Here is a 144179-nt window from a genome sequence, read left to right on the forward strand (position 1 = left end):
TAATTAAAAATCACTCAAAAACAGCATTAACTCTGTCACAAGTAATTCAAACTTTTATTAGTTGCAAATTTTCCATTGATTATAACATTTTAAACATGGCATTGTAAAAAAACAAAATAACGGCCTAAGTTACAAGACAAACAATAATTTTAACAGAACAAAAAATATAAGATGATGTCCTCTGCTATGATATTAAATTTGGCACCGGCCTGTAAAATAAAAATATATATATATATAAATGTGAGCACCTTGTCTCAATTGTTTAGCCTAAAGCAGAACTGTAATTTCTAGATCCAAAAAAGGGAATTTGACAGATGGTACAACACATAGCAGTATTTCAACTTCAAGGTTGTGAAGAATACAAATTTTTTATATATATATATATGGTCAGATTAATTTATCACATTAATTCAATTTTCCACAGTCCTTATCATACATATATGGGGGTAGATTTATTAAATGCCGGGCAGACATGATTTGCTGTAGTGAATCATGTCCGCCTGACATCGCTACGCAAACGCTGTCTGCATTTAACATTGCACAAGCATTTCTATTGAAATGCTTGTGCAATGCTGCCCCCTGAACATTCGCGGTCAATCAGCTGCTAGCAGGGGGTGTCAATCATCCAGATCGGATCGGGATAATTGCAGTCCGCCACCTAAAAGGTGGCAAAGAAGTTATAGAGCAGCAGAAGTTAAGGAGCATTACAAGTGGCTAGCAATTACCGCTCAGTAAATTAAGCGGAGATCCGATATCTGGTTAATTTTCTAAAAGTCTAGGATTTTTATAAAATAAAAAAAAAACTGCACTAGGCAGTTTTGGGGCTTTAAAGTTGGTGGGAGCGTAGTATTAGAAAAAAAAGGCACTGAAAAGTGCCTTTACATTGCGGGCTATGGGAACTGTGTATTCTCATAGACAGCAATGTAAAAAAAAAAATATATATATATATACATATTCATATATTAATATAAATATGTGTATATAAGCATATACATATATATTTAAAAATGCTGCCTATCACTGCGCTACTTATCCCCTTCGTTGAGCGAGGTTCTGATATGAGAGCATCAAAACGAGGCTCCCATAGGAGCCTACTATGGAAGCGCGGTCTCGTGAGCACAATGCTTCCTAACAATGGGTACGTGTTCAATCAACTTGTAATAACAGCGCACGATAATATTGTGCGCTGGTATTACCAAGTGGAGCGCTAATTTAGTGATGCACTTGTAATCTAGCCTTAATTGTTTAACCATTAGTTGCATGTTACTGAAGAACTGAAAATACCAAATGGAGCAGTCATGGAGCTTAAAGGGACAGTAAACCTAAAAAATAATGTTATATAATTGTGCACATAGTGCAGAATTATATAACATTATTTTAGTGTTATCGTTATAAAACCTTTTATTCCATTTTAATTTTTTAAAATATGTCCGTTTTTCAGACCCGCTCTCTGTACTCTGCTGAGCAGGTCTGGTTTTTTTACACAGCGCATCAGGCCAGCTGTCAGACAGAGCAGGAGCGAGCAGCACTTAGTCTTATGGCGCGGTCGGGCCAGGCTGTAACTATACAGCTGGCCGATGCGCTATGTAAAAAAAACAGACCCACTCAGCAGAGTACAGAGAGTGGGTCTGAAAAACGTATTTTAAAAAAATTAAAAAGGGAATAAAAGGGTTTATAACGATAACACTAAAATAATGTTATATAATTCTGCACTATGTGCAGAATTATATAACATTATTTTTTAGGTTTACTGACACTTTAAATACGGGTGGTACCACTTATTGTTGTTATTACAGGGATGGTTCTTTTTTGACAGGATTTCTTATTCATTAAAATTTGAATTGACATTACTGGATAATGCCATAAAATCCAACCATCCACCTGGATCAATTATGTCACAAAGAAGCACCCCTGTTTAGATGGAACATTCTTGTCAAAAAGTCAGCTCTATCCAAGCACAGAGATACTGGAACTCCAACTTTTAAGTGTGTCTGAGTGTTTGTATGTGTGTGTGCCTGTGTTTTTGTGTGTGTCTGCTTTCTGGGGGGGTGACACCATAACTTACCGCACCGGGTGACACCAACCCTAGTGACGCCACTGACAGGATCTCACTGACTCTTGCTATATGTTGTTTTGCTATGTTGTATCTTGTAAGAGAAGAGCTGATCTGTGACCGATAAAACTCTTCTAGGCGGGCCGGGCTCCTGGAACTGAATATTGCATTAATATGCTTTTACATGTATTCATCTACTTAACTGCAAAGGGCTCCAATGCACAAATATATGTATATATATATATATATATATATATATATATATATATATATATATATATATATATATATATATATATATATATATATATATATATATATATATATATATATATATATATACACACACACACATATACATACACATATACATACATCTTTAGACATGTAAATGTATGTTTATCTATGTTAAAGGGACATGGCACCAACATATTTCTTTTTCTTATTTTTCATAATTCAAATGCAACAACTTTCCAATTTACTTATTTTATCCAATTTGCTTCATTCTCTTTGTATCCTTTTGTGAAGGAGCAACTATGCACTACTGGGAGCATTCTAAAGACATCTTCTGAACCACCAAAGAGGCATTTTTGTGCAGCCACCAATCAGCAACTAGCTCCCTGTAATGCATTGCTGCTCCTGAGCCTACCTATATATGATTTTCAACAAATGATACCAAGATATTGAAGCAATTTAGATAATAGAAGCAAATTTCAGAGAAGGGCCACAAAGCTAATAAGGGGATTGGAGAAATTAACCTATGAGGAGAGGCTAGCCAAACTGGGTCTGTTCTCTTTAGAAAAAAGGCGCTTGAGAGGTGACATGATTACTTTATATAAATATATTCAAGGCCCATATACAGAGATGGCAGAAGCTCTTTTTATTCCAAGAAAATTGGTTCTGACAAGAGGTCATAATTTAAGGTTGGAGGAAAGGAGATTTAATCTCCTGCAACGGAAACGTTTTTTCACTGTAAGAGCAATAAAATTGTGGAACTCATTACCAAAGGAGGTAGTGAATGCCAATACCATAGATACATTTAAAAATAGTCTGGATAAATTTCTGTATATAAACAAAATTCATGGATATGATTGCTAGTATTAAATGGGTCACATTTTAATGGGGTTATTTAAGCTTAACTGGAGCTTTTTGTAAGTATTTTAGATTTGTATAGGTTGAACTCGATGGACTTCAGTCTTTTTTCAACCTTATCTACTATGTTACTATGTTACTATGTTACTATGTTAAATTGGAAAGTTGTCTTAATCACAAAAACATAATTTATGTAAGAACTTACCTGATAAATTCATTTCTTTCATATTAGCAAGAGTCCATGAGCTAGTGACGTATGGGATATACATTCCTACCAGGAGGGGCAAAGTTTCCCAAACCTCAAAATGCCTATAAATACACCACTCCCCACACCCACAATTCAGTTTAACGAATAGCCAAGAAGTGGGGTGATAAAAAAGTGCGAAAGCATATAAAATAAGGAATTGGAATAATTGTGCTTTATACAAAATCATAACCACCACAAAAAAAGGGCGGGCCTCATGGACTCTTGCTAATATGAAAGAAATGAATTTATCAGGTAAGTTCTTACATAAATTATGTTTTCTTTCATGTAATTAGCAAGAGTCCATGAGCTAGTGACGTATGGGATAATGATTACCCAAGATGTGGATCTTTCCACACAAGAGTCACTAGAGAGGGAGGGATAAAATAAAGACAGCCAATTCGTGCTGAAAATAATCCACACCAAAAATAAAGTTTAACGAAAAACATAAGCAGAAGATTCAAACTGAAACCGCTGCCTGAAGTACTTTTCTACCAAAAACTGCTTCAGAAGAAGAAAATACATCAAAATGGTAGAATTTAGTAAAAGTATGCAAAGAGGACCAAGTTGCTGCTTTGCAAATCTGATCAACCGAAGCTTCATTCCTAAACGCCCAGGAAGTAGAAACTGACCTAGTAGAATGAGCTGTAATTCTCTGAGGCGGAGTTTTACCCGACTCAACATAGGCAAGATGAATTAAAGATTTCAACCAAGATGCCAAAGAAATGGCAGAAGCTTTCTGGCCTTTTCTAGAACCGGAAAAGATAACAAATAGACTAGAAGTCTTTCGGAAAGATTTAGTAGCTTCAACATAATATTTCAAAGCTCTAACAACATCCAAAGAATGCAACGATTTCTCCTTAGAATTCTTAGGATTAGGATATAATGAAGGAACCACAATTTCTCTACTAATGTTGTTAGAATTCACAACTTTAGGTAAAAATTCAAAAGAAGTTCGCAACACCGCCTTATCCTGATGAAAAATCAGAAAAGGAGACTCACAAGAAAGAGCAGATAATTCAGAAACTCTTCTGGCAGAAGAGATGGCCAAAAGGAACAAAACTTTCCAAGAAAGTAATTTAATGTCCAATGAATGCATAGGTTCAAACGGAGGAGCTTGAAGAGCCCCCAGAACCAAATTCAAACTCCAAGGAGGAGAAATTGACTTAATGACAGGTTTTATACGAACCAAAGCTTGTACAAAACAATGAATATCAGGAAGAATAGCAATCTTTCTGTGAAAAAGAACAGAAAGAGCAGAGATTTGTCCTTTCAAGGAACTTGCGGACAAACCTTTATCTAAACCATCCTGAAGAAACTGTAAAATTCTCGGAATTCTAAAAGAATGCCAAGAAAAATGATGAGAAATACACCAAGAAATATAAGTCTTCCAGACTCTATAATATATCTCTCTAGATACAGATTTACGAGCCTGTAACATAGTATTAATCACAGAGTCAGAGAAACCTCTTTGACGAAGAATCAAGGGTTCAATCTCCATACCTTTAAATTTAAGGATTTCAGATCCTGATGGAAAAAAGGACCTTGTGACAGAAGGTCTGGTCTTAACGGAAGAGTCCACGGTTGGCAAGAGGCCATCCGGACAAGATCCGCATACCAAAACCTGTGAGGCCATGCCGGAGCTACCAGCAGAACAAACGAGCATTCCTTCAGAATCTTGGAGATTACTCTTGGAAGAAGAACTAGAGGCGGAAAGATATAGGCAGGATGATACTTCCAAGGAAGTGATAATGCATCCACTGCCTCCGCCTGAGGATCCCGGGATCTGGACAGATACCTGGGAAGTTTCTTGTTTAGATGGGACGCCATCAAATCTATTTCTGGAAGTTCCCACATTTGAACGATCTGAAGAAATACCTCTGGGTGAAGAGACCATTCGCCCGGATGCAACGTTTGGCGACTGAGATAATCCGCTTCCCAATTGTCTACACCTGGGATATGAACCGCAGAGATTAGACAGGAGCTGGATTCCGCCCAAACCAAAATTCGAGATACTTCTTTCATAGCCAGAGAACTGTGAGTTCCTCCTTGATGATTGATGTATGCCACAGTTGTGACATTGTCTGTCTGAAAACAAATGAACGATTCTCTCTTCAGAAGAGGCCAAAACTGAAGAGCTCTGAAAATTGCACGGAGTTCCAAAATATTGATCGGTAATCTCACCTCCTGAGATTCCCAAACTCCTTGTGCCGTCAGAGATCCCCACACAGCTCCCCAACCTGTGAGACTTGCATCTGTTGAAATTACAGTCCAGGTCGGAAGCACAAAAGAAGCCCCCTGAATTAAACGATGGTGATCTGTCCACCACGTTAGAGAGTGTCGAACAATCGGCTTTAAAGATATTAATTGAGATATCTTTGTGTAATCCTTGCACCATTGATTCAGCATACAAAGCTGAAGAGGTCGCATGTGAAAACGAGCAAAGGGGATCGCGTCCGATGCAGCAGTCATAAGACCTAGAATTTCCATGCATAAGGCTACCGAAGGGAATGATTGTGACTGAAGGTTTCGACAAGCTACAATCAGTTTTAGACGTCTCTTGTCTGTTAAAGACAGAGTCATGGACACTGAATCTATCTGGAAACCCAGAAAGGTTACCCTTGTCTGAGGAATCAATGAACTTTTTGGTAAATTGATCCTCCAACCATGATCTTGAAGAAACAACACAAGTCGATTCGTATGAAATTCTGCTAAATGTAAAGACTGAGCAAGTACCAAGATATCGTCCAAATAAGGAAATACCACAATACCCTGTTCTCTGATTACAGACAGAAGGGCACCGAGAACCTTTGTAAAAATTCTTGGAGCTGTAGCTAGGCCAAACGGCAGAGCCACAAACTGGTAATGCTTGTCCAGAAAAGAGAATCTCAGGAACCGATAATGATCTGGATGAATCGGAATATGCAGATATGCATCCTGTAAATCTATTGTGGACATATAATTCCCTTGCTGAACAAAAGGCAAGATAGTCCTTACAGTTACCATCTTGAACGTTGGTATCCTTACATAACGATTCAATATTTTTAGATCCAGAACTGGTCTGAAGGAATTCTCCTTCTTTGGTACAATGAAGAGATTTGAATAAAACCCCATCCCCTGTTCCTGAACTGGAACTGGCATAATTACTCCAGTCAACTCTAGATCTGAAACACAATTCAGAAATGCTTGAGCTTTTACTGGATTTACTGGGACACGGGAAAGAAAAAATCTCTTTGCAGGAGGTCTCATCTTGAAACCAATTCTGTACCCTTCTGAAACAATGTTCTGAATCCAAAGATTGTGAACAGAATTGATCCAAATTTCTTTGAAAAAACGTAACCTGCCCCCTACCAGCTGAGCTGGAATGAGGGCCGCACCTTCATGTGGACTTAGAAGCAGGCTTTGCCTTTCTGGCTGGCTTGGATTTATTCCAGATTGGAGATGGTTTCCAAACTGAAACTGCTCCTGAGGATGAAGGATCAGACTTTTGTTCTTTGTTGAAACGAAAGGAACGAAAACGATTATTAGCCCTGTTTTTACCCTTAGATTTTTTATCCTGTGGTAAAAAAGTTCCTTTCCCACCAGTAACAGTTGAAATAATAGAATCCAACTGAGAACCAAATAATTTGTTACCCTGGAAAGAAATGGAAAGTAGAGTTGATTTAGAAGCCATATCAGCATTCCAAGTCTTAAGCCATAAAGCTCTTCTAGCTAAAATAGCTAGAGACATAAACCTGACATCAACTCTGATAATATCAAAGATGGCATCACAGATAAAATTATTAGCATGCTGAAGAAGAAGAATAATATCATGAGAATCATGATGTGTTACTTGTTGCGCTAAAGTTTCCAACCAAAAAGTTGAGGCTGCAGCAACATCAGCCAAAGATATAGCAGGTCTAAGAAGATTACCTGAACAAAGATAAGCTTTTCTTAGAAAGGATTCAATTTTCCTATCTAAAGGATCCTTAAACGAAGTACCATCTGACGTAGGAATAGTAGTACGTTTAGCAAGGGTAGAAATAGCCCCATCAACTTTAGGGATTTTGTCCCAAAATTCTAATCTGTCAGACGGCACAGGATATAATTGCTTAAAACGTTTAGAAGGAGTAAATGAATTACCCAATTTATCCCATTCTTTGGAAATTACTGCAGAAATAGCATTAGGAACAGGAAAAACTTCTGGAATAACCACAGGAGATTTAAATACCTTATCCAAACGTTTAGAATTAGTATCAAGAGGACCAGAATCCTCTATTTCTAAAGCAATTAGAACTTCTTTAAGTAAAGAACGAATAAATTCCATTTTAAATAAATATGAAGATTTATCAGCATCAACCTCTGAGACAGAATCCTCTGAACCAGAAGAGTCATCAGAATGATGATGTTCATTTAAAAATTCATCTGTAGGGAGAGAAGTTTTTAAAAGATTTTTTACGTTTACTAGAAGGAGAAATAACAGACATAGCCTTCTTTATGGATTCAGAAACAAAATCTCTTGTGTTATCAGGAACATTCTGCACCTTAGATGTTGAAGGAACTGCAACAGGCAATGGTACTTTACTAAAGGAAATATTATCTGCATTAACAAGTTTGTCATGACAATCAATACAAACAATAGCTGGAGGAATAGCTACCAAAAGTTTACAGCAGATACACTTAGCTTTGGTAGATCCAGCACTAGACAGCGATTTTCCTGTAGTATCTTCTGACTCAGATGCAACGTGAGACATCTTGCAATATGTAAGAGAAAAAACAACATATAAAGCAAAATTGATCAAATTCCTTAAATGACAGTTTCAGGAATGGGAAAAAATGCCAAAGAACAAGCTTCTAGCAACCAGAAGCAATGAAAAATGAGACTTAAATAATGTGGAGACAAAAAGCGACGCCCATATTTTTTAGCGCCAAATAAGACGCCCACATTATTTGGCGCCTAAATGCTTTTGGCGCCAAAAATGACGCCACATCCGGAACGCCGACATTTTTGGCGCAAAATACGTATGACACGTATGACGCCGGAAACAGAAAATAATTTTTGCGCCAAAAAAGTCCGCGCCAAGAATGACGCAATAAAATGAAGCATTTTCAGCCCCGCGAGCCTAACAGCCCACAGGGAAAAAGAGTCAAATTTTTTTGAAGGTAAGAAAAAATGATTAAATCAAATGCATTATCCCAAATATGAAACTGACTGTCTGAAAAATAAGGAAAGTTGAACATTCTGAGTCAAGGCAAATAAATGTTTGAATACATATATTTAGAACTTTATAAACAAAGTGCCCAACCATAGCTTAGAGTGTCACAGAAAATAAGATTTACTTACCCCAGGACACTCATCTACATGTTTGTAGAAAGCCAAACCAGTACTGAAACGAGAATCAGCAGAGGTAATGGTATATATAAGAGTATATCGTCGATCTGAAAAGGGAGGTAAGAGATGAATCTCTACGACCGATAACAGAGAACCTATGAAATAGACCCCGTAGAAGGAGATCACTGCATTCAAATAGGCAATACTCTCCTCACATCCCTCTGACATTCACTGCACGCTGAGAGGAAAACCGGGCTCCAACTTGCTGCGGAGCGCATATCAACGTAGAATCTAGCACAAACTTACTTCACCACCTCCATCGGAGGCAAAGTTTGTAAAACTGAATTGTGGGTGTGGTGAGGGGTGTATTTATAGGCATTTTGAGGTTTGGGAAACTTTGCCCCTCCTGGTAGGAATGTATATCCCATACGTCACTAGCTCATGGACTCTTGCTAATTACATGAAAGAAAGCCATTTTTTGGGTTTCATGCCCCTTTAAAACTCTTTGCAGCCTTTTTTTCTTCTAACACCTGAGATCTCTTTATAGCTTTTGTGTGCAATATTTTTTTGAATAATTTTCATTAGACAGTGTTATTTTAAATGTAAGTGTACTTTGTAATGCATTTTTGTATGTGTTTTGTGTAACTTTTATGTTTTGCGAAACAGTTAACCAGAGCTCTGAAGACGCGGTAATCATTCTAGTGTAAATTGTGACTGTGCTCTAGTGATCGCATTTACTTTAAACTCGTAATACCAGCAGTAAGCCCGATGACTGTAAACACCCGCGATAAACCCCTTATCGTTCGGGCACAAACATTTGTGCTCCATTCGTAATCTGACCCTTATTCAGGAACTTAAAGGGCCATTAAACCCCAATTTTTTTCATGATTCAGATAGAGAATACAATTTTTAAAAAGTTTCCAATTTACTTATATTATCAAATTTATTTAATTCTCACGTTATTCATTGTTGAAGAGATACCTAAGTAGGTTGCGTGCACATCTGCCTGAAGCACCACATGACAGGAAATAGTGCTGCCATCTAGTGCACTTGCTAATGTGTAACGTTGTTGCAAAACTGCTGCTATATAGTGCTGCAGACACGTGCACACTCTTGAGCTTACATTTTTGGTTTTCAACAATGGATAACAAGAAAATGAAGAAAATAGGATAATAGAAGTAAACTAGAAAGTTGTTTAAAATTTTATGTTCTATCTAAATCATGAAAGAAAAAAATTGGGTTTTATGAAAAATTAAAAACTACAAAAAAAAATAAGTAAGAATTCTTAGCATACTTCCTAAAAGTACAGAATAAATGTAAGGCTAGCCAGTACATGGTTAACTTAAAAACTGTGTGTGTAGTTTTACCATAAATTGCAGGCAAGAGTGTCAGCAACATTTTAGTTGGGACTACCATTAAATTAGTAATGGTGTTTTATGAAAAAAGATGGGTGGGTCATTACATAGGAAATCAACTTTTTTTTTTTTAATTTTGTCTAACTTTTGTAAAACTTAAATATTTTAAAATTGGTCCCACATTGACTTTTTTGGCCCTGAAAAATCAATCTTTCTTTCTTTCTTTCTCTAGCCAACCTTCACTGAATTTTGAAGCCCTAACCCTGTAGAAAATGGAGGTTTGTTTAGTCATATTTATCCAGGTTGTAATTTACATAGGGGCCGATTGACCCCTGATCCCCCTGTTTCTGTGCGAGCCTTCACGTTTGCCAGAAACAGAAGTTAAGAAGCAGCTGTCTTAAAGGGACATGAAACCCAAATTATTTCTTTCATGATTTAGAAAGAGCATGTAATTTTAAATAACTTTCTAATTTACATGTATTATCTAATTTGATTAATTATCTTGATATCCTTTGCTGAAAAGCATATCTAGATAGATTTTGATTGGTGGCTGCACATAGAAGCCTTAAGTGATTGGCTCACCCATGTGCATTGCTATTTCTTCAACAAAGGATATCTAAAGAATGAAGCAAACTAGATAATAGAAGTAAATTGGGATGGTGTTTCAAATTGTATTCTCTCTCTGAATCATGAAAGAAACATTTTGGGTTTAGTGTCCCTTTAAGACCGCTGCTCCTTAACTAGTGCGGCGTACAGTAATCAACCTGATCGGATATGATCGGGTTGATTGACATCCCCTGCTATAGTGGCCGATTGGCCATGAATCTGCAGAGGGCGGTAGCGTATGCTGTCGTCATTCAGCGATGTTGGGAGGACATGATTCGCTACAGCGGATCATGTCCGTCTGACTTGATTAATCGTCCCCAAAGGCTCAAACAAACTCTATAACTTAAAGGGACACTAAAACCAAAAATTTTCTTTCATGATTCAGATAGATAATACAAATGTAAACAACAATCCAATTTACTTCTTTTATTTATTTTGCTTCATTTATTAGATATCCTTAGTTGAAGAAAAAGCAATGCACATGAGTGAGCCAATCACATGAAGCTTCTATGTGCAGCAACCAATCAGCAGCTACTGAGCCTATCTAGATATGCTTTTCAGCAAAGAATATTAAGAGAATAAAACAAATTAGATAATAGAAGTAAATTAGAAAGTTGTTTAAAATTGCATGCTCTTTCTAAATCATGAAAGAAAAATGTGGGTTTCATGTCCCTTTAAAGGAATAGTCTAGTCAAAATTAAACGTACATAATTCAAATAGAGCAGCAATTTTAAGCAACTTTCTAATTACTCCTATTATCAATTTTTTCATTCTCTTGGTATCTTTATTTGAAAAAGCAGGAATGTAAGCATAGGAGCTGGTTCATTTTTGGTTCAATACCTGGGTAGCACTTTCTGATTGGTGTCTAAATGTAGCCACCAATCAGCAAGCTCTACCCAGGTTCTGAACCAAAAATGGTCCGGCTCCTAAACTTACATTGAAATAAAGATAATAAGAGAAGGAAGAAAAATTGATAATAGGAGTAAATTAGAAAGTTACTTAAAATTGCTGCTCTATCTGAATCATGGAAGTTTAATTTTGATTAGACTATTCCTTTAAGTATACAATAAAAAAAGATTCTCTAAACACATCATGTGGAGCTATAAAGCTCTTATATATAAAAACAAGTTATGGCCAATCTAAAAAAGCCCTGAAAGATTAATTGTACGCAAATCTTAAACCATGTAAATGCCTATACAGGTCTTGGAACCAACATCCAGAATTGTTTAGGTATTAGGCATTCAGGATATGCATAGTTGCCAACATTTCAAAAAAAATTCCAGGGACACTTTGCAGCAGAGCAAGCAAGCGGGTTACTGGAGTATTGACGACCTACTGTTCAACTGCTCCGCCCACTCAGTTCTGCAATCAAAACACACCCATTTAAAAATAATAGTATAATTTATAATTTAATTTATGTTAATAGTTAATAATGTTAAAATAAAATAGTTAAGTTAAAAGATAAATGACTTACGTTTCACTGCAAATTGCAATTGCCACAGCTTGAATAAAATGTGCGTCACCTCTCCAAATCTGCAAATAAGGACACATGAGAAATTTTGCACCGAATTACCATGCAAGGGTTACATTATTAACCCTTCAACATCTGCATAGCAGGAAATAGTTGCAAGAAACTACAATAATAAATCACAGCAAGAACATAAAAATATTATACCTTACTTTTTAATGCCAATTGCAATTGCCACAGCTTGCACAACAGTAAATAAAATGTGCGTCACCTCTCCAAATCTGAAAATAAGGAATGAGAAATTTTGGGTTGAAAAGTAAAAAAAAAAAAATGTCAAAAATCAAGAGTGATAATTAAATGTTAAAATGTTTGGGGGGGTTTCATGAAAAAACAAGTTACGGCAGGAAGTGCATATACACACCCATGGGCATAGGAACAACAATATTTTAAGAAACAAACAAAAATACATATTAAAATACCCTATTTTAACTGCAAACTCCAAAAATATCATTTATATGTTCCTTTAACTCATATTCTATGCAATACCCTCTAAAAAATAGCTTTTAGACCAGAGATAAATATGATCTGAGGTCAGATGTGAGTAAAAGGCTCAGAAATAGCTTACAGGCCCATTTAGATCTGATCTTAGGTTAGGTGGATATGGAACTTTTTAAATTTAAAAAAAAAAAAACAAAAAAAAACCCAGTAAAAATAAGACTTTTAGGTCATAGGTTTAATTTCCTTTATTTAGTAGATTTTGTTGGTTTAAAATCAAATTTTCTTGCTGAGTGTTTCAAATATAATTTAGCGACTTTGGCCCAGATTACAAGTGGAGCGCTAATTAACACTCTAGCGTTAATTTTGCTAGAAGCAAGCTTTTTGCGCTCTTTGGGTTGTGCTCATATTACTAGTTGAAAGTAAACTGTTTAATTCAAGCACTAACCCAACAAGCACAAAAAGCAGAAGTTAAAATATTGCGTGCGCATTCACTTATTCCCCCATAGAAAACAATGGAGAGAAAAAAAAAAAAACTTAACAACCATCTCTCGTGTATATATATATGTATATATGTGTGTGCGCGTGTATACATATGTATTTGTGTTTATAGGTGTATATATATGTCTGCAAATACATATATACACATATTAATACATATAGTATGTACACATACAAGTGTATATATATATATATATATATATACACACACACACACATATATCTTTAGACATGTATATGTATCTATCTCAATAAAGCCCTTTGCAGCCTTTTTTTTTAAAGACGACCTGTCTTTAAACCCTTATAACATTTATGTGCAATATTTTTTATTTTATTAGTGTTACTATGAGTGTAACTGTACTTTGTAATGTAGTTTTCATGTGTTTTATGCAACTTTTTAGTTTTGCAAAAGAGTTAACCAGCGTTCTGAAGTCACGGTAATCGCTTGCGTAAATTGCGATTGCGCTCAAGCTTACTTTCAACTCGTAATACGAGCGGTAAGCACAATGATAGCGCAAACGCCCCGCGATAAACCCTTATCACTTGTGCAAACGTTTGTGCTCCACTTGTAATCTGGCACTTTGATTTGTATCACAGTGGAATTTTTTAAAAAAAGTAAATGAAAACACTTGCAGCAAGAAAATGAGATTAAAATCACTCTGTAAGCAGCTCTCTGCACAGACACTATTTCAAGTGAGGTTTTTTTACTCACAATAAAATCTGTCATATAAAACAGTGATGATTTTCTATAAGCATTTTTTTGCTTATGTCTGCAAACACATATTTTTATATAATATACAAACAGAAATGTAAATATGCAGATTTTACTTTCTGCTGGTTGGTAGCTGCACATAGATGCCTTGTGTGATTGGCTCACCTATGTGCATTGCTATTTCTTAAACAAAAGATATCTAAAACATGAAGCAAATTAGATAATACAAGTAAATTGGAATGATGTTTAAAATTGTATTCTCTACTTGAATCATGAAATAATTTTTTTGTAGCTGTTGTAATGGATAACAATGTAAGTAGACATAACTGAAATATTCACAAGTAGGAAAGTATGAGGTAAAGAAATTCCCCAGTAAATCTGAGTTTTACTGCAGCATGAAAATGCACATGGTGAGACTGATGTTTTATCCCATGTGCTAAACAATGAATTAACATGTCACAAGCAGCACTATAACTTGCTTTGTCTTTTACCCTCTCTTGTTTTCTATATGAAATATAATGGCTGATATTACCTGATATCAAATGTCTACAAAAACTTAAACTGCAAGCACAAAATGTCTGCAATAACAATCACAGAAAGCTTTCTCTATGGTGAGCTGTGAGACTGGTAATAAGACAGTGCAATCAAATGCCACAGCGCCCTCTGTGGTGGTATAACCACATTGCACACAATGGGCTAGATTACAAGTGGAGCTCTAATTTATCACACACTGATAAATAATCAGCCATTACAAGTAGCTGGTGGCAGCAATTAGCGCTTATACAATTAACCAGATATCAGATTTCTGGTTAATTTTATAAACGTGCCCCAAATGCCCCCAAAATACAGTGGTGTGTGTTTTATTAAAAAATAAAAATTGTAGCATTTTTATTTTTTTATAAAATAACTGCAGCAGGCAGTTTTTTGGGGCTAAAGTTGGAAGGTGAGGGATGTTAGAAAAATAAACGGCACTGATAAATGCCTTTACATTGCAGTCTATGTCAACAGTGTGTTCCCAGTAAATATATATGTATATTCTTATATACATATATATTTATGTGTTAATATATGTATATACACATATTAACACATATTAACACACACACATATATATATATATATATATATATATATATATATATATATATATATATATATATATATATATAAAATCATATATATTTATAATTTGCGGCCATTGCTGTGCTATTTCTTATGCCGTGTCTCAAAGCATGAGAATGAGGGACCCATAGGAGCAATACACATGCATTAGCAAAGAGTCACTGCCCATGCAATGTATGCCTTCACCAGCTCTCTGAGCAGATACACTGTTTAAAATTAGTCGTTATGTTGTAAACTTAAAGGGACAGTAAAGTAAAATTAAAATTTGTATGATTCAGATAGTTGATGCTATTTTAAACAACTTTCAAATTTACTTTTGCTTCATTCTGTCAGTATCCTTTGTTGAAAAGCATACAGAGATAGGCTAATGAGAAGCAATGCACTACTGGGAGCTAGTTGTTGATTGGTGCCAGCACATATACCTCTTGTCTTTGGTTCACCCAATGTGTTCATCTAGCTCCTAGTGCACTACTGCTCCTGAGTGTAGGTTTGCCGTTCAACAAAGGATACCAAGAAAAAGAAGCACATTTTATATTTGAAGTAAATTGGAAAGTTGTTAAAAACTGTATGCTAAAACTGAATCATAAAAAAAAGGTTTCATATCTCTTTATGTATGTTTCACATGCCCACTATTTATGTTGTGTACTTAAAGGGACATGAAGCCCAATTTTTTTCTCTCATAATTTAGATAAGATGCCATTTTAAACAACAATCTAATTTACTTATATTATCTATTTTGCTTCATGCTCTTGGTATCTTTTGTTGAAGAGATAGCAATACACTTCTGGGAGAGCCAATGACAACTGGCATATATGTGCAGCCACCAATTTAATATTAAATTTAACACTGGTAATGGGGCCTACATAAATCTGCTTATAAAAGAGGACAGAGAAGTTTAAAGTGATGGTAAACTTCAATGATCTTCTCAATATTATTGGAAAAAAACAGTTAAAAATGAACTTCACTTCGTCTTGTCTCCCTATATTCAGCTTACCCTCAGCAATTGTGCACTTTTGTTTCATGACGTATCTTCCTTTGTCCAATTGATATTCCAGCCGATAGGTGCCCAGTTCCGAATTCAATACGCCCCCTTGATGCTTTACGCTTGTGCTTCCTTTTGTGCCTGTTCCGTGCACATTCATGGAAAATGCATGCACTGTCAGAGCACAGGCAATCATACATCATACACTTTATAGACTGATGCTCGTTAAGTCAAGGGGGATCATGATCGCATCCACTGAGTACTGCAACACAACTGTCTGCTCCAGCTGTAAATAATGAATCTTGTGATGGTTTACATCTGAGCAGAAAGTGGAGAATTGCGCATGCGCACCTTTGTTGACCTCGTGAGCGAGTCCGGATGCCTACAAAGAGAGTGGTTGGGACCGCTCTCTAGGTGACTGAGTTTACAAAAAAGGATATAGAAGGGGGGGGGATGGAGGAAGGAGTGGTAAGCAGAAATAACTAAAATAAAAATGTATACATATTTGGGAATAAATAAATATAAAAATAAAATAGCAACTTTAATATAAAACCTATATATATTCCCAAAGAGTTTGTGTGATTTCACTTCACGCCGGCGCGGTTTTGAATATGAGTCACGTAGTAAGAAACCTCTTCATGCTTTTCGGTCTTACAGTTGTAACTGTTAGAGCAGACAAGTTTTATTGCTTTAAAGCTTCTGGGAGATATGCAGGGTTAAGTGAGATGATAAAGGTATATATTGTACACCTGGTGGATGGTAGGGGTAAGATAGCAAGATTACAACTTTTTCTGTTTAGTATTGAAAGGATTGTTATTACAGACAATTCACCTTACTACCACATACAGTGCCAGATTAGAAGTGAGGTTATTACAAGTTGAATGTAAAAAAGCTTGTGAGTGAGCGAAGACTGATGTGCGCAAGTCAAAAAACAATATTACATCAATATTATGACTTCAATGTAAGTTTAATTAATGAAAAATGTACCTGAGTAATACAGCTAAAAATAATTGATCACTTTGATAATCAGTATCTTGAAATCAATAATCAGTCAATCAATAATTATGAAAAATCAAGGAAGTGAATTATTAGGTGCAAAATTTTAATTTAGAGCAGCTATTAACTACTCTTGATATATAGATATATATATAGGCCAGTTTACAAGTGCAGCAGTATTTAATGCTCCAGCGAGAGTTAAAGGGACACTGTAACCAAAAATTTTCTTTCGCGATTCAGATTGAGCATGACATTTTAAGCAACTTTCTAATTTACTCCTATTATCAAATTTTCTTCATTCTCTTGGTATCTTTATTTGAAATGCAAGAATGTAAGTTTAGATGCCGGCCCATTTTTGGTGAACAACCTGGGTTGTCCTTGCTGATTGGTGGATAAATTCATCCACCAATAAAAAAGTGCTGTCCAGAGTACTGAAACCAAAAAAAAGCTTAGATGCCTTCTTTTTCAAATAATGATAGCAAGAGAATGAAGAAAAATTGAAAATAAGAGTAAATTAGAAAGCTGCTTAAAATTTCATGCTCAATCTGAATCACGAAAGAAAAATTTTGGTTACAGTGTCCCTTTAACTCTGCTAGAAGTAAGTTTTTTTGCGCTCGTATTACAAATTGAAAGTAAACTGTTTTCACTTGCGTGCTAACCCGACAATCGTAAAAAGCCAAACTTACAATATCATGATAATCTATTCTCCCATAGAAGTCAATGGAGCAAAAAAGTGGGAAAAAAACACACTACTTGAACATAAACACGATCGCATATTCTCAAGTGCGCTAACCTGACATGAAAATATAAATATATTTCACACTCCAATGTTCTTGACATAGAAATATGTTATACTTATTCATATACATATTTCTGTATATATATATCACATGTGATTATATATAGGCATAGATATATGAGTATTGCATAAATATGTTTCACATATTTTAATCTACTTAACTGCAAAGGGCTCCAATGAACATATATATATATGTCCATTGGTGTGTACATATGTATTTATGTGTTAATGTGTATATATGTCTGTAAATACACATATACACATATAAATATATATGTATACACATATAAACATACCACATATATATATATCCATCTTTAGACCTGTATATACCTCAATGTTAAAGCCCTTTGCCTGTTTTGTTTAAAAAATAATTATTATTAGATGGTGTTATTATGAGTATAACTGTAAGATTCTAAAGACTTTCTACGCAGACTGTCATCAAATGTGCAGCAAACTTTTGAAGCTTGGCAAGTCTAGCAAGAGTTTTGCAATCCATTTTACATTTTTAAAGAAAAAAACATGCTATGCACACTTATAGCAATCTTGCAGCAAATTTATAAAGCAAGTATATTCTGGAAACTTTCAATGCAGACTTGCTACAAATGTGCAGCAAACTTTTGAGGCTTGGCAAGTCTAGCAAGAGTTTAGCAATTCATTTGAAATTTGTAAAGTAAAAAATAAACATGCTATACACACTTGTAGCATACTTGCAGCAAATTTATAAAGCAAGTCTTTTCTGGAAGCTTTCAATGCGGACTTGCTACAAATGTGCAGCAAACTTTTAAAGCTTGGCAAGTCTAGAAAGAGTTTAACAATTCATTAAAATACATGCTATGCACACTTGCAGCAAACTTGCAAAAAAATTGTAAAGCAAGTCTATTCTGGAGACTTTCATTGCAGACTTGCTTCAAATGTGCAGCAAACTTTTGAAGCTTGGCAAGTCTAGCAAGAGTTTAACAATTAATTTGAAATTTTTAAAGAAAAAAAATACATGCTATGCACACTTGCAGCAAACTTGCAGGAAATTTATAAAGCAAGTCTATTCTGGAGACTTTCAATGCAGATTTGCTTCAAATGTGCAGCAAACTTTTGAAGCTTGGCAAGTCTAGCAAGACATTAGCAACTCATTTTCAAACTTGCAGCAAATATACATGCTATCTGGGTAAGGGATCTGGAAGGGGTGGGGGGTTGGTCTTGGGGGGGAAAGCTACACTACAGAAAAGGGACATTTTTTTTTTAAAAAAAAGCATATTTTTCACTAAACTGGGTACTGGCAGACAGCTGCCAGTACCCAAGATGGCGCACATTAAGTCAGAGGGGGAGGGTTAGAGAGCTGTTTGGTGGGGGATCAGTGAGGTTGGGGGCTAAGGGGGATCCTACACAGAAGCATATGTAAATATGCTATAAAAAAAACACACAAAAAAACACAAATATACCTTTTATTTTAGTACTGGCAGAGTTTCTGCCAGTACTTAAGATGGCGGGGACATTTGTGTGGTAGGGGAGGGAAGAGAGATGTTTGGGAGGGATCAGGGGGTCTGATGTTTCAGGTGGGAGGCTGATTTCTACACTAAAGCTAAAATTAACCCTGCAAGCTCCCTACAAGCTACCTAATTAACCCCTTCACTGCTAGCCATAATACACGTGTGATGCGCAGCGCCATTTAGCAGCATTCTAATTACCAAAAAGCAACGCCAAAGTCATATATGTCTGCTATTTCTGAACAAAGGGGATCCCAGAGAAGCATTTACAACCATTTGTGCCATAATTGCATAAGCTGTTTGTAAATAATTTCAGTGAGAAACCTAAAGTTTGTTAAAAAGTTGGTGAAAAAGGGAACGTTTTTTTTTTTATTTGATCGCATTTGGCGGCGAAATGGTGGCATGAAATATACCAAAATGGGCCTAGATCAATACTTTGGGTTGTCTACTACACTACACTAAAGCTAAAATTAACCCTACAAGCTCCCTAAAAAGCTTCCTAATTAACCCCTGCATTGCTGGGCATAATACACGTGTGGTGCGCAGCGGCATTTAACGGCCTTCTAATTACCAAAAAGCAATGCCAAAGCCATATATGTCTGCTATTTCTGAACAAAGGGGATCCCAGTGAAGCATTTACAACCATTTGTGCCATAATTGCACAAGCTGTTTGTAAATGAATTCAGTGAGAAACCTAAAATTGTGAAAAATGTAACGTTTTTTTTTTAATTTGATCTCATTTGGTGGTGAAATGGAGGCATGAAATATACCAAAATGGGCCTAGATCAATACTTGGGGTTGTCTACTACACTACACTACACTAAAACTACCCCAAAAAGCTCCTTACATGCTCCCTAATTAACCCCTTCACTGCTGGGCATAATACACGTGTGGTGTGCAATGGCATTTAGCGGCCTTATAATTACCAAAAAGAAATGCCAAAGCCATATATTTCTGCTATTTCTGAACAAAGGGGATCCCAGAGAAGAATTTACAACCATTTATGCCATAATTGCACAAGCAGTTTGTAAATAATTTCAGTGAGAAACTGAAAGTTTGTGAAAAAAATTGTGAAAAAGTGAAAGTTTTTTTGTATTTGATCGCATTTGGCGGTGAAATGGTGGCATGAAATATACCAAAATGGGCCTAGATCAATACTTTGGGATGTCTTCTAAAAAAAATATATACATGTCAATGGATATTCAGGGATTCCTGAAAGATATTAGTGTTCAAATGTAACTAGCGTTAATTTTGAAAAAAAATGGTTTGAAAATAGCAAAGTGCTACTTGTATTTATGGCCCTATAAGTTACAAAAAAAACAAAGAATATGTAAATATTGGGTATTTCTAAACTCAGGACAAAATTTAGAAACTATTTAGCATGGGTGTTTTTTTGGTGGTTGTAGATATGTAACAGATTTTGGGGTTCAAAGTTAGAAAAAGTGTGTTTTTTTTCCATTTTTTCCTCATATTTTATCATTTTTTTATAGTAAATGATAAGATATGATGAAAATAATGGTATTTTTAGAAAGTCCATTTAATGGCGAGAATAACGGTATATAATATGTGTGGGTACAGTAAATGAGTAAGAGGAAAATTTCAGCTACACAAACACCGCAGAAATGTAAAAATAGCCTTGGTCCCAAACGGACAGAAAATGGAAAAGTGCTCTGGTCACTATGGGGTTAATTTGTAGTTATTTTAATTTTAGTATAATAGTAATGTTAGTTTAATATATCGTTTAAACTTAGGTTTTTTTAATTTCACAGGTAAGTTTTTATTTATTTTAAGATAGGGATATTGTAATTTTAATTTAAAGTTAGGGGTTGTTAGGTTTAGGGGTTAATAGGTTTATTTAGTGGCGGTGATATGGGAAGCCAGAGGTTTAGGGGTTAATAACTTTATTTAGTGGTGGCAATGTTGGGAAGCAGCAGAATAGGGGTTAATATCTTTATTATAGTGTGGGCGATGTTGGGGTGCGGGGGAATAGGAGTTAATAACTTTATTATAGTGACAGCGATGTGGGGGAGCGGCGGAATAACGGTTAATAATATTTTTTAGTGGCGGCGATGTCGGGAGCGGCAGTTTAGGAGTTAATAAATTGAATTTAGTTTTTTGCAATGCGGGAAGCAGCGGAATAGGGGTTAATAGGTAGTTTATGGGTGTTAGTGTACTTTCTAACACTTTAGTTCTGAGTTTTGTGTAACAGTTTTGTTGCGCAAAACTCATAACTACTGGTCTCAGTTTGCGGAACGGATCGTGTCGTTTTAGGCTGGAACGCAAGCATTTTATCCTCACCGCACAACTTATAATGGCTGTGCTATGGAAATCCCATGCAAAAACTACATTTTTTTGATTACAGGACTGACGTTGCGTTACAGGCTAAAATGCTTGAGGTATACTTATACCGACAAGACTCATAATGGCTGCGTTCCAGTTTTTATGCTGAAATGGCCATTTTTTCAGCGTTGAAACCGGAACGCAAAACTTGTAATCTATGTGACTGTATTTTAATACACAGGCCAGTTAAATCAGAATCTTACCCTATCATATAAAACATCATCTTTAGTCTATTGTGTTTTTAATTCAATTTATTTATACCTTTTTCTTTTATATGATTTAAATAAAGTTTAGTTTTAATGGCATCATGGTTAAAGGGACATTGTACACTAGATTTTTCTTTGCATAAATGTTTTGTAGATGATCCATTTATAGAGCCCATCTGGGAGTGTTTTTGTAACAATCGATAGTTTTTATTATTTTTTAATAACATTGATCTGATTTTCAGACTCCTAACCAAGCCCCACAGTGTCAGATGTGTACACGCATTTACAGACTACTGCTGACTCCTGTTTATGTTATATGTCTTTTCTAATGCAGGGAAAAGGGGAGGGAGAGTGTCTGCTCTTCTTGTTTTTCCAGCCCCTTTAACTGGGTGTCCCAGTCAACCTAATCAACAGTGCTAAACTGGGAGCGTCTAAGTAAGTTTTTATACTGGATTTCTTTATAGTTAGGTTTATTATATGCAGTTATATGAAAATTGGTGTGCACTGTCCCTTTAATCTGAAATATAAATAACACGTTGCCAATGCAATCAAGTGCTCTTCTCCACAACAGGTCCGGACAGTGAGATGGCACCTACTTTTCCTGCTTTTCCCTAATTACAATATTCTGAGAGCCGCCCTCTATTACCACCCACCTATCCTTACGTCCTATGGCCTGCCCTGGGGTCAAAAGACCCTCCTTTCTATGTTCTACATCCGGGGCTGCCTTTCTCTCTTTTCTGTTTTTACTGACATTCATTTTTCAAGAATATTATAAATACACTGGAACCCACCCCCACAGATAAAACCTAATCTTTGCATCTTTACTTTTCAGAGGACAACCAATAGCATATTGATTATATACATGTTCCCTTATTTTTATTTATATTCCCTTCCTATTCCAAAACTTCTTTCTTAACAGGAAAGTATATGATTATTGTAAACCATATCGCAGTGTTACATGTAATTTTTTTTTTATATTTTTTTTATTATTATTTATACAAGAACTACTGCACGTATTTTTGTTTTATTCGATAATAATTTGATAATAATTTAAAATCACTGCCATAACGGCATTTATAGATCAATAATTGTATTATATTATAGTATAGCCAAATTCCTTATCTATTATTTGTTCATGTTAATAAATAAATCAACTTTTTGGCATCCTTAGTACAGTCAAAAAAATAGATTTTTCAAAAAAGTTTTTCTTCACCAATTGAGAATTGACGCTTGCCTCCTTTGTTTATCTTTGTCTGTCCTCCACATGCTATTCTTGTCCTATAATTCTTTGTATTGGTTTTGGCCTTCATAAAACAAGGTTTGGATTTTTTTATGCACTTTTTTATCTTGGTTATTCTAAAGAAATGCCTTTGAGGACAGTTTTGAAAATATCTTGAATTATCCCAGTTAGGTTAAATTTTCTGAATTGTAACGAGTATTGTCTATAATGCAGGGTATCTGTTTAATGGCACATAATTGTTGTTGTTTGTGTTTGTTTTTAAATTATTCTGTGATTGTAATTGACTGTTAAAATTAAACAGTGCCCTCCACTAATATTGGCACCCTTGGTAAAATATAAGCAAAGAATGCTGTGAAAAATTTTCTTCATTGTTGAACATACAAAAATACTCTGCCCTCATGAATATCAAACAATTACAAACACAACACAGGTTTATCAGAAAAAAAAAATTGTTTAATATATGCGTGGCTCAATTAATGACACCCTTTTAGTCAATACATTGTGCTACCTTTGCCAAGATAACAGTCCTGAGTCTTCTCCTAAAATGCCTGATGAGGTTGGAGAATACATAGCAAGGGATCTGAGATCATTTCTCTATACAGAATCTCTCCAGATCCTTTACATTTCAAGGTTGACGCTGGTGGACTCTCCTCTTCAGTTCACCCTACAGGTTTTCTATGGGGTTCAAGTCAGGGGACTGGGATGGCCATGGCAGGACCTTGATTTTGTGGTCAGTAAACAATTTTTGTGTTGATTTTGTTATATGTTTTGGATCATTGTCCTGCTGGAAGATCAAATCATGGCCGATTTTAAGCTTTCTTTCAGTGGCAGCCAGGCGTTCATGTAAAATCTGTTGATATTTGATAGAGTCCATGATGCTATGTATCCTTGCAAAATATCCATGTCATCTGGCAGAAAACATTAAAGAACTACCACCATATTTAACTGTGGGCATGAGATACTTTCCATATGGCTACCTCTCTGTGTGCGCCAAAACCCCTCTGATGATTATTGCCAGAAAGTTCTATATTGGTTTCATCTGACCATAGAACCCAATCCCATTTGAAGTTCCGGGAGTGTCTGGCAAACTGAAGACACTTGAGATTGTTTTTGGATGAGAGTAGAGGTTTTTTTCTTGAAATCCTTCCAAACAACTTGTAGTGATGTAGGTGACCTCTGAGTTTAGTTTTTGAGTCTTTCTGACCCCAAAATGCAGCTATCTTCTACAATTCTCCAGCTGTGATCCTTAGAGATATTTTGGCCACTCAAACCATCTTCTTCACAGTGCTTTGAGACAATACAGACACACGTCCTCTTCCAGGTTGATTCATAACATTTCCAGTTGACTGGAACTTCTAAATTATTGCTCTGATGGTGGAAATGATCATTTCCAATGCTTTTGATATTTTCTTATAGCCACTTCCCATTTTGTGAAGCTCAACAACCTTTTAAAGAAAAAGGAACAGTCGCACTAATAAGGCACCAAGGAGAAGGGCTGATAAAAAACAAAAATTTATTAGAACAGTTTAAAATAAGGTATGTGGCAGGCAAACATCCTGACTAGTTTCGTGCTCACAGGAGCACTTAATCTTAGGATGTGTTTGCATGTGCAAGCCCCCTATTTAAAGGGACAGCATGATCAATTAATTAAACTAAATTAAAAACTTAAGTACATATGTACATAAAAACTGACAAATTCATATATATAAGTCATCTACATTAAAGTGGAGAAACAAAAAAACACTTAATAAACATTATTATGTTTACAATACTGCATTAGCACAATTCACCTGAAATAAATGCAATAAATGTCATCTTCATTCATATGTATGTATAATTATGTTCTAATTTTGTTGGTTTTCATATATCTCATTAATGAACAAAGTAACCTTATGAAATCAATATGATTAGGTTGCATCATCATAAGTTATGACCCCATAATAAAAAAACCTGAACAGCATTTTGCCTCACATCACAGCTATATTCCTTGATCTTACCCATTGTGATGAATGACTAAGGGAATTTTTTCCTGTGAAACAGGAAGTCATGGTTGAACAATTTCCTGTTCTAAGTCACCCAAGTGTACTAAAAAATGTAAAATATCAATGGGAATATATTTCAAATATATTTTTCTCATATGAATTCATAGGGGTGCCAATAATTGTGCCACACATATATTTAACAAAATTTTTTTTGGATAATCCTGTGTTGTGCTTGCAATTGTTTGAAACCATTAGATCAGAGTTTTTAAGTGTATTTTTTTTAACAAAAGATCAAATGGTAAAGCAATAAATACCATTTTTCACAGCTTTATTTGCTCATATTTACCTAGAGTGACAATATTAGTGGAGGGCACTGTATATTCCGCAGGTTGTAGGTGTTTTAAAGTTTCAAAGGTTTCTTGTTCTACGCATTAAGGGCCAGATTAGTGGAGGGCACTGTATATTCAGCAGGTTGTAGGTGTTTTAAAGTTTCAGAGGTTTCTTGTTCTACGCATTAAGGGCCAGATTATTATTATTACAGTTACTCACTAGCGAAAATTGGTTTACCGCTCGTATTACAAGTTAAAAGTAAACGCGATCGATTGAGCCCAATCACGATTTACACCAAAATGATTACCACGTTCTCAGAGCTCTGGTTAACTGTTTCGCAAAATAAAAAAGTGTCTCAAAACACATCAAAAATACATTTAAAAGTACACAAGTAATAAAAAGTACAAAAGTAATAAAAATTATTTTAAAACAATATTGCACAAAAGAGTTAAAAGGACAAAGATATAATGTCTCAGGTGTTAGAAAAAAAGGCAGACATAGGGGCCTAGTTATCAAGCCGTCAACCTCAAATACGCTGGAATTCCGCAGCGTATTTGTGGCGAGGCTGATTCGCCTTAGTTATCAAAGGCTAGAGACCGGCAAAAGTAGAATTTTGTGACGTAAACTTCGATCCGCCGGACTCAGTCCGACACAGATCGATTCTTACGTCACTACAGATGTTCCGCACACAAGTGCGGCACAATCTGACTACTTTTGCTAGTTATCAAAAAACTAGCAGGTACGCTCGGCACTTTTCCGGCCCAGCATACCTGGTTTTCAATCCGCCGCCCTGGAGGCGGCGGATCCCATAGGAATCAATGGGAGTCTGACCATAGCGAAAGTTCATGTTCGCTGCTGCCAGACATCCCATTGATTCCTATGGGAGATGTCTGCACCTAACACCCTAACATGTACCCCGAGTCTAAACACCACTAATCTGTCCCCCCTACACCGCCGCAACTAAATAAAGTTATTACCCCCTAAACCGCCGCTCCTGGAGCCCACCGCAAGCTACTCTATACATATTAACCCCTAAACCGCCGCTCCCGGAGCCCACCGCAACTATAATATATGTATTAACCCCTAAACCGCCGCTCCCGGAGCCCACCGCAAGCTACTCTATACATATTAACCCCTAAACCGCCGCTCCCTGACCCCGCCGCAACTATAATAAATGTATTAACCCCTAAACCGCCGCTCCCGGAGCCCACCGCCATCTACATTATACCTAGTAACCCCTATCCTGCCCCCCCCTATACCGCCGCCCTCTATAATAAAGTTATTAACCCCTATCCTGCCGATCCCGCACCTCAGTTTAACCCCTAAACCGCCGCTCCCGGACCCTGCCGCAACCTATATTAAATTTATTAACCCCTAATCTGTCCCCCCCTACAAGGTCGCCACCTATAATACATTTATTAACCCCTATCCTGCCCCCCACTACACCGCCACCACTGTAATAAAAAAGGCAAATTTCAATTTATTTTAACTAGGTACAATAGCTATTAAATAGTTATTAACTATTTAATAGCTACCTAGCTAAAATAAAGAGAAATTTACCTGTAAAATAAAAACTAACCTAAGTTACAATTAAACCTAACACTACACTATCATTACATTAATTAAATAAATTACCTACAAATAACTACAATTAAATACAATTACATAAACTAACTTAAGTACAAAAAATAAAAAAAGCCAAGTTACAAAAAATAAATAAAATAAGTTACAAACATTTTAAAAATATTACAACAATTTTAAGCTACTTACACCTAATCTAAGCCCCCTAATAAAATAACAAACCCCCCAAAATAAAAAAATGCCCTACCCTATTCTACATTAAAAAAGTTCAAAGCTCTTTTACCTTACCAGCCCTTAAAAGGGCCTTTTGTGGGGGCATGCCCCAAAGAATTCAGCTCTTTTGCCTGTAAAAGAAAAATACAACCCCCCCCAACATTAAAACCCACCACCCACATAGCCCTAATCTAAACCAAACCCCCCTTAAAATAACCTAACACTAATCCCCTGAAGATCATCCTACCTTGAGTTGTCTTCACTCAGCCGAGCAGCGCATTCTATTGGCTGATCGGAACAGCCAATAGAATGTGAGCTCAATCTGATTGGCTGATTGGATCAGCCAATCGGATTGAACTTGAATCTGATTGGCTGATTCAATCAGCCAATCAGATTTTTCCTACCTTAATTCCGATTGGCTGATAGAATCCTATCAGCTAATCGGAATTGAAGGGACGCCATCTTGGATGACGTCCCTTAAAGGAGCCTTCATTCGTCAGTAGTCCATCGGTAAAGAAGGATGTTCCGCGTCGGCGGGATGAAGATTGAAGACCCCGCTTGAATGATGACATCGCCCGGATAGAAGACTTCTTCAGCGCCTCTTGGAAGATGACTTCGCCCGGATGGAAGACTTCTTCAGCGCCGCTTGGAGGATAACTTCTGCCGCTCCGGGTCTCCTCTTCGGTTCCATCGCTGCTCGGCTGAGTGAAGACAACTCAAGGTAGGATGATCTTCAGGGGATTAGTGTTAGGTTATTTTAAGGGGGGTTTGGGTTAGATTAGGGGTATGTGGGTGGTGGGTTTTAATGTTGGGGGGGTTGTATTTTTCTTTTACAGGCAAAAGAGCTGAATTCTTTGGGGCATGCTCCCACAAAAGGCCCTTTTAAGGGCTGGTAAGGTAAAAGAGCTTTGAACTTTTTTAATGTAGAATAGGGTAGGGCATTTTTTTATTTTGGGGGGGTTTGTTATTTTATTAGGGGGCTTAGATTAGGTGTAAGTAGCTTAAATTTGTTGTAATATTTTAAAAATGTTTGTAACTTATTTTTTTTATTTTTTTGTAACTTAGCTTTTTTTATTTTTTGTACTTTAGTTAGTTTATGTAATTGTATTTAATTGTAGTTATTTGTAGGTAATTTATTTAATTAATGTAATGATAGTGTAGTGTTAGGTTTAATTGTAACTTAGGTTAGGATTTATTTTACAGGTAATTTTGTATTTCTTTTAGCTAGGTAGTTATTAAATAGTTAATAACTATTAAATAACTATTCTAACTAGCTAAAATAAATACAAAGTTACCTGTAAAATAAATATAAATCCTAAGATAGCTACAATGTAATTATTAATTATATTGTAGCTATCTTAAGGTTTATTTTACAGGTAAGTATTTAGTTTTAAATAGGAATAATTTATTTAAGTATAGTGTAGTGTTAGGTGTAATTGTAACTTAGGCTAGTTTTTATTTTACAGGTAAATTTCTCTTTATTTTAGCTAGGTAGCTATTAAATAGTTAATAACTATTTAATAGCTATTGTACCTAGTTAAAATAAATTGAAATTTGCCTGTAAAATAAAAATAAATCCTAAGATAGCTACAATATAATTATTATTTATATTGTAGCTATATTAGAGTTTGTTTTAAAGGTAAGTATTTAGTTTTAAATAGGATTAATTTAGTTCATAATAGAAATATTATTTAGATTTATTTAATTAATATTTAAGTTAGGGGGGTGTTAGGGTTAGTGTTAGACTTAGGTTTAGGGGTTAATAATTTTATTACAGTGGCGGCGGTGTAGTGGGGGGCAGGATAGGGGTTAATAAATGTATTATAGGTGGCGACGGGTAGGGGGGGGCAGATTAGGGGTTAATAAATTTAATATAGGTTGCGGCCGGGTCAGGGAGCGGCGGTTTAGGGGTTAAACTATTTATTTATTTGCGGCGAGGTGCGGGATCAGCAGGATAGGGGTTAATAACTTTATTATAGAGGGCGACGGTATAGGGGGGGCAGGATAGGGGTTACTAGGTGTAATGTAGGTGGCAGCGGTGTCCGGGAGTGGCAGTTTAGGGGTTAATACATTTATAAGAGTTGCGGCAGGGTCTAGGAGTGGCGGTTTAGGGGTTAGTAACTTTATTTAGTTGCGGGGGGCTCCGGGGGCGCCGGTATAGGGGGTAGAACAGTATAGTATAGTGTGGGTGCTTAGTGACAGGCTAGCAAGAAAGCTGTAAAAAAGCCGAAGAGCAGCGAGATCGGATGAGTGATAACTCTCACAGTCCGCTGCTCATCGCCCCGTACTTGGTGCTCGGCTTTTTGACAGCTTTTTTGATAACTTAGGCAAATTTTTGCAGGTCCGCGGCGGCGATGTGAGGCGAGCTTAGGCGGGTGTATTGGGCCGGCGAAGACAGGTAAAATAGACACGTTGATAACTACCCCCCATAGGGCTTTAACATTGAGATACATACATATACATGTCTATGTTTATATGTGTGTACGGATGTATTTATATGTGTATATATGTATTTACAGACAGATATATATATATATATATATATATATATATATACTTATAAACACATAAATACAAATGTATACATGTCCACATGTACACACATATATAGAAGTTCATTGGAGCCCTTTGCTGTCAAATAGATGAAAACATGTAAAAGCTTATTTATGCAATATTCATGTTTAATTAAGTGTTATACTGTATATTTACTCTAAATATTTCCCATTCATATGTTCTGCACATAGCAGAATATGTTCTAAGTATTTATAAATATATATTCCTATATATATCTGTATATAGCTATACGTATATATATATATATATATATATATATAAAAATTTATATACATTGTACCAAAAACATCATAAATGTGTAGAAATATGTATTTATGAATAAATATAACATATTCTGCTATGTGAAAAACAATGGAATGGGAAATATTCATATTTTTGTGTCGGGTTGGCTCACTTGAGAATTTGCCCTTTTGACTTCTATAGGGGAATACATTATCACGTGTGCGATATTCTAAGTTCAGCTTTTTACATGTGTCGGGTTACTGCACAAGGGAAAACAGTTTACTTTCAAATTTTAATACGATTTTTGAGCGCAAAAACTTGCTTCTAGCAGACTAGGCACTCAAGTGGGAGCGTTCCCCTTGTAAACTGGGCCTATATCATCATCTTAACACTCTCTTTAAAGAGATATTAAAGTCAAAATGAAACTTTTATGATTCAGATAGGGCATGCAATTTTAAACAACTTTCCAATTTACTTTTATCATTAAACTTGTTTTGTTCTGTTGGTATTCTTTATTAAAAGCTAAACTTAGGTAGGCTCATATGCTAATTTCTAAGCCCTCTTATCTCAGTGTATTTTGACAGTCTTTCACAGCTAGTTCCATAATAATAACATTGTGTTCACTCATGTGGAGTTACCTAGGAGTCAGCACTGATTGGTTATGAAATACAAGTCTGTCAAAATAACTGAAATAAGGGGGCAGTCTGCAGAGTCTTAGATACAAGGTAATCACAAAAAAGTGTATTTCTATAACAGTGTTGGTTATTCAAAACTGGGAAATGGTTAATAAAGGGATTATCTATCTTTTTAAACACTAAAAATTCTGAAGTGAACTGTCACTTTAATTATGTTTTCTCAAACCTTTTTATTTATTTTTTCTTTATTACCTTTATATTTTAAAACTTTGGCTCAGGCCTAGATTTGGAGTTCGGCGGTAAAAGGGCTGTTAACGCTCCGCGGGTTTTTTTCTGGCCGCACCATAAATTTAACTCTGGTATCGAGAGTTCAAACAAATGCTGCGTTAGGCTCCAAAAAAGGAGCGTAGAGCATATTTACCGCAAATGCAACTCTCGATACCAGAGTTGCTTACGGACGCGGCCGGCATCAAAAACGTGCTCGTGCACGATTCTCCCATAGGAAACAATGGGGCTGTTTGAGCTGAAAAAAAACCTAACACCTGCAAAAAAGCAGCGTTCAGCTCTTAACGCAGCCCCATTGTTTCCTATGGGGAAACACTTCCTACGTCTGCACCTAACACTCTAACATGTACCCCGAGTCTAAACACCCCTAACCTTACACTTATTAACCCCTAATCTGCCGCCCCCGCTATCGCTGACCCCTGCATTACACTTTTAACCCCTAATCTGGCGCTCCGTAAACCGCCGCCACCTACGTTATCCCTATGTACCCCTAATCTGCTGCCCTAACATCGCCGACCCCTATGTTATATTTATTAACCCCTAATCTGCCCCCCACAACGTCGCCGACACCTGCCTACACTTATTAACCCCTAATCTGCCGAGCGGACCTGAGCGCTACTATAATAAAGTTATTAACCCCTAATCCGCCTCACTAACCCTATCATAAATAGTATTAACCCCTAATCTGCCCTCCCTAACATCGCCGACACCTACCTTCAATTATTAACCCCTAATCTGCCGACCGGAGCTCACCGCTATTCTAATAAATGTATTAACCCCTAAAGCTAAGTCTAACCCTAACACTAACACCCCCCTAAGTTAAATATAATTTTTATCTAACGAAATAAATTAACTCTTATTAAATAAATAATTCCTATTTAAAGCTAAATACTTACCTGTAAAATACATCCTAATATAGCTACAATATAAATTATAATTATATTATAGCTATTTTAGGATTAATATTTATTTTACAGGCAACTTTGTAATTATTTTAACCAGGTACAATAGCTATTAAATAGTTAAGAACTATTTAATAGTTACCTAGTTAAAATAATAACAAATTTACCTGTAAAATAAATCCTAACCTAAGATATAATTAAACCTAACACTACCCTATCAATAAAATAATTAAATAAACTACCTACAATTACCTACAATTAACCTAACACTACACTATCAATAAATTAATTAAACACAATTGCTACAAATAAATACAATTAAATAAACTATCTAAAGTACAAAAAATAAAAAAGAACTAAGTTACAGAAAATAATAAAATATTTACAAACATAAGAAAAATATTACAACAATTTTAAACTAATTACACCTACTCTAAGCCCCCTAATAAAATAACAAAGCCCCCCAAAATAAAAAAATTCCCTACCCTATTCTAAAATACAAATATTACAAGCTCTTTTACCTTACCAGCCCTGAACAGGGCCCTTTGCGGGGCATGCCCCAAGAATTTCAGCTCTTTTGCCTGTAAAAAAAAACATACAATACCCCCCCCCAACATTACAACCCACCACCCACATACCCCTAATCTAACCCAAACCCCCCTTAAATAAACCTAACACTAATCCCCTGAAGATCTTCCTACCTTGTCTTCACCATACCAGGTTCACCGATCCGTCCTGGCTCCAAGATCTTCATCCAACCCAAGCGGGGGTTGGCGATCCATAATCCGGTGCTCCAAAGTCTTCCTCCTATCCGGCAAGAAGAGGACATCCGGACCGGCAAACATCTTCTCCAAGCGGCATCTTCTATCTTCTTCCATCCGATGACGACCGGCTCCATCTTGAAGACCTCCAGCGCGGATCCATCCTCTTCTTCCGACGACTAGACGACGAATGACGGTTCCTTTAAGGGACGTCATCCAAGATGGCGTCCCTCGAATTCCGATTGGCTGATAGGATTCTATCAGCCAATCGGAATTAAGGTAGGAATTTTCTGATTGGCTGATGGAATCAGCCAATCAGAATATAGTTCAATCCGATTGGCTGATCCAATCAGCCAATCAGATTGAGCTCGCATTCTATTGGCTGTTCCGATCAGCCAATAGAATGCGAGCTCAATCTGATTGGCTGATTGGATCAGCCAATCGGATTGAACTATATTCTGATTGGCTGATTCCATCAGCCAATCAGAAAATTCCTACCTTAATTCCGATTGGCTGATAGAATCCTATCAGCCAATCGGAATTCGAGGGACGCCATCTTGGATGACGTCCCTTAAAGGAACCGTCATTCGTCGTCTAGTCGTCGGAAGAAGAGGATGGATCCGCGCTGGAGGTCTTCAAGATGGAGCCGGTCGTCATCGGATGGAAGAAGATAGAAGATGCCGCTTGGAGAAGATGTTTGCCGGTCCGGATGTCCTCTTCTTGCCGGATAGGAGGAAGACTTTGGAGCACCGGATTATGGATCGCCAACCCCCGCTTGGGTTGGATGAAGATCTTGGAGCCAGGACGGATCGGTGAACCTGGTATGGTGAAGACAAGGTAGGAAGATCTTCAGGGGATTAGTGTTAGGTTTATTTAAGGGGGGTTTGGGTTAGATTAGGGGTATGTGGGTGGTGGGTTGTAATGTTGGGGGGGGGTATTGTATGTTTTTTTTTACAGGCAAAAGAGCTGAAATTCTTGGGGCATGCCCCGCAAAGGGCCCTGTTCAGGGCTGGTAAGGTAAAAGAGCTTGTAATATTTGTATTTTAGAATAGGGTAGGGAATTTTTTATTTTGGGGGGCTTTGTTATTTTATTAGGGGGCTTAGAGTAGGTGTAATTAGTTTAAAATTGTTGTAATATTTTTCTTATGTTTGTAAATATTTTATTATTTTCTGTAACTTAGTTCTTTTTTATTTTTTGTACTTTAGATAGTTTATTTAATTGTATTTATTTGTAGCTATTGTGTTTAATTAATTTATTGATAGTGTAGTGTTAGGTTAATTGTAGGTAATTGTAGGTAGTTTATTTAATTATTTTATTGATAGGGTAGTGTTAGGTTTAATTATATCTTAGGTTAGGATTTATTTTACAGGTAAATTTGTTATTATTTTAACTAGGTAACTATTAAATAGTTCTTAACTATTTAATAGCTATTGTACCTGGTTAAAATAATTACAAAGTTGCCTGTAAAATAAATATTAATCCTAAAATAGCTATAATATAATTATAATTTATATTGTAGCTATATTAGGATGTATTTTACAGGTAAGTATTTAGCTTTAAATAGGAATTATTTATTTAATAAGAGTTAATTTATTTCGTTAGATAAAAATTATATTTAACTTAGGGGGGTGTTAGTGTTAGAGTTAGACTTAGCTTTAGGGGTTAATACATTTATTAGAATAGCGGTGAGCTCCGGTCGGCAGATTAGGGGTTAATAATTGAAGGTAGGTGTCGGCGATGTTAGGGAGGGCAGATTAGGGGTTAATACTATTTATGATAGGGTTAGTGAGGCGGATTAGGGGTTAATAACTTTATTATAGTAGCGCTCAGGTCCGCTCGGCAGATTAGGGGTTAATAAGTGTAGGTAGGTGTCGGCGACGTTGAGGGGGGCAGATTAGGGGTTAATAAATATAACATAGGGGTCGGCGATGTTAGGGGTAGCAGATTAGGGGTACATAGGGATAACGTAGGTGGCGGCGATTTGCGGTCGGAAGATTAGGGGTTAATTATTTTAAGTAGCTTGCGGCGACGTTGTGGGGGGCAAGTTAGGGGTTAATAGATATAATACAGGGGTCGGCGGTGTTAGGGGCAGCAGATTAGGGGTACATAAGTATAACGTAGGTGGCGGTCGGCAGATTAGGGGTTAAAAATTTTAATCGAGTGGCGGCGATGTGGGGGGACCTCGGTTTAGGGGTACATAGGTAGTTTATGGGTGTTAGTGTACTTTAGGGTACAGTAGTTAAGAGCTTTATAAACCGGCGTTAGCCAGAAAGCTCTTAACTCCTGCTATTTTCAGGCGGCTGGAATCTTGTCGTTAGAGCTCTAACGCTCACTGCAGAAACGACTCTAAATACCGGCGTTAGGAAGATCCCATTGAAAAGATAGGCTACGCAAATGGCGTAGGGGGATCTGCGGTATGGAAAAGTTGCGGCTGAAAAGTGAGCGTTAGACCCTTTAATCACTGACTCCAAATACCAGCGGGCGGCCAAAACCAGCGTTAGGAGCCTCTAACGCTGGTTTTGACGGCTACCGCCGAACTCTAAATCTAGGCCTTAGTGTTTTAAGTTCTTTACCAAGTTATGCTAGATTCAGATATTTTATGATTAATCTCATTAAATTAAATGAAATTGTTCACGTGTGTAATTCTAATTAGTGAGTAGCTCCACATCTGTTTAAAACTAGAATTGTTTTTAAATCAGTCTTAAACTCTATGACACCAATTTATCTTCTAACCACTTTCTGAGTTTATAATATCAGACTTGTTGCTTACCTGGGGTTTGAATGTGAAAGTTTAAATTGTTATTATATTCTTCTGGTATGCAAGTTTTTTTTGTTTTTTTGTGTGGAATGATAAAAGTAATTTTCATAGACAAAATTACTCTAATCAAACAGGGTCTTTGTAAAGGTAAACCACAAAGTAGATATGTAGATTGTACAAGTACAAGTAATAAGCCAAGTACTAAATGCCGGTAGAGATATGAGACTAGCTCATCAAGAAGTTACTACCACTCATCAATTAAGCTCTCATACCTATATCCTAGGTGTAGTAAGTAATATCAACATATACTATAATGAATCTTTTTTTATAAGCATGCATATTTTGATACAAACATAGTAGTAATGGTTGTTGAACAATCTAAAAGGTACACTTTTAAAGTTGTGTTACCAAAACGATAGGTCAAACTTGTCAAAACATATCTTCTCCTTAGTATAGTATCACCAACAAGGAGAATAATATTGCACAGTTTACAAAGTAATACCTTAGTACATTTAGGATGAACCTGCAGGGTGCTGTCAAAGTGAAGTTTTCATTGTAAACACTGTACAGCATAAGCGTTTAACTAGACCTCACTTGGCCACAGGACATAGGCTATGGGGGGTACCTAATTTCAGCAGTGACATTTCTGATTATTTGCAATCAGCAGAAGTTGAGCCTCACCTTTGCTGCCTCGCTAACAGTATCCACTGGGTATCCTGTCCCTGCTTAGTCTCCTGTGCTTGCTGTACCAGTAGTTGCTTTTGTGAATCCTGCTGTACCCGCTGCAAGCTACTTGATATCCTGTGGCAGCCTCACCAACAGCCACCCCTCCCCCTGGGAGTCCTGTGCCTGCTGGGTCTCCTGTGCATACTGTACCAGTAGCAGCTTACTTGAATCCTGCTGTATCCATTGCACCTACCTGGTACCCCATGGCAGAATCAATCTGGTGTCATGTAAAAGCCTTCTCATCCATACCTGCTGGATATTACTCCTGGTTTCCTTGTTGATACCTAGTTGCTGGACTGATCTCACAGTACCTGCCTTTGGTCTATTACTGGACTCTGCTCTTGTTTTGCCCTTGATGTTGATCAAATATTGTTTTTGTTTATTTTGCTTTATTAAAACCTTTTGAAGCACTTTTGCATTTATTTGTATCTATTCCTGCATATTAGGTTACACTGTAAGCCATCACAGACTGTGACTGTGAATGAATCTTCCCCTCTGGATAGTTTGTGCCACTTTCCTTGCCTGTAAAAATATATTGGCAGTTTTTTTTTAGTTTACAGCAACATTGTGATGGCATTTTGGAAACCCTGCCTCTATATTGTAAGTCGCATTCATAAATTCTTCTTAAATTGTGAGCTCATTTTCACAGGGGATATGCTGATGGACAACAGGGCGTCGATCCGATAAAAATCGCCGCCCTCAAAAGCTGGCGACGCCAATATTTGCGTGGGTTTGGTATCCTATATACGGCGTAACCTAGAAGTTACGCGCGTATATTTCTGCCGTCGCCCGTAGTTTTTTGGGCCATAGGCAGGTATACCAAACCTGCGCAGTTTGGTATCCAATATACAGCATGTGAGAGATTCCCAGGCGCCTACCCTGAGGAGGCTAGGTTTGAGTGAACGGATATACCAGTGTAGCTCAAAAATATATATATAATTTAATATAATATAATACAGAGTAAAAACAAAGTAAAAGCAAATTACAGTACAACCTTCATAGATCCATGATAAAAAATAGTATGTCACAAATTTGTAAAAAATATATAAATAAAAACAATACGCAATTGATTGCAGCAGGATAAGAACAAACCAATAGTGGTGATACAAATCTATTAGCCTCAAATGGTAATCTTTGTTAATTAGACAGCGAAGTTATTCCTAAAAAGTGTGTAAAATCTTTCAAATGATATCCAATATACAGCGTAAGGACTTACGTGGCGAAAATTGAGAAATCTTACTCCATTTTCACCTCGCCACTAAAAGCAGCTGTAAGAAGCCTTACGCTGAGTATTGGAGCCCCGTAACTCCATAAACTAGCTGCTAAATAAACCTAACACCTAACGCATGCGCAATGTCTATCTACCTGTCAACCGCAATCTGCTAAATAAAACCTAACACCTAACGCATGCGCAATGTCTATCTAACTGTCAACCGCGATCTGCTAAATAAAACCTAACACCTAACGCATGCGCAATGTCTATCTACCTGTCAACCGCGATCCCCCGCCTCAATCCCTAATAAAGTATTTAACCCCTAAACCGCCGCCATCTACATAAACTAACCCCCTACTGTGAGCCCCTAAAACCGCCACCATCTAACTGATCTATCCCCTACTGTGAGCCCCTAAAACCGCCACCATCTAACTGATCTATCCCCTAATCTGACCCCTTACACCGCCGCCAGCTATATTAATATTATTAACCCCTAATCTAATATCCATAAAGTAATAAACTCTATTACCAGCCCTTAAAAAGGCCTTTTGCGGGGCTTTGCCCCAAAGTTAACAGCTCTTTTGCCCTATAACCTGCCCTCCCTACACCGCCGCACCTATATTAATAGTATTAACCCCTAATATAAGTCCCTTACACCGCCGCCATCTATATTAAAATTATTAACCCCTAATTTAATCTACCTACCCCGCCGCCAGCTATATTATCTATATTAACCCAAGTATATTATAGTTAATATAGTTATTGCATTATATATATTAACTATATTAACCCTAATTATATTAGGGTTAATATAGTTAATATAGTTACTATAGTATTTATATTAACTATATTAACTCTATCTAACCCTAACACCCCTAACTAAATTCTTATTAAATAAATCTAATTTATATTATAGACTAAAATATTCCTATTTAAATCTAAATACTAACCTATAAAATAAACCCTAAGATAGCTACAATATAATTAATAATTACACTGTAGCTATGTTAGGGTTTATAATTATTTTACAGATAAATTGTTAATTATTTTAACTAGGTATAATAGCTATTAAATAGTTATTACCTATTTAATAGCTACCTAGTTAAAATAATTACCCAATTACCTGTAAAATAAATCCTAACCTAAGTTACAAATACACCTACACTGACAATAAATTAAATAAACTACAAATATCTATCTAAAAATACAATTAAATAAGCTAAACTAAATTACAAAAAAAAACAAACACTAAATTACAAAAAATAAAAAAAAGATTACAAGATTTTTAAGCTAATTACACCTATTCTAAGCCCCCTAATAAAATAATAAACCCCCCCAAAAAAAAATAATTCCCTACCCTATTCTAAATTAAAAATAGTTCAAAGCTCTTTTACCTTACCAGCCCTTAAAAGGGCCTTTTGTGGGGGCATGCCCCAAAGAAAACTGCTCTTTTGCCTGAAAAAAAAACAGAATACCACCCCCCAACATTACAACACACCACCCACATACCCCTAATCTAACCCAAACCCCCCTTAAATAAACCTAACACTACCCCCCTGAAGATCTCCCTACCTTGTATTCACCCCGCCGGGCAGAACTCTTCATCCGATCCGGGCGATGTCCAATCAAGCGGCAAAGAAGAATTCTTCATCCCGGTGATGTCTTTCTCCAAGCGGCCGCAAAGTCTTCTTCCATCGGGCAGCATCTTCCATTAAGCGGCATCTTCAATCTTCATTCTTCGCTCCTCCAACGCGGAGCATCCATCCCGGCCGACGACTGAACGACGAATGAGGTACCTTTAAATGACGTCATCCAAGATGGCGTCCGTCGAATTCCGATTAGCTGATAGGATTCTATCAGCCAATCGGAATTAAGGTAGAAAAATCTGATTGACTGATTGAAGTTCAGATTCAAGTTCAATCAGATTCAAGTTCAATCCGATTGGCTGAACCAATCAGCCAATCAGATTGAACTTGAATCTGATTGGCTGATTCAATCAGCCAATCAGATTTTTCTACCTTAATTCCGATTGGCTGATAGAATCCTATCAGCTTGGAGAAAGACATCACCGGGATGAAGAATTCTTCTTTGCCGCTTGATTGGACATCGCCCGGATCGGATGAAGAGTTCTGCCCGGCGGGGTGAATACAAGGTAGGGAGATCTTCAGGAGGGTAGTGTTAGGTTTATTTAAGGGGGGTTTGGGTTAGATTAGGGGCATGTGGGTGGTGGGTTGTAATGTTGGGGCGTGGTATTGTGTTTTTTTTTCAGGCAAAAGAGCAGTTTTCTTTGGGGCATGCCCCCACAAAAGGCCCTTTTAAGGGCTGGTAAGGTAAAAGAGCTTTGAACTATTTTTAATTTAGAATAGGGTAGGGAATTTTTTTTATTTTTTGGAGTTTATTATTTTATTAGGGGGCTTAGAATAGGTGTAATTAGCTTAAAAATCTTCTAATCTTTTTTTTATTTTTTGTAATTTAGTGTTTGTTTGTTTTTGTAATTTAGTTTAGCTTATTTAATTGTATTTTTAGATAGATATTTGTAGTTTATTTAATTTATTGATAGTGTAGGTGTATTTGTAACTCAGGTTAGGATTTATTTTACAGGTAATTGGGTAATTATTTTAACTAGGTAGCTATTAAATAGGTAATAACTATTTAATAGCTATTATACCTAGTTAAAATAATTAACAATTTACCTGTAAAATAAATATAAACCCTAACATAGCTACAGTGTAATTATTAATTATATTGCAGCTATCTTAGGGTTTATTTTATAGGTAAGAATTAAGATTTAAATAGGAATATTTTAATTAATAATATTAATATTAGATTTATTTTAATAAGAGTTTAGTTAGGATGTTAGACTTTGATAGGGTTATTATACTTAATATATATATATATATATATATATATATATATATATATATAATATAATAACGATATTAACTATATTAACCCTAATATAATTAGGGTTAATGTAGTTAATATATATAATATAATAACTATATTAACTATATTAACCCTAATATAATTAGGGTTAATATAGTTAATATAGCTGGCGGCGGTGTATGGGGATTAGATTAGGGGTTAATACATTTATTATAGGTGGCCGCGGTGTAGGGGGATGTAGATTGTAGGCAAAAGAGCAGTTTACTTTGTGACAAAGCCCCGCCAAAAGCCCTTTTAAGGGCTGGCAAAAGAGCTGAATTCTTTGGGGCATGCCCCGCAAAAAGCCCTTTTAAGGGCTGGCAAAAGAGCTGTTACTTTGGGGCAATGCCATGCAAAAAGCTGTTTTCAGGGCTATTTGTAGGGTTAGACTTAGGTTTAGTGGTAGGGATAGTTTAGTATTTTAGGGGTTAAATAATTTAATATAGATGGCGGCGGGGTAGGGGGATTAGATTAGGGGTTAATAATTTTAAAATAGATAGCGGCGGGGTAGGGGCTCACTTTAGGGGGTAGGTAAGGTAGATGGCGGCGGTGTTAGGGGCTCACTTTAGGGGGTTATAGATTTAATATAGCTGGCGGCGGTTTAGGGGTTAATAACTTTATTAGGTAGCGGCGGGCTCCAGGAGCGGCGGTTTAGGGGTTAATACATATTTTATTGTTAGGATAGTGAGGGGGGATAGCGGATAGAGGGTTAGACGTGTCGGGCTATGTTAGGGAGGCGTGTTAGACAGTGCGGGTGATTTAGACTTTAGTCAGGTTTTGTAGGCGCCGGCAGTTTCTAATGTGCCGCAAGTCACTGGCGACGCCAGAAATTTGTACTTGCGCAGATTTCTGGACATCGCTGGTTTATCCGACTTACGGCACGTTAGCATCTGACAGCGCCGTATATGGGATAGCTCGAGTTGCGAGCTGAAACTGCAGGCGACGCGGGTTCCCTCGCTTGCGCCGCAAACTACGATCTATATCGGATCGCGCCCCAGAGGCGAAATTACAGGGGGTGCAGAGGTCGCAATTGCAACTGAGCCCCCAAGGTAAAAAAAAAAAAGTTGACCTGCCACTGCCTGCACTGATATTCTGTGAGTGTGACATGATGCCTCACTAGTGTCTCTGACTACAGGGGTTAGTCTTTCTGTTTACCCATTGGTGTTTACGTCTGTGTGTGTGTATGTGTGTAAGTATGTAACTGTGTGTGTATTTATGCATGTATGTGTGTGTATGTTTGTGGAACCAGCAAATTACAGACCTTGTTACTAAAGCATGGGGGAGGGGGTAAACAGTGTCACTATACAGTACCACTATATACAGTATGGGGGGCTGGATTATGTCACAGACTACTGTGATCACTTTATAAAGTACTGGGGCGGGTAGGGTTAGGCCAGTCATCTCACCGGCAGATTACAGACTGTGTCACTGACTCACTATATACAGTACTGGTGGGTTAAACAGTGTCACTATATACAGTAATATGGTGTCAGACCATCTCACAGACAGTGGGCACAGGGTACCTCCTTTTGCAGACATGTAATCTGATTCACATTTTTTTCTGTAATAAATATAAAAAAAAAAAAGATGTATTAAATTCACTTTTTTTGGGGTGAGGGGGCCCTTCTTAGATTCTTGCACCTGGGCCCTGTGATTTCTAGTTACGTCTCTGATGAACAAGACAGAATGATTCAGTTAAAGCCCAGGAGTCCTATAATGACATCACTACTGATTGCAAGGCCAGATGGATCCCCTAGAGTTGCAGGCCGTGTTTTAATTGAGACCTCTGAGACTCCTGCATATATACAAGTGGTGCAGGACAAAGATAGGGTTTGATACTGACGACTTCTGTATCAGTTACCTTCATCCACTGGTAGAGTAGTTGGATTAATGGTGGCCAATAGCCTCTAGAATTTAACTGATGAAATAAATACCATTAGCATATAAGCAGGAATAAGTTCCTAAATTCAAATCACTTTTAAAGTATAAATATTGTATGCAGCTGAAATAACGACAGCAAAGTGTTCATTTATGATTGTGGTCAAGCATTTGGATGTTATAATTGTTATAAATGTGCTTAAATTTATCTGAAATTGTGATTTGCATTTTATGAATTGCTATTAATAGTCAAGTGAAAAAAAATTAAACTCAATTCAAATGCAGTATGCAGTCATTATAATTTTTTATTCAATTGTCCACTATGTTTTTCCTTCATACTACACATCTTTTACTTTCATGAATGTCTGTGAAAGAGTCTGCAAAAAACAACATTAAAAAGTAAAATTTCTGCACCATGTAGTGTTTTTGTTCTTAAATTTGATTTACCTGTTATATTGTATACCTTATTATGCCACCTTAAAGGGACACTGAACCTGATTTTTTTCTTTCGTGATTAAGATAGTGCATGCAATTTTAAGCAACTTTCTAATTTACTCCTATTATCAAATTTTCTTAATTCTCTTGGCATCTTTATTTGAAAAGCAAGAATGTAAGTTTAGATGCCGGCCCATTTTTGGTGAACAACCTGGGTTGCTCTTGCAGATCGGTGGATAAATTCAACCACCAATAAACAAGTGTTGTCCAGAGTCCTGAACCAAAAAATAGCTTAGATGCCTTCTTTTTCAAATAAAGATAGCAAGGGAACAAAGAAAAATTGATAATAGCAGTAAATTAGAAAGTTGCTTAAAATTGCATGCTCTATCTGAATCATGAAAGAAAAATTTTGGGTTTAGTGTCCCTTTAACTAATTTAACTGACAGCTATTCAAATAGGTTGGAATGATTTAGAAGCCCTAAACTCCAAAGATATATACTATTGTTTTACAGACAACTAGAATGGTGATCTTTAAATGGATAATGCACTCATGCGAGCAGCAAGACTTTGCTACACTGAAACCAGCTGTAGGAACACCCTTTTAAACAAACTGCTATCGTTAACAACACAAAGAAACTAAACTCCCTAGAAACTAAACTCCCTAGAATTTCAACATAAACAGAACCCTAGTTACTCGAGGATCCAAATAGAATTAACTAAAGTCAGGAAGGAGTTAAATCATTTATTGACTAGGGAGGCCCAGAGGCGAGCTCTCCACCTAAGAAAGATGTACTTCCATGAGGGAAATCACACTGGTGCCTTCCTGGCAAGAGCTTTAAGAGCAAAAACAGCCAAAACACATGTATATAATATAAAAAAAAGAAACGGGTCTATGACACATGATAGCAAACAGATAGCTGATCAATTTAGTAAATATTATCATCAACTTTATAACCTCGGGGAAAACACCTCTTCTACCCATATAACACAAATGTGCAACTATATTGAAGGAGCACAATTAAATACACTCACGTCTGCTCAAAAAGATAAACTAGAGGAACCTATTACACTGTTGGAAATTCTTAACACTATCAAAGATCTTCCTCTGAGGAAAAGCCCCGGCCCAGATGGCCTTACAAATGCTTACTATAAACAATATAAAACTCTGCTAGCCCCACACCTACTAAAACTGTTTCACTCACTAGATGACAACAATCCACTATCACCTGTAATGCTAGAAGCACACATAGCAGTTATACTAAAACCAGACAGAAAACCTGAAGAAACCAGTAATTAGAGACCAATTTCGCTGCTGAATTCGGACCTAAAGATCCTGGGCAAAATCTTATCTTAAAGAATAAATTCCATTACACAAGAATTGATCCATACGGATCAAGTTGGTTTTGTCCCATCCCGTGAGGCACGTGATAACACCATAAGAGCGCTTCTTTTGGCCTCACATGCCAAACATAATAAAATCAAATCGGCCTTTATAACAGTCGATGCTGAGAAAGCTTTCGACCGTATCAATTGGAACTTTCTCAGGGTCACATTAAAGTCTTTCGGTTTCGGAGAGAAAATGATAACCAGAATTTTTAGCTTATACTCCTCCCTGTCTGCTAAAGTGAAAGTCAATGGCACCCTTTCTGAACCCTTTCAAATTGTCAATGACACTCGACAGGGTTGCCCATTGTCCCCATTACTCTTCATATTGTCTATGGATGTACTAGCATCCTATGTCAGAATGAACAATAATATCATGGGGATCCCAGTTGGCCCACATGACTTTAAAATTGCAATGTACGCGGACGACCTTTTGTTCTCCTTGACTTCACCAAGTGTTACAATCCCTGCCCTATTAGAAACCATCCAAAAATTTAGTAATTTTTCAAATTTTTCCATTAATCTTCAAAAATCAGAAATCCTAAACATTTCCATGGATCCCGTTGACTTTCAACAACTAGCTAAAATTTGCCCCCTCAAATTGCAGACTGTATCTGTTAAATATCTAGGGATTGCTCTCTCCCCCAATGATACTACGCTATTTGAGAAGAATTACAGGCCCTTATTACAAAATACACAAAAATATTTGACAACATGGTCTGCTAGACCTCTGTCTTGGTGGGGTAGGATCCAATCCATAAAAATACCACTTTGCCCAGGATTCTTTACACTTTTCAAGCCATTCCTATATCCCTTCCCAACAGCTACATATCACAACTATAGGCCACCATTAACTCCTTTGTGTGGGGTAGGCACAGACCTCGTATAAACAAAACACACTATATAGGACCACCTAAATGGGAGGTTTGGGTCTGCCAAACATACGGGAGTACTACTTGGCGGTTACCCTACAAAGAGTTTTGGATTGGCAGGGTTCAACGGACACTAAAGCTTGGGTGTCAATAGACTCCCATTTACTTCAGATTCCAAAAGTGGGTGCGGTGTGCTGGGTGCCCAGAAAACTCAGACCAATGCAGTGCACAATATTAGCTATACATAGACACCTCTTTCATACTTGGGACTCGGTGAGATCAACCAAAAATAACATTACTCACTTTTGTTCACCCCTTTTTCCGATCCCCCAGAATGCAGAATTGGTGGGAGGGCTTCACAACAAATACCGCAGAACTCAGGAACGGGATCATACCTGGCCTTTGGCCAAATTTGTAGAAAATGGGAAATTAATAAATATTGATAAATTTATTGGGTTCTGTGGGGGGCGTCCAGGGAGCTGGTTGAAATATGCACAGCTTTCACATTATATAGCATCTTGCCCTCATAAAGCAGACTTATTGAGGCCCCCCACACCTTTCGAAATGATGTGTCTGCAGAATAAAGCAATCCGTCACCCTCTCTTGCTATCTCACAGACATTTACAAACCTCAAGCTCTGAATCACTCCCATCATATACAGATAAATGGCAACATGACTTGCATCTAGACATAGACAAAACAGAATGGGAAAATATTTTCAACAAAACATGCAAATCTTCCACCTCGCCTCAGATTCTAGAATTAAATTTTAAAGTTCTTACGAGGTGGTATTTAACCCCCACTTGCCTACACTCTTGCAGAGGCCTCTAGGTTATGTTGGAGAGGATGTGGAAGCCAGGGTTCTCTAATTCACATATGGTGGCACTGCCCCAAGATAACCCCTCTTTGGCAGTTAATTGAATCATATTTTCAGAAAACCCTCATACAGGACCTCTCTTTGACTCCCAGAATAGCATTATTAAATGACCTTCCCAGAGTTAAATGTAGATTGAGATCACGTCTCATGCAGATCTGTCTCAACTCCGCGAAATCATTGATAGCCAGACACTGGAAGAGCCCCCTGACACCCTCTAAAATGATGTGGACTGACAAATTTGATGACCTTTTGGACTTAGAGGAATATGGCCATCTGAAAAACAACTCCCGCATATCATTCCCAGAGATTAAGTTCTTATGGGATGAATCCCTACATAGCTCATAACACATCATACTACATAATGGGTCCAATGGGGAATTAACTTCCACGCATATTTAGATTGGTCTCCTCCCTCCACGCGAATCTTTCTTCCTCCCCCACTTGCTCCTTTTTCCCCCCTCTTTCTCTTCCCTCCTTTCTCCTTTCCTCGATCCCTCTCCCTTTTTATTATGCCATGCATTCTGGTTGACTAAGAAATGTTTTGATTGAAATTCTTTTACATTCATCCACTGTGAAAGTGGTTTTTCATCGACAACAGCTTACATTGCAGAAGAGACCTAGTATACGGACAAAACAACATGGCATGGAACCTTATAACCTAGGAAAGGGAGAGGACTTATTCTGTTTGGACTTTTTGCCTCAATCTGTAGTTGGCAGTGTTAACAAAGTTTTTTGTATTTGTTTGTATAAGTTTGAGTTGAAGAAAGAAATACAACAAAAAAGACAGAAAAGTAACATGAGCATGTTTTCTTTGATGCCAAATGTTATCTGTACTTTATCAAACTAGATAATTTTCGGTATCTGTTATTACCTAATGTATGTATACTTTCTTCAACAAATAAAAAAACAAACAAAAAAAAACAAAACAATGTAATACAAAATGAATTTAATACATTATAGGGGAGAAAAAAATTCAGTTCAATAATCTGAATATTATTAAACACAAATTTAAAAATAAAACACAGATATATAAATATACACATTTTATAGAGAACATATGTGTATTAAGCATTTCTTAAGGAAACTAAACATTTTTTCATTAAGAACAATATTAAATTATGTTAATGTTAACGATCATGATGTCTCCCAGACACTAATTTAAGCATAGTAATACATTAATATTGTAAAAAGTTGTATATGAATGCAATAATAATTTGTTCATATTATCATATTTCAGTTTTGTATTTAAAAAACTATATACCAATATATCGGAAATCAGCAGGTCAAAAAATAAAAAAAGATTACACGTTGAGGGCCAGATTACGAGTGGCGCACTAACAGTAAAGCGCAAGCGAATAGGAGTTTATCGCAGCAGTTTGCATGCTATGAGTGTAGCGTTCATATTACAAGTTGAAAGTAAACGTGATCGCTTGCGCACAATTGAATTTAATGAGCGTCGGGATAGCGCTTCCTCAGAGCCCTGGTTAACTGTTTTGTAAAACAAAAAAGTGTCACAAAACACATCAAAAATATATTAAAAAATACAGTTACAATCATAATAATATTATCTAATTAAAAATATTTTTTAAAAATTGCACTAAAAAAGTTATAAGGACTCAAAGATATGAGGTCTCAGGTGTCAGAGATACATATAGATACTGTTTATATATATATATATATATATATATATATATATATATATATATATATATATATGTATATATATATATATATATATATATATATATATATATATATTATATATCTATGTTTAAATATTTATATATGTGTATAGAAATCTGGGTAATCCTAGAATTACCCAGGTAAAACAGTAATTACCCAAGCGGCTGTGGGTATAGACCGATGTACTGTAATTCCCCCATCTACACTATTTCTTTGTCTCCGCCTGGAAGTGGGCACCCCACCGATCCTCTGGCATCCATCCCAAGTGAACCTTGGGGAATGAGGTTTACAAGGGGGGCTTCAACCCCCTTGAACCCCCAGGCAGAGACAAAAAAGATAGTGAAGATGGGGGAATTACAGTGCATGCTATATATGTTTGATGCGGTGACTCCGCACTCTGAGGGGATTTATTATCATCAGGGTTTACCCACAGCCACTTGGGCAATGTCTGTTTTACCTAGATAATCCTAGGATTACCCAATATCTGACTTTACCCACAACATATATATGTTTATATAGTGGCTTGAGAAAGGGCACTGCATGTCGCCTATGCTTGTTTGCTTTGCTTGGAATAAATTCACTAAAGTAATCCTGGGGTGCTGCAGTCTTCCTCTCCTATATATATATATATTTATATATATATATATATATTTATATATATATATATATATATATATATATATATATATATATATATATATATATATATATATATATATATATATATATATACAAACCCAATTCCCAAAAAAGGTAAAAAAAAAACAAGCAAAAAGAGTGATTTGACATTCCATTCATCCTGTACTATATTGAAATCACATTATCAAGACATTATTTGATGTTTTGCTTAGTTGTTTTAATGTATTTTTGAAAATGTAAACTCATTTCAATTCTGATGACTGCAACATGTTCCAAAAAAGTTAGGACAGGGACAATTTAGGACTAATGGCGATGCGAATGTGATGTGAAACAGGTGAGGCAATCATGTAATCATAGTATATAAGGAGCCTCCAAAAAAGTCCTAGTCCTTCAAGAGCAAGGATGGGTCAAGGCTCACCAATCTGCCAACAGATGCATCAGCGAATAATCCAACACTTTGAGAACAACCTTACCCAAAGAGAAATCGGTAGGATTTTGGGCATTCCATCTTCTGCAGTGCACAATATAATTAAAAGTTTTAAGGAATCCAGTCAAATTTTGGTGCATAAAAGGCAAGGCCAAAAACCACTTCTGACTGTGCATGATCTCCGATCTCTCAGACATTACTGTCTCAAAAAATGTCAAGAGTCTGTAATGGATATCCTGACATGGGCTCTGGAATACTTTTGTAAATCTTTGTCAGTCAACACCATACACCGCTACACCCACAGATGCAAGTTAAGGCTTTACTATGCAAAGCAGAAGTCATACATCAACACTGTCCAGAAGTGCCACCGACTTCTCTGGGCTTCTTCACATCTGAGATGGACAGTAGCATAGTGGAATCATGTTTTGTGGTTCTGCTAGTCAACATTTCAATAGTTTTTGGAAAAAACAGCAGTCGTGTTCTCGGAGCCAAAGAGTAAAAGGACCATACAAGCTGTTATCAGCATCAGGGCGAAAAGCCAGCATCTGTCATGGTATGGGGGTGTGTCAGTGCCCATGGCATGGGTAACTTGCAAATCTGTGAGGGCACCATTAATTCAGAAAGATATGTATACATTTTAGAGCAACCTATGTTGCCATCCAGACGTCATCTTTTCCAGGGACGTCCCTGCATTTTCCAGTAGGACAACGCCAAACCACTGCCCGGATTACAAGTGCATGGTTGCGTAAGCAGAGAGTGCCGGTGGTAGCATGGCCTGCCTGCAGTCCTGTCTCCAATTGAGAATGTGCGGCGCATTATTATGAAGTGCAAACTAAGGCAACGAAGGCCCCATACAGTTGCGCAGCTGAAGACATGCATAATGGATGAATGGGGGGGGAAATTCTGCTTGCTAACTTAACCAACTGATGTCTTTAGTGCCCAAATGCTTAATAAGTATTATTAAAAGAAAAGTTGATGTTACACAGCGGTAAACAGTCGACTGTCCCAACATTTTTGGAGTGTGTTGTATTCATCAGATTTGAAATGAGTGTATATTTTAAAAAATACATTAAATTCACAAAGTAAAGCATCAAATAATGTGTAAATGTGTTTTCAATATAGTATAGGGTGATATGAATTTTCAAATTACTCATTTGTTTGGTTTTTTGCATTTTCCATACTGTCCCAACTTTTTCGCAATTTTGGTTGTGTATATAAACACAAATATATATGTACACATATATAGACATATATGTTAGTGCATTGAAGCAGTTAAAGGGGCAGTCTACACCAGAATTTTTATTGTTTAAAAGCATAGATATTCCCTTTATTAACCATTCCCCAGTTTTGCATAACCAACACAGGTATATTAATATACTTTTTACCTTTTTGATTACCTTGTATCTAAGCTTCTGCAGACTGTTTATTTCTGGGGGGGTTTTACAGACTTGCAGTTTAGCCAATCAGTGCTGACTCCTAGGTAACTCCACGGGCATGAGCACAATGTAACTCCACAGGCATGAGCACATAGCAGAATATGTTCTAAGTATTCTTAAATAGATATTCATATATATATATATATATATATATATATATATATATATATATATATATATATATATGTATATATATATAATGCAAGATAAATAAAATCTAACTTTTAATAGTACAAAAAGAGGTTAAAATTCAGGGATAAACATGACGTTTCGATGCCTAACTGGCATCTTTTTCAAATGTCCCAAAGACAAGCAAAATGGTTCCAAGGAGGTCACATCAGCTATGTGATGTTCCCAATGAGAGCATAAAGATACTGGCAGTATGTGCTTTACTTATACTGGTAATAAAGTTGACATTGAGGCTGCAAACAGCTGTAGACAATCTGTTTTGCGCCGTACCGAGAAGTATAATTCCCACCCACATGTGTATTGATAGGCTGAACTGCTGTGTGTCAACGGAGTTGTTTTACTTCAACCTCATGGCTAATTAGCATAATTGTAGGTGTTCCATTGCGATGACGTTGCTTGGCCATTCGTATGGCTGTTTGTTCAAGCGTCATGATATACGCCCACTCCTCACGTGTATTAGGAGCTCCACCAATCAGGAGGCAGACCTTACATGAGTGACGATTCTGAATGCTTCTGGCATAACAATGCCGTATCTTTCATATAGAATCTTCTCAGGTCACAGGTAGTTTCCATACGTGGTTAAACTGTTCATCGTCCTCTATAGGAACAGTGTTTTGCTTGAAGGTAAAATCCGAGGTGTAATACACATTAATCCTAGTCCATCCGACTCATAAATGCCCCACATATTGCAGGTACACCTCTAGCAATTGACAAAAGGCTTCCATTTAAAATTTACAATTGAGAGCGAAGTTCCGGTCAGACACACAGTATAACACCAACGTGTGGGGAATAATAACATCTCTCATAAGTATATGTATACAATGTCCAGTAATTTTTTTAAGCCAGATAGAAAAAGTGTGAATATAGCAAAAAATAAAGAAAAAGGAAAAAAAATAAGAACATAATTGAAGCTGTGTCAATGAGCAAGTCCCATATCATGTATTAACACAATAAACCAGCAGTGGAAACATCTTCACATTTTGTCTGGTATGTGGAATAAAGGACCCAAAGTCCAATTTTATGTTAAGTCCTTTAGGGAACACCGTGTCCAACATGTAAATGCATCTGGATTCCAGTCTCAATAACATTTTGTCCCGGTCTCCCCCACTCCTGGGTGCAGGTAGATGATCACTGATCATACAGTGTAAACTAGAGTTATTATGTTTGTGTGTGGCGATGTGTCTGGCAACTGGCAGATCTGATGTTCCTTTTTTCAGTGCCTCTCTAATGGAGCACCTATGATTCGCCATTCTATCTTTAAACGGGGTGGACGTTTTCCCCACGTAGAATAGAGAACAGGGGCAAATCAGGATATATATGACAAAAGAGCTGTTGCAGTTCAAGTCAGTGTTAAATCACCAAATGGTTGATCTGAATGAGGTAAGTGCAATTTTAACTTTTTTAATAGGGGACCCATATGTGAATGAATGTGTATGAATAATCTAAAAATATCATACTGTTAAAGGACCACTCAGTGCAGTAGAATTGCATAATTAACAAGTGCATAATAAAAAGACAAAGATTTAAGTCCTTAAGGAACGGGCATTTCAGACAAAAACTTCCACAAAAGACCAGAGCATTTTTAGCATTTTTGCCATCACTACATTTAAACAGAAATAGAGGCTTTTTATATTTACCTATCAAAACTATATATATATATATATATATATATATATATATATATATATATGTAACACCCTTTCCTGACCTTCCCTGAGGTGGGTGATAGTGTAATGCTGTCTACCTGTTTTGTGTATGAGAACTAAGCCTCCGCAGAGTGGGAGTAGGAGGGGGGTTGAAATCAGGTATATAAGGGATGCCTGTATGACGCAGTGCCTCCACCTATAGGGGACACCCTAGAATAATAGGGTGTGGGGTCCTATAAGATTTTAGTACAAAAAGAAAACAAGTAATAACCACACAAGAAATCTTCAAATAAAATGTTGCTTTGATTATTATAAAGTGTTTAACCAATAACATACAGTGCAACAAATACAAATAATAATATTAATCACAATATCTTCTTATGACATCAGTATACCTTTTTTTAACTCAGAAGTCCTTCATGAGCTCATGAAATAATAACATAACTGTTGTTGTAAAATACTTTGAGGTGGTGCTGTACAATGCAATTTCATATACTAAATAGAATTTAGTTGAGGTAATTATCCCTTGCTGCTTGTGAACGAAGCTAGAGAGCGCTGCTTGTGATCGATGCAGTGCTCAAGAAAACTTCTCCTCAGAAATACTGAATAACATAAGTCTCTACCTTATTACTGAATTTCAGCAATCCACTTGCCTTATACTGCAAAGTCAGTCACTCTTTTACTACAAACAGCTGCAGAAATCTCACAGTTATGCCCTTATGTAATGTAGCTTTATAAATCCAGTCAGTGTATTTGTGCAAACTGTTCAGGCAGAATAACTTATAGGATATTCTCTGGGTTATCTCTTTAATATACATCACACTCAGTTACTTCCTTATGTAATGCAGCTGTGCAATCCATTTAGTGTATTTATGCAACTGTTTAGGCAGAATAACTTCTAGAATATTCTCTGGGTTATCTCTTTAATATACAACAACTCTGCAGCACATCACACTCAGTTACTTCCTTATGTAATGCAGCTGTGCAATCCATTAAGTGTATTTATGCAACTGTTTAGGCAGAATAACTTCTAGAATATTCTCTGGGTTATCTCTTTAATATACAACTCTGCAGCACATCACATATGACTAGTATATCTTTTCTCTTGCATTTAGTTAACATGAAGTTATGGAGATCTTAAAACAGCAGATAATGGCTGACACTCACAGTACAAATAAAAGGTTCCAACTTCTGTCTTCAGCAGCCACATGTAGCAATGTCTGAACTGTCTCTGGAATCCATGCATTAGTCTGAATAACTTCTTTCAGCTTGGAAACAGCAGCTTTCTTCCCCCATCTCAAAGTCTGTGCAAGCTCCACACTTCTCTTAACACCTCAGAAAATCTCCTCAGCACTAACACTCCTCCCCCTTCCCAGATGGCATTTCTCTTCCTCAATACAACTATTACAGCAGCCATCTTGGGTAAGGGCAAGGTCCTTACATACTCCCCCCCCAAAAAAAAACTTGCTGTCCCCAGCAAGGGGTACAAGAGCAACACATCAATACATTTTCTTTAGCAAGTCTACTAACAAAATCACATATTCATCATGAGTCAAATTATGGTTAGGGTATACATCTTTCAAAACACATCGTACAGCAGATGTTAGAGCAGGCAACAAGGGTTCAACATTATAACCAGGGTTTCCTAGTGTATCATATGTCAATTTCTTTGGGGGATGTCTCTTTCTTGCTGGTCTTTTCTCTCTATAGGGACTTCTACTATCATAATGTATAGGGTTTGGAGATTCCCTATCTGGTATAGGACTATTAGGGAAGGATGGCATATCAGGTTCAGAGGTTGGGGCAACAGAGGAGGCATGCTCATCATTATAGGTCTCTCTTTGCAATGGAGATCTCATTTCAGGGTCCGATTGAATTGATGATTCTTCATGTGGGATACTATATTCATTATTAATTGACATGCTTGGGCCTTGGTCCTCATGATATGTAACATCATGCTGGAATTGAGGTATAGGCAACAAATGATTCCAATGCCATGTCTTCACAACACCATTTTCATCTGCTATCTGAAAAACTGGAAGACCTGGCAATTGTCTGACTATTCTATAGATACTATTCCTCCATCTAGGAGCTAACTTGTGCTTGCCTGGTATCCCTAAATTCTGTAAAAGGACACGGTCTCCTGGTTGCAAATCCTGATGTTTTATTCTCTTGTCATATCGTTGTTTATTAGCCTCATTTAATCGAGCAGTAGCTTCTTCAGCCAACTTATAAGCTGTTTGTAAACTCTCCTGCAATCGCCTGACATACTGATAGTGACTCTTAAGAGAAACTCCATCTGATGACACCCCTAACTGGAGATCTATAGGTAGTCTCGCTTCTCTCCCAAACATAAGGAAGTATGGTGAATAACCTGTGGAATCATGTCGGGTGCAGTTGTAGGCATGAACTAGTGCTTCTACTTGACGACTCCAAGTTCTCTTTTCAGACTCTGGCAGGGTCCCTAACATATTTAGCAAAGTTCTGTTAAACCTCTCAGGCAAAGCATCTCCTTCTGGATGATAGGGAGAAGTTCTTGTCTTCTTAATTCCCAAAACATTCATCATTTCTTTAATGAGGCGACTCTCAAAGTCTCTACCTTGATCAGAATGCAGTTTCTTAGGAAGACCATAATGAATGAAAAACCTTTCCCAAAGAACTCTAGCCACTGTACTAGCCTTCTGGTCCTTTGTTGGGAAGGCTTGAGCATAATGGGTATAGTGATCTGTTACAATAAGAACATTTCCAATGCCACGAGAATCTGGCTGAATGCACAAAAAATCCATGCAAACAAGATCCATGGGGCCTTCACTTTTCAGATGACCCATAGAGGCAGCTCGAGTTGGAAGAGTTTTCCTCTGTACACATCTAAAACATTTATGAATGTAGTCTTCTACATACTCTCTCATCTTTGGCCAATAACATCTATCCTGCAAGAGGCCAAACGTTTTTTCTATCCCAAGATGTCCGTGCTGATCATGCAAGGATGACAGAACAAGTTTTCTTAGTTTGGCAGGTAACACCAATTGTCTTTGATCTGGATGATTGTGGTATTTAACTACTCGAAACAGAAGTCCATCTTCAATTTGAAACTTATCCCACTCTCTATTTAGTGGACCAGACCATTCCCTAGGAATTCTCTTCAGTAAGTGTGGGCTATCAGTTTGAACAGCTTTTCGAAGTAGTCCAATTAAAGGATCTTGTTCCTGTGCATTTATTAATTCTTCAGGAGGTATTCGAGACCATCTGGCTAATTCCACTACAGATGGTTTACAATAATATACAGGCAGAGCTTGTGGATGACATCCCAATGAATCTACTGCTCTCAAATCTGAAAAAACAGAGGTTTCGTCTTTGAAGACACTGGTTTGGCAGAATGCTCTCACACCAAGTGAAGGAATTTCTTCCCATTGAGAATCACCTGTTTGTTCTGGTAGTCCTGGTCGTCGGGACATTGCATCAGCCCCTATATTCTTAGGCCCTGGCTTGTAACTTAAAAGTGTAATTTGATAGTGCAGCCAACCACCGATGACCGGTTACATCCAACTTTGCTGTAGTCAAGATGTAGGTAAGTGGATTATTATCTGTTCGAACTTCAAATTCTACTCCATAAAGGTAATCGTGGAGCTTACCCACTACTGCCCATTTCAGAGCCAAGAACTCAAGCTTGTGGACTGGATAATTCTGTTCACTCTTAGACAAACTCCTACTTAGATAAACAACAGGTCTCAACCCTCCAGGGTACTCTTGGTGTAAAACTGCCCCCAAACCCACATAGCTAGCATCTATATGTAGCACATAAGGTTTCTCGGGATCTGCATAGGCCAAGACAGGTGCCTCAGTTAAATTTTTCTTTAAATTCTCAAACGCTTTGGAGCACTCTGATGTCCACCGAGTTCCCAAAGGAGTTTTTGCATTTAGTGGCTTTTTAGGATCATCTTCACTATGTTTCAGCAAGTCATTTAGGGGTCGAGCTAACTGGGAGTATCCTTTCACAAATCTTCGATAGTATCCACAAAATCCAAGAAATGATCGAAGTTCACCAATGTTGTTAGGCTGTGGCCATGCGGTTACTGCTTCCACCTTAGCAGGGTCTGTAGACACCCCTTCTGCCGAGACCACATGACCTACATAGGTCACAGATGATTGCCCAAATCTACATTTCTCCGGACTTAACTTTAGGCCTTCTTCGTGAAGACGATCCAATACTTTCAGCAACCTTGTCTCATGTTCTTCCAAAGTACTACCGAATACAATAAGGTCATCTAGATAGACAAGACACTCACGTCCATTCATATCTCCCACAGTACGTTCCATTAGCCTTTGGAATGTGGCTGGAGCTCCACAGATCCCTTGTGGCATCTGTGTAAACTGATAGAATCCTAGTGGACAAATAAAAGCTGTCTTCTCTTGGTCTTCTTCAGTCATCCCTACCTGAAAATAGCCGGATCTCAGATCCAGAACACTGAACCAGCGGCTGCCATTAAGACAATGTAAAATCTCTTCAATTCGAGGTAGGTCATATTGGTCAGGTATAGTTCTTCGATTGAGAGTCCGATAGTCAATGCACAAACGTATAGACCCATTCTTCTTTCTAACCACTACAATGGGTGAAGCCCATGGACTGCGAGAAGGAACAATTATTCCAGCTTTTTCCATCTCAGCCAAAATGGCACGAACATCCTCAACATCACGAGGAGGCAATCTCCTAGGGCATTCCCTAAAAGGGGCAGAATCTGTTAGGCGAATGGTATGAAGCATATGTTTTGAACGTCCTACATCCATTTCTGCGGCAGAAAAAACTCCTGCACGGGCCTTCATAGCCTTCTGCAACCGCTCACATGCCTCCTTAGGCATTGTAGATCCTTCAAAGTTAAATTGTAGTTTTTCTGTTTCTGTTTTTGAGAGAGAGAAACATTTATGAATAGCCAATGATGAGTCTACTACTGGATAAAGATATCCCAAAGTCTGATTAAAATCAATACCAACAGGGTATGGGGCCAAATTTTGGACCTTAACACTTAACCACTGTGGTGGAGGCCCATCCTTTCTTCTGTGTAAGATTTCAGGTATCAAAATCCAACCCTGCTTGGTTGCTTTTTCATCTGGCGTTTCAAGAATAAAACAGTCCTCTTTGGGTCTGCCGTCAGGGTACACCACCAAACATTTTAACTCTTTCATCCCTCCTGGGGAAATGTAAGTCACTCCGGCAGAACGGTTGTAGCACTGACCAGCATATTGTCTCAAAGATATCTTTTCAACCTCCTGACGTAAAGTTGGGTGTAATGACTTGTCTATGTCTTGCCCCCCAAACTCCATCATGAATTTCCGTAGCAAAGATTGTACATATTTTGTGTTGGTCCCTAGAAATATAGGAGCTTCGGAATCTTTGCAGGTTTCTGGGCAGATTAAAGCCTTCACTTTCTTGGGGTATATCATACTAGTATGTAACTGGACTATACTAATGACTACAGTGACAACTCCATCAACAGCACACCTATTTCCACCCACACCTCTTAAATCAATTTGAGAGGGAGGTTTGATTTTAAGATGTTTAAGGTAAGTATCATAAAAACTACGATAGATTATGGTGCACTGAGATCCAGTGTCCAACAGCGCCTGTGTAGAAATGTTACAAACTTTTACTCCAATAAAAGCCCTTGGCCCAGCTACATCATCTTCAGATAATTCCCTTCTTCTGAGAGACTGTAAGGCTTCCCAAAAAATCACCAGCATATGAATGTATGTTGCTGGGGCAATCCTTTGAGAAATGGCCTATCTCTTCACAAGTGAAACAACTCCCTTTTGGTCGAGTAGTATTTTGGAGTTTTACAGGTAGTTTTGCTCTCTCCAACTCAGCCTTTACTTGGTCAGGCAGTCCATTCTCCATAAGCTCTTTCAACAAAGAATCTGCATTTCTGGAGTCTTCTAATTTTTTTTTAGTCTCACTTTTACCTATGCAAGCTTCGCCAGACTTACGCACAGTGTGGAAACTCATTTCCTCTTCTTGAGTCCTTATCATAGGCATAAGGGCCTCCAATTCTTTTGGTGCTTGAGAGTGCAATTGGGCTCTTAGAAAGATGGCTATTGGGTGGTCTGGTATAATGCCACGAAGGAACTGATCTTGCCTCCGTTTATTCATATCTTGTCGGGTCACTACCCCTTTTCGAACCAATAAGCTGCTCATGTAATCTTAATAGAAAGTCAGACATCTTCTCTGTCTCTCACTGAGTAAGTAACCGAAACTTATACAAGAGATCTTCTGGATCTTCAAATAGACTATACAAGGTCTTTAAGAAAGAGATTAACTCTACAGCAGTAGCTTCAGGGTGTTCCTCTCTATGGTGTTGCAACAATACTTGTGCTGGTGGCCTAACACTTTCTAAGAGGCGGACACACTTCACTGTCTCTGGGCAACTCCATTCTTGCAGCACCATGTTAGCATGATCACACCATGCCGCAATACCCTCCTCTCCTAAGGGTACAGGAAGGTTTCCTGAAAATATCTTTAGTTTCTGGTAACTGTATGTATGTGAGCTGTCTGATGCTTGTAGCCAACATCTTCAGAACTTCAGATAGACTAGACTCCATATTAGATTCATTTTGAGATCCTCTAACACCCTGAACTTCATTTTCCTTGACTATATGCAGTTCTGATTTTATGGCATAAATGAGGGGTAGTCTGACTGAAGGTAGCCCTAGTAGCTGTAGCTCAGAGGGGTTGGGTACTTCTAAGAAACATTGGTTGGTGTCTATTAATATGCTACCCCAAGTGTCATCTGGTACTCTTTTGAATGCTACTATCTTAGGGTACTCTCTTAGTTGAAGTGCTCTCTGGAGTGACTCACATAGTTTATCTCAACTGGTTCCTACTGGTATCCAAGTCACAGCCACTGCCTGCTCAATTGGTACCTTTTTCTGCATTGCCCACTCTCTCACCTCTTCTAATTTTAAAAGATGCATCTCTTCTGATTTTGCCCCGCCTCTCGATCTCAGCAGTGCCTCCATCTGTAATACCCTTTCCTGACCTTCCCTGAGGTGGGTGATAGTGTAATGCTGTCTACCTGTTTTGTGTATGAGAACTAAGCCTCCGCAGAGTGGGAGTAGGAGGGGGGTTGAAATCAGGTATATAAGGGATGCCTGTATGACGCAGTGCCTCCACCTATAGGGGACACCCTAGAATAATAGGGTGTGGGGTCCTATAAGATTTTAGTACAAAAAGAAAACAAGTAATAACCACACAAGAAATCTTCAAATAAAATGTTGCTTTGATTATTATAAAGTGTTTAACCAATAACATACAGTGCAACAAATACAAATAATAATATTAATCACAATATCTTCTTATGACATCAGTATACCTTTTTTTAACTCAGAAGTCCTTCATGAGCTCATGAAATAATAACATAACTGTTGTTGTAAAATACTTTGAGGTGGTGCTGTACAATGCAATTTCATATACTAAATAGAATTTAGTTGAGGTAATTATCCATTGCTGCTTGTGAACGAAGCTAGAGAGCGCTGCTTGTGATCGATGCAGTGCTCAAGAAAACTTCTCCTCAGAAATACTGAATAACATAAGTCTCTACCTTATTACTGAATTTCAGCAATCCACTTGCCTTATACTGCAAAGTCAGTCACTCTTTTACTACAAACAGCTGCAGAAATCTCACAGTTATGCCCTTATGTAATGTAGCTTTATAAATCCAGTCAGTGTATTTGTGCAAACTGTTCAGGCAGAATAACTTATAGGATATTCTCTGGGTTATCTCTTTAATATACATCACACTCAGTTACTTCCTTATGTAATGCAGCTGTGCAATCCATTTAGTGTATTTATGCAACTGTTTAGGCAGAATAACTTCTAGAATATTCTCTGGGTTATCTCTTTAATATACAACAACTCTGCAGCACATCACACTCAGTTACTTCCTTATGTAATGCAGCTGTGCAATCCATTAAGTGTATTTATGCAACTTTTTAGGCAGAATAACTTCTAGAATATTCTCTGGGTTATCTCTTTAATATACAACTCTGCAGCACATCACATATGACTAGTATATCTTTTCTCTTGCATTTAGTTAACATGAAGTTATAGAGATCTTAAAACAGCAGATAATGGCTGACACTCACAGTACAAATAAAAGGTTCCAACTTCTGTCTTCAGCAGTCACATGTAGCAATGTCTGAACTGTCTCTGGAATCCATGCATTAGTCTGAATAACTTCTTTCAGCTTGGAAACAGCAACTTTCTTCCCCCATCTCAAAGTCTGTGCAAGCTCCACACTTCTCTTAACACCTCAGAAAATCTCCTCAGCACTAACACTCCTCCCCCTTCCCAGATGGCATTTCTCTTCCTCAATACAACTATTACAGCAGCCATCTTGGGTAAGGGCAAGGTCCTTATATATATATATATATATATATATATATATATATATATATATATATATATATATATATATATATTTTAGTAGACAACCCAAAGTATTGATCTAGGCCCATTTTGGTATATTTCATGCCACCATTTCACCGCCAAATGCGATGAAATTAAAGAAAAACATTAACAATTTTAAGTTTCTCACTGAAATTATTTACAAACAGCTTGTGCAATCATGGCACAAATGGTTGTAAATGCTTCTCTGGGATCCTCTTTGTTCAGAAATAGCAGTCATATATGGCTTTAGCATTGCTTTTTGGTAATTAGAAAGCCGCTAAATGCCACTGCGCACCACATTTGTATAATACCCAGCAGTTAAGGGGTTAATAAGGTAGTTTGTAGGGTTAATTTTAGCTTTACTGTAGAGATCAGCCTCCCACCTGACACATCCCACCCCATGATCCCTCCCTGACTCCCCTCAAACAGCTCTCTTCCCTCCCCCACCTCACAATTGTCTCCGCCATCTTAAGTACTGGCAGAAAGTCTGCCAGTATGAAAATAAAATCCTTTTTTTTTTTTTGATAATTAAAAAAAAATATATATATATATATATATATATATATATATATATATATATATATATATATTTGCTGCAGTGTAGATTCCCCCCTAACCCCCCAACCTCCCTGACCCTCCCAAAAAAAGCACTCTAACCTTCCCCACTCTACCTATTTGATGCCATCTTAGGTACTGGCAGACAGCAAGTTTGCTGAAAATTCGCCTTTTTTCTTTTTAATATATTAAGAAGTGTAGCTGCCCCCCCTTAATACCCTACCACCCTCCCCTTCCCAGATCGCTTTTTGTTAACAGATCCAACATGGGATCCCCCTCATTGCCCCTACTCCCTCCTTCCCCCTCAATGACGCTTTTTAAAAAAAAAATTAGTCAATGTAGCATGGCCGAATGGTCTCACCCACTCCTGCCCTCTTCCCGCCTCCTCCAGTGATGGGCCGCCCACCCACCTCTCTCCTTAACGATCGGCATCACCGCTGTCCGATGCAGAGAGGACCACAGAGTGACACCCATCAGCCAATTACAAACTAGTATACGTATACCCTGTGAGCTTGAGTACATGCTCAGTAGGAGCTTGTTCCCTAAGTGTGTTTATAAAAAATTTGGTAATGAAAGTAAATTGGAAAGTGTCTTAAAACTGCATGTTCTATCTATCTGAACCATAAATGTTTATTTTGAATGGGTATCCCTTTAAATTCCAAAAAATATTTGTTTCTGAATGTTATGGTGTGATGTAGGCAATGAAGCTTTATTATATAATTAGGGATTCTGTATAGTTTGTAGGAGAAGTGATGCTGGCATTAGTTTTTTTAATTAATTGGAGTCCTACAGAAACACCCTCAAATGTAATTTTTTTCCAACAAATTTTAATGGAATTTTTAACTTAAACACCCACCTTAAATAGTATTCCACATAGGGATCTATACACACTTCTCATCTGAAAATCATTAAACAGGAACAGCAGGCACCAACTTCCTGTGATGACATCATCACAAAATTAACTAAAAAAACTACTAAACTAAAGTTTAGAAAAAAGTATTGAAAACAAATTTCCACATCCAAATAAACACCAGGAGGGCTAAATCGCATACTTGTGCTACATATTCTATGCATAGATCATAAAAAATAAAAAATGATCCGTCATCATGGCAACAGGAAAAAAAAAGTCAAATTACAAAAACGGAAGTTGCTGCCTTCTGTCCCTAGGTTATTTACATATATACACAACTTACTAAGTCTATCTCGCACTAATCCTAACTGATTTGAGTAAGATGACCAAGAGATATGATCTAAGATAAAACTTAAGCACATAGTTAATGCAAACAAAGAAAACAAAAACAAACAGCAACTAAATTATCTTTCATCCAAAAATCATGAGAGCCAGACTTGATTATTGAGACCCTAGGGTGCACTCATTTGCAGCTTATAAATCCACTTGATCTCTCTTCTGAGTAGTAATTTATTCACATTCCCACCTCTGGGGGGTCTGTTGACTTAATCTATAGGCATACAGAGAAGATCCGTGACCGTATGTTTCTCTTGCAAAAAATGCAATGCCACTGGCTGGTCCATCTTTCCTTTCTTCAGCACTTGTCTTATGCTTGACAGGTGATTGGCCATTCTGTCCTTCAGGGGGCACTCCATTTTGCCTACATAGGTAAGGCCACCATGAAGGTGGTTCAGTGCTTGCAGCTTGGTCATCTTACTCCTTATTCTAGCACTCTCAAAACTTTTTACTGAAAATCCTCTATCAAGGAATTTGTGAGTCATTTCCTCCTCCCTAACCTTTATCTGTCTCTCATCAGAGACAATTCTATTGATCCTTGAAAATTGGCTAATAGGTAAGTTATCCAATAGTGATTTGGGGTGAAAACTCAAAGCTAAAAGCAGTGAATTTATATCCTTCACATAAAGGTCAGTCTGTAGCATCCCTCCCTGCTTCACTACCATCACATCCAAGTATGGAATATGAGTGTAGCTCATAGTAAATCTGATTTTCGAGGGAATCCTATTCAACTTGTTAATAAACTCAGTCAGTTTGTCCATGGTGTCAGTCCATACAAAAAACATGTAATCTATATATTTACAATAACCTTTTATCTTGTCACCAAATTCATTATCTCCCAAGATGTGTTGCTGTTCATATTCAAACATAAACATGTTGGCCAACGATGGGGCCACATTCCAACCCATTGCTGTCCCAACCTTTTGTCTATAGTATGACTTCTCAAATTTAAAATAATTGTTAGACAAATCAAAATCCAACAGTTCCAATAGAAAACCGCTACAAGGACCATTATACTGATCACTTTTTCTGATAACCCCCAGCACACAATCAATGCCCTCCTGTATGTCTATGTTAGTATACAGACTAGAAACGTCTAAGGTTACTAAAATCATATCAGGCCTTATTTTACCAATATCTTTTAATCTTTGCAAAAAATGAGACGTGTCTTTTATCACAGTCACTAACTCCCATACAAAGGGCTGAAGGTAAAAATCTATAAACTGTGCAATGGGCTGCATCACAGATCCCCTAGCCGACACAATAGGGCGACCAGGTGGTGCCAACGGATCCTTATGGATTGTGGGTAAGCAGTATAGTATAGGTCTAATGGGAATTTTCTGAGTAAAAAATAAAGCAGTTTCCTTATTAATATGCCCCCCTGCAACAACCATACTGATCAATCTATCAGCTTCTCTTTTGATATCAATGGTGGGGTCACGGTCTAGCTTCTCATGCACTGAAATATATGTCAATTGTCTCAATTGTCATTTTGATAGGAGCTATATTTTTGTACCACAATGCCCCCACCCTTATCAGCCCCCCTGATCACAATACTGTTATTTTTCTTTAAAGTGTCAGGTGCGTCCAGTTCAGGTTTAGTTAAATTAAAGAAACATTTCTTAGGGTGCATCATGACATCTTGTCTAACCCTATGGCAAAAGGTAGAAATGCTGGCATTAGTACTAGAAAAGTCCCTAGCGATTTACTAGGAATGCGAGCTACACTCATATTCCATACTTGGATATGATGGTAGTGGCGCGGGGGGAGGGGGGATGTGCTACAGGCTTTTGGCTTCCAGTTTTCACCCCAAATCACTATTGGATAGCTTAACTATTAGCCAATTTTCAAGAATCAATAGAATTATCTCTGCTGAGGGACAGATAAAGGTTAGGGAGTAGGAAATGACAAATTCCTTGATAGAGGATTTTAAGTAAAAAGTGTTGAGAGTGGCAGAATAAGGAGTAAGTTGACCAAGAGAGATACAAGCTCTGAACCACCTTCATGTGTCTTTACCCCTAGGTTTAATTTAGTCATTCAGCAGATGAAACAATCAATATACACGTATTGGGACACTCTATCTACAGATGACTCTCTGAAGGGTGTTTTTAAAATCCGCCCTCTGATTGGATATAGGAGAGGAAAAAGTTTGAAGGACCTTCTGGTTCGAACTGACCCTATTCGAAGTTATGACATCAGGAGTTGGGACATTAACCCAGGCTGCCATAGATCAGATGGCTGAATAACCTGCAACAGCCTTATTGTGGGTAATTCGTTGTCACCCTAGGACGGGCAAAAGGACCTATTTGAAGCATAGATTAACCTGTTCTTCGCAGATGGTGGTCTACATTATTAAATGCCTGTGTGGCCTTACCTATGTAGGCAAAATGGAGTACCCCCTGAAGGACAGAATGGCCAATCACAGTCAAGCATAAGACAAGTCCTGAAGAAAGGAAAGAGTGACCAACCAGGGGCATTGCATTTTTTGAAAGAGAAACATACAGTCGCGGACCTTTGCTGTATGCCTATAGATCAAGTCAACAGACCCCTCAGAGGTGGGGATGTGAATAATTTACTACTAAGAAGAGAGATCGAGTGGATTTATAAATTGCAAACAGTGACACCCTGGGGTCTCAATAAGCAAGTCTGGCTCTCATGTTTTTTGGATGAAAGATAATTTAGTTGCTGTTTGTTTTTGTTTTCTTTGATTGCATTAACTATGTGCTTAAGTTTTATCTTAGATCACATCTCTTGGTCATCTTACTCAAATCAGTTAGGATTAGTGTGAGATAGAATCGGTAAGTAATGTGCTCAGTATTTTATGGAGTATGATTTACCCTACTGTGATTTTGATTGGTACTTAAAATTAGTACTTTTGTGTATATATGTAAATAACCTAGGGACAGGAGGCAGCAACTTCCGTTTTTGAAATTTGACTTTTTTTTCTGTTGCCATGACGATGGATCATTTTTTATTTTTTGTTGATCTATGCATAGAATATGTAGCACAAGTATGTGATTTAGCCCTCCTGATGTTTATTTTGATGTGGAAATTTGTTTTCAGTACTTTTTTCTACACTTTAGTTTATTAGTTTTGTTGGTAATTTTGTGATGATGTCATCACAGGAAGTTGGTGCCTGCTGTTCCTGTTTGGTGATTTTCAGATGAGAAGTGTGTATAGATCCCTATGTGGAATACTATTTAAGATGGGTGTTTAAGTTTGTGTTGTATCCTTGATAAAGGTCCCAGGTGGAGGACCGAAACGTTGGATGTTTTTGGGTGTGAAGTGTACCACAATATGTGTATAAAGTGGTAACATCCTTATTGATGGTGCAAGTTATTTCTTTGGAGTGTGTTTGGAGACTCTGCACCGGCCATTGTTACCTTACAGAGAGTGCTAAGGTTGTGTAAGATATATATATATCTGTGTGTGTTGAAAAAAGAGATTGGGAGGTACAGTATTTACTATAAGTAAAAACTGAACTGGAGGCGGTAGATGGTTCCATCAGAAGGTGTAGGTAAGAGCTGCTGGAGTAAACTAAAAAGGTGTGTAGAAATTACCCCCTAATGTCTGCACACAGAATATTGAAAATCGATAGGAAGAGAAAGTGAACTGCACAGCGCTGCACCCTGTTTGTTGTAAGAAATGTAGTTGGACAATTATTATTATGAGGTAAATGTTCCCCTACTAGGAAATGTTGCGCTCAATATATACAGACTTTTACTTATGTATACAGAGATTCACATCACACATGTTGTTAGTATATATTAGGATTTAGGAAAGACCAGAGAAAGATAAGATAATGTCCTTTGAATACTGCAATATATATTCTGTGTATAGATACCAAATATCCACCCAATGCTGTAACGTTCTTATACTGGTTCAATCTGTATATGAATCAGTGTTGATGACAGCGGCAGTGATCGTTAGAGGTTGGCATATGATTGTACAAAAATATATAATAAACTATTGGAAAAGTACATTATGATTAGCTTTAGTTGTATCTGATTACAATTGAGCCGTCAGACAAGATTCTGAAGGAAATATTTGAACACATATATTCCCTGTATAAGCACAATAGCATTTACAATTTATTTGTGTTTACCTATTGGAATGCAGTTGTGGCCTGCAATACATAGGCAGGTCTAAAAGGGTCTAAAAGGGTATACAAAACAAGGCTCTTGGAGCATATCATAAATATTGAAACTGGATTTAAAGGGCATAGCCTGTCTAATCATTTTCTTACACATCACAATAAAAATCCCAAACATCTAAAAGGCACGGTGCTAGAATACATTACACCTGATCCAAAAGGAGGGGACAAAGTAAAAAAACTAAGGCAAAGAGAGACCTACTGGATACATTATCTTAACACACTGTATCCATAGACATTGTTGCCTTCTTATGAACTAATAAACACAAGCATGCATGAATATAGTTCATATAATGTATTCATTATCAGTTGTCAACCCTTACTGGCAATATGTTCTTCCATTAGATCTATCAGATAAGACCCTCCGTTAAACGTTACCAATTCAATAGGTGCCCAGTACCATTAAAAATTATAAAAAATGATATACACATGTTCCAACTTGAGTCTTTTAGCAGGAGCCTATTAAACTCTGATCCTTTTTATTGAATTAGCATTAACCTGCACTTTAATGTTTTCAATATCTGGTATACCAAACACCTGACTCACTTTAAGTAGTAAGTAATAAACAATATAATATACACTAGAAATTTAGTGTCTTTAACAATAGGAAATGTAAAAAGTCAAAAATCCTACTGCATCTTTCCTATTCTGAATGCATTAGTGGATAGTTTACAAAATATGGACTTTAACTGTCAGCAGCCCTTACAACTCTTTAAGGGTGCATGCAATTAACCTCTTTTAAGATATTTAAATCAGCTATCCAATAACATACTCTCTAAAAGTGGGAATCGAAAATGCTATTTTTAGTAAATGTTCTCTTTATTTTATTGTTATATTCATGTAAAAAATACGTTTTTTAGGAATATAAACATAAAATGGATACTTGTATTGGAAAAAGTTTTTTTAACACAAGCCGTTTTTTAACTAATATGATTGGCTACAGATGTATACCAATATGCACCAATCAGGGAACAGCCGACCTCACACACCTACTCCACGCAAACAGCGGGAGAATATAAATACCCTCTGATAAGCCCAATTCAAGACCGCCTCTGATGAAGAAGTCATTTCAGACTTTGAAACGCGTCAGGCTACCTGGGTGTTGAATTCGGCTGTTCCTGTCACTTTTACAATGCACTGTGTTTACATTGTGCTCCTCCTGCACTCTCTTTTAATGATTTTTATTGCTGTTTTGATACCTCATACATAATTGAGGTTTTACTTGTAAGTACCTCTATACCTCAATAAATTTTTCGCTTGTTTTACGGTATCACACTATGTACGGTTCTTTCTTACATCCCTAATATTTATACACGGGAGAGAGGGAAGGAGAACCGACAGTGAGACCCAGACAAGCAGAGAAACGGAAGCCACCACTTATGACCAATAGGAGGGCTCTAACCTGACAGCGGAAGATGCATCCAGACCGGGTCTTTCTCATCACTCACACCTTACCTCATACGATTGGGGGTTCGGAAGTAAGTCGATTGAGAGACTTATTGTGGATAAGAAGTTTGGAGCGCCTACGCTGTATATTTTACTTTATACTGAAAACTCTTTTGCTCCTGTCTAACTTTATACGGACACTAATTTTATATTGTAGTTCATGTTCTGGTGTTGCTTTTGGGTGATAAATTGTAAACGCTATTGTGCTTATACATGGAATATATAAGTCTTCAAATATTTCCTTCAGAATCTTGTCTGACGGCTCAAATGTAATCAGATACAACTAAAGCTAATCACATTGTACTTTTCCAATAATTTATTATATATTTTTGTACAATCATATGCCAACCTCTAACGATCACTGCCACTGTCATCAACACTGATTCATATACAGATTGAACCAGTATAAGAATGTTACAGCATTGGGTGGATATTTGGTATCTATACACGGATTATATATTCTTGTAGTATTCAAAGGACATTATCTCATCTTTCTCTTGTCTTTCCTAAATCCTAATATATACTAACAACATGTGTGATGTGAATCTCTGTATATATAAGTAAAAGTCTGTATATATTGAGCGCAACATTTCCTAGTAGGGGAACATTTACCTCATAATAATAATTGTCCAACTACATTTCTTACAACAAACAGGGTGCAGCGCTGTGCAGTTCACTTTCCCTTCCTATCGATATATATATATATATATATATATATATATATATATATATATATATACATACACATACACATACACACATATATATATGCAGGGCTCAAAATTTCCACTAGCCATTGGCGAGTGGAAATTTAACAGTGGCGAGTGAAAGATAGTAAATGTTGAGTCTGAAGTCTGGTGGCATGCTTTAAGTATCAAAGTTGACACATTGTATTTGCAGAATGTACATTCCTATTGCAGCATTGACAAACATACATTTTGGGATAAGTGCTACAACTGTTATCTAAAGGGATATTATATATCCATGAAAGTGCAAGAAAATGTTATTGATCTAGTGCACTGGTTTTCAAACCTAACAGTCCAGTTTTCAGGATTACCTTGGGTGAGAGTAGGTAAAATAACTAGGTTTAATTATTAGCTGATTATTTCACCTGTGCTCCAGTTCAGATATCCTCAAAAGGAGGACTGTTAGGGAGGACTGAGGGCAGGTTTGAAAACCAGTGCTCTAGGGCCATAGGGACCCAATTAGTTCTTAGACTGATACTTCTGAGCGGGTAAACGGGGCAGAGAAAGAGAGATTTTCAGAGGAAAAGTGAAAGTGGAGGAGAAGGTAGAGTTAAGACAGAATCTAGAAAAAAAAAAGTGTAGAGACATGAGAGAGAATAAAGAAAGAAAGAGAGTAAAGAGAAGATATGGCCTGAGAAAGAAGGAAGAGGGTAAAAAGAGAGATTGAAGAGAGGAGGGAGTCGAGAAAGATAGTAAAGAGCGAGTAAGGAGAGATGATAATAATTTAAAAAAAAATCACCAGGTCTGCTATGACCTTCCATAACTGTCAGCACTCTCTGTATTCTCTCGGTTCAACAACTTCCTTTTTCTATCCAACTGTTTTCTTCCCCAAAACCTATAGTTGATGTTTCTTACTGCTATGAACTTATTTTTGTTAATTTATTACTGCATGTAACATAATTTAATTTGCTAAAGTATAAAATAAAAATATTACAAAATGTTTCACAATGGCTAAACATATGCAAAGAGGGGTGAAGTAGTGGATGTGGTGTGGGTGGGATTAGAAGTGGTGAAAAACATTATGTCCTGGCTAGTAGCTTAAGACTTGAAATTCTGAGCACTGTAAAATATATATATATATATATATATATATATATATATATATATATATATATATATATATATATATATATATAATAAACATAAATTCGTAAATAAATACGAACTTCTATATACAGTTTGGTTAAAAAGAATCTATAAATATAACACTACAGAAAATGGATGCAGCAATAGAACTCCCTTATAATTAACTTCCAAGAGGATAATTGTACAGTTTTCCACTACTTTTTCAGAAATTACATTAAACCCAAAGCAATCTGCAACATTCTAAATAACTCTTTTTCTTTGCAGACTTGTACCCAGTTATCTATATGCCACCCTATTGTAAGAGATCCCTGTGATTTGTTGAGCTACATGTAAAATGACCCACTATGAAAAAGTCAAGCCTGGCTTACTTACTGCAGGTAGACTTCAGCCCTTTTCTTTCTCTATACAAACATGGACTTACATTTCAATGAATAATAAAGCTTATTTATCTTCTTCCAACAACTACACTAGTCAAGATCATAATGGATTTTATACCACTTCCTAAACAACTAGTGCATGAATGTGTGCCTCTATTCATCCTTCATATAGTTTGTCTTCATGATATAACAATCTAATAAGTCATTACATTCAATTTGTGTCAACTTTTTGGAGAGTATTATATAAACAAGTAACTGTAACCTATTCCTCTAGTTATCATCCCTCAATCCAATGGTCAAACCGAGAAGGTCAATCAAGATCCTACCTCATAGCATTCATTAACTCAGCATGATAAATGGAACAATCTTCTAGCTTCAAGCATCACTTGAGTGGTTCTTATTTGTTGCTCTCACAGGTTCATTATCAACATTTTCCCTTCACTATCACCTCAGAAGGCCGTATTATATTTATTTGTCAGGTTTCCCATTGGTATATTATCAGAAAGCTTTTACTACAAAATTGGTACAAGCTCTCCAACAACATTTATCAATGTTTATAACCTACTTTTCTTCTGGGTTACTATGTTTGGCTTTTTAACTGCAACATTAAGTTCAAACATAATTCCAGGAAACTTAGTCTGTGGTATGGAGGTCCATTTTTTGTTTTGTGTTAGGTCAACCTGTTTGCATAGACATTGGCTCTATTGTCTGCTCTATGGATTCCATTCATCTTCTATACTTCACTCTTAAATAACAAGCTATTTTGCACAGAGAGCCAATCTCCAGCCCTTGTCCCTATGGGAGGCCACGCATAGTATATGATTAAAGGGACAGTCTAGTCAAAATTAAACTTTCATGATTCAGATAGGGCATGCAATTTTAAACAACTTTCCAATTTACTTTTATCATCAAATTTGCTTTGTTTCCTTGGTGGTATTTATGAAAAGCTAAACCTAGCTATGCTCAAACTGATTTCTAAAACCGTTAAAAACTGCCTCTCAGCTCAGAGCATTTTGAAAGTTTTTCACAGTTAGATAGTACAAGTTCATGTGTGTCATATAGATAAACATCGTGGTCACTCCTGTGGAGTTATTTAGGAGTCTGCACTGATTGGCTAAACTGCATGTCTGTCAAAAGCACTAAGGGAAGGGGGCAGTCTGCAGAGGCTTAGATACAAGGTAATCACAGAGGTAAAAAGTGTATTAATATAACTGTGTTGGTTATACAAAACTGGGGAATGGGTAATAAAGGGATTATCTATCTTTTTAAACAATAACAATTCTGGAGTAGACTGTCCCTTTAACCATGTTCTGGATGCAAAAAACAGAGGTTTACAATGTAATTACTTGGTGAACTGGAAATGTTATTTGATTTTTGATCATACTTGTGTTGCTGCACTAAATATCCATGTTCCTGACCTTATCTGGGCCTTACCTATTTATTTATCTATCTTATCTATTTTATTCTGAGCACATTGATAAACCTGCTTTGGCTCTCAAAGGGTATGGTATCCCAGTGCAAGTCTTTCCTTTCCTTTGGCTTATCATGGCTGTTTAAAACTTGACACATATTCATTTTTGTAATGGGATATGCCCATATGGAATTTTTTTTAATGCTCCTGTGTGGTATAGACTCTTTTTTTTATTTGTGTGTGCTCTATTGCTTAACTGTAACTACTCTTTTTTGCTTGTCAAAATATGGCATTATGGCTATTTCATATGACTAAACAGGATTTGTTTTAGCCCTGCTCCTGTTTGGATGCTTGTTTAACCATATTACTTATGTATGAGCTTTAGCCTGGTTGATCACCTCTGTTTTTTTAACCCATCCTATTTCTTCATCCAGATACTAACTTAAGTCTCTTTAACAAGGTAATAACCTTTCACAGAACTACACTAATTCCACAAATACTGCTAGTGGATCACATCCTGAGGCAAGCCTAGGGCTTCTGCTTGGTTTATCAAAATCAATCCTCAGGACCTAGGTTCACTGCTTGACTAACATTAATATCTCATAGCATTATCACAGCTGAAGCTTCAGTGGTTAAATAACATTATAGTCAACACATCAGTGCATTCCAGCTTTAATTAGAAACATTTTGTATTAGCATATATTAGTAAAAATGCTTCTAATAAAAACTATAAAATTTGTTGAGATAGCTCTTACTGTGCACTAATTCTTTGCAATCCTTCTACTTAAAAATATATATTTTTTTTACTTTCCTATAAGAGGTGCTTGCTTTTATATATATATATATATATATATATATATATATATATATATATATATATATATATATATATATACACATATACATGCACAACACACATCTACACTCTTTTTTAAAATAAACCTAGTACATATGATAAAGAATGCCAGACAGTTCTGGATTTATCCAATTTCGGAACCCAAATAAAATATACCCAACTGTGCAAGTTATGAGCTATATCAAAGATTTAATTTAATACAAGACTTCAGTCTGGGCACTAGCAATTCTGTTGCTCGTGAATGTTGAAGAAAGCTTATAATGCTTATTTAAGGGGTCAAAATAATTAACCAGAGCTTCCTACTGCTTATTTGCTAATTTTAATATATATATTTTTTATTTAATTAGACACTGGAGATCCTGCTGCTTTACAGCTGGAGTAAGCACTCCAGAATGAAATTACAGGACTGCTAGGAGGCAACTTTAATTTTAAAGCCAGTTAATCATACAAATCTCATAGGGATTTTTTCAAAGTGCATTAAATGTAGGGAATGTTATAAAAATTATAATATAAAATCAACTGATGCTTCTGCCCAATAGAAAAATATGAAATCATTTAAACCTCAAGACCTAAATATTATAAAGTTATTGGAAATGACCCTCCTGTTGAATTGCATGTAGAAAATATTACAGGATGTATCTTCACAATTACACATCAAAGTTTAATCTAATGGGAGCAATTGCAACTTTTGGCATCTAAAATTTCTACATAAAGCTAAATGAGCAATGAAGAGCTCAACTCAGACATTTTTCTATAACATTTTTTATTAGTGTTGGTGTAGATTATTGCATTTTCTATGATTTTGCTTTTACTGTTATGATTGCAAGACTGACGCAATGCTAGGTCTCTTTAGATAACTGATTACTTATGTACATATTTGACAAAGTAATAGGATTTGAATATCCTCCTTCTCATTGGCTGTGAAAGCGACATTATGTTTGAAATACATTGAGTATTGCCTCACATATTTTCCACAGATACATTAGTGAGTTTTGCTGCAATTAACATGGTGCCCAATACATGAAATCTTGCACATAAGAAAAGAAAAATGGCAAAACAGAAAAAGCGAGCACAGCTGCAACAACCTCAAAAACACAATTAAAACACAATCCCCCAGCATAATGGCTGCCTCCATGTGCCCCCCAAATTGTAACATTTCCCCTTTCTTTCCCACCACCAACCTGAATTATTCACACTCTGTCCCACCCAATGCATGCCCTGCCACATCAGTGACATGCTCTGACCCTGCTCATGACACATACGGCCCTGCGAACAAAGCAAATTAGATTGTTAAAGTGAATTGGAAAGTTGTTTTAAATTATATGCTCTGTCTGAATCACGAATGAAAAAATTCAGGTTTTCTTTCTGTCCATTTAAATAATAAAATAGGAAGGAAGTACTCTAGCAGATTTTATGTACAGGGAAGAAAGGAAGTGTTTCAATGGTGATGATCCATTCTGGCAGCATTTCAGATATTAAGGGAACGCTAGATTAATGTAATTGTGACACACACTCCGGCCCCAGTCATATACCTTATCAGTTTAACCCTTCCTCAAAATCACTTTATTAAGCTTTTGTATAATATTTATTAAGCCTTTAATTATTCCATTCATTAATTTCTAGGGAATTGTAATGTGTATTTGAATACACAATAGCAATGGTTAAGACTTAATATGAGGATTTCAAAATGTAAAGTGCGTAAGTGGTATAATAGAATTAGCTTGAGACAAAATTGAGTGAGCTAATTCCGTCTCCCATTGCAAGTATTTGGAGCTTTAAAATGTTTTGGTTAAGCATTATTGTTTGCTTGAGGTGTATTGTAATATAATGTGCTGTGAGCTACCAATTGAGCTAAATTTTTGGTCTATGTATTGCAGCTTATCGCTTCTTCACAGGACTTTACCAATGTGTGGATGTAATTTTTGCATTAAACAGTTTAATTTCCAAACCATTAGGACTACTAGGTATGAGCAAAAATTCATATTTGGCATTTGTTAAAGATATCAATACTGAATATGGCAGTAGACAATATCAATCAGTCATTTTGGCTCTGGTTTATTAGTAAAAATGCAAGACACAAATATCTGGATTTGCTCATGCTTAAGGGCTACATTAATGCAGCTTTTGAGCCTGGGTCACTCGTGTGAATCTGTAACAGCATGTGAAAAAGCATCAGTTTTAAGGTTTGTTTGGGATGATTGACAGGCCTTGCTCTTGTACAATCGGTTTCACAAGAGCAGGGAGAGGGGCAGCTCAGCTTGTGCAGTGTTAACCATTGGATGTTGCCTCTCTGCCCTGAATACAGGTGAATAAATTCCCTGGCAGGGAATCATGTCTTTCCTCTTTTTCATAAATGGGAGCAACTATATTAAACTATAGGTTGTGGTTTAAACATATGTTAGCCATTCAGCTTTCAGTAAACTGCCAGAGAAACGCCATAAGAAGCCATAAGGTTTGAAAAAGTTACAGATAATAAATAAATTTATGGCAAAAACTAAAGGCACATTTCTTGTCTGAGGTTTTCTTTTTAAATACTAGTGAATTATTCTCCTCCAGCCTATCTCCACAGCATTCTATTAAGCTATTACACTATAACCTCTGAATAAACCTTAGAGAGCCCACTCAATATATTACCTCAGAACACAATTACTTTCCACAACCGGAGGTGTCATATTAGCTCTTCACTTTAATATTTCATTTTAAATTACACTGCAAAGCTTATCTATTCACAGCCACCTTTCCATATCATACTTTATTGTCCTTTTATTGTGTTAAATCTTTATTATATGAATTAGGAAAACATATTCATTTGGACCCAGGTATACAGAATATCATTATATATTTACTAGTAGAAAAAAAAAATGTTTTATCTAAACAGTTATACAACATTAGCTTGCAGGACTTAGTCATTTATACTGATATGTGATGATATTATTTTGCTACAATATTTTATTATTGTAATCTAACTATTATATTTTATTAGTTCATCATAATCTTTCAAGACTCAAACCTTTGTGTTCAAATACAATCTGTTAAAAGCTTAGCCAATCCTAAAAAGATATCAGAACTAATGAAAAACATTTTAGGAAAAAAAAAGAATGATAAAATATAATAATTATAAAATATCAACAACTTACACAAAAACCTTTTTGTGGGATAACATATGATCTTAATGATTTCAGTTCTTTGTGGGCCATAAGCATAGACCTCAATGCCCTTAATTACTTCAGCTTTTTAAAAAAATGAGCAAAACCATAATTTGTTACCATGTCAAACAGCAAAAAAACAATTTAACCCTTAAAAGACAATACCCTTCAACTTAAATTACAAGTGGCACAATATTGTTAGCATGGGCACAATATTGAAATATTGCAACTGTGTTATTTTTTGCGCCGATTATAAGTCGAAAGTAAAAGCGTTCATTTGAGTGCAATCAAAACACTTCGGGTCAGTGCGACTGAAGATCTTGCATAAAGACACAAAAACAAGATAAATACATTAAAATAAGCTGGTACAATCATATATACACCATCTGATAAAATGTATTCATATAAATATATTAAAAATATCATATAAGGGTTACAAATTAAAGGTATATCACAAGGTGTTTGAATGGAAAGGGCTAAAAATATATATATATATATATATATATATATATATATATATATATATATATATGTATATATATATATACTGTATATATATATGAATGAGAAAAAACGCTGAACAATATCCCTGAAGTTAACTTGTATATATGTCGTATGCAAGCTTGAGGGACTAAATAGTATATTTGGTAACTTCCTTTAAATCGAGGTGCTGATTCTTTTCAGAGGCTAAACAGGTGTAGTAAATGTATACAAAAAAATATAAAGTTCCAATAGCGCCTGTTGCCCCTATTTCTTTACAGCCCCAAGAACTTCTATATTTGTATAGACTGGTCCCACTGTATGTACATGTGGCAACAAAATCTGTAATAAATATTGGAAGTCCAAATATAAGCACAGCAAAACAAGTCACTCACTCACCCTTCTTCTTAAATGCAGGGGCCGAGTTTTTCCTCTTTCAGCAGTCACTGTCGTCTTGAAATGCTGTGTATCATAGGCAAGCAAATATTGGAAAGATATTCCTCCGGTGGTATAACCACTGTGTGGTGCGTCCAGTGAGAGAGAGTGCGTGTGAGACTGCTGGAAGCGGTATGAAGCCAGGACAGACCACCAAGAAATGATAAGGTCAAAGTACTTCCACACAGGTGGAAAAGTTCCAGCAGGAAATGGATCGAGAGTAAAGGATTTAAAAGTTTCTTTATTGATATCCGTAAAATATATACTGTGAACAGTCACAGAATTGAAATACAATATCACAGTCTTCAAGCATGTCAGCCAAGTAGCTCTATATGTTTGATATAGAGCTATTTGGCTGACATACTTGAAGACTGTGATATTGTATTTCAATTCTGTGACTGTTCACAGTATATATTTTATGGATATCAATAAAGAAACTTTTAAATCATTTACTCTCGGTCCATTTCCTGCTGGAACTTTTCCACCTGTGTGGAAGAACTTTGACCTTATATATATATATATATATATATATATATATATATATATATATATATATATATATACACACACACACAATATATATATACACAATATATATATATATATATATATATATATATATATATATATATATATATATATATATACATATGTGTGTGTCTAAATAATTCAAAAATTATAATTCAAAATTGGCAAGATTACAAGTGGAGTGCTGTTTAACGCTCCTGCTCAAGCGTTTAACTGTGCTAGAAGTAAACTTTTTGCGCTCGTCAGGTTGCGCTCATATTACTGGTTGAAAGTAAACTGTTTTTGCTTGCGCATTAACCCTAAGGAGCCGAAAAAGACAAACTTACAATATTGCATGCACATTTATGTAATCCCCCATAGAAGTCAATAAAGCAAAAAAAAGTGGGGGGGGGGGAAACTAATACCCAACTCGCGCGCAAACCCGATTGCATATTCTCAAGAGCACTAACCTGTCATGAAAATATGAATAGTTCACATTCCAATGTTCTTCACAAAGAAGAATATGTTCTATTTATATAGGACAATCTATTTAAAAAGAATTAGAACATATTCTGCTATGTGCAGAACATTGGAATGCGAAATATTTACAGTACAAACACAGTATAACAATTTATTAAATATGAATATTGCATAAATATGCTTTTACATGTTTTCTACTTGACTGCAAAGGGCTCCAATGCACTTTTACTGTATGTATGTATGTGTGCATATGTTTTCTTTCATGTAATTAACAAGAGTCCATGAGCTAGTGACGTATGGGATATACATTCCTACCAGGAGGGGCAAAGTTTCCCAAACCTTAAAATGCCTATAAATACACCCCTCACCACACCCACAAATCAGTTTTACAAACTTTGCCTCCAAGGGAGGTGGTGAAGTAAGTTTGTGCTAGATTCTACGTTGATATGCGCTCCGCAGCAAGTTGGAGCCCGGTTTTCCTCTCAGCGTGCAGTGAATGTCAGAGGGATGTGAGGAGAGTATTGCCTATTGAATGCAGTGATCTCCTTCTACGGGGTCTATTTCATAAGGTTCTCTGTTATCGGTCGTAGAGATTCATCTCTTACCTCCCTTTTCAGATCGACGATATACTCTTATATTTACCATTTCCTCTACTGATTCTCGTTTCAGTACTGGTTTGGCTTTCTACAAACATGTAGATGAGTGTCCTGGGGTAAGTAAGTCTTATTTTCTGTGACACTCTAAGCTATGGTTGGGCACTTTATTTATAAAGTTCTAAATATATGTATTCAAACATTTATTTGCCTTGACTCAGAATGTTCAACTTTCCTTATTTCCAGACAGTCAGTTTCATATTTGGGATTATGCTTTAAATTATCATATTTTTTCTTACCTCAAAAATTTGACTTTTTTCCCTGTGGGCTGTTAGGCTCGCGGGGGCTGAAAATGCTTCATTTTATTGCGTCATTCTTGGCGCAGACTTTTTTGGCGCAAAAATTCTTTTCCGTTTCCGGCGTCATACGTGTCGCCGGAAGTTGCGTCATTTTTGACGTTATTTTGCGCCAAAAATGTCGGCGTTCCGGATGTGGCGTCATTTTTGGCGCCAAAAGCATTTAGGCGCCAAATAATGTGGGCGTCTTATTTGGCGCCAAAAAAAAAAAAAAAAAAAATAAAAAAATAAAAATATGGGCGTCGCTTTTGTCTCCACATTATTTCAGTCTCATTTTTCATTTGCTTCTGGTTGCTAGAAGCTTGATGTTTGGCATTTTTTTCCCATTCCTGAAACTGTCTTATAAGGAATTTGATCTATTTTGCTTTATATGTTGTTTTTTCTCTTACATATTGCAAGATGTCTCACGTTGCATCTGAGCCAGAAGATACTACAGGAAAACCACTGCCTGCTGGATCTACCAAAGCTAAGTGTATCTGCTGTAAACTTTTGGTAGCTATTCCTCCAGCTGTTGTTTGTAATAATTGTCATGACAAACTTGTTAAAGCAGATAATATTTCCTTTAGTGATGTACCATTGCCTGTTGCAGTTCCCTCAACATCTAAGGTGCAGAATGTTCCTGATAACATAAGAGATTTTGTTTCTGAATCCATAAAGAAGGCTTTGTCTGTTATTTCTCCTTCTAGTAAACGTAAAAAGTCTTTTAAATCTTCTCTCTCTACAGATGAATTTTTAAATGAACACCATCATTCTGATTCTTTGGACTCTTCTGGTTCAGAGGATTCTGTCTCAGAGATTGATGCTGATAAATCTTCATATTTATTTAAGATGGAATTTATTCGCTCTTTACTTAAAGAAGTACTAATTGCTTTAGAAATAGAGGATTCTAGTCCTCTTGATACTAATTCTATACATTTGGATAAGGTTTTTAAAGCTCCTGCGGTTATTCCAGAAGTCTTTCCTGTTCCTAATGCTATTTCTGCAGTAATTGCTAAGGAATGGGATAAATTGGGTAATTCATTTACTCCTTCTAAACGTTTTAAGCAATTATATCCTGTTCCGCCTGACAGGTTAGAATTTTGGGACAAAATCCCTAAAGTTGATGGGGCTATTTCTACCCTTGCTAAACGTACTACCATTCCTACGTCAGATGGTACCTCGTTTAAGGATCCTTTAGATAGAAAAATTGAATCTTTTCTAAGAAAAGCTTATCTATGTTCAGGTAATCTTCTTAGACCTGCTATATCATTGGCTGATGTTGCTGCAGCTTCAACTTTTTGGTTGGAAACTCTAGCGCAACAAGTAACAAATCGTGATTCTCATGATATTATTATTCTTCTCCAGCATGCTAATAATTTCATCTGTGATGCCATTTTTGATATTATTAGAGTTGATGTTAGATTTATGTCTCTGGCTATCTTAGCCAGAAGAGCTTTATGGCTTAAGACTTGGAATGCTGATATGGCTTCTAAATCAACTCTACTTTCCATTTCTTTCCAGGGAAACAAATTATTTGGTTCTCAGTTGGATTCTATTATTTCAACTGTTACTGGTGGGAAAGGAACTTTTTTACCACAGGATAAAAAGTCTAAAGGTAAAAACAGGGCTAACAATCGTTTTCGTTCCTTTCGTTTCAACAAAGAACAAAAGCCTGATCCTTCGTCCTCAGGAGCAGTTTCAGTTTGGAAACCATCTCCAGTCTGGAATAAATCCAAGCCTGCTAGAAAGGCAAAGCCTGCTTCTAAGTTCACATGAAGGTACGGCCCTCATTCCAGTTCAGCTGGTAGGGGGCAGGTTACGTTTTTTCAAAGAAATTTGGATCAATTCTGTTCACAATCTTTGGATTCAGAACATTGTTTCAGAAGGGTACAGAATTGGTTTCAAGATGAGACCTCCTGCAAAGAGATTTTTTCTTTCCCATGTCCCAGTGAATCCAGTGAAAGCTCAAGCATTTCTGAATTGTGTTTCAGATCTAGAGTTGGCTGGAGTAATTATGCCAGTTCCAGTTCCGGAACAGGGGATGGGGTTTTATTCAAATCTCTTCATTGTACCAAAGAAGGAGAATTCCTTCAGACCAGTTCTGGATCTAAAATTATTGAATCGTTATGTAAGGATACCAACGTTCAAGATGGTAACTGTAAGGACTATATTGCCTTTTGTTCAGCAAGGGAATTATATGTCCACAATAGATTTACAGGATGCATATCTGCATATTCCGATTCATCCAGATCATTATCAGTTCCTGAGATTCTCTTTTCTAGACAAGCATTACCAATTTGTGGCTCTACCGTTTGGCCTTGCTACAGCTCCAAGAATTTTCACAAAGATTCTCGGTGCCCTTCTGTCTGTAATCAGAGAACAGGGTATTGTGGTATTTCCTTATTTGGACGATATCTTGGTACTTGCTCCGTCTTTACATTTAGCAGAGTCTCATACGAATCGACTTGTGTTGTTTCTTCAAGATCATGGTTGGAGGATCAATTTACCAAAAAGTTCTTTGATTCCTCAAACAAGGGTAACCTTTCTGGGTTTCCAGATAGATTCAGTGTCCATGACTTTGTCTTTAACAGACAAGAGACGTCTAAAATTGATTTCAGCCTGTCGAAACCTTCAGTCTCAATCATTCCCTTCGGTAGCCTTATGCATGGAAATTCTAGGTCTTATGACTGCTGCATCGGACGCGATCCCCTTTGCTCGTTTTCACATGCGACCTCTTCAGCTCTGTATGCTGAACCAATGGTGCAGGGATTACACGAAGATATATCAATTAATATCTTTAAAACCGATTGTTCGGCACTCTCTAACGTGGTGGACAGATCACCATCGTTTAATTCAGGGGGCTTCTTTTGTTCTTCCGACCTGGACTGTAATTTCAACAGATGCAAGTCTCACAGGTTGGGGAGCTGTGTGGGGATCTCTGACGGCACAAGGAGTTTGGGAATCTCAGGAGGTGAGATTACCGATCAATACCTTGGAACTCCGTGCAGTTTTCAGAGCTCTTCAGTTTTGGCCTCTTCTGAAGAGAGAATCGTTCATTTGTTTTCAGACAGACAATGTCACAACTGTGGCATACATCAATCATCAAGGAGGGACTCACAGTCCTCTGGCTATGAAAGAAGTATCTCGAATTTTGGTTTGGGCGGAATCCAGCTCCTGTCTAATCTCTGCGGTTCATATCCCAGGTGTAGACAATTGGGAAGCGGATTATCTCAGTCGCCAAACGTTGCATCCGGGCGAATGGTCTCTTCACCCAGAGGTATTTCTTCAGATTGCTCAATTGTGGGGGCTCCCAGAGATAGATCTGATGGCCTCTCATCTAAACAAGAAACTTCCCAGGTATCTGTCCAGATCCCGGGATCCTCAGGCGGAGGCAGTGGATGCATTATCACTTCCTTGGAAGTATCATCCTGCCTATATCTTTCCGCCTCTAGTTCTTCTTCCAAGAGTAATCTCCAAGATTCTGAGGGAATGCTCGTTTGTTCTGCTAATAGCTCCGGCATGGCCTCACAGGTTTTGGTATGCGGATCTTGTCCGGATGGCATCTTGCCAGCCATGGACTCTTCCGTTAAGACCAGACCTTCTGTCACAAGGTCCTTTTTTCCATCCGGATCTGAAATCCTTAAATTTAAAGGTATGGAGATTGAACGCTTGATTCTTGGTCATAGAGGTTTCTCTGACTCCGTGATTAATACTATGTTACAGGCTCGTAAATCTGTATCTCGAGAGATATATTATAGAGTCTGGAAAACTTATATTTCTTGGTGTCTTTCTCATCATTTTTCTTGGCATTCTTTTAGAATACCGAGAATTTTACAGTTTCTTCAGGATGGTTTAGATAAGGGTTTGTCCGCAAGTTCTTTGAAAGGACAAATCTCCGCTCTTTCTGTTCTTTTTCATAGAAAGATTGCTATTCTTCCTGATATTCATTGTTTTGTACAAGCTTTGGTTCGTATAAAACCTGTCATTAAGTCAATTTCTCCTCCTTGGAGTTTGAATTTGGTTCTGGGAGCTCTTCAAGCTCCTCCGTTTGAACCTATGCATTCATTGGACATTAAATTACTTTCTTGGAAAGTTTTGTTCCTTTTGGCCATCTCTTCTGCTAGAAGAGTTTCTGAATTATCTGCTCTTTCGTGTGAGTCTCCTTTTCTGATTTTTCATCAGGATAAGGCGGTGTTGCGAACTTCTTTTGAATTTTTACCTAAAGTTGTGAATTCCAACAACATTAGTAGAGAAATTGTGGTTCCTTCATTATGTCCTAATCCTAAGAATTCTAAGGAGAAATCATTGCATTCTTTGGATGTTGTTAGAGCTTTGAAATATTATGTTGAAGCTACGAAATCTTTCCGTAAGACTTCTAGTCTATTTGTTATCTTTTCCGGTTCTAGGAAAGGCCAGAAAGCTTCTGCCATTTCTTTGGCATCTTGGTTGAAATCTTTAATTCATCTTGCCTATGTTGAGTCGGGTAAAATTCCGCCTCAAAGAATTACAGCTCATTCTACTAGGTCAGTATCTACTTCCTGGGCGTTTAGGAATGAAGCTTCGGTTGACCAGATCTGCAAAGCAGCAACTTGGTCCTCTTTGCATACTTTTACTAAATTCTACCATTTTGATGTATTTTCTTCTTCTGAAGCAGTTTTTGGTAGAAAAGTTCTTCAGGCAGCGGTTTCAGTTTGAATCTTCTGCTTATGTTTTTTGTTAAACTTTATTTTGGGTGTGGATTATTTTCAGCAGGAATTGGCTGTCTTTATTTTATCCCTCCCTCTCTAGTGACTCTTGTGTGGAAAGATCCACATCTTGGGTAGTCATTATCCCATACGTCACTAGCTCATGGACTCTTGTTAATTACATGAAAGAAAACATAATTTATGTAAGAACTTACCTGATAAATTCATTTCTTTCATATTAACAAGAGTCCATGAGGCCCACCCTTTTTTGTGGTGGTTATGATTTTTTTGTATAAAGCACAATTATTCCAATTCCTTATTTTATATGCTTCGCACTTTTTTTCTTATCACCCCACTTCTTGGCTATTCGTTAAACTGATTTGTGGGTGTGGTGAGGGGTGTATTTATAGGCATTTTAAGGTTTGGGAAACTTTGCCCCTCCTGGTAGGAATGTATATCCCATACGTCACTAGCTCATGGACTCTTGTTAATATGAAAGAAATGAATTTATCAGGTAAGTTCTTACATAAATTATGTTTTTATGTGTTTATATGTGTATATTTGTCTGTAAATACATATATACAAATATAAATACATAGATACAAATGTACACACATATTTACATTTATATATAGACATATACATATTTAGAACAACTAGCTAAACTAATTGTTAAAAAGTGCACAATTAAGTATAGAAGGATTAGCTACACGGTACAAAGTGTCTATTAACTCAGCAAGACTGATTTACAAATTATAAAAAAATTATTTTATTCCATTTCATTCACACAATGCTACCTTTATTGGAAAAGTCACAGCCAGGAATAATCAATCACACAATAGCTTAAGCTAAGTTTAAAAACACTTAAACCAGGTTAGTATTGAATATAAAGTTACCGGAAAGATACTCATGTATGATAGATATCAGCCAACAGTTTAAAATAAAATGAAATGAGCTAAGCCCTTACAATCCGAGGGCTTAATAAAGCTTATATTTATCATTTTAATTCTAATAAAACTGTTAGGCTGAGGTAAATAGTAGTAGTAAACCAGTTAGCTAATATTAAACCATGGTAAGCAGGTTAAAATGAACAACAAGGAGAGACGAAGCTACTCCTGTGGGACCCCTATAGATATCTATCATACATGAGTATCTTTCCGGTAACTTTATATTCAATTTAAACTTAGCTTAAGCTATTGTGTGATTGATTATTCCTGGCTGTGACTTAGATTTTCCAATAAAGGTAGAATTGTGTGAATGAAATGGAATATATTTTTTTTTATTATTTCTAAATCAGTCTTGCTGAGTTAATAGATACTTTGTACCGTGGAGCTAATCCTTCTATACTTAACTGTGCACTTCTTTACAATTAGTTTAGCTAGTTGTTCATGTACTACTGTAATATTTCAAGTGGTACTTAAAATTTATAATAAATAATTATATAAGGAAAGTTATACTTAGAAATTACCTGCTATTATATAACTCTACTACCCCCAATCCCTCCTTTGTGTCCTATAATATACATATTTAGACATGTATATATGTATGTATGTCTATGTTAAAACCCTTTGCCTGCCTTTTTTTCCTAACATCTGAGACCTCATATCTTTGAGCCCTTACAACTTTTTTTGTGTGCATTTTTTTAAAATATTTTTTTATTAGATGGTGTTATTATGAGTGTAACTGTATTTGTAATGTATTTTTGATGTGTTTTGTGCAACTTTTTTGTTTTGTGAAACAATTAACCAAAGTTCTGAGGACCTGGTAATATTTCTAGCGTAAATTGTGATTGCACTCAAGTGATTGTGTTTACTTTCAACATTAAAATATATATTAATATATGCAGGTGTATAAATTTAAAAATACAAAGAACATTTACTCCTATGTAAAGAACATTCTGAAATATTAATAACTCTTGTCGGGAATAGTGTTGTGAGTTTAAAATGGTGCCAGGTTAGTGTGTGAGCGATGTGTTATTTTTTTTTTTTTTAAAGTCTATGGGGAGAATAAATTAAAGTGGTTATGATATCCTTTAGTTCACGTTCACTGGGTTTGATTGCGTGTAAAAGTTTTACTTTCAGCTTCAACTAATAAGCGCGCTAACCTGTGCTTCTAAAAACTGTACTTCTGGTAGTGTTAATGCTCGAGCGTGCCCCTTATGTAATCTTGCCCATAATGTCTAGAAGTACTTAAAGGAACATTGTAAACTAGATTTTGCTTTGCATAAATGTTTTGTGGATGATCTATTTATATAGCCCATCTGGGAGTGTTTTTGTAAAAATGTAAAGTTTTGCTTATTTTTAAATAACATTGTGCTGATTTTCATACTCCTAAGCAAGCCCCAATGTTTTAGATGCATACTGATATATGCAGACTTCAGACATCTTCTGTTTGTATAATGGGTATTTTCATATGCAGGGGAGGGGGTGTTCTGCTATCAGCCCCTTTCAGTGGGAGTCCCAGGCTAATCTCATCAACAGTGCTAAATTGTGAGCTTCTAGGTAAATTTTAAAAAGGTTTTATACTGGATTTTTATATCATTATCTGTGCATATTATTCTTTATAGTTGTGTCTATTACATGCAGTTAAATTAAAATTGGTGTATACTGACCATTTAAAAGTAGGGGAGACACACTAATACATATAATAAACTTAATAATCAATGAAAATGGAAAAGTGGACCTAAGTTATTAGAGGTAGCAATAAACTAGTCTAGTATTGACTGTGTATTGCCAGTACGGACTGTTACATGTTTTAAGCTCTATTAAATAAGAGTCATTTCATTAGAGTCTCTTGGTATATATTTCCAAGTTTTAGAAACCACTGAGAAATTTGAAGCAGATCTGATAAAATAAGAGATGGTTGAAAAAGTAACATCCAGATATTTAGGAAGCATAGTTACTTTTCCCAATTATATACATTTTTCTTCATTTGAGGATGAAATTGTCTCAGCTTTTTTTTCTGTATAATTGAGGGATATTTTTTTCTTGTTATAATTTGGTTGTTTTTTTAATGTTTTAAAATCACTTTTTATGATACAGGTACCCTTCAATAACAGGTGCCAGGCTCCTACATAACTACCTCATTATTCCAGTTCCTCTTTATACTTAGGGATGTGCAGGGAAGAGATTTTCGCTACAAACAAAATTTTCATAACGAATATTTGTACCCTGCACAAAAATCAAATTTTTGGTAAAAATTTACATTCATTTTCGCAAAAAAAAAATTAATTGTTTGAATAATTTGTTTGAATTTACAGGTAAAAGTTCACCTGTAGCTACATACTTACTTTTAAAGTGGAAAAATTGGAAAGGGCACTAAGCCGATCCTCTTCTTGCCAGAGCCCTGAGGTTCCCAGAACCTGCACTGAACTCAGGTTAGCGCTCTCCAAAGTATTTTACCCTTAAAAAGTTATTTAAAAGAAACTAATAAATACTGATGAATTTTGTGAGTATTTTTTCATTTTCTTTAAATTTCGTTTGTGCATTAATTCGGATATTGTTTTTTGTTTACAAAAACTAATATCCGATTTTCGGTACGATTGTACATTTGTCCAAAAACTCATGCCTATCCCTACTTTATACTGCTACACTGCTCCCTAGATATCTCGTGTTTTGCATCTTCCTCCCATTGCTCTTAGCACACTCATCTTACCAGCTACAGATTCATGTTTTGTAACTCATAGTTCATACTAACGACGTATCTGAATTTGTTTCCTCGCTCACCTTCTGTGCAATACCCTTTCCTTTCGAGAGAGAGCTTGAGAGCCTCTCTACCTGTAGCACTTTGTATTAAAGCTCCTATCACTAATTGTGATCAAGGGCAGGGCACTCCTTTTTGTTTTGTTTAACCATTTTGCTTTTGAGCCATTTTGACAAAAAGAGCTCATCATGCACATCAAAGTGGTTATGTTTTTCAATATTATCTCTGTTATTGTAATGCTTCCTTACAAATGTAATCCAATCCTAATGAATAATTATTAATAATTAATAGTACTATTTAGCATATGTATTGTAATTTACCCCATTAATATACTGAATTCTCTATAGCACTAAAGAACCTGTTGGTTCTATATAAGCAACCGTTAATTATTATTATAAGAATAATTAGTCCATTAGTTTATTAGTTTTACAAACATGTTTTAATTAATCTAGGCTAATGAATTTGTAATACCTTTTAATAACTATTTCACAACTGTCCGTTTACCAGGGTTTTTTGCCAATATTTTTGATGTTTCTCCCACAAATGCTGCGAAACAACTCACAATTAAATACTATTAGTTTGCAAATTTTCATGACCGCTATAAATAATTATATTTTGAAAATATAAAACGACATGCAACTTATAAATTATTCAAATGGTAAAGATGATTTATCACACTTCTGTATTTATTGGAAAGAACAATAAGGTTTCGTTTTCCAAACTGACTTATTTTCCTGTTTCATGTGTAAATTTGAATACAATGGCATAAATAATATAAAATGACACAGGTTATGCCTTTTACTTCAGTCACAGTAAACCTACTCTAACAGAAAACATATTTATGAAGAATATTCTCAGTATAGAATTATGTGCAAATGAGGCCTAGGGGTCACATGATAAATGTACACAGATGGGTTAAAAGCAATTATATACATACTGGATAATACAATCAAATAAAATATAACATATAACATATTTTCCAAGAAATACTAGCTGTTATAACTTGTATATTAACATTCAATTTACATTTACATCATTTTTATATTGATCCCAAAATATTAGATTGAGCTAGAGTAACATTAATTATTTAAGCTATTTAAACTGTTATTCATGTTAATAAATCATTTACACTTATTTTTGAGCTTATGTTGATGCATATTGGCTTATGGTATATAGCAAATAATCTATATTTGCGGCAGTATACTACTTTTTGCAAATCTTTCTCAAATAATAAAATTGTACATAGGGATGGGCGAATGCTCTAAAAGTGGAATTCGTTTGGTAGAGCAATCATTCGTTTTTGACAATCAAATGTTGAGAAGAAGGAAAATCCATTAAAATTCGGTAAATCTAATGTTATTTCAGGTTTTCGAATGATACTTTAGTTTTCAAATGTTCATATTTTGAATGTAACTTTCGATTTAACAAGTACTATTCAGAAATTCAATAGTTCATTAGGTAGGCAATTTAGTAAATTTATATATAAAAGATACAAGTATATTGATTCAATTTTTTTTAATTGAAAAATTGCATAATTCAAATCAAATTTTTAGAAAATTTGAATTGAAGATTATATTTAAAGTGAAGGTAAACTTTGATGAATAAAAGCCCGTTTTTTTAAAATCATCAAAGTTTAGAAGGCAACCGTTTTGATTAAAAACTTACCTTTGTTTTTTTCACAGCCAGAATGTACAAACATTCTAAATTTGAAATGTTGCAAACCATTCACCCATCTCTAGTTATAGATAATAACTGAGAACTATAGGTTGACTTCCTTTATATCTACTTTGAAGTGACAGTAGACACATTGGAATTACAATACATTTATATAAAGAGGACTCAATTTTCCACATCAAAGATTTATCTGGTGAAGTCCAATTATTTTAAGTGCACAGTGTTTATTTATATAACATTTTTTATTGTCAACATATCTGTTGTTATAGAATAACATGAGCAAAGTCTTAACGTTTTTAAAACAAATTCAAATTTGTTTTACTACAATTATTTTTCAATATCCAAACTCCACCAGTCATATTACTTATTTGGAGGAGTCAATCTGGGCTTTAGTCTCCAGACAACAAGGCTAGCCCCAGTCATAGTTAGCAAAAAGGGAATTGTTTGCTGTTGTTATCTGCTAAAGCTAATTAGAGAATGATCTGTAGCAGGGTAAACCTTAAAAAGTTAGCAGGGTGCTTTTCAGGTTCTGAGACTTAGAAATTTCTCAATTTTCAGATTTAAATTACATTAAATGGGGGAAGAATAAATAATGAAATATATTACAAAGTTGAATTGTTATGCATAAACAGTTAATATAAAAATCTCAAGGTTTGCTGTCCGTTTAATGTAATTACTTGTAAGTCTGTCCTTTAAATGAATTCCCTTCCTGTAACTATCAATTTGTTTTATCCTTTGTTTACAGAATTCCTGATATTCTTTGACGACTCTTAATAACTGTATGTTCTAATAAATTGTATAAATTCTTACAATACTATTTGTTCAGCTGTCCTCCATTTATAATATAACACCCTTTTGTCATTTATCAACTCCATTATATTTTACCTTTTATAGTTTACAAATACTATGCCAAAAATTGCTAACATTGCCAAATGTATTTTTTGTAAACACGTTTGTTGACAAAACTAACTTCTGAAAATCATGCTGCTTAACCCCTTCCTAATCGTTCATGAGATTGCATGATTTCAGTGATGGGATCGGGTCTGGGGGGAGTGATGCTAGGCATGCCCTCCAGCCCACAATCCCAGTTAGGAAGCTGTTATGGCTTCAGTACAGCCAAACGGCCAGGGCGCTCCATGCCGTCCTAACAGCGCTAAAGCCCAGTGCAGTTAGGGCGGCATGGAATGTTCTAACGACGGGAAGGGGTTAACCAAATATCCCAATACAAACTATTAATATCAAGGACATTTTCTGTCCTTTATTTTGTTCAAACAATCTCTACAAATTCAGAAAACTAAGAAGTCTTTAATATTTTCATCATATTTTCTCTTTGTTTTCATATTTTATTTTTGTCATCATTAAAATTCATATTTTATTTTTTTTCCATCATTCTTTTGCTGAATATTTACCAATTCAGCAGGGCAGCATAACATCAGATGTGCTAAGCATAGAGGTATGTAATATAAAAACAATAGTGCAGTATTCACATACCATAGATGTTCCTACAGTTGACTACACTCACATATACATAGAGGCTGTTCTGTTCATCAATCTCCCTTTCTCTTAGTAGCCATGTCTTGGAATATCAAATCCTGAATATGAGAAATAAGAAACCAACATGTGGGATACATCCCATGTGTCTCCAGTTGTTTGAATGCTCATCAGCTTTTCTTTGACTTACTCAGTAAATGTTTCAGCAGCATAAATTACCTTCAATCATTAAAGACAAAAAATGTCTTTAAGGATTCAGATAGCGAATACAATTTTAAACAACTTTCTAATTTACTTCTATTATATAATTTGTTTTATTCTCTTGGTATCATTTGTTGAAGGAGCAGCAACGCACTACTGGTTTCTAACTGAACACACGGGTGAGCCAATGACAATCAGTATATATATGCAGCGACCAATCAGCAGCTATAACCTAGGTTCTTTGCGGCTCCTAAGCTTGCATAGATAAACCTTTTAGCAAAGAATAACAAGAGAAGGAAGCAAATTAAATAATAGAAGTACATTGGAAAGTTGTTTAAAATTGTATTCTCTACCTGAACCATGAAAGAAAAATTTTGGGTTTCATGTCCCTTTAAGGGGACATAATACCAAAATGTTGAAGCACTTGAAAGTGATGCAGCATAGCTATAAAAAGCTGACTAGAAAATATCACCTGAATATCTCTATGTAAAAAAGGAAGTTATTTACCTCAAAATGTCCTAAGTATTCACACCCCACTGTAAAAAGACTTTAAGCTCCCAGTCAGGATACTTGTCCAAGGACAAGCTAGTGAGTGTGCATCTGGCACGTGCAGGCACAGTCACGTTATTTTCCTATCCAGTTTAAGGAAGTGTAGTGTGAAATCTCATGAGATTTCAGTGAAATCTCATGATATCACTGCAAAACACTGCAAAGCAAGACCTCAGCTGATTGGCTATTGTGTTTTTTTTTTTCAACCTACAGTTTTACATCAGCTCTAACTGTCCACAGAACTTACTCTGGTGAGCTGAAGAAATTTTGAGGTAAAATATATTCCCTTTTTACATAGAGATTCTCAGGTGATATTTTCATGTCAGTTTTTTACAGTTATGCTGCATCACTTTCAAGTGATTTAGCATATGAGTATTATGTCCCTTTAAAGGCTGTCTCTTATCTGCATCTTGACAGTGTTTCACAACTAGACAGCCCTAGTTCATGTGTACCATATAGATAACACTGTAATCACTCCTGTGCAGTTATTTTTGAGTCAGTATTGATTGGCTAAAATACAAGTCTGTCAAAAGAACTGAAATAAGGGGGCAGTTTTAAGAGGCTTAGATACAAGGTAATCACATAGGTAAAAAGTATTTTAATACAACTGTGTTGGTTATGCAAAACTGGGAAATTAATAATAAAGGGGTTGTCTATCTTTTAAAACAATTAACATTCGGGAGTAGACTATCACTTTAATGTCCCTTTAAATCAGAAAATAACAGTTATTAATATGAGAACTAAGCATGCACAATTACTTATATAAACTTCGATAACTTAAAAAAGTTAAGCAAACACCCATAGTATGCTGTTAGGTCAATGATTAAGGCAGTCTAGTCAAAGCACATAAGACCGCTCTAGCCTCAGGACTATGATATTTTTTTGTATTGCCTGTTGACCCTTGAATATGGAAAATTAAAGTTACGTTTTACATTTTTACAATACCCAACTGTTTTGCTCTGGATTATGTTCTCCATAGGTCAAGGTTGTTGCAACAGAAAAGCCTGTAAAAATCTTCTTGCTGTTTTATTATTTACTAGTCCTAAAGCCCGTGTACACGGGCAATTTTTGCAGTACAGCGGTCCCAGCCCTTGCTCTCTCTCTATCCCCACTCTCTTTTGCTCTCTCTTTTTCCCCTCTCTTTTGCTCTCTCTTTCTCCCCTCTCTTTTGCTCTCTCTCTCTTTTACTCTCTCTCTCCCCCCTCTCTTTTGCTCTCTCTCTCCCCCTCTCTTTTGCTCTCTCTCTCCCCCCTCTCTTTTGCTCTCTCTCTCCACCCTCTCTTTTGCTCTTTCTTTCCCTCCTCTCTTTTGTTCTCTCTCCCCCTCTCTTTTGATCTCTCTCTTCCCCCTCTCTTTTGCTCTCTCTCCCCCCACTCTTGTGCTCTCTCTCTCTCTCTCCTCTCTTTTGCTCTCTCTCTCCCCCCTCTCTTTTGCTCTCTCTCCCCCTCTTTGGCTGTCTCTCGCCCTCTCTTTTGCTCTCTCTCCCTCCCCCTCTTTTGCTGCCTTATTTTTTGCGGGCTTTAGGACTAGTAAATAAATAAAACAGCAAGAAGATTTTTACAGGCTTTTCTGTTGCAACAACCTTGACCTATGGAGAACATAATCCAGAGCAAAAAAGTTGGGGATTGTAAAAATGCATAGGCTGTCGGCATTTAACATTGTACAAGCATTTCTGGTGAAATGCTTGTGCAATGCCACCCCTTGCACATTCACGGCCAATTGGCCGCTAGCAGGGGGTGTCAATCATCCCAATTGTATCTGATTGGGATTATTGCAGTCCGCCTCCTCAGCTGAGGTGGATGAGTTAAGGAGCCGCTTTGGCTGCTTGATAAATCTTCCCCTGTGTGTGTATTTAAGTGTGTGCAAATTAAAACTAATTAATTGTGAGGGGGTGGAAGTCTTGGTTTGTGTGTCTATTACTACTAAGCTGATCACAAGTGGTGGCACCCACTAAAACAAAATCTTTTATACCTTAAGGTTAGAGTTGCTAAACAACATACTCTAACACCTTAAAGTGATCTGAAACCCACATTTTTTATTTTATTATTCAGATAGAGCATACAGTTTTAAACAATTGCCATTTTGCTTCTATTATTTAATTTGTTTTGTCCTCTTGGTATTTATTGTTCAAAAGCATACCTAGGTAGTCCCAGGAGTTGGGAGCTAGCTGCTGATTGGTGGCTGCATAAAAATGCATCATGTCATTGGCTTACCGATGTGATCAGCTAGCTCCAAGTAGTGCATTGCTGCCCCTTCAATAAAGAATATTATGGGAATGGAGCAAAATTGATAATAGAAGTAGATTGGATAGATGTTTAAAACTGTTTGCTCTTTGTTAATCATGAAAGAAAAATTTGGGGTTTTATGTCTCTTTAAGTAATTTTCTTCTAAAATGTCCATGTTAAAGCTTCATGTTAAATAAAAATAGGGGTTGGGTTATGGTTGACACTTGGCAAAATGTCTATGTACAGAATGAGGATATTTAAAGAAAAATTGTACAAATACTAATGTGAAAACTAACTAACGTTGCTTTTGAATACTGATGTTGAGCGGCCTTGAAGCAAAGTGTTCAATGGTTTTAAGTCGTGCAAAGCCATTTCAAAAGCATCAGAGAAGTTTTGACGGATTGGAACAGCTTACAAATTTAAAAAAACTCATTAAGGCGACAGTCAAGTCCCAAAAAAACTTTTACTATTTAAATAGGGCATGTAATTTTAAACAACTTCCCAATTTACTTTTATTATCAATTTTCCTTTGTTCTCTTGGTATTCTTAGTTGAAAGCTAAACCTAGGAGGTTCATATGCTAATTTCTTAGACCTTGAAGACCGCCTTTAATCTGAATGCATTTTGACCACTAGAGGGCATAAGTTCATGTGTTTCATATAGATAACATTAATTTGTGCTCATGTACATGAAGTGACCTAGGAGTCAACACTGATTGGCTTAAATGCTAGTCTGTTAAAAGAACTGGAATAAGGGGGCAGCCTGCAGAGGCTTAGATACAAGGTAATTACAGAGGTAAAACATGTATTATTATAACTGTGTTGGTTATGCAAAACTGGGGAATGGGTAAAAAATGCATTATCTCTCTTTTTAAACAACCAAAATTCTGGTGTTGACTGTCCCTTTAAAGATTGCATAATAGATAAATAGGATGAATAGTTTGTGTAATATATTCAAATAGATCCAACAGCTATGAAAACTTCATTTCCTAAGGCCCATCTCCCTGCCAAATTTCAAGAGGACTTTTTTTGTTTTTTTTTGCTGTTGTTTTTTGGCTGCAGTTTGTCTTAAAATTCTTATATTTTTCTTTTTCTGTGCACATGAATGTAAGCATAGGAGAGTTTGTGTGCTTTTATAACATGGAATATAAAAACCTATTTAAAATATTGACTTGGACAAAGTATTTAATTTAAAGTTTTGTTGCATAACAGAAGAAATACCAAAAATACCCAGCCATGCCACCACCCATTTATGTAGACATAGTTTATTGACCCTGGATAAAAACACAAATCTAAATGCAGAGAAGAATTTTTTTTCTTTAAATGGACATGAAACTGAAAATTTTTCTTCATGATTCTTTTTTTTTTTCCAATTTTGCTTCCTTCTTTTGGTATCTTTTATTGAAGGAGCAGCAATGCACTATTAAGAGATAGCTGAACACATCAATAAGCCAATGAAAACAGGCATATGTATGTGCAGCCACCCATCAGCAGCTAGCTCCCAGCACTTGAGCCTACCTAAATATGCTTTTTTACAAATACATTATACAGATAATGTATTACAGATACATTAGATAACTAATGAAGTGAATTAGATAATAGAAGTAAATTAGAAAGCTGTTAAAATGGTGTGCTCACTCTGAGTCATGTCCCTTTAAATAAATCAAGTTATATCTCTCCATAAATCCATTAGGATAAATTGTAAAGAACATACTTTTTTAAAAAAAGTTCTTATTATCAGCCATTTAAAATGTACATTTTGAGAAAATACAGGTTTCAATGTTTTAAATCTAGAAAAAAATAATTTGAGATTAAAAATTCTAATTATCACTAAATGATTGACAAGTAAATTATTTTTGTCGTTCACGCTAAGATAAGGGGAAATATATTAATTTATATTAAGAACTTATGAAGCACATTATCATATTTATTTGATTTCATCCTCATGGGTTTACACATAGGTGAGATCCATCTATCTATATATATTAATAGGAGTTCAACAATTTTCTGTGGTGTAGAGTTCATATACGTTTTTCTCTCTCTCTCCTTCACCAAGGATATTGTTCTGAAACTTCACAGGCTGCAGGGGAGACAAATTATGTTTTCTATGCACTCACAATCTATCTATAAAAATAAGTTCCATGCATTAATCATGTGACCTATATTAAAACTTCAATTAATTTCACAGGGCATACTCATAACATAACGCAGCCTAAGTTTCCTTAGACCAAACAGCTTCTTATATTAAGCGTTTTACAACAGTCACCCTGATGTCACCAATCATGACTAATAACTAAAGTTATATATAAAATAATATTGAATAGAATAAAACCGACTGAATTTGAAGGTCAGTTATTCTGGCATATTGGAGAGTACATATGTGTTCAAATTTCTTTTATTAAAAAAATAGAATAATGAAGAAATTATTAAAAAATAGAGATAGTTACAGTAAATGAACATTAAACAGAACAAAATTATATTCATGTAGGAACAGTAATTCAATATGTTAATATTAATTGCATAGAAAAAAAAGGTTAGAACATCACTAAAAACAGTAGAATTGCATAGTCAACAAATGCATAATTAAAAGACAATGCACTTTGAATTTAAAATCAGTAGTCAATGATTTTTTCTGACAAATTTCAAAGTTAGTTTCATTTTCCTTTACTCTGCATCATGTGGCAGCCATTAGCCAATCACAAAATGCATAAACGTATATTCTGTGAATTCTTGAACAATCTCAGTAGGAGCAGGTGCCTCGGTAAGTGTGCACATAAAAAACGATTGTGAACATTTAAATAATAGAACTAAATGGAATATTGTTTAAAATTGCATGCTCTATCTGAATCATGAAAAATAGCTAAGATTCAATAAAGTAACTTTATAAATTAATCTGTATCTAGGTGTACAATTCTATTTGGCTTTAGCCTTTTATAGGCTTTTATAGGCATTTGATTTTAATGGATAATAAGGGATTCATTTTTCCAGGGTGTTTCTGCATATGGCTCCTTCAAAGGTATAATGACTCATATTACACCTGGTTAGGATGCTTGCCAGCAAATATGTTTGCGTCTTGTATACTACTTTACCTTAATAAAGAAGTATATTGCAAGACGATTGGAGCACCATCTTTCTTTTAGCTTTATTTATATCCCGCAAAAGTACTGCATACAAATAAATTTGGAAAGTGCAGGTGGATTGTATGAGTGTGTGTGTGTATGAGTGTATGAGTGTGTGTGTGTGTGTGTGTGTATTAGTGTGTGACTATGTGTGAGTGAGTGTGTGTGTGTGTATGAGTGTGTGTGTGTGTGTGCATGAGTGTGTGTGAGTATGAGTGTGTGAGTATGTGTGTGTGACTATGTGTGAGTGAGTGAGTGTGTGCATGAGTGTGTGTGAGTATGTGTGTGTATTTGTATGAGTGTGTGTGTGTGTGTGTGTGTGTGTGTATGAGTGAGTATGTGTGTGTTTGTAACTATGCCCTTTTAAATATATGTTGATGTATTATTTATATACAGGGACAGATTGAAAATATAAGAAAAAATGGTTAACCCCAAACCTAGTCCCACCCTAATAATTCTCCACCCAACCATGTCTTCTTTAAATACTGGTATGGGCATTAAAAGATTCCCACCACCAGTAAACATTGGCAATGCACATGCACGCAATAGCATTGCATCAACATTGACACTTGACAGCAACGTTTGAATGGTTACTGTCTGATCAATGTGAAAAAGAGACATGCATTTCTATTTCAGATAAACCTATATATGCAAAGCAGCATCACCATAAAAAAAAATGGGGTTTCAGATAATAAAAATAAATTCTATTGTATTTTTTGTAAAGAGTATCTTAGGAAAAAGTTTGAATATTTGAGTTTTACATGTATGCTTAGGAAAAAATGGTTGAAAAGGCACTACATTAATTTATATGAGACTATTGCCAATGCATATTGTTCTTTTACCTTGATGTAACAGAATTGTTAAAACATATTAAAACTACTCTTAAATGCAAAAGCCAGAAGCAAAATAGAACAGAAGTTCGAAAATTACAGAGGGATAAGTATTCTGAGTTGCAAATGAGGGAAAAAAAGAAATGTGACAAGCCAGAAAAAAAAATTGGAATGTACCTACATCTGCTAATGAAGGTCAATTGCATAATTTCTCTATACACGTGTTATGGAAATTAATTCAGAATTTTTTAAAAGTACTTTCAATGATGTCTTAGCAACTTTTATTCAACAAGGTAAAGAATTCACATAGCAGGATAAAGGAAAGCTTCATATGATGGCAAAGATGAAACAAAATTTCTAATCAAAAGAAAATATATTAGATCTTCAGATTAAGGTTAGAGTTCCATTTTCTGTGGAAAAAAAAGATATATAGCTATTGCAGTAGAATGAAAAGGTAACTAGGGCTTTTACATTATTGCTACTTAGGCAAATAAAACATTTTTTTTTTACATATTAAAGCCAGGGCATGGTTTTACCTCAACATTTTTTATGTTGGCAACAGCTTTTGCTTGCTTATAGTAACATGGAGTTTCTATCTCAATAGCAAAGGGATCCGACTGTTGTCAATCATGGGGGTTGTCACAGTTTGTTAACCGTGACACAATATCCCTCCAGCAACTCTCTCTCCCTTATAAAAGCCCCAGTTCTTGTAAGAGAATCTAGGGACTTCTTAGCCATTCATGTCAGGAATTTACCTGAAACTTTCAACGAGCTCCAACATCGGTGTCCAACTGTTTGTCCTCTACAGCAGCAGGTACTCTTCCTAGGCATGTATGGCGGTGCTGATTTAAAGGGGCCACACACAATTACAGGAACTTCCACTGGCTACAGGTGTGGGAGTTCCTATATAAATCCACTCAGCCCATCATTCTAGGTTATTGAGAGGTGAACTTACCTGTATCCTGTAGTGTAACAAGCTGTTACTTACCTTGTTCCTGTGCCTGCTGAGTCTCCTGTATCTTGCCGTACCATTGGCAGCTTACCTGAATCCTGCTGCACACACTTTACTCACCTGCTATCCCATAACAGCTTCACCAACAGTACTTACTAGGTATCCTGTGCCTGCGGAGACTCCTGTTTCCTACTTTACCAGTTGAAGCTTACCTTAATCCCCCTGTACTTGCTACACTCACCTGATATCCCATGACAACCTCACCAACAGTACCCGCTATTTATCCTGTGCCTGCTGTATCTCCCATATCCTGCTGTATCAGTCACAGCTTACCTGAACCCTGCTGCACCTGTTGCACCTACCTGGCATCCCGTAACAGCCTCACCAACAGTACCCAATATATATTTAGGTCTATATGTATACGTGATTAGGTCCTGACTAGGGGGCCTTTGGTATTGTATTGCCGCTATATTTGATATGTTCTATTTGCTTTATTGATTTAACCCTATACTGGTGCTTTTGTTAGTACCAGATTAGGACAGGAATACCCAGTGTTTTTAAATAATTGTGTAGGAGCAACACGTGAGACTAGCAGTTCGCCCATCCCTTTTTTGTGGTTCACCTTAGGAAGATATTATAGTCACCGGTAGACTCTATATTAGGGCTCCTTTTATTTCGTTTTGCACTATATAATGGGATAATTACCTCCTTTGAACCTTTCTGGTATTAGGCCTTTTATTTGATTGTATAGGTGTTTGCTGTGTGATTTATACAATACTTTGATTTGGACCTTTCATGTCCCTGTATGTTATTTCTTGTTTTAAGTGTTTTTAAAGTGATTTTATATTTCTCTTTTTTATTTTCTTGATATAATAAATGTTAAGTTGTATTTTTTATTTTTCCCTCATATTGTGGTGAGGATTGAGAACCCCTCTGTTTCATTTAGTTTACTCTCTTTTGGACCAATCTAATTTAGTGTTTTCCAGAGTGCTTAAAAGATGGTACTTTTTCTTTTCTTTCTGTACTATACCTGTATATATCTATACCTATGTCCAATAATATATATATATATATATATATATATATATATATATATAGGTATAGATATATATTGTACTAAAATACCATCAGACATATGTAGAAATAAGTATTTGTAAATAAATTATTCTAGTGAAGAACATTGGAGTGTGAAATATTCATATTTTTATGTCAGGTTAGTGTACTTAAGAATATGTGATCAGGTTTGCACGCAAGAAGGGTGTTAGATTTGTTCCCATTTTTTATCCCACTTTTTTTCTCCATTGACTTCTATGGGGGAATACGTTAACGCGGTTGCAATATTCTAACTTTTGCGCATGACAGGCCAGCGCGCAATCGAAAACATTTTACTTTCAACTTGTAATACTAGCACTACCTGACGTGCGCAAAAAGCTTACTCCTAGTGGATTTAGCGTGCAAGCTGGATCGATAAATGCAGCTCCATTTATTATCTGACCCTAAAATGTATTAGACAGCAAATTAAACTTTAAAAAATACATCTACATGTTATTCTCAGACTAATCTTTTCATTGAATGCATCATTCTACCTAGCATTTATTTAGTGTTTTCCAATCCTTCTAAAACTCTTGTTTGATATAGAAATAAACTGCATCAGCCATTTTTTTTTTAAATCAAAATGATCACAATCAAACAAAAGTAATAATAAAACTTGAACTTTAAAGTAAAATACATTTGGGCACCAACTTATTTTACAAAACATTAGTGTCACAACTTTATTAGTACAGATTTATACACAGTCATGTATTTTCATTTACATTCCTTCATGACTTTTTCCTTCTCTCTCTGCTTCACTAACCCCTACCCTATCTAATCTCTTTAACCAATCTCTCACCGCTGGCACATTTCCGCATACATTCAAGCATACATCAATCATACCAATCCTAAAAAAGCCCTCCCTTGACCCCTCCACGCCTTCTAACTATCGACCGGTCTCCTTACCTCCCTTTGCTTCAAAATTATTGGAACTACTGGTCTATAATCGGCTAACTCAATTTCTCACAACTAATTCCTTACTTGATCCACTACAATCTGGTTTCCGCCCTAAACACTCAACAGAAACTGCTCTTGCTAAAGTAACAAATGACCTGTTATCAGCTAAAGGAAAAGGCCTCTACTCCTTACTAATTCTTCTTGACCTATCCTCTGCTTTTGACACAGTCGACCATCCTCTCCGGCTAAAAATACTACATTCATTTGGCATCCGAAACACAGCCCTCTCCTGGTTTGCCTCATATCTCTCAAACCGCTCTTTTTCAGTTTCCTTTAACAACATATCTTGCGATCCTATGCCTCTCTCAGTTGGAGTACTGCAAGGCTCTGTCTTGGGCCCCTTGCTTTTCTCTCTCTATACATCCTCCCTTGGAAAACTTATAGCCTCCTTTGGATTCTAGTACCACTTATATGCTGATGATACCTAAATCTATCTTTCCTCTCCTTATATCTCTCCCTCTTTATTCAACAAGATTTCCAACTGTCTCTCAGCAATTTACTCTTGGATGTCTTCACACTACCTTCAACTCAATCTGTCCAAAACTGAGCTGCTTCTTATTCCCCCCTATTCGAGGCATCCAACACCTGACATTTCTCTGACGGTTGGAGATTCTATTCTCAACACCTCACACCAGGTCCGCTGTCTTGGGGTCACACTAGTCTCAGAGCTCACATTCAACCCACATATACAAGCACTTACTAAATCCTGCCATTCACACCTATGCAAGATTTCCAGAATTCATCCTTTCCTTACTCAAAGAACTATAAAAATACTTAGTCATTCCCTCATTTTGTCACGCATTGATTATTGCAATCTAGTCCTAAATGGCCTTCCAAAACACTGCCACTCCTCCCTCCAATCTATTATGAATGCTTCTGCTAGACTCATCCACCTAAGTCGCCGATCTACATCAGCTGCTCCGCTCTGCCAGTCTCTACACTGGCTGCCCATACACTCCAGAATACAATTTAAAGCATTAACCCTAACTTACAAAGCACTAAACAGTCTAGCTACCAACTATATTTCCTCTCTCATCATGAAATATTCCCCATCCCGTCCTCTTGGATCAACCTCTGACCTACGTCTCTCCACGTCTGTTATCTCTACGTCCCACTCTCTTCCAAGACTTCGCACGTGCTGCTCCTGTCCTCTGGAACTCTCTATCCAGCTCCATAAGACTGTCTCCAACCTTGTATAGCTGCAGACACTCCTTGAAAACCCACTTATTCAGAGAGGCATACCATCTCTCCTTCATCCCTCATCCTAACCAAACTAATGCATGAACTGCCTGACACACTGCTGCAACTACAACTGATGTAACAAGCTACCCCAACCTTATGTCTCTGCACCCTAAACCTGTAGACTGTGAGCTCTTCGGAGCAGGGCCCTCTTCCTCCTGTACTTCCTCCTGTACTAGATTTGTTTAGTTTTGTTATGTTTTGTATTTTATCAAAAATCTTTGTCATTGTATACCCCTATCATTGTACCCAACGCTACGGAATTTTGCGGCGCTATACAAATAAATGATAATAATAATAATTTACAGAGTGCACAATTAGAAATCATAAAGCAGTTACATTTTTTTTAATCCTATTTTTAAATGCACCAATATAGAAGTAATACAAAACAAAAATTTCAACCTAAATCGAATAATGCTGACATTGTGGACGTATATTGTTCTTTATTTGTCTCTTCTTAGAGAGAAATGCAGATACATAGCTGACAGTGTAAAACTTCCCTGTTTGCATTCTGCAGTGGAACTCACTGATCTTGCAGTATCAGATCATAAGGAAAACTAGTTTTGAAATGCATCTCTTCCGAGCCAATAAACAGCAAAAAAACACAAGCGATAAGAATCAACCTACACATGTGCGGGATCCTGAGCCTACCTCAGTATGTTCTCATGGAAGGGAACTAAAGTTTAACAAAGATATCAAAAAAATCTTGATAACAAATAGGTTTTTTTTTGTTTTTCTTTTAATTCTAAGTCATGAAAGTTTAAGTTTCACTTCAGTGTCAGTTCTTTTTATAAAAATACGCACTGTAACTAGATAATATTTAATGGTTTCTCTACTATCAATTTAAGGTAAATTTAAAATTGGCAGTTAAATTAATTTATTTTAAATGCTAAATAGTAAAAATAATGCAGTCTAGTTAAAAAAAAGTATTTTCCTATCCTCTTTTAATGCAGCTGAAAACTGATAATAATTCACGTAGTATAGATTTCAGCCCTTCAGCTCATTCTTCCGTAAACTTTAAGGTAAGTGCTCTTTAGTTCACACGGCGGAGAGTTAAAAAAGATAAAGCAGAACAGGTAGTAAATCTTTATTTCATTTCTGCATGTAATATGCCATTTAAAAATAGTACAGTAATTAACAAGGCTCACATTTTTCATTTTGATTGTACTTTACAATTCGTCTGTAACAGTGAGATAACACAATAAAATCATAAGAACATCTCAGAAGTATGCAATTACCAGAAAATATTCTCTGAATTAAAAAAAAAAAACGTATTATCAAAATTTTCATTTTAACTTATGTGGCTTTTCTCTAATGCACTGAAACCTGTTTCTATGTTATTATTTTAGGCTTTATAACAAAGGGACAATGCAAGCTAGAAAAAGCTTCCTTGCATTGTAAGAAAGAAACGATTCCTGAGCTAAAAGATATACATATGTATGAAATATTAATATTTTCCTGGATTTTTATTATCTGTTTCAGTGTTGAGTGTGACCACTCTGTATTCTCTATTCTCCTTGTAACTGTGAAGCAGGTGTGCAGGTAGCCAGTTACTAAGGCAACATATTGGCAAGGGATTAGAGCGGAATCTTTTGCCGGCATTGCTGAAGGGGGGGAGTGAGGGCTCTATAAAACTCTATTGCTTCTGTGTAAAAGATATAAGTTATACAGGTCTATATAAACACACAACAAACATCTGAAGCTAGGAACTAGCTTTCATGACAAAATAGGGACATTTCTTTACCATAAATGTACTATAATATCATGCTGATACAGCTTCAGCTGAAAAAAGGTGGATTTTTTTAAGCTCCCCTCAACAGAAATGCATTTTGCTCATGTTTTTAAAGGAGTCAAAAAGCCTGCTCCAAAGAGATTTACCATTACTGAGCAGTTTTTTTATGGTATCCCTTACCACTTTTCTGTTCAAAATAATGAAATTACAAGTTTCCTACTGAATAAGAAATAAACTATATCACACAATTTGATATTCAGCACAAGTCTTATATAACCCCCCTAGCTCTGAACACTGTACTACTCAAAATACTATAAGCTTATCTTTTCAAATGGATCTGTAATGTAATATTTGTTGAGACATTATTCTTCATTCTACTCTATAGATGATCTATGGATGATACAATCATACAATGGGTCTTGTGGAATCTTATGGTTGCAGCTATTATTATCTTTCCTTGCTGTGTGTCCGTATATTACAATGTTATTTGAAGATGTTCAATAAATATATAATGCGGAGAGAAAAATGTGACAGAACGATCTCCAGAGCCTGAGATAACATTTTGAGTGCGCTTTGGAGCATATTTATGAGTAAGATCCATGAAAACCTGCATAGGTCCTGAGACTCCAAATTGCAGGTCTTGCTAAGCTGGTAACTTATGCTTGCCATGTCCCATAGAATTGTATTGGCATCATATTAATAAATTCACACATTTAGAACCTGCCCAAGCAAGTTAAAAAGTAGACGTCTCTGGGGAGGCAAATGTAAATCATCCTGGACTGGCTGACCAGGGATAATTGACAATCCCTGCCTGTGTGAGGGAATGGGTGAATGCTTCAGGTGGTAGATGCTACCGCACTATCCCAGAATGCATGTGGATAGGTTCTCTGGGTGGAGATAAATCAGACTCAATGCATTAAAAAATGCATTCGCTCTTGCCAATCATATTAGTTTTTCCCCCTCAGGTTGAAGAGTGAGGAAGCTTTTAAAATTCTGCTCAGAACAGAAAAATTATAAACCAAGAAAGTGAATGCCCTTATCAACCCTTTCACCAGACTTAATTTAAAGAGCACACAATTAGAAATCATAATGCAGTTTAATGAAAAGATCACATTTTTAATGCACTGATATAATTAAAAATACAAAACATGTGGCTTAAAATAAATAATACATTTCATTGTGTATTATGTATATTGTACTGCCTCTCAAAAAGAAATGCAGATACATAGCTGTCAATGTAAAATTTCCTTTTTGAAATTCTGCAATGGAATTTTCTGACACAAAGGATTTTGCAGTATCAGATCACAAGGCAACTAATCCAATATATCTATGGCCCTATTGTTTTAGTTTATTTGTGCCACTCACATAAAATTGAAAGAAAATAATAACATTGTCTGTAAAAACTCTAGTTAATGTTTTGTATTGTTTATGTGATTTTTAATATTTACTTATCTCAAATATTTGTGTAGGGTTTTGCAAACAATTTGAATGCAGTTTTCTTCAGTACCAAGTATATTGGGGGGAGGGGATATCTATTGGTGACTTGCTCTGAAATGGCTTTTTGCTTCCCGTCGTAACTGGTTGTCGAGTTTCTCTCGTAATCACAAAGCAAAATTAATTTGTTTGTCAAAAGCCAGCAGCCACAAATGCCTTTCAACATAAAAGTTCTCAAAATATTTTTTTGTGTGTTAAGTACCTGTTCTCAAAATAGAAACTGGGAGGTCATCCAAAACGGACTGAAACAATAGCCTATTCACACCTCTTGAAGGGACATGGAACACAAAATTGTCTTTCTTGATTCAGATAGAGAATTTAATTTTAAACAACTTTCCAATTTACTTCTACTATCAAATTGTCTTAATTCTCTCAGTATGTTTTGTTGAAAAGCAGAGAGGCATGTTTAGGAGTGTTCATGTATCTGTAGCACTATGTGGCCGCAATTTTGTAAGAATGTTATACATTTGCAAGAACAATAGATGGCAGCATTTTTTCCTGCTATTTTTCCCCCAGATATGCACAATACCTACCTTGGTATCTCCTCAACAAAGAGTACCATAAGAATGAAGCAAAATTTATAATAGAAGTTGGAAACTTTAAAATATTGTATGCAATGTCTGAATCACAAAAGAGATTGGGTTTCCCTTTAAGGTTATGGTAAAGCTCTATTCAAGTAACTGTGCAAGGGAAATACTCATTTACAAGTATGACATTAACTTATTGTAATCCAAAAACATCTTATTACTGATTAATAAGATGAATGCCATATGTTTTTTCGCATGATGGGCATACTTCAATAGCCACATCAGGACCCTGACATCTACAAAGTGATTCTTAATCACTTGCACTGTTGTGTTTGTCACTAAAATTAAGCCATCTGAATGGAAATTATATATTGGCATGATGAGCATACTATGCCAGGCAAATTTTTCTATGGCTATATGGTTATTTTTAAACCTTGACAAGTATTGTTTTTAATAATATTTATTTGTGTTGTTTGGTAAAGAACCATTTCCATTTTGGTGTTTTCTTACAAGATAGCGACTATGGGTTTCTATTGATAATATCTTCTTATATTGTATTTTAAAAGCACTGGAACTGTAAAGAATGAATGCACTACATTCCAAAATTGTAGCTGCCTAGGAAACTTTCAAATAAGATTGCGCCTTCATTACTGGGTTTTATAGGGAACACACCTTCATGCACAATATGTACAAACACAAAAGTGCATATAAAAGTGCTTGCACCTGCATTATTGCACTCACAACAACAAAGACAAGTTCTAGTTTAAAAGTTCAATTATGCAGGTGCAAGAACCTTGAAACGCACAGTCGGGACTGTGTTTGGGTAAAGAGGAAGGAGAAGGGATATAAGAGAAAGAGAGAAAGAAAATGAAAGAAAAGAGAAGACAATTTATTCAAACAAATCAAAATCCAAAAAGTGCTTCTCGTGAGAAAGAGAGAGAGAAACAACCTATGTTTGTGCAAGGAAAAAAATAAAATACAATACAATGTCATCTTAAGCATTTAGAATTGTTTAAAAAAATCCAATATATAGGTTTCAAATGTTCTATCTTCAAACAGCTGTTTAATAACAGACGGCTAGATTTAGAGTTTTGTCGGTAACGACCCGCGTAGCTAACGCTGGCTTTTTTCTGGCCGCACCTTTAAAATAACTCTGGTATTGAGAGTCCACAGAATGGCTGCGTTAGGCTCCAAAAAAGGAGCGTAGAGCATATTTAACGCAACTTCAACTCTCGATACCAGAGTTGCTTACGGACGGGGCCAGCCTCAAAAACCTGCTCGTGCACGATTCCCCCATAGGAAACAATGGGGCTGTTTGAGCTGAAAAAAAACCTAACACCTGCAAAAAAGCCGCGTTCAGCTCCTAACGCAGCCCCATTGTTTCCTATGGGGAAACACTTCCTACGTCTGCACCTAACACTCTAACATGTACCCCGAGTCTAAACACCCCTAATCTTACACTTATTAACCCCTATTCTGCCGCCCCCGCTATCGCTGACCCCTGTATTACCACCGCTATTATTATAAAGTTATTAACCCCTAATCCGCCTCACTAACCCTATAATAAATAGTATTAACCCCTAATCTGCCCTCCCTAACATCGCCGACACCTAACTTCAATTATTAACCCCTAATCTGCCGACTGGAGCTCACCGCTATTCTAATAAATGTATTAACCCCTAATGCTAAGTCTAACCCTAACACTAACACCCCCCTAAATTAAATATAATTTTAATCTAACGAAATTAATTAACTCTTCTTAAATAAATTATTCCTATTTAAAGCTAAATACTTACCTGTAAAATAAATCCTAATATAGCTACAATATAAATTATATTTATATTATAGCTATTTTAGGATTAATATTTATTTTACAGGTAACTTTGTATTTATTTTAACCAGGTACAATAGCTATTAAATAGTTAAGAACTATTTAATAGCTAAAATAGTTAAAATAATTACAAATTTAAATTATCTTCCTGCACTCTTTTTCTGTAGCAAGACTGGGTGATTTAGGCATGATCATTTAAAACTCACTTAGTTTATATTACATCACATTACTTTTTTTTCTTCTCCCCATAGAATCACTTGCATTTCACTCAGGGATCTTCTTCCCTTAACTACACCTTTTTAGTTTCTAGCTCATATCTTTTCGGCTAGTCCTCTTTTTTTTCCCCTCACCACACGAGGAATATATGGAAAGATTCCTCACCCCGCACACCACATTTCCACAGATCATGCCGCCTAAAATCAAAGACAGGAAGCTACGTACATCAGATGCAATGATGGACAATACTAGTGAGGGTATAAATGTAAAAGCAGATCTACAACCATTAATCAATCAGCTGAATGACATTTTTAAGCCCCAATTTGAATTTCTTAAAAATCAAATATCCAGTCTGTCATCAGAACTTAAAGTATTTGCCAATAGACTCACAGAAGTAGAAGACAAAGTATCTACAGTAGAAGATATATGTAACAATCACTCGCAAAAAATATCAGATTTGGAAAAGAAAAATATGATTTTGACTGCTAGGATAGATGACTTAGAAGACCGCTCTCGGCGGAATAATCTAAAAATAATAGGCTTACCTGAGACAGAACAATACAAGAATCTCTTACAATTTGCAGCAATAACTCTCCCACAGGCCCTAGGTATAGAACATGTGCAGGTACCGATAATGGTAGAAAGAGCCCATAGATTAGGACCACCTAGAAGTAGAGGTAATGGGAAAAATGCCCAGAGACCAATTCTGATAAAGTTTTTGAATTTCCAAGACAAAACAAACATCCTCAGAGCATATAGAAAAGCTCGAGATTTTTGTATTGAAGAAAATAAAATCCTACTATTTCAGGACTACTCGGCAGATACAGCTTTTAGGAGGAAAGAAATGGCACCCTTTTGTTCTAGGCTGATTCAAGAGTGCTTTTTAGCCAAATTACTGTATCCTGCTAAAATTGTTATAGAAGAGGAGGGCATTGCTAGACTAGACAATTTAGAAGAAGCTAAAGCTTATTTTCAAAAACATAAGTTGTCACTCACTTGAAAATTTTAGGAGTTCACAGGAGTTAATCTACTTCTAGAAGGATCATGTTAATATATTTACTAGAAAGGGGAAACCTGTTTAAAGCATCTAGGATTTGTTGGCTGTCTATTAATCTAAGATATATGCTAAAAGATCTATTAGACCCTGTTTCGCTCCAGCTGGAATTTTTTTGTTATTTGGTTGTTATGTTTAAATGTTTGTATGGATTGTGTTTTTTTTTTTTTTTTTTTCTTCTCTTTTTCTCTCTCTCTCTCTCTCTCTCTCTCTCTCTCTCTCTCCCTCCCCCTCTCTCTCATTCTGTGTTTTCCTCCTCTTTCCCCTAATAGGTTTAAAATGCCCCATCAATGAAGGGGAATATTAAGTGTCTTTCGTGGAACGTGGGGGGCATCACCTCTCCAATTAAAAGGAAAATGATAATCAACCAATTGGGTAAATATAATCCAGATATAGTTCTATTACAAGAAACACATCTAAAAGGGGAGGAAATTGTTAAACTTAAAAGTAAGTTGGTTGGGGAGGTGATTGCCACCACATGTTCTAGAAGGAAAAAAGGAGTTGCCATCTTAATAAACAAAAATTATCTTATAGTATCCTGAACACAATTTTGGATCCCCAGGCTAGATGGGCAGTTTTGGAGATACAGGTGAATAGCCTCAGACTGGTGATCTGCAATGTCTATGGCCCTAACAATACAGACCCTAGTTTTTGGAATAACCTAGTTTTCTCCAACATAGGTGTGTCCGGTCCACGGCGTCATCCTTACTTGTGGGATATTCTCTTCCCCAACAGGAAATGGCAAAGAGCCCAGCAAAGCTGGTCACATGATCCCTCCTAGGCTCCGCCTACCCCAGTCATTCTCTTTGCCGTTGTACAGGCAACATCTCCACGGAGATGGCTTAGAGTTTTTTAGTGTTTAACTTTTGCTTCTTCTGAGGCTATTTTTGGGAGAAAGGTTTTGCAAGCCGTGGTGCCTTCCATTTAGGTGACCTGATTTGCTCCCTCCCTTCATCCGTGTCCTAAAGCTTTGGTATTGGTTCCCACAAGTAAGGATGACGCCGTGGACCGGACACACCTATGTTGGAGAAAACAGAATTTATGTTTACCTGATAAATTACTTTCTCCAACGGTGTGTCCGGTCCACGGCCCGCCCTGGTTTTTTTAATCAGGTCTGATAATTTTTTTCTTTAACTACAGTCACCACGGTACCATATGGTTTCTCCTATGCAAATATTCCTCCTTAACGTCGGTCGAATGACTGGGGTAGGCGGAGCCTAGGAGGGATCATGTGACCAGCTTTGCTGGGCTCTTTGCCATTTCCTGTTGGGGAAGAGAATATCCCACAAGTAAGGATGACGCCGTGGACCGGACACACCGTTGGAGAAAGTAATTTATCAGGTAAACATAAATTCTGTTTTTATGCTAACTAGATTTCTTGGACAAAATATAATTTTAGCAGGCGATTTTAATTTAATTCCTACAGAAGCGCTAGATAAATTTTCGCCGAAAATTTCATCCTTTTCCAAACAGAAAGCAAAAATTTTTAAACAAGTTTGTAAAAATTTAAAGCTCCACGATATATGGCGTTTGCAGTACCCAGATACGAGGTCCTTCACCTGTGACTCTAAAAGCCACGGTTCCTTTTCACGGATACATTTTTTTTTTATCTCGACTTCACTTCTTAAGTTAGAAACCAAGGCAGAGATATTTGATATTCTGATATCAGACCACGCAATAGTCTCTATAGATCTCCACCCACAACCAATGCAGAGCAGTGAAAGGAACAATTTTTTCTTCCCAAAATTCTTAGTAGAAAATCTAGAATTTGGTAATTGGCTAAAATATAAGTGGAGGGAATATGAAACTTTAAATATAGAATACCGTGGGAAAATAGAAATATTTTGGGAAGCCGCGAAGGCATATCTCAGAGGACATATTAAAGCTTATATGTCTTCAAAAAAAAAGAAGCTACAAGAAAGAGAAATCCAGGTATCCAAACAAGTTCAGAATGCATATGATAGATATATTATTAACCCCTCCAAACAATTCAGAGATAAATATAGACTGGCTAAAACAGAAAGGGATATTTTTATTAAAAAAAAGGTATCATGGGAAGAACTTAAATTAAGCGCTAAATATAAAGGCCATAGGATTCTATCAGCCAATCGGAATTAAGGTAGGAATATTCTGATTGGCTGATCGGAACAGCCAATAGAATGCAAGCTCAATCTGATTGGCTGATTGGATCAGCCAATCGGATTGAACTTGATTCTGATTGGCCGATTCCATCAGCCAATCAGAATATTCCTACCTTAATTCCGATTGGCTGATAGAATCCAATCAGCCAATCGGAATTCGAGGGACGCCATCTTGGATGATGTCATTTAAAGGAACCGTCATTCGTCGTTCAGTCGTCGGCCAGGATGGATGTTCCGCGTCGGAGGTCTTCAGGATGCTGCTGCTCCGCTCCGGATGGATGACGATAGAAGATTCCGCTTGGATGAAGACTTCAATCGGATGGAAGACCTCTTCTGCCCCGCTTGGATAAAGACTTCTACCGGATGGAGGACCTCTTCTTGCTCCGCTTGGATGAAGAATTTGGCTCTGCTGGGTGAAGAAGACTCAAGGTAGGGAGATCTTCAGGGGCTTAGTGTTAGGTTTATTTAAGGGGGGTTTGGGTTAGATTAGGGGTATGTGGGTGGTGGGTTGTAATGTTGGGGGGGGGGTATTGTATGTTTTTTTTTACAGGCAAAAGAGCTGAACTTCTTGGGGCATGCCCCGCAAAGGGCCCTGTTCAGGGCTGGTAAGGTAAAAGAGCTTTGAACTTTAGTAATTTAGAAAAGGGTAGGGCATTTTTTTATTTTGGGGGGCTTTGTTATTTTATTAGGGGGCTTAGAGTAGGTGTAATTAGTTTAAAATTGTTGTAATATATTTCTAATGTTTGTAAATATTTTTTTATTTTTTGTAACTTAGTTCTTTTTTATTTTTTGTACTTTAGTTAGTTTATTTCATTGTATTTATTTGTAGGAATTGTATTTAATTTATTTATTGATAGTGTAGTGTTAGGTTTAATTGTAGATAATTATAGGTATTTTATTTAATTTATTTATTGATAGTGTAGTGTTAGGTTTAATTGTAACTTAGGTTAGGATTTATTTTACAGGTAAATTTGTAATTATTTTAACTATTTTAGCTATTAAATAGTTCTTAACTATTTAATAGCTATTGTACCTGGTTAAAATAAATACAAAGTTACCTGTAAAATAAATATTAATCCTAAAATAGCTATAATATAAATATAATTTATATTGTAGCTATATTAGGATTTATTTTACAGGTAAGTATTTAGCTTTAAATAGGAATAATTTATTTAAGAAGAGTTAATTAATTTCGTTAAATTAAAATTATATTTAATTTAGGGGGGTGTTAGTGTTAGGGTTAGACTTAGCTTTAGGGGTTAATACATTTATTAGAATAGCGGTGAGCTCCAGTCAGCAGATTAGGGGTTAATAATTGAAGTTAGGTGTCGGCGATGTTAGGGAGGGCAGATTAGGGGTTAATACTATTTATTATAGGGTTAGTGAGGCAGATTAGGGGTTAATAACTTTATTATAGTAGCGGTGCGGTCCGCTCAGCAGATTAGGGGTTAATAAGTGTAGGCAGGTGGAGGCGACGTTGAGGGGGGCAGATTAGGGGTTAATAAATATAATATAGGGGTCGGCGGTGTTAGGGGCAGCAGATTAGGGGTACATAGCTATAATGTAGGTGGCGGCTCTTTGCGGTCAGCAGATTAGGGGTTAATTATTGTAGGTAGCTGGCTGCGACGTTGTGGGGGGCAGGTTAGGGGTTAATAAATATAATATAGGGGTCGGCGGTGTTAGGGGCAGCAGATTAGGGGTACATAAGTATAACGTAGGTGGCGGTCAGCAGATTAGGGGTTAAAAAAATTTAATCGAGTCTCGGCGATGTGGGGGGGCCTCGGTTTAGGGGTACATAGGTAGTTTATGGGTGTTAGTGTACTTTAGAGCACAGTAGTTAAGAGCTTTATAAACCGGCGTTAACTACTCTTAACTACTGTCTTTTTTCTGCGGCTGGAGTTTTGTCGTTAGATTTCTAACGCTCACTTCAGACACGACTCTAAATACTGGAGTTAGAAAGATCCCATTGAAAAGATAGGATACGCAATTGACGTAAGGGGATCTGCGGTATGGAAAAGTCGTGGCTGAAAAGTGAGCGTTAGACCCTTTTTGGAATGACTCCAAATACCGACGGTAGCCTAAAACCAGCGTTAGGAGCCTCTAACGCTGGTTTTCACGGCTTCCGCCAAACTCCAAATCTAGGCCATAGAAAATTGTATGTCCCATCAATATTTATTTTTGAAAACATGCTAGTGTTTTCAAGATGCCCTTGAGTCTGAGAATCTGTAGATTATTTAAACTGTTTAGCAGTGTTATTTAGCTATTAAACACTAATGGCTAGATTTAGAGTTCTGTGGCCAAAGGGGTGCGTTAGCTACGCGTGCTTTTTTTTCCCCGCACCTTGTAATACCGCTGGTATTTAGAGTTCACAGAAGGGCTGCGTTAGGCTCCAAAAAAGGGAGCGTAGAGCATATTTACCGCCACTTCAACTCTCGATACCAGCGGAGCTTACGGATGTGGCCAGCTTCAAAAACGTGCTCATGCACGATTCCCCCATAGGAAACAATGGGACAGTTTGGGCTGCAAAAAAGCAGCGTTCAGCTCCTAACGCAGCCCCATTGTTTCCTATGGGGAAACACTTCCTAAGTCTGCACCTAACACCCTAACATGTACCCCGAGTCTAAACACCCCTAACCTTACACTTATTAACCCCTAATCTTCCGCCCCCGCTATCGCTGACCCCTGCATATTATTATTAACCCCTAATCTGCCGCTCCGTACACCACCACAACCTACATTATCCCTATGTACCCCTAATCTGCTGCCCCTAACACCGCCGACCCCTATATTATATTTATTAACCCCTAATCTTCCGCCCTGCTATCGCTGACCCCTGCATATTATTATTAACCCCTAATCTGCCGCTCCGTACACCGTCACAACCTACATTATACCTATGTACCCCTAATCTGCTGCCCCTAACACAGCCGACCCCTATATTATATTTATTAATCCCTATTCTGCCGCCCCCAACGTCGCCTCCACCTACCTAAAATTATTAACCCCTACTCTGCCGACCGGACCACACCGCTACTATAATAAATGTATTAACCCCTAAAGCTAAGTCTAACCCTAACCCTAACACCCCCCTAACTTAAATATAATTTAAATCTAACGAAATAAATTAACTATTATTAAATAAATTATTCCTATTTAAAGCTAAATACTTACCTTTAAAATAAATCCTAATATAGCTACAATATAAATTATAATTATATTGTAGCTATTTTAGGATTAATATTTATTTTACAGGCAACTTTGTAATTATTTTAACCAGGTACAATAGCTATTACATAGTTAATAACTATTTAATGGCTACCTAGTTAAAATAATTACAAAATTACCTGTAAAATAAATCCTAACCTAAGTTACAATTAAACCTAACACTACACTATCAATAAATAAATTAAATAAAATACCTACAATTACCTACAATTAAACCTAACACTACACTATCAATAAATTAATTAAATACAATACTTAAAATAAATACAATGAAATAAACTAACTAAAGTACAAAAAATAAAAAAGAACTAAGTTACAAAAAATAAAAAAATATTTACAAACATTAGAAAAATATTACAACAATTTTAAACTAATTACACCTACTCTAAGCCCCCTAATAAAATAAGAAAGACCCCCAAAATAAAAAAATGCCCTACCCTATTCTAAAATTAAAATAGAAAAGCGGGGCATGCCCCAAAGAATTCAGCTCTTTTGCCTGTTAAAAAAAAACATTTAATACCCCCCCAACATTACAACCCACCACCCACATACCCCTAATCTAACCCAAACCCCCTTAAATAAACCTAACACTAAGCCCCTGAAGATCTCCCTACCTTGTCTTCACCACACCGGGTTCACCGATCGATCCAGAAGAGCCTCCAATGTCTTGATCCAAGCCCAAGCGGGGGGCTGAAGATGTCCATGATCCGGCTGAAGTCTTGATCCAAGCGGGAGCTGAAGAGGTCCATGATCAGACTGAAGTCTTCATCCAAGCGGGAGCTGAAGAGGTCCATGATCGGGCTGAAGTCTTCTATCAAGCGGCATCTTCAATCTTCTTTCTTCCGGATCCATGGTCATCCCGCCGACGCGGAACATCCATCTTCACCGACGACTTCCCGACGAATGACGGTTCCTTTAAGGAACGTCATCCAAGATGGCGTCTCTCGAATTCCGATTGGCTGATAGGATTCTATCAGCCAATCGGAATTAAGGTAGGAAAATTCTGATTGGCTGATGGAATCAGCCAATCAGAATCAAGTTCAATCAGATTGGCTGATCCAATCAGCCAATCAGATTGAGCTTGCATTCTATTGGCTGTTCTGATCAGCCAATAGAATTCCAGCTCAATCTGATTGGCTGATCGGATCAGCCAATCGGATTGAACTTGATTCTGATTGGCTGATTCCATCAGCAAATCAGAATTTTCTTACCTTAATTCCGATTGGCTGATAGAATCCTATCAGCCAATCAGAATTCGAGGGACGCCATCTTGGATGACGTCCCTTAAAGGAACCGTCATTCGTCGGGAAGTCTTCGGTGAAGATGGATGTTCCGCGTCGGCGGGATGACCATGGATCCGGAAGAAAGAAGATTAAAGGGACTGTAAATCTTAACCCCTCTATTAATATATATAATAATTAACATTAATATTGTAACGATTGAACTCAGTTTGCAGAGTATAAGTGCTATGGAAGCGTTTTAAAACCAGTTCAAATAATTACCTCTTTCAATATCCACTATCCGCCCATGCAGCCACAGATATGTTTGTTTTTCATTGACAGCGCTGCCGTTACGTCAATCATTACCTTCAATACGCCCATTTTTGGATCCGGAGCGTGCATTTACACTTCTATTACGCATGCGCAGTTCAACCATGATTAGCATTATCATTAAACTATCATTAGCATTATGTAATATGAAATAAAAATTTTAATTTTCAAAAATAAGTCTTTAATAAAACATTACTTTCTATTTATTTAGTTGCTCATTCGTCAATAGGAGTGACTCACCGCTCATTCAGATACACAGTATCTCAATGCACGATGAAGCATTGAGATTCAGTGTATACGGCTGCAGACTGAGTGTAATGCGCATGCGCACGTGGAGAGGGAACGCGCGCTGTCAAAATTGCAGAAGACGGACGTTCGCTCTGCTGTTGGCTGCAGGGGCTATGACAGTAAATATTGAAAAAAATAATCAAACTCGTAGGCGGACAGAAGATGCGTTTTTGGGTAAGTATAAAATACTTATTTAAACGCTTCCACTGCGCTTTTGCCCTGCATAGTAAAATGAATCAATATAATAACTTGTATATTTTAATTTATTGGGAACTAAAGTTAAAGGTTTACTGTCCCTTTAAAGATGCCGCTTGATAGAAGACTTCAGCCCGATCATGGACCTCTTCAGCTCCCACTTAGATGAAGACTTCAGCCCGATCATGGACCTCTTCAGCTCCCGCTTGGATGAAGACTTCAGTCGGATCATTGACATCTTCAGCCCCCCGCTTGGGCTTGGATCAAGATATCGGAGGAGCTCTTCTGGATCGATCGGTGAACCCGGCGTGGTGAAGACAAGGTAGGGAGATCTTCAGGGGCTTAGTGTTAGGTTTATTTAAGGGGGGTTTGGGTTAGATTAGGGGTATGTGGGTGGTGGGTTGTAATGTTGGGGGGGGTATTGTATGTTTTTTTTTTTTACAGGCAAAAGAGCTGAATTCTTTTGGGCATGCCCCGCAAAGGGCCCTTTTCATGGCTGGTAAGGTAAAAGAGCTTTTCTATTTTAATTTTAGAATAGGGTAGGGCATTTTTTTATTTTGGGGGTCTTTGTTATTTTATTAGGGGGCTTAGAGTAGGTGTAATTAGTTTAAAATTGTTGTAATATTTTTCTAATGTTTGTAAATATTTTTTTATTTTTTGTAACTTAGTTCTTTTTTATTTTTGTACTTTAGTTAGTTTATTTAATTGTATTTATTTGTAGGTATTGTATTTAATTAATTTATTGATAGTGTAGTGTTAGGTTTAATTGTAGATAATTGTAGGTATTTTATTTAATTCATTTATTGATAGTGTAGTGTTAGGTTTAATTGTAACTTAGGTTAGGATTTATTTTATAGGTAATTTTGTAATTATTTTAACTAGGTAACTATTAAATAGTTATTAACTATTTAATAGCTATTGTACCTGGTTAAAATAAATACAAAGTTGCCTGTAAAATAAATATTAATCCTAAAATAGCTACAATATAATTATTATTTGTATTGTAGCTATATTAGGGTTTATTTTACAGGTAAGTATTTAGCTTTAAATAGGAATAATTTATTTAATAAGATTTAATTTATTTAGTTAGATAAAAATTATATTTAATTTAGGGGGTGTTAGGGTTAGAATTAGCTTTAGGGGTTAAAAAATTTATTAGAGTAGCGGTGAGCTCCAGTCAGCAGATTAGGGGTTAATGCTTGAAGTTAGGTGTCGGCGATGTTAGGGAGGGCAGATTAGGGGTTAATACTATTTATTATAGGGTTATTGAGGCGGGAGTGAGGCGGATTAGGGGTTAATACATTTATTATAGTAGCGGTGCGGTCCGGTTGGCAGATTAGGGGTTAATAAGTGTAGGTAGGTGGCGGCGACATTGGGGGCGGCAGATTAGGGGTTAATAAATATTATGTAGGTGTCGGCGGTATTAGGGGCAGCAGATTAGGGGTACATAGGGATAACGTAGGTGGTGGCGGTGTACGGAGCGGCAGATTAGGGGTTAAACATTTTTAATAGAGTGGCGGCGATGTGGGGGGACCTCAGTTTAGGGGTGCATAGGTAGTTTATGGGTGTTAGTGTACTTTAGAGCACAGTAGTTAGGAGCTTTATAAACTGGCGTTAGCCAGAAAGCTCTTAACTACTGACTTTTTTCTGCGGCTGGAGTTTTGTCGTTAGATTTCTAACGCTCACTTCAGCCACGACTCTAAATACCGGCGTTCGAAAGATCCCATGGAAAAGATAGGATACGCAATTGACATAAGGGGATCTGCGGTATGGAAAAGTCGCGGCTGGAAAGTGAGTGTTAGACACTTTCCTGACTGACTCTAAATACCAGCGGTAGCCCAAAACCAGCGTTAGGAGCCTCTAACGCTGGTTTTCACGGCTACCGCCAAACTCTAAATCTAGCTGTAAATCACCTAGTAAAACCCATCTGCACTGATTACTGTTTAACAGTGTTAAAAAAACGCCATAAGATATTAGAAAAAATAAGTAAACTCAATGGATGCTGTACTAATTAGGTTTATATTAAACTGACATCTCATGCAACAAAGAAAAAGTAAAGTAAAATCTGTGTGCATTTATATTCTTTACACATATTTAATATTTGGAGAAGACAGTGGTAGGACCTCTTAATACTTCCCAAAACATACACTTGTATAGCTATTGGGAAGAAGCTGAGAACTTTGAGGGATACTAATCTGCCTCTAGATGGTTACAGTGTTAATTAAATAAGCACCATAACTTTATTTGTTTTAGCATTTAATGTAATGTATGTCTCATATCTATTCTGAGGTTCTAGGTGAGCCATGCCTCTTCAAACAGTAAATTTCAGGCTTTAGTAACTTATACAGTGAGGTAAGGCCCTGTTTAGGTATTAATTCCACATTAAATTTATTTTAAGAAAGCAGGCATGAAAGATAAAGGGGCATTAAACAAAAAATTGAATACGCCCTAAAGGGCTAGATTAAAAGTAGAGTGACATAATGAATTAGTGCGAGGAGCATAAACGTGATCGCGAGATTGAGTTGTTCTTTATGCTCAAATCCCTATTACAAGTGGCGCACTGTTAAAATTACTGCAATTTCATTTGCGTGAAATCTCTGTAATTTACAATCCCCGTATTTTCTATTGGTAGTGTTGAGCAATATCGCATTTACCGTTCAAACTTTTTATGCGACCTAAAAGGTTGCCTAAAGAGTTTATCCAGAGGAAACTTTTGCACTAAGCTTCACTTTAAACCCCTAAACCGCCACACCACCCACCACAAAGTAAGCTTCTACACTGTTAAACCCTAAACTGCCAAACATCCCATCGCAAAGTAAGTTTCTAGACTGTTGGCATTGTTCTGCTTGAATATGCAGTGACATCCCTGGGAAAGACGACATCTGGATGGCAGCATATGTTGCTCCAAAATGTATACATATCTTTCTCCATCACAGATGCGCAAGTTACCCATGCGATGGGCACTGACATCCCCCATACCAGGACAGACATTGGCTTTTGGATCTGATACTGATAACAGCTTGAATGGTCTTTTTCCTCTGTGGCCCAGAGAACACAACAGCTGTTTTTTCCAAAAAATATTTGAAATGTTGACAAGTTGGACCATAAAACATGTCAGATGAGACCGAGCCCAGAGAAGTCGTCGGCGCCTCTCTGACAGTGTTTGTATATGGCTTCTGCTTTGCATAGTAAAGACTTAACTTGCATCTGTAGATGCAGTGGTGAATAATGTTGACTGCAAGTTTAACAAGACTTTTGACGGTTTTTGAGACAGTGACATCTGAGGGATCAGAGATCACAGGCATTCAGAAGTGGTTTTAGGCCATGCCCTTTACGCACTATGGCCTAGATTTGGAGTTTGGCGTTAGCTGTGAAAACCAGCGTTAGAGGCTCCTAACGCTGGTTTTAGGCTAACTCCGGTATTTGGAGTCACTCAAAAAAGGGTCTAACGCTCACTTTTCAGCCGCGACTTTTCCATACCGCAGATCCCCTTACGTCAATTGCGTATCCTATCCTGTCTGAAGTGAGCGTTAGAAATCTAACAACAAAACTCCAGCCGCAGAAAAAAGTCAGGAGTTAAGAGCTTTCTGGGCTAACGCCGGTTTATAAAGCTCCTAACTACTGTACTCTAAAGTACACTAACACCCATAAACTACCTATGTACCCCTAAACCGAGGCCCCCCCACATCGCCGCCACTCAATTAAATTTTTTTTAACCCCTAATCTGCCTATATACGTTATACTTATGTACCCCTAATCTGCTGCCCCTAACACCGCCGACCCCTGTATTATATTTATTAACCCCTAATCTGCCCCCCACAACGTCGCCGCCAGCTACCTACAATAATTAACCCCTAATCTGCCGACCGCAAAGCGCCGCCACCTACATTATAGCTATGTACCCCTAATCTGCTGCCCCTAACACCGCCGACCCCTATATTATATTTATTAACCCCTAATCTGCCCCCCTCAACGTCGCCTCCACCTGCCTACACTTATTAACCCCTAATCTGCCGAGCGGACCGCACCGCTACTATAATAAAGTTATTAACCCCTAATCCGCCTCACTAACCCTATAATAAATAGTATTAACCCCTAATCTGCCCTCCCTAACATCGCCGACACCTAACTTAAATTATTAACCCCTAATCTGCCGACCGGAGCTCACCGCTATTCTAATAAATGTATTAACCCCTAAAGCTAAGTCTAACCCTAACACTAACACCCCCCTAAATTAAATATAATTTTAATCTAACGAAATTAATTAACTCTTATTAAATAAATTATTCCTATTTAAAGCTAAATACTTACCTGTAAAATAAACCCTAATATAGCTACAATATAAATTATAATTACATTGTAGCTATTTTAGGATTAATATTTATTTTACAGGCAACTTTGTAATTATTTTAACCAGGTACAATAGCTATTAAATTAGTTAAGAACTATTTAATAGTTACCTAGTTAAAATAATTACAAAATTACCTGTAAAATAAATCCTAACCTAAGTTACAATTAAACCTAACACTATACTATCATTAAATTAATTAAATAAAATACCTATAATTACCTACAATTAAACCTAACACTACACTATCAATACATTAATTAAATACAATATCTACAAATAACTACAATGAAATAAACTAACTAAAGTACAAAAAATAAAAAAGAACTAAGTTACAAAAAAATAAAAAAATATTTACAAACATAAGAAAAATATTACAACAATTTTAAACTAATTACACCTACTCTAAGCCCCCTAATAAAATAACAAAGCCCCCCAAAATAAAAAATGCCCTACCCTATTCTAAATTACAAAAGTTACCTTACCAGCCCTGAACAGGGCCCTTTGCGGGGCATGCCCCAAGAAGTTCAGCTCTTTTGCCTGTAAAAAAAACATACAATACCCCCCCCCCAACATTACAACACATGTTTATTTTGCAGGTAATTTTGTAATTATTTTAACTAGGTAACTATTAAATAGTTCTTAACTATTTAATAGCTATTGTACCTGGTTAAAATAATTACAAAGTTGCCTGTAAAATAAATATTAATCCTAAAATAGCTACAATGTAATTATAATTTATATTGTAGCTATATTAGGGTTTATTTTACAGGTAAGTATTTAGCTTTAAATAGGAATAATTTATTTAATAAGAGTTAATTTATTTCGTTAGATTAAAATTATATTTAATTTAGGGGGGTGTTAGTGTTAGGGTTAGACTTAGCTTTAGGGGTTAATACATTTATTAGAATAGCGGTGAGCTCCGGTCGGCAGATTAGGGGTTAATGTTTGAAGTTAGGTGTCAGCGATGTTAGGGAGGGCAGATTAGGGGTTAATACTATTTATTATAGGGTTAGTGAGGCGGATTAGGGGTTAATAACTTTATTATAGTAGTGGCGCGGTCCGGTCGGCAGATTAGGGGTTAATAAGTGTAGGCAGGTGGAGGCGACGTTGTGGGGGGCAGATTAGGGGTTAATAAATATAATATAGGGGTCGGCGGTGTTAGGGGCAGCAAATTAGGGGTACATAGGGATAATGTAAGTAGCGGCGGTTTACGGAGCGGCAGATTAGTGGTTAAAAATAATATGCAGGGGTCAGCGATAGCGGGGGCGGCAGATTAGGGGTTAATAAGTGTAAGGTTAGGGGTGTTTAGACTCGGGGTACATGTTAGGGTGTTAGGTGCAGACTTAGGAAGTGTTTACGCATAGCAAACAATGGGGCTGCGTTAGGAGCTGAACGCGGCTTTTTTGCAGGTGTTAGGTTTTTTTTCAGCTCAAACAGCCCCATTGTTTCCTATGGGGGAATCGTGCACGAGCACGTTTTTGAGGCTGGCCGCATCCGTAAGCAACTCTGGTATCGAGAGTTGAAGCTGCGTTAAATATGCTATACGCTCCTTTTTTGGAGCCTAACGCAGCCTTTATGTGGACTCTCAATACCAGAGTTATTTTTATGGTGCGGCCAGAAAAAAGCCTGCGTTAGCTACGCGGGTCCTTACCGACAAAACTCTAAATCTAGCCGTAAGATTTGACCAGATTCCTTGATTTTTTTAAATTATATTTTGCACTGTAGAAGGTGAAATGCCCTAAATCGTACTAATTTGTCTTTGGGGAATGTTGTTCTCAAAGTTTTGGATTATTCGCTGACGCATCTGTTCGCAGATTAGCAAACCTCGAACAATCTTTGCTCTTGAAGGACTAGGCCTTTATACCTTTTATATACTATGATTACACGATTGCCTCACCTGTTTCACATCACCTTCTTATTTCCTTCTTAGTCCTAAATTGCCCATTTTCCAAATTTTTGGGAACGTATTGCAGTCATCAGATTTGAAATGAGTGTATATTTTCAGAAATACATTAAATTCACAAAGTAAAACATCAAATAATGTGATAATAATGTCTTTTGAATACAGTACAGGGTGAACTGAATTTTTAAATGACTCTTTTTGTTTGCTTTTTTGCATTTTCCATACTTTCCCAACTTTTTGGGAATTGGGGTTGTACACTGTTAACCCCTAAACCACCACACACCCCACCGCAAAGTCCCCACTACACTATTAAGCCTTAAACTGCCAGCTCCAAATGTAAAGTAAACCACTACACTATTAACCCCTAAACCACCAGCCCCCCAACGTCTGAGTCTGACAGCTAAGAAAAGTACTGGAGTCAGGAGAAAGTATTGATAGATGAGAACAAATGTAAGCCATAAAAAGATTGAAGGGGGCAGTTTGAGTAGTGTCTGGAAAAAGTGTGGTGATATAATTAGATTTGAGATTGCTTATATTTTTTTAGGCATGGTAAATTTAATTATTTGGCATATTGCAAGTGTATGGACTGACAGAAAACTATAGCTAATACTGATTAAGTTAGATGGAAGCGTCTGATAGAGGTATGTGTTATAGACTAATAATGGGGATAATGAGTGTTGAGGCCATCAAGAAGTAGATTGCCAGAGTCAATGCAATGCAAAATATGTCCTAGCACGCAAGTGAAAGCCAGAAGATGTTTGCCCGTCTGAGTCTTTCAAATCGTAATACGAGCACAAGACAAGGAGCGCTATTGATTTAACTTGAACAGAGTTAACACTTAATATTGCTAATTGTTTTGTTCTCCACTAGCCCTAAATGGGAGAAAGTGTGTAACAAAATTGTAGTCGAACTGTCCTGATAATTTAATAGAAAGAGGGCTGTATAATAGTAGGATTTGAATGGAGGGAAGAATGGGGACTCCCGAGGGGACAACAGGCTGCAGTCTGATGGCTATATTTAAAATAGGACTGAGGGCTGTTATCTAAAAGATTGTGGGCTAGATTACAAGTGGGGCGTGACACGATAAGCAATATCACTTTCGCACTAAATGGTGCATATTGCAAGTTACAAAAACAATTTGTACTTATCCTGTTAGCACGAGCAAAAACCTAGCATAAAATGAAAGGGTTAAAAAGTTGCACCAAACACAACATAAATACATTAAAATAAACTGTTACACTCATTTACACACTTTCTGATAAAACATATTACATATAAATAGTAATAAAACAGTTTTATAAGGGTTAAAAGGTATATGGTATATGACATTGTATTTGACTGGAAAGGGCAATAAAGTATATACAGTATATACTGGATGCCTCAATATGTGTATGTGAAATTAGCATTATGGTAACGTTTGTGGTAACATAGTATTTGAATGTGAATACAAATTATACACCTGGCAATCAAAGAAAGGAAAAAGGAGGAGTCTTCAGGCAGACTTAAGGCAACACAGGTCTGCAAGTGATTACAAACTCAGCCGGAAGAAGTCCAATGCTTTGTGGGTGAAACGCACGTAGCTGTTTTGGAATGCCGGTGGAGTAACAGCTGATCTCTACCGAGCACACGTTGAAGCCCTAATCACATTGTGGAGTCGTAAGGAGCCAAAAAGTATAGCGTCCGGCAAACATGTAAGGCGTGGGATTTACCACTAAGTGCCTTGCACACTCTGAATACGCTTGAGATATCTGGAATACAAAGAACAGGTAAAATTATTCCTTTAATATAAGAAGCGGATACACATTGACACTGGTATACTGGGTCTTAAGTCGATCTTAAGTTAACCACCTAGACCGCTATACTAGCTGCTGTGTAAGTAGCGATAATACAGTACAACTGTTTAATTTACCTGTCTTCTCTTGGTACACCTGGTCCTAAGTCGATCTTAGGCTAACCGTGAACACTGTTATATCTGCTGTTGTGGAAATTGAGATTAAAACAACTGAACTTTTCACTTTACCTGTCTTTCAAAATAGACTTTCATAAATTGCAGGACGCATTACACTCTTGGAGACCTATTAATGGGACTTGGTTGTCTCGAAAAGTAAACCAGGAATAAGCTTTTTAATTTACACCCTGGAATAGAGGCCTCTATATAGGGTTTATCAATACGACTCACTTTATAACATGGGACTTTCAGACTAATTTTGTTGCCACATAAATTCATAATATGTACACTGTTTTTTTTCTATAATTTTGATTTCAGATAAATTGTTTAACAACATGACCTGTTATCTGTCTGTGTTTTCTTGGGGATAGTACTAATCCTGGTAATTTTATTTTTATCTATCCCAATGTGCTGGATTAAGAGTTACTATTTTCTCTATTAGATTTATATATATATATATAGTACGCAGAGGGGGCCGCGGAAGGTCAGGCCCATCAAGAACCAACAAAAGAGACACTAACATCACAGTCTCTGCGATACCCACAGAGAAAGAAGACAAATCATTACCAGAAATATGCCTAAATACTACTAATGTTATCAATCTTTCTTCCACAGCTTTGACAACTACACAAGTAGAAGTTTTGTCTTTAGGACTGGGGTTCTCTCCCACTGCACACTTTAAGTTATTTGATACAATTGTTGACCTGAATAGATTTGTGAGGACAGTTGTCCTAAAAAAACATTTTTTAGGTTCAACTAGTCAAAGTGTGCAGTGGGATGAGACTCCAAGTCAAAGGCAATATGGGTTTGATTTTTCAGATCAATGTTCAGTTTTGGATCTTTTAAAACTAGACTCTGATAATCTAGATTTTAGTTCCCAGATGACAGGAAAAGAACCAGATATCTCTAGATTAAAAAATAAGTCAAAGTTTTACCCAGTGCAAGCTAGATCTAGTGCTATTGAAGTCTTTCAGAAAACTGTTGAACAGGAATTACAAAAATTGTCCATTAAAGAACCCCCTTCTCATAAAAACAATTTATCCAAGGTGCAGTATTTAGCCATAAAGCAGTTGAGGGAGAATCAGGATTTGGTTATACGCAATTCGGATAAAGGGGGGAAGGTGGTTGTGTTGGACCGTGAAGCATATCTTACAGAGGCTTTCAGACAGTTGTTTGATGTTACAGTGTATGAGAAACTCAAATATAACCCCATTTTTCATTACAAAGCAGAATTGCGTAAGCTTCTTGAGGAAGCACTAGGAGAGGGGTTAATTAAGCAATCTAATTTTGATTTTCTCTACACTGAACATCCGGTCCTGAGCATATTTCACTATCTGCCTAAGGTCCACAAACAGGCCATCAACCCCCCTGGCAGACCCATTGTGGCTGGAATTGGCTCATTAAATGAGCCACTTTCTGAACTTGTCGATGGTTATCTACAACCATTTGTTTTGAATCTTACAAGTTACATTAAGGACACATCCGATGTGATTAAACAGATGGAGAGCCTTGATTGGCGTGAGGATTATACTTTTGTTACCATCGACGTGGTCTCACTGTATACTTGTATCCCTCATGACAAGGGCATACAGGCAATTGAGTTTTTTCTTGATAATCATTCTAACTATGATGAAGCTTTGAAATTGTTCATTAAGAATTCTGTTGAGTACCTTCTCACACATAATTTTTTTCTGTTTGAGGGGGATTTCTATCTCCAGAGGCGTGGGACAGCTATGGGGGCTAAATTTGCCCCCTCGTATGCCAACCTGTATATGGGTTGGTGGGAGCTGTCCCACGTCTATGGAGATGGGAACCCCTTCAGACAATATATACATTATTATGGTCGCTATATTGACGACGTCTTGTTAATTTGGAAGGGTCCATTATTTCTTCTTGAACAATTTCTGGAATATTTACAAAACAATTCATTGAACTTAAAATTCACCATGGAATTTAACAAACTTTCAATTTCTTTTTTAGACATTGAATTACACTCAAATTTGGTAACTAACAGTATTGAAATTGAATTGTTTCGTAAACCAAGTGCAGGTAACACTATTCTAAATGCCAAGTCGTGTCACCCAAGACACACTATTCAATCTATTCCTAAGAGCCAGTATATAAGGGTAAAACGTAATTGCAGTGACCCAAATAGATACTTGAAACATTCTGAGGATCTAACAGCGAAGTTAATTGAGAGAGGGTATTCTGAGACAACCCTTGCCGAGGTTAAACGAGAGGTGGATCAGGTAGAAAGACAAGATCTCTTTTACTCTGATAGTACTCAAAGACAGAGTAGATTTAATAAACTTAAATTTATTACTGCATATAGTGTTGAGTTTGGTAAAATATGTGATATTATTCGTAAGGCACTTCCAATTTTGGGTACTGATGATAGCCTTAAGTCCATACTTGAGGAAGGTACTTGTTTTGTATCAAGAAAAGCCCAAACTTTAGGTAATCTATTGTCACCGTCTATGTTGCCAAGACCCCAACAGAGAAAAAATTGGCTTTCTATTAAACCAGGTTTTTTTAAATGTGGTAGTAAGAGGTGCAGGTCTTGCTCCTATGCTTCTTTTGGAGCAAGTTTTGTGTCTACTACCAACAATAAAGTTTTTGAAATTCGGGAGCATATGACTTGCAGTTCTTGCTATGTCATTTATCTTCTTACATGCAAGGGCTGTTTGAGGCAGTATGTAGGTCAAACGACCCGCGCCTTGAAAGATCGTTTTCTGGAACACTTACGTTCTATAGAGGACCCAGAGTCTACTACTCCAGTATCCATGCATTTTAAAAAATGTCACAATTCTGATAGTTCCCTTTTGACGTTTCAGGCCATCCAACTCATACCCAGACACCCTAGGGGTGGTAACAGAGGAGTAATTTTGAGTAAAAAGGAGGTCTTTTGGATTTTTCATTTAGATACACGTCTTCCTAAGGGATTGAATTCAGAGTGGGATGTGAAATTGTATGTAGATCAATAGTGCAATAGCATCCATCATTTATTTTACTATGGGTTTATGCATTTCTGTCACTAATAACTTACATTGCAAATTCTATTTATTTATTTATTTATTTTTCACATATAGTAACTAAATTACAAAGATTTACTTTGTTCATGTAACAATTGTGAACTGTTATAGCATGCTTCATATGACAGTTATTTTTCTTTGTATTATATTAACTGTTGCTTTTTAAGTTGTTGTTAGTTTTGCAAAACAAGTTCCCGTTCACACACACCCACTATTTTGGTCATGAAAGGGTCAGTTTTTGGACCATCAATTAAGTGGGAGGATTTCCTGTACACATAAAATGACCAAAGTGGTGGGAGTGGTGCAGGGTCACTGAGGAGTTTGTGCTTTATGCAATAGGAAATGCGTCGCAATAGGAAACGCGTCTGACCTGTTTATTCCTTGACTGGTGCTGCCAGCCATTACACGTTGATAAGCTTTGTAATGTGGATTTAACAAACATTGCAATAAATCACATTTCTATATGTTCCTGCTGCCTGAGTCTCCCTTTTGTGCTGGGTGCGCTGACTTTCTGTGTTGCTATATATATATATACCAGTATCAATTTTAGTGCACTCACTGTTACTTCAGCATCTGCCGGGGTGCTGCGTGAAAAACATATAGTGATAACAATCAACCCCATAGGTAGGAAGAAGGAACGCTTCACTCTCCGGTCTGTTAAAAAAAAGGCTTTATTTCATCTTCATATATCAGTAATACATCCCAAACATTTCGATACTGGTTGGTATCTTGTTCACTGGGTGTTACAAAATGTTTGTGTCCTAAAACGGCTCCTAATCTAACCCACACACCTCTCACCTGTTTATACCCCTAAGTGCTGATGTCACTTCCGGTGAATCGGGAACAGGCTCCACACGCACATAACACGGCAAGTCTTCAAACGCATGGCTAATTTGCATAGTTCAGCCTGCTTAGTGACGCATACCTTCATGTCAATCACGTACATTCTCTAGACATGCGCATGTCATGTGGCAGCCTTTCCAGATCACGCCAGAAGCTCGTATTTAAAAAGAAACTAAAGTTAAAAAATCGGATTATTTAATAATCCAAATATGTAAACAGTTTTATTCTAAAAGTGTTAAACAACACGCAATAAGTTCCCTGATAAAACTTATCCTAATTTACCCAAATTATATGCTTACATTACTATCCCATCAGCAGGCATAATCATATATCAACCATTGAGTTTTATAGGTATTCATTTTTCAACCAATTTGATAGCCAAAGTAAAAAAATTATAATAAATATTATTGGCAACTGAAATAAAATTACAACCAAAAAGGGAAAAGAAACATATACGAAAGAAAAGAAAATTAGAAAACAATAAATATGTATGAAAAAAGAAAAAAGAAAACTAATAAGTGAAAATAAACATAAAAGATAAATAAAAATAAACAAAATCTTGGACATAATTAAATAGGGTATAATAACCAAACATACAGGACAAAAAAATAAAAATAAAAATAATAATATATAAAAATAATAAATATAAAGAATAATGAATTCAAAATATAATGATAGTTAATGCAATGGTTTTCAGTTATATACTGGCCAATATGCCAATAATATGTTCGTACCTATTGGAGTATGTCAGAGAAACCATAGGTTAACACACAACAGTATACTGTGATGCGGTATACTTCCAATGTCAGTAAAGAACAAGTCTATACTCTATAAAATAGAGACAACCTAGATCGAGCAATCATAGAAATCTCTTTAAAGAAAGACATTATAGTCCAACTGCACATTTAACCCTTTGGGGGCAACCATATCCAGCCGATAGATCCAAGCCATTTCCACTTGGAGGAGTTTAGTATTCCTGTCTCCCCCTCTCCGCAGGGGGGGCACATGATCAATTAACATTGTCCTCAGACTTGCAGGTGTGTGTCCTGCCTGAAGGAAGTGCCGAGCGACGGGTTGGTCCGAGACCTTTTTATCAATCGCTTGCCTAATGGCATGGCGGTGATTCGCCATCCTCTCGCGGAAGGTGGTGGAGGTTTTACCCACATAAACCAAGGAACATGGGTACATCAATATATAGATCACGTGAGTGCTCATACAGGACAATCTGTGTAAGATCTTATATTTTCTTCCTGTATGTGGATGATGAAAGTACATCCCAGTCAGCATACTGTTGCACGTAGTGCAGTCCCCACATCTGTAGCATCCTAATTTTCTTTTAGCATCCAACCATGTACCCTTTTCATAGCATTTTACAGGATCATTATGGACTAAGGATGTCCTTTAAATTAGGTGCCCTTTTATAGACCATCCGTGGAGCTGCCATACATGAGAAGGGGAGAGACTTATCCGTACTCACAATTTCCCAATTCCTTTTGACTGATTCTGTTAGAGTTTTGGATATGGGGTTGAAAGTTGTTACAAAGTTAATATGCTTTTTGTTTTCCACACCCTTTGTCACTTCCGTGGTTGTAACAATGACATTTGGTCACACTGAGTCAACTTGGTATGCGCCCGTTCAATCAGGTTCTTTTTGTATCCACGTTGTTCCAACTTGGTTTTCATCTCTTCATCTTGGATTCTTTTAGTCTCCACCAGTGTATTGTTGCATGCCACTCGCATGAGCTGAGAGGAGACTACACCTCTTTTCTGATGTTCAGGATGGTAACTCGTAGATAGCAGTAAGGAGTTCTTATCAGTGGGTTTTGTGTATAGCGATGTAGAAAATTTACAACCCTCATCATCTGAATAGATAGTGATATTTAGATCTAAGAAGGGAATACTCACCCTGTCATATACAAATTTGAAACAAATGGTAGACTCAATATTATTGAGGGTATTCACCCAATGTTTCAATATTTCCTCTGACCCTCGCCATATCAGAAACACATTGTCTATGTATCTCACGTATAATTTGATGTGATCAACTGTTAAGATGTGCATGATTTTGGTCTCATACCAAAAGCTGGCCAGCTCACTAAAAGTTAACTCGATGCAGACTATAGCCTTTTATAAAGCTAAAGTGGTTATTTAGCAACACCCCTACCAGCGGGTAGCCCTGTATGCCCACAGGAATCTGCTACCATGGATAACAATGGGGATCCATGCAAAATAACTCACCATACAGTAATAGATAAATGGCAACACCTCTCTCAGAGGATAACCCAATAAAAAATTGGAAACCTGTTATCTTGAGAATCACCTGAGGATCTATGCCAACAACTATAATGTACTGTACTGTAAGGCAATATAACAGGTAACTACATGCTTAACAATTTACAATCTAGATACAATAAACAACTCCCCAACCAGAGGGTAGCACCAATATTTCAAAAAGGTACCTGCTACCATGGTAATATTTGTGGATCTATGTTTATGTGATACTAGATGCGTAATCACAGCCGTATTAAGAACCATATATTTGTAGCAAACAAGATAAATCTTATGCAATATATAGTTAAAAGGAAAATCTGTTCCACTCCGGCATGTATTCAAGTTGCAGTGTGTAATGTTCATTACATTTCATTATCCCCAGAAAGTACATTCCATTTTAAGGTATTTAGACTTGTAAGTCCGTAAATACATTACAATAACTTATGGCATCAGGAATCCTCCTCCTTTAGGTTCTTTTTAGGATGGTTTAATCCGGAGACGGTGCCTGCTTCCTTCTGTGGCTACGAGGCTGTGTTTGCAGCGTTCATAGAGTAAAACTCAGGACCCAGTTCTCAGCTGTGAGAATTGACGTCACACGCCAACTGCTGTTTCACCCCCCACGTGACCAAACGTCATTGGGGCTTCCTGATACGTCCTGAGGAAGACCCAATGACGTTTGGTCACGTGGGGGGTGAAACGGCCGTTGGCGTGTGACGTCAATTCTCACAGCTGAGAACCGGGTCCTGAGTTTTACTCGATGCACGCTGCAAACACAGCCTCGTAGCCACAGAAGGAAGCAGGCACCGTCTCCAGATTAAACCATCCTAAAAAGAACCTAAAGGAGGAGGATTCCTGATACCATAAGTTATTGTAACGTATTTACGGACTTACGAGTCTAAATATCTTAAAATGGAATGTACTTTCTGGGGATAATGAAACGTAATGAACATTACACACTGCAGCTTGAATACATGCCGGAGTGGAACAGATGTGCCTTTTAACTATATATTGCATAAGATTTATCTTGTTTGCTACAAATATATGGTTCTTAATACGGCTGTGATTACGCATCTAGTATCACATAAACATAGATCCCCAAATATTACCATGGTAGAAGGTACCTTTTTGAAATATTGGTGCTACCCTCTGGTTGGGGAGTTGTTTATTGTATCTAGAGTGTAAATTGTTAAGCATGTAATTACCTGTTATATTGCCTTACAGTACAGTATATTATAGTTTTTGGCATAGATCCTCAGGTGATTCTCAAGATAACAGGTTTCCAATTTTTTATTGGGTTATCCTCTGAGAGAGGTGTTGCCATTTATCTATTACTGTATGGTGAGTTATTTTGCATGGATCCCCATTGTTATCCATGGTAGCAGATTCCTGTGGGCATACAGGGCTACCCGCTGGTAGGGGTGTTGCTAAATAACCACTTTAGCTTTATAAAAGGCTATAGTCTGCATCGAGTTAACTTTTAGGGAGCTGCCCAGCATTTTCTATGTACCCAGTTTACACATTGCAAATTTATAAGAATGTAACTATTTATTTGCACATAAAATACATTTTATTGATACTCATTGTGTGTGTGGTCTTCGCTTAGGGGACCCAGCTGTTGTCTGATTCGCACTGAAACTGAGAACACCTGTCCTTAATAAATTAAATAATTCATAAACTTTTTCTAACGTGTCATTGACTAAATTATTTTATAAATTTTCTTGGAGTGCTGAATACCCTGACTTTTTGGAGGGGGCACTATTGTGTCCTCTTCGTGTTTCTCTCTGTTTCCTAGTAGTAAAGTCATGTGTGTAACAGGGCCTGCACCCAAATAATAAATTGTAATGTGCAATATTGGTACCTTCTCCCTAATAAAACAGTGCATTATATATATATATATATATATATATATATATATATATACACACAGTATATATATATATTTGTATTTATGTGTTTATGGGTGTATATATGTATATACATACATGCATATGCATATAAACACATATATACACATGTATATACTAATACATATATATATATGTAGATATACTGTACATAGAGAGAAGCGCACTCAGGAAAGAACAACCAGCTCAATAACTTGTTAGCTTGTTCTATTGTGATTTACCACTTGACTGCAGCTTCTTTCTAGCTCAGAAATGCTTTTCACAGAGAAGAACTTTCCTGTAGTATATCAATTTGATCCCGCCTATTACGGTCAGTCCAGTGGTGAAATACCAGGCAATTACTCTCTGAACAAGCAAAACACACTTTGGAGCCCTCTCCACTCAAATACATTTAGACATGAAAAATCATTTTAATCAATTAATATTTTTTTATTGTGTTTTTAATGTAAATATTTAACATTCCAATGTTCTTAACTTAGAAGAAAATGTTTTTTGCATTTCTAAAAATATATTTCTATATATATATCTATATATTTATCTATACCTGTATATATTCATATTCATAGATATATAGGTATAGACATATATTTTCAAAACATTATAGATAGATAATAGATAGATAGGTATATATATATAGATGATAGATAGATAGATAGATAGATAGATAGATAGATAGATATATGCATGTGTATTTATTTGTTTATATGTATAAATATGTATATATGTGTGTGCATACATATTTACACATATAAACACATAAATAGACATTTATACACATATATAGACATGTATTCATACACACAAACACATATCTTTTTCATGACACAACAGACTCCATGTTGTTGTTTTTTAAAGCCTACTCGTGGCTCGTCTATTATGACATTACATTTTGTTTTTCTCAGTCTTGCTGACAGAAGTTTTTCTATCAATATATTTTTCATTATTCAAGGAAGTTCTGCTCAGTTTACTTGCTTAGGCTCCAGCTTGTCGCTTATTTCTGTAAATAAGTGCAATTTATAACCTTGATTATAGTCTAGGAATGTTGGGGTAAACATAAATAAAATAAATATTTTTCTTGAATTTTTATGCGAGAGCCATCTACTGTCAGAACAATAATATTTTATCTAATTAATTTTATGTTAATTACCGTAATTGTTAAATATTATAATCAATGACTCTTCCTAGAATAGAGAATGGTGATATATAGTGTCTATCCCAATGGGAGGGGGTGGATTTTCCTGTATTTTGGAACTGGTCACATCATATATGGAGTTGGTAATTTGTTAATCAACTACAGAGGTCCGAGATTATTGGATTATAACTGCTGAGGCTAGTTTAGCCTACTTGGACAGACCTATAACCTGACAGCTTGATTCCTGTTTGAAAAGGGGAAATTTATTTACTTTGGTGATGTATGAAATTAAGTCACCTTAAATGTAAATATCATTAAGATTTACACCTTACATTTATTTAAAATATCTTTGTCTATTTAATCAGGTAAATTAATTAATTGTTTTATAGCTTTGTGTTTTTCTTTTGATAATTCCTGCCACCTGGTCTTATTAGTGGACAATAACACCGGGTGAATCAGGAATTGTGATAAATTATTATCTGACGATTTGTCATGATTATTAATTTACCTGAGTCTCTGCAATTACCTTAAAGGGTTTATAATCAAATATTAAGTTCTTATTATTAAGTCAATTTTTGTGTTATTTTGAAAATATGATTTAATTATCTTTATAGTTTAGTTTCTGCGTTAATTCTGTTTTCCTTATGTAACCGCTTTAGTTGATTATTACAGAATTATAGGTTATTTCACTATATATATTTTGATTACTTCTGATTATTTTCCAATCAAAATCGTTTAATAAAGTTAATTTTTGTTATTCATCTGGTGTCAGTATAATTAATAGACTGATAGCAACCAAAAGTTTTTTTTTGTTTATTATCTTTAACAAGTTATAAGAAAGTGTGTCATTAAAAACTACATGCATTTCTCTTATCACATAATATACATTTATAGATAAAGGTACTATTCATAACATCTTGGAGGCACAGCGGAGAGTTGAAATAGTTTATTGATTGCCGATTTTGCTGTTTTCTTGTGGAAATAATTAGTATTAATTATGTATTTTCTTGCAATTGTATTTCTCCTTTAAGTGAAAAGCAGACTTGAGTTTGGTTTGCTGTCCTTGTGTTGTTTTGAGAAGAGATAACATTTTGGCTGTTGTCCCGGATAGGAAAATTTGTATTTTGCAGTTAAAGCTACAGTAGTTTATTTGAGTATTTTATTAAAATGTCTGAGTTTTGGGATGTTTCTGGTCACGATAGTCGGTCCCTTTTGGGTAATTCTCATTCTATATCTGATGCTGATACAGCGGAAGTTGTGCAAAACTTTTTTGTAAAGTTAAATCAAAGGATTCTTTTGATAATTGGTATCTGGGTTTAAAGGCAATGATCCATGACCCAAAATATATTTTGTGTGATAACCCTGATGGTTATATGGCAAAATTATTAGAATTGGCAAATGCTAAGGGCTCTAATGAAATAAATAAATTGATATATAATATATGGCCAATATTGTTTCTTTTGCAAGAATTTTGGGCTGACAAATATGTTCAGCAGAATGCTGAATTTACTATTGTATCAGATGAGGTGGATATGTTGAGTAAAAAATTGTCTGAAAGCGAAAATAAGGTTCACTGCCAGGAAAAGACAGAACGGGGGTTGCAGTTTAAAATAAATTACTTAGAATACAGAGTTAGTGCTCTTAAAGACAGATTGACATCCTCTAATCGTGAAAATGATGCTTTAACACATGTCAATAGCATTCTTGATAAAAGAGTAATGTATGCTGAAAAGTAGTTGGAAAACTCAAGGAAAGTCAATCTGAGCTCTTTGTTCATCCTGAGGTTAAATTTTCAACTCCTGCTCATGTTGGTTTTTACTCAATGGAAAAGAAAGATTTGGATCACAGAATTTAAACTTTGTTACGTTCTGATTGTGATGAGGTGCCAGAGTCGGGAGAGGCAGAGGAATTTTCTGATAGTGCTAAAAGTATTGATTATGAAACATTGCCAAATAAAAGGAAACAAGCAAAACAATTGAATGTTAGGCATAATGATGTGAAAATCATAAAGTTTCTTAAGGAAACTATTCAACCATTTGATGAATGTAGTGAAACATCAATTGTTGATCATATAGATTTATTTGAACGTACTTTGGAGTTGCTGGAGGTGACAGATAACAGTTCTAAGATACGTTATATACCTTGGACTTTTGTTGTTAAGCATTTTGGATTTTTTCAAATGGCTTGAGGAAGAGGGGGTTAAACAGTGGGATGATATAAAGGATGAACTGTATACAGCCCTTTCCCCTCTTAAATCTGTCCTTGCAAAGAAAAAAAGATTGTACAGTATGCAATGTGCAGATGATCAGAGCCCTCGTAATTTTCTGGCTTATCTTAAACGGTCTTATTGTGAAAGTGAAGCAGCTGCAGATTGTAATTGCCCGGAATTTAAACAGATGTATTTCTATGCATTACCTGCATACATACACCAAAATCTGGTCAGAGATTTTAACCCGACAGTGTCATTAAATTGGCTTGTTAAAGAATGTACCAAAGTTTATGAAATTCACCAACTTGAATTAAAGGGTGTTTCTAAAACAAAGAGTTATTCAGGCCAAGTAGCAGAAATTATTGTTACTTCTGAGCATCCATTACAGTCCAGTCAGAATTCTCAGACAGAGAAAAGTTCAGAAGATGGGGGGCCGAGACAGAACACACGGAGTCCTGCAAATGCTAATACTGATTATTTTGATAGAGGGAAAATAAACTGGTTTAACATAAGCTATTATAATAATAGGTTTCCTAGCAGAGAATCTGCAAATACTAATCCTACAGCAACAGCTGTAACACAACCTGCTCCTTCCAGTCCAAAGGAGGGAACTTTTAGGAAAGCTCCTCAAAAGTCTGAAGACTATGGTAGGCTGGAAAAACAGGTTAAGAAGTTAAGCTTGCAGATGAGCCAGTTGTTGTCAATGCTGTCCCAGCCAAACGTGAAATCAGAAAATAACTCTTTTTCTGCCTGCCAGCCTAGTACTAGTCAAGTAAATTGACTAGTTAATGATACCCCAAAGCAAACTTCAGAATTTTATGTGATTAATTAATCTAATGTACAAGTGTTATCTGATGTAAATAGTAATTTAGAAAATGTTATTGCTCATGGTACTAATGTTTCCTCAGGTGAAAATTTGGTAAAGCTTCAATCTAATCAACATATAATTTTAAGTGATCATGTAAGCTCTAATGAATGCAAAAATGGTTCTCTCCCTTTTACAGGACAGACTGAGAGTGTGTTATGTGTCACTCCTGATCCTGTTCATATGGGGTTAAGAGATAACATGTTACTTGAAAATGTAGTCATATGTAGGATGTTATTAAATCCCATGAAACTACAGTAGTCTTGCAAGCTTTACCTGAAGTTGGTGGTAATGGGTTGATATCGGATACCCATACCATTAATACTGATAATTCACCTAAAATGTTCACAATACAATGGTTAGGGGAACAATATTTCCAAATGTAAACAATGAAAGAATGCTAACATGCTGGAGCATTCTCATTTTCTCTGTGAAATGCAGGAAAGAAATCAGAGGTATTGTATACCCCTCAACATCCAGAACATTATGGGACATGTCATGAGCCTGATTGATACTGGTTCTCAAATTACTGTCAGAAAATATTTTTAAGCAAATCATGGACATAGCTCCGGAGAAGTTAAAATTAAAAACCTACACTGGTATTTTGCAAAATTTTGATGGAAAACCTATTGAAGTTAAAGGTTATATATGGCTTAAAATCAAAATTGGGAAGGGGAGCGGAGCTGGCCGCAGCTAAGATGGCTGCATAACTCTGAGGCTCTGAGCACCAGCTATAAGATTTCAGCCATAACATGAATTAAGCCTTATAAAATAGCTCCAAGACTTATCTACTTCGAACCAGAACAGCAAGGGGCACACAGCGATACCTTACTCGACTGAAGAGACCGCAAAGAAACACTGGAAGTTATGCTTCCATCACAGCCTCAGAAACTGGTGTCGTATTTAGAAATTAGCATCGCGGCAGCACGGAGGAGACGGAGGGCAGACAGGAGACAACAGGTCGGACACAAAGAGGGGTAAGACTCCAAAACAGGGGCTTATCTAGGCACGCATTGAAAACAAAGCATAATTTGCACAAACAGGTTTAAGTGTGCGGCGCACCAATAAGCTAGCTAACCAGCTTATACACATCCGGAGAAAAGATTTATGGCCTAACCTGTGCCAAATAATCCCTGGACTACCGCAGCATATAAATAATTGTCAGGGCTAATTTAAAACAATAACAGGGACAATCTTGGATACTTTTAAAATATAACCCTACAATCGGCACAAGATTGAAAGTGCAGGTGGAATATGCTACATAGCCCTGAATTGTGTAATACAAGGCCCAGAAAACATAAAAGCAGGCAGGAGTGCCCTAAAAACATAAGCAGTACAAAACGGACTAAACTACAATTTATAAGACCCTAAAGAAAGCAATTTAAGTCTGAAGTAGACAGCTCGCCAAACCAGTAGCTATACCTTGATAAGGGGGGCATACAGTCTATCCCTTTTTCAATATCTGCCAGAGCTTCCAATAAGCGCGGTAATGCCAGAAATATCTTAATATGAATAGCAAATGCATATCCAAGCCCTCTAAACCGCCTAAGACTGCCAGCCAAAAAGATAATTCTATGGAACAATTTTTTTTCTCCATCAGGCCATAAAACTAGGATGGAAGGAGTGGGAATATTAACCCCAAGACAGAAGGAAGCTTCACCACAACTTCTTATAGAACATATGGAAGAGACTACACAAGTTCCTAATACTCTACTGTCTTCTCTGGCATCTAAACAAGACATAGCAGATATAATACGCTCCTGTATTAGAGAGGAAATTGCAGAAATCAAACATACTTTGCAAGAGGATATCAACTCTGTTCAGGAATCTACCACACAGCACACAACCTTGATAGCAGAATTATATGATAAAATCGAGGACTTGGAGAACCGGAGCCCCCGGAAGAATTTGAGAATCCGGGGCATTCCGGAATCGGTACTCCCCAAAGATCTTCCAACATATCTACCGGCTCTGTTCGGCCACTTGAGAAATGTCACACCAACAACTGATATACCCTGGGTTAGGGCCCATAGGGCACTAAGACCGAAGCCGCTTGACACAGCCCCTCCAAGGGATATAATTATGAAATTCAAAGAATTTACAGAGAAAGAGGAACTCTTAAACCTTTCAAGGAAAAATCAACCTGTAAAATTCAGAGGGGTGGTGTTGCAATTCTATCAAGACTTGTCTCAACGCACACTCCAAAGAAGAAGAGAATTGGCGCCACTCACTGCCCTTCTTCGTCAAAAGAAAATCTTATATAGATGGGGTTTTCCCTTCCATCTTTATGTTCTCCATGTTAATAGGAAAGTATTGTGCAAAGGTACAGAGGACATAGGAGACTTTTACTCAGCACTGGACTTAAACCCACCAAGGATAGAAGAGTCTGAGGAGATGCAGCAGCCGCCAAAGAAAAAAGCAACATATGCGGACCCAAAGAGATGGCAAAGGGTGAATACCAAAGCAAAGGCCCATAAACCCTCTGGTTCCTAACAGCTTTTTATGAACACTCTAAAGGACAACAAGGAACTCTAGCTAAGTAAACAGTCCTTTCTTGTCTAAGACTCTCTTCTAGGTTCGAGCGGTTAAAGGAACTCAGGGAAGGGTAAGATTAAAAGACTCTTATTGCTGTTCCAAAAATTTTATCATAATTGCCAAAACCTCTAGTATAATCTGAACAATATATAAGTTAGAAATGTTTTGTAAATTACCAAGAACTTCTGAATTAAAAATTGAGGCAAAATCTACATCTATGTTTATGTTATAGGCATGTTATAGGCTTTACTTAGAATTTAAAAATATGAGCTCTATACTGAGCTGGAAATATCCCCGCTCAAAAGACTTGTGTCACTTGACATGATACTAGCTCTTAAAATACCAATAGGGTATTTCTTGTTTTTTTATGTTATATCAAATTTTTTAATTTGTCTTTTCAATATAATTGTTTTCAGTTTCACAATGTATGCACTGTTATGTTTTTGATATTGTTTTGCATAGATTCAGTCAGAAAGCTATCCAGGGAATTTTGGTTGTCAGTACAGGGATGGTCTCTGATATGTAGTAGGTCAAATAGATATTTACATGTTTTGCTGAATGTGATAAAATACAACGATGACACATATAAATAGAAACATTGTGCTTATTTCACAAAACACCAAAGGCTTAAATTCAGCGCAGAAAGAGCCATGGCCCTGCTAGATCTCTCCAAAAGGAAAGGAAACATCCTATTCCTACAAGAGACTCACTTTATAAATCATAAAGAACCAAAGTATTTCGGGAACCAGTTTACCCAACATTACCATAGCTCAGCTACAACTAAAAAAATGGAGTAAGTATATTGCTCCATAGGGATATTCCTTTCAAACATATACAGACAAGCAGAGACACAGAAGACAGAATTTTTGGGAATCTTTGGCCTCCTTTATGGTATACCGACAACCCTAGTCAATATATGCACCAAACTCCAAACAAAGACAGTTTTTCAGGAAGACATTTAACAGAATTATAGACATAACAAAGGGAGTATTGGTGGTGGGAGGTGATTTTAATATTCCTCTAAATCCAATAATAGATACTTCAAATCCTATCAACAATGCACCCAACAAAACTACTAGATTCCTAGGGAAAATGTTAAAAGATTGTAACCTACATGACATTTGGAGACTTCTACATACAGACAGGAGAGATTACACGTTCTTCTCACACCCACACCACACCTACAGTAGAATTGATTATACACTCACGAACACTGACGGTTTAATGCTCACACAAAAATCCAGAATTTCTCACACCAGCTGGTCGGATCATTCAGCAGTTATCACACAATTTAAATGGCCAAACCTACCAATCCACCCTTACACTTGGAAACTGGATGACACTCTGTTAGACTCAAAAACTCTCCTTGAACAAACCACAAACGCACTCACTGAATAATTTACTTTCAACGCTCTAGAAGAAAGCGACCAATATATTGTATGGGAAGCACACAAATGTTATATGAGAGGAGAATTTATCAAGATAAGGTCACATCTAAACAAAATGGCTAGACTGCAATATCTGACCTTGTCTCAAACCCTGACGACCACGGAGTATGCACACAAACAAAACCCTAAATATACACAGATATACACTCAAATGCAACAACTAAGGAAAGATTTGCAGAACCTGCTCCTCAAGGAATATAATCTCATGGCACAACGCACTAAGCAAAAATTTCATTTTGAAAGCAACAGGGCAGGGAAAATGCTTGCTCACTCATTCAAACTGAGAAAACCTAAAACTTATATACACGGCATTAAAACACAGGCAGGTAAGATAGTACATACCATCCCAGACATAATGAAACAATTTGAAACTTATTACAAGAGTTTATACGACATAAGAAGCACTGAGAAACAAAGCACTCCTCCGCTGACTCTATCCTCATATTTAGAATCGGTGCAGATGCCACGGTTGACTGATGACCAAAAAGAGTCAATCCTGGAGTCGGAAATAAAAAAAGCCATTTCCCTACTAAATAGCGGAAAAAGTCCGGGGCCTGATGGCCTCTCAGTAAAATATTATAAAAAATTCCAACACATATTGATCCCGCATTTAAAAATAATCTTTAACAATATAAACGATAAGACCCAATTCCCCCAATCAATGCTGGAAACCCAAATCTTGGTCATACCGAAACCAGGGAAACCTAGTGATAAGCCCCCAAATTTTAGACCAATCTCACTCTTAAATGTGAATTTAAAAATATATGCCAGAATTATTGCAACACGTATCAACATCTTCTTGCCACAACTGATACACTTGAACCAAGTGGGCTTTGTTCCTCATAGAGAGGCGCGTGATAACACCATTAAGGTACTAAATCTATTAGAATTTGCGCAAGCCCACAAGATCCCAACGGCCTTTTTAGCAATAGATGCGGAAAAGGCCTTTGACAGGTTAAATTGGTCTTTTCTGAGAGAAACTCTATATAAATTTGGATTTGGTACAATAGCGATTGATAGAATACTGGCATTATATGCCAGCCCCGTTGCCCGCATAAAGTTAAATGACTCCCTTTCGGATAAAGTGCATATTTGTAACGGAACACCACAGGGCTGCCCTCTATCCCCGATTTTATTTGTACTGGCTATGGAAATATTAGCATCCAGAATAAGGCAGAATAATGATATCAAGGGGCTAAAAATAAATAATAAAGAGTATAAGATGTCACTTTACGCTGATGACGTGTTACTAACGCTTACATCACCCATCAGTTCTTTAGAAGCATTGAAAGTTGAATGTGACACATTTGGATCCCTGTCCTTTTATAAAATAAACAATACTAAATCAGAACTATTAAGTATAGGGATCCCAGATGCGGAAATTAAACAGATAGAATCCATATACGGATTTCCTGCATGACAGAAGACTATAAGATATTTAGGGATTCAAATAGCTAAATCCCCACAGGAATTGTTCTTACAAAATTATCAAAAACTGTTAAAAGATTTACAAATAGAGCTTCATAATTGGTGTCCGAATCCCCTTTCTTGGTTAGGCCGCATCCACTCACTCAAAATGACCATGCTACCGAAAATACTTTACCTATTCCAAACCTTGCCAATACAATTGTCTGAGGCATACATTAGGACCCTACAAAATCTCACTTTCGAATTTATATGGCATAACAAACAACCTAGATTAGCTAGAAATTATATGTACCGAGATCAGGATAGTGGGGGGTTGGGAGTCCCAAACCTATCTTACTATAGGATAGCTACGCATCTGACTAGAATAATAGACTGGAGTAAGCATACTGAACATAAAGAATGGGTAGAACTAGAACACAATATGGCAAACAGCGTGGCCTTAAGCAGCTATTAGAGAATTATTCTCACAGCGCTAAAAGGACCTATAGCTCCTATCTAAAGTGGGCCTCCACTGCCCACGGGAAGAGTACTATTAGAAGATAAGTTAGAGTGGAGCGCCAACAGAGGCAAGGTCTGGTGTGTGTGTGAGGGATGTGTTCACACTATCTTAAATGAGGGCTATATCCCTGTAAAAACTCCAAAAGTTATAATGGTTATAAAACAATAAAGATAAAAGTTATAACACAATTTTAATACAAACACAAATTACATCACTAAACATGGATCCATGGTACATAAAAACATATATATATATATATATATATATATATATAAAAACAATTCTAAAAAATACAACACTTAAAATATAGGGTTAAGTACCAGGGGGAATGTATCCCTCCAAGAGCAAATAGCCCAAAACTTGGTTGCTGATTCAATTGATGTAGTTATAATGGTGTTAGAACTAATATGGGTATGTAAATAGTAGAGGTGGTATGCCTCAACTACCCTCTATGACATTGGGTTCAGGGCTACCCAAAATGAGGATTCAAATAACTGGTAGGTTGGTCCCTATTAGTCTGATTGATGCAATATGCAGATTGTACAGAAGCAGAAAAAATATAAAAAATTCAAATAAAAATGTGTAAAAAATATGGGTGACAAATCACACAGTGAGTGATGTGTGAGATGATGAGTGGGAAAAGAATTAGTGTAAAAGAGTTACAAAATTCAGAATACAAATAAATACAATAAGGAAACAGATATAAATTCCTAAAAAACGTCCCAAAAGTTATAAAATGAAACTCAAATTAGTTCCAAATTAATGTCCATAGAAATCAGATGGTAGTGACTTTATGGTGATCCTGATAAAAAATGTGTCCAAAAAGTTAGTCTTGAGAAAGGCCCAAGCTGTGGGCCGAAACGCGTTGCCAACTATATGGTGAGCTATTTTTCATGATTTATTATTATTTAAGCATTACTATACTATGTTATTTTTTTTCTGTTTTTAGGTTTTGAGGATTTCCCAGCCTTCTACTCTTATGTCATTTTTACCTCACATTGTCACTTCTATTTTTCTTTGCCTTGACATCAAGGATTGGAACCGTTTATCTATTGCATAATCTTGAGGATTTGAACTATTTATTGGAACCATTAACTTTCATTTTATTTTATTTTTGGACACATTTTTTATCAGGATCACCATAATGTCACTACCATCTGATTTCTATGGACATTAATTTGGAACTAATTTGAGTTTCATTTTATAACTTTTGGGACGTTTTTTAGGAATATATATCTGTTTCCTTATTGTATTTATTTGTATTCTGAATTTTGTAACTCTTTTACACTAATTCTTTTCCCACTCATCATCTCACATATCACTCACTGTGTGATTTGTCACCCATATATTTTACACATGTTTATAGTTTTATTTTTCAAGAATTTTTTGTTTTCAATTTTTGGAATCATTTTTTGATCAACACTAGTTTGTGTACACACTAGTTTAATCTGTGATCACTTTCTTTTATAACCACTTTTTTTCACATGTGATACACACCACGTTGTGAATTTTTATTTGAATTTTTTATATTTTTTCTGCTTCTGTACAATCTGCATATTGCATCAATCAGACTAATAGGGACCAACCTACCAGTTATTTGAATCCTCATTTTGGGTAGCCCTGAACCCAATGTCATAGAGGGTAGTTGAGGCATGCCACCTCTACTATTTACATACCCATATTAGTTCTAACACCATTATAACTACATCAATTGAATCAGCAACCAAGTTTTGGGCTATTTGCTCTTGGAGGGATACATTCCCCCTGGTACTTAACCCTATATTTTAAGTGTTGTATTTTTTAGAATTGTTTTTATACATATATATATATATATATATATATATATATATATGTTTTTATGTACCATGGATCCATGTTTAGTGATGTAATTTGTGTTTGTATTAAAATTGTGTTATAACTTTTATCTTTATTGTTTTATAACCATTATAACTTTTGGAGTTTTTACAGGGATATAGCCCTCATTTAAGATAGTGTGAACACATCCCTCACACACACACCAGACCTTGCCTTTGTTGGCGCTCCACTCTAACTTATCTCCTTAAGCAGCTATTGTTCGCTACATAAAACAAAGAGGCGCCTCTCCCCACAATCCTCTAGTATAATCCTTAAAACTTTTAACACTTGGGACAAACTGCTTAGAGGAGCAACTACACTTTCCAGCATACACTCACCGCTCACTCCCCTTTTGTCTAACCCCGATATCCCATCACTACAAATAAAAAATGAAGCACTTTCTGCTTCAATACACTCATTACTTCCACTTTGCACAATCTTAAACAAAGGTAAACTGATACCTGTGGCAGAAATGAAGGATAAGAACAAAACTGGTATTCATATTTTCAGATGTCACACTATATACAAAACAACACGAACAAACTAGATCTCACTAGACAACTAACGCCCTATGAGACCTTATGCCATTCCCAAGGTCTCACTAAGACACTAAGAGGCCTCTCAATGTCTTATAGGATTCTACTAGATACCCACATGAAACATCTTCCACGCTATAATTACCAAACATTGGGAAACAGAGCTAGATATTACAATCACTCCCAAAGAGTGGCAAACCATTTTCAAACATATGGGTAAATCACCATCTTCAATGAGCATTACAGAAACAAACATGAAAATATTAACCAGATGGTATCTATATCCTGTAAGGTTAAACAAAATGTTCCAACTGACTAACAAACTATGCTGGAGAGGGTGTGGGCAAGATGGCACATTGTCTCATATCTGGTGGAGTTGCCCGTATATTGTAGACTATTGGGAAGGGGTGAATAAAGAAATCTCAACAATTGTAGCTCAGAATCAGACACTAGACCCCAAAATATTCCTCTTTAATAAGCCACCGAAAATCCCATGCCACCACAGACTAACACTATTCTATCTGATGATTAGCAGAGCCAAGCAACTAATCCCTAGGCTATGGAAAATTACATAAATCCCAACAAT

The sequence above is a fragment of the Bombina bombina genome, chromosome 6, assembly GCF_027579735.1.
Source record: "Bombina bombina isolate aBomBom1 chromosome 6, aBomBom1.pri, whole genome shotgun sequence".
Taxonomy (NCBI): Eukaryota; Metazoa; Chordata; class Amphibia; order Anura; family Bombinatoridae; genus Bombina; species Bombina bombina.